The 114,728-nt window shown below is 26.6% G+C and overlaps 12 protein-coding genes across 19 annotated transcripts; 4 read left to right on the forward strand and 8 right to left on the reverse strand.

Moving 5' to 3' along the window:
* Window positions 1–2,658: 2,658 nt before the first annotated feature.
* On the reverse strand, window positions 2,659–5,993 carry LOC112603848 (signal transducing adapter molecule 1). Its single transcript, XM_025352631.1, has 2 exons — window positions 5,830–5,993; window positions 2,659–4,196 (listed from the first exon to the last, which is right to left on the reverse strand). The coding sequence occupies exon 2, from the start codon at window positions 4,181–4,183 to the stop codon at window positions 2,744–2,746; it is 1,440 nt and encodes a 479-aa protein (XP_025208416.1). The 5' UTR covers window positions 4,184–4,196; window positions 5,830–5,993; the 3' UTR covers window positions 2,659–2,743.
* A 255-nt stretch (window positions 5,994–6,248) lies between these two features.
* Window positions 6,249–10,198, forward strand: LOC112603845 (splicing factor 3A subunit 1). 2 transcript variants are annotated; one of them, XM_025352626.1, is made up of 14 exons: window positions 6,249–6,350; window positions 6,492–6,578; window positions 6,909–7,073; window positions 7,139–7,307; window positions 7,365–7,678; window positions 7,740–8,035; window positions 8,108–8,252; window positions 8,322–8,504; window positions 8,572–8,696; window positions 8,757–9,066; window positions 9,340–9,443; window positions 9,521–9,628; window positions 9,692–9,865; window positions 9,949–10,050. In XM_025352626.1, the coding sequence occupies exons 2-14, from the start codon at window positions 6,515–6,517 to the stop codon at window positions 10,048–10,050; spliced, it is 2,259 nt and encodes a 752-aa protein (XP_025208411.1). In that variant the 5' UTR covers window positions 6,249–6,350; window positions 6,492–6,514. The 2 variants fall into 2 exon arrangements, with proteins under 2 accessions (XP_025208411.1, XP_025208412.1); XM_025352627.1 differs by lacking the exon at window positions 6,249–6,350 and having other exon boundaries at window positions 6,515–6,578; window positions 9,949–10,198.
* Window positions 10,102–21,274, reverse strand: LOC112603846 (xylulose kinase). Of its 3 annotated transcripts, none has more exons than XM_025352628.1 (11): window positions 21,173–21,274; window positions 17,652–17,900; window positions 14,994–15,233; window positions 12,071–12,250; window positions 11,726–11,827; window positions 11,523–11,654; window positions 11,151–11,449; window positions 10,780–11,069; window positions 10,561–10,658; window positions 10,341–10,496; window positions 10,102–10,281 (listed from the first exon to the last, which is right to left on the reverse strand). In XM_025352628.1, exons 2-11 carry the CDS (start codon window positions 17,769–17,771, stop codon window positions 10,213–10,215), a joined length of 1,686 nt encoding a protein of 561 aa, XP_025208413.1. In that variant the 5' UTR covers window positions 17,772–17,900; window positions 21,173–21,274; the 3' UTR covers window positions 10,102–10,212. The 3 variants fall into 3 exon arrangements, with proteins under 3 accessions (XP_025208413.1, XP_025208415.1, XP_025208414.1); XM_025352630.1 differs by lacking the exon at window positions 21,173–21,274 and adding an exon at window positions 18,597–18,707; XM_025352629.1 differs by lacking the exon at window positions 21,173–21,274 and adding an exon at window positions 18,410–18,513.
* A 233-nt stretch (window positions 21,275–21,507) lies between these two features.
* Window positions 21,508–25,855, forward strand: LOC112603803 (SAC3 domain-containing protein 1-like). 2 transcript variants are annotated; one of them, XM_025352555.1, is made up of 8 exons: window positions 21,508–21,920; window positions 22,273–22,428; window positions 22,504–22,665; window positions 22,745–22,951; window positions 23,643–23,780; window positions 23,846–24,035; window positions 24,429–24,513; window positions 24,666–25,855. In XM_025352555.1, coding segments are annotated over exons 1-7 (918 nt in total). In that variant the 5' UTR covers window positions 21,508–21,918; the 3' UTR covers window positions 24,492–24,513; window positions 24,666–25,855. The 2 variants fall into 2 exon arrangements, with proteins under 2 accessions (XP_025208340.1, XP_025208339.1); XM_025352554.1 differs by having other exon boundaries at window positions 21,508–21,916.
* A 1,606-nt stretch (window positions 25,856–27,461) lies between these two features.
* On the reverse strand, window positions 27,462–28,444 carry LOC112603815 (NAD(P)H-hydrate epimerase). Its single transcript, XM_025352579.1, has one exon. The coding sequence runs from the start codon at window positions 28,254–28,256 to the stop codon at window positions 27,513–27,515; it is 744 nt and encodes a 247-aa protein (XP_025208364.1). The 5' UTR covers window positions 28,257–28,444; the 3' UTR covers window positions 27,462–27,512.
* Window positions 28,445–31,776: 3,332 nt separating this feature from the next.
* Window positions 31,777–51,791, reverse strand: LOC112603844 (angiotensin-converting enzyme-like). 2 transcript variants are annotated; one of them, XM_025352624.1, is made up of 13 exons: window positions 51,664–51,791; window positions 46,509–46,565; window positions 41,870–42,092; window positions 37,745–37,903; window positions 37,569–37,668; window positions 37,293–37,436; window positions 36,921–37,112; window positions 36,746–36,843; window positions 35,394–35,688; window positions 33,014–33,257; window positions 32,669–32,911; window positions 31,989–32,164; window positions 31,777–31,922 (listed from the first exon to the last, which is right to left on the reverse strand). In XM_025352624.1, exons 1-13 carry the CDS (start codon window positions 51,738–51,740, stop codon window positions 31,888–31,890), a joined length of 2,043 nt encoding a protein of 680 aa, XP_025208409.1. In that variant the 5' UTR covers window positions 51,741–51,791; the 3' UTR covers window positions 31,777–31,887. The 2 variants fall into 2 exon arrangements, with proteins under 2 accessions (XP_025208409.1, XP_025208410.1); XM_025352625.1 differs by lacking the exons at window positions 46,509–46,565; window positions 51,664–51,791 and adding an exon at window positions 45,114–45,896.
* A 676-nt stretch (window positions 51,792–52,467) lies between these two features.
* On the reverse strand, window positions 52,468–58,095 carry LOC112603843 (DNA replication ATP-dependent helicase/nuclease DNA2). 2 transcript variants are annotated; one of them, XM_025352622.1, is made up of 15 exons: window positions 57,790–58,095; window positions 57,286–57,737; window positions 56,826–56,954; window positions 56,476–56,722; window positions 56,227–56,414; window positions 55,744–56,010; window positions 55,470–55,676; window positions 55,157–55,357; window positions 54,268–54,498; window positions 53,662–54,205; window positions 53,402–53,595; window positions 53,147–53,333; window positions 52,936–53,085; window positions 52,701–52,877; window positions 52,468–52,637 (listed from the first exon to the last, which is right to left on the reverse strand). In XM_025352622.1, exons 1-15 carry the CDS (start codon window positions 57,817–57,819, stop codon window positions 52,476–52,478), a joined length of 3,366 nt encoding a protein of 1,121 aa, XP_025208407.1. In that variant the 5' UTR covers window positions 57,820–58,095; the 3' UTR covers window positions 52,468–52,475. The 2 variants fall into 2 exon arrangements, with proteins under 2 accessions (XP_025208407.1, XP_025208408.1); XM_025352623.1 differs by having other exon boundaries at window positions 52,476–52,637; window positions 57,286–57,725; window positions 57,790–58,094.
* Window positions 58,096–59,610: 1,515 nt separating this feature from the next.
* Window positions 59,611–61,437, reverse strand: LOC112603796. The gene is made up of 7 exons (XM_025352545.1): window positions 61,273–61,437; window positions 60,825–61,194; window positions 60,552–60,707; window positions 60,316–60,457; window positions 60,170–60,234; window positions 59,954–60,033; window positions 59,611–59,772 (listed from the first exon to the last, which is right to left on the reverse strand). Exons 1-7 carry the CDS (start codon window positions 61,370–61,372, stop codon window positions 59,666–59,668), a joined length of 1,020 nt encoding a protein of 339 aa, XP_025208330.1. The 5' UTR covers window positions 61,373–61,437; the 3' UTR covers window positions 59,611–59,665.
* Window positions 61,438–62,056: 619 nt separating this feature from the next.
* On the forward strand, window positions 62,057–63,943 carry LOC112603798 (RING-box protein 1A). The gene is made up of 2 exons (XM_025352546.1): window positions 62,057–62,249; window positions 63,378–63,943. Exon 2 carries the CDS (start codon window positions 63,382–63,384, stop codon window positions 63,712–63,714), a length of 333 nt encoding a protein of 110 aa, XP_025208331.1. The 5' UTR covers window positions 62,057–62,249; window positions 63,378–63,381; the 3' UTR covers window positions 63,715–63,943.
* Window positions 63,944–66,358: 2,415 nt separating this feature from the next.
* LOC112603795 (glutamate--cysteine ligase catalytic subunit) lies at window positions 66,359–81,452 on the forward strand. The gene is made up of 12 exons (XM_025352544.1): window positions 66,359–66,508; window positions 66,621–66,730; window positions 72,148–72,333; window positions 72,978–73,150; window positions 75,169–75,323; window positions 75,413–75,475; window positions 77,441–77,637; window positions 78,448–78,619; window positions 79,718–79,915; window positions 79,990–80,163; window positions 80,688–80,869; window positions 80,952–81,452. The coding sequence occupies exons 1-12, from the start codon at window positions 66,359–66,361 to the stop codon at window positions 81,124–81,126; spliced, it is 1,935 nt and encodes a 644-aa protein (XP_025208329.1). The 3' UTR covers window positions 81,127–81,452.
* LOC112603794 (protein timeless homolog) lies at window positions 81,433–89,609 on the reverse strand. Of its 2 annotated transcripts, none has more exons than XM_025352542.1 (22): window positions 89,495–89,609; window positions 88,979–89,082; window positions 88,569–88,903; window positions 88,362–88,496; window positions 88,201–88,296; window positions 87,817–88,095; window positions 87,576–87,722; window positions 87,392–87,504; window positions 87,190–87,322; window positions 86,968–87,122; window positions 86,790–86,908; window positions 86,564–86,726; window positions 86,421–86,501; window positions 84,489–84,595; window positions 84,346–84,408; window positions 83,824–83,905; window positions 83,534–83,732; window positions 83,241–83,469; window positions 83,080–83,177; window positions 82,794–83,013; window positions 82,413–82,729; window positions 81,433–82,348 (listed from the first exon to the last, which is right to left on the reverse strand). In XM_025352542.1, exons 2-22 carry the CDS (start codon window positions 89,067–89,069, stop codon window positions 81,506–81,508), a joined length of 4,005 nt encoding a protein of 1,334 aa, XP_025208327.1. In that variant the 5' UTR covers window positions 89,070–89,082; window positions 89,495–89,609; the 3' UTR covers window positions 81,433–81,505. The 2 variants fall into 2 exon arrangements, with proteins under 2 accessions (XP_025208327.1, XP_025208328.1); XM_025352543.1 differs by having other exon boundaries at window positions 88,979–89,098.
* Window positions 89,610–92,269: 2,660 nt separating this feature from the next.
* LOC112603805 (microfibrillar-associated protein 1) lies at window positions 92,270–94,670 on the reverse strand. The gene is made up of 8 exons (XM_025352560.1): window positions 94,357–94,670; window positions 93,833–94,284; window positions 93,638–93,728; window positions 93,420–93,577; window positions 93,046–93,218; window positions 92,767–92,926; window positions 92,592–92,681; window positions 92,270–92,528 (listed from the first exon to the last, which is right to left on the reverse strand). The coding sequence occupies exons 1-8, from the start codon at window positions 94,406–94,408 to the stop codon at window positions 92,346–92,348; spliced, it is 1,359 nt and encodes a 452-aa protein (XP_025208345.1). The 5' UTR covers window positions 94,409–94,670; the 3' UTR covers window positions 92,270–92,345.
* Between the last annotated feature and the right edge of the window lie 20,058 nt (window positions 94,671–114,728).

A 114,728-nucleotide genomic window follows, 5' to 3' on the forward strand; every position in this document is an offset into this window, starting at 1 on the left:
AAAAACGACTTTAACGTGAATTTAGTGGCGACGCAGAACATTCGATACTTCGAGACTGTCGTGAAAACTCACCATAGTACGCGCAGTTATACGTCGGAAGACGACGCATACCTAGCAGACGATGAAGGATATCCGACAGAAGACTACGAATACACGGCGGAAGACCTGACACTCGCCAGAAGGCGAAACAATGTTTGTGCGATCTCTCAGCTCCGCGGCAAACAACAATTGACATCAAAGACTTCGGCACGTTTTAAGGTGCTGAACGCGCTAACTGACGAGTTACTGGTGGCGGCCACTCAAAGGTCAAACAATTTGCCGTCCGTTTCGCTATTTCCGAACGACGACCGATCGTTTTCGAGCTCTAGTGACAAGAGTGTGGCGTCGTCGGAAATACATGAACGCTGGACCAAAACAACTGTATCGGAAAAATTGTTGGAGTTCGAAGAGGTTTCGCGGGAAATTAGTAATGCCAGTTCGGAGATTGGAAAGCACTTACCGCCAATACCCTCATGTCTACGAGGAAGTACACCAAGCTGCGAGACTATTGGTGAATCATTGGTGTCTCCCGCAGAGATGATTGCAGAGGATGTAGTGGAAATCCATTTGTCGCCGGTTTCTGACGGTTTGGAAATCGCGCAGGGACAGGAGCCGTCGTGTATGCGAGTCGGCGAATTGGTTGTCGAAATGGTTCTACGTGACGATGTTGAAAGTGACGGCGACAAGCGAGATGAAGCCACTGCGAGCACTACAGAGGAAATAACATCAGTGCCAACAGCAGAGCCAATGCGTACCAAACGTCGTAGGCCGTTCCTATCGGCGTTGAGAAGGCGACTTCTCAAGATCGGTAGAAGTTTGTGTTGCTGGCGTTGCAAATAACGGTGGTACGCAGATGTAGGTAGCAAGCTGGATTGACTGTGCAAAGTGTCGTGTAAGATCGTTTCAAGAAATGTTGACCTGTAGTACTGCGGTTTGCACACCCGCATACGTCGTCGACAACCCTGTAATCAAGGCAGTTACCCTGTGTTTGATATTATCATGATGTATATTATGATATAGATTTTGCATAATTCTTGCAGAGCTTATTATTAATGTATTTGTATAAAAAAAAAATGATTTATGATGTATTTATGTATAGATATATCGTACATACGTAGGTAATGTGCCTATATACTCGTATTGAATTGTGTTATGTTTTTTAAATGTATAACAAACCTGTTCTGTGTTTTTGCGTAAAAAATAAAATTTACTTATTAAATAAACACTGGTTAATTCAATTGACCCGTGACAAGTGTACAAGATAAAACAATTCAAACATGATGATTCTAGTACTCTATAATAGTGTACTAGTGTATGTGTAAAATACATATCCCGTATATCCGTTAAAACAAGATAGTCGGCATTTTTGACATTATTATAGTGTACTATAAGAGAAATAATTATAGTGAATAAAAAAAGCTACAACTTACAACTTATAAGTGAAATTATATTGTAACGGCATGTCCACACCATTAATCATTACAGTATTTATATTTTACTATTTTAATATTCATAAATATAAAAATACCTGCATATAATAGATCCTGGACGGTTAGGAACGTGTTTGTCATCATATATTCGTTTCATATTATCGCATAAAAAACTTAATAGTTATAGATTTATTGTATAATTGTAATTGGCAATATTTTATTACACAGGAGGTTTTATTAGGTATAATTTCTTGCCATAATTACATAGATTTCCATCGTAACATAAAAGGTTATTCAGTATTACATAGAATTATAGGAAATTTTTTAATGGCGATTAATGTCACTAGGATGAAGATATTTTGATTCATTTTATAAAAATAAAGTTACTTAAAATATTTTATGAATCAACTGAGACTATTTGTCATTTTTATTTAAGAACAAATTACAACGAAAATATAATAATTATTGCATAAAACAAAAATGTTTATTTAAAGCATTTTAACTAACCTACCAACATTTCTAAAGTATTATTTTATAATTAAGTAACGTGTAGAAATAATTTGTAATATCCTTTTTTTTTTTTATTTCAGACAAATCATTAATTTATTAGTCTTATAAAAGTTTAAAATACCTAAAATATTGATAAGCATTAAGTAATTGAAATATAAATTACTAATTACTAAATAAGTTTAATTTATTATCATAAATATAATTATTATAAACAAAAAAAAAATCTCCTACGTGCTAAATATCATACACAACGCTATACATTTCTGTCCCTACCAAATACCTGAAATACCATTGCGTACAATACCTCTTATGTAATTTTGACTGACTTTGTAATCACACAAGTGATATTTCACTAATGATTCATAGCAGGTAATACTAGAGTGGATATTAATAAAATTTTAATTCACAAGACATTATTGTCATTTTTTTTGTACAGATAAAAAGAATGATAGGTGTGATGAAATAAAAACACTAATGTTGTTGACCTTTAAAATAATAGTGTATAGTGTATACATATATTTTGTTGTTTAAATATTTAATTATCTACATAAAATAAAAGATACAACGTATATTTGTAAACCATTGTTCTTTTTAAGTATTATAAATATATATAAAATATAAAAAAGAAAAAAAATTATAACAATGAGCAATTGTATTATACTTTATTTGTGTACTTAGTGTTTTTTTTTTTTTTTTTGCTACTAAAGTAAAATGCAAAAACAGGCTCAATAATATTTGTACAAAAATAATTTACTGTTAATGGATTACTGTTGTGAAGGAGGTTGAGGTTGAGGTACATAATTCATGACTTGTGGTAATGATTCGGATGGTGCACTGTGCCCTGGACCATACACTTGATTATAATTGGGAATGTTCTGCATGTTAGGTATTTGATATGGTGATTGTTCGTGTATCTGACCTCCAATATTTGATCTGGGCATCATGTGATTGGGATTAACTGGATACTGTGACCCAGTCATGTAATGTTCAACTGGTAAGGGTGCATAGTTGGTCATCATACCATTATACATTTGCATGTGTTGTGGATGCATTATATGCTGTGGTGACATAGTGGGAGGCTGTATAGGTTCAGTTTGTGGTTTGGAAGCATAACCTGCCACTGGGTCTTTCATGAATATGTTGTATAATTTTACTGCTTCTAAGAGTTCTGTACACAACTGTGTGAGTTGAGAATGTTTTTTATCGAGCTGTTCAAGTTGAGCTTCAATCATTGGCCCCATGGCATTTGCTTGTGCTTCCAATATGGACATTTCTTCAGTATCTGTACTGTCATCTTCTGGATTTGCTTCACGCAATAGCTGAAGCAAATTGTCAATTTTATTTTCATCAATTTCAACAGATTTATAATCTTCAGCAGAATGTTTGACTTTTGATTTCTTTGTATTAACTTCTTCAGATATATCCTTTGGACTTGATAAATCTGTTGTTACAAAATTTGCAGGAAAAAGACCTTCAGGATGTTTGTCAGTAAATCCTTTCCACCAATTAGGATCTGAAGAATCAAGAACATAGATTATATTTCCAGCAGAAAACGATAGTTCATTGTCTTCGGCTGCCTCAAAATCATATAAAGCTTTTACTTTTTTTAAATATGCTCTTCGGTCTGTTTCACCTGATTTTTTTTGTGCAGAACGTTCATTTTCCAATAAACTAAGTTCGATAGCTTTAGCTATATCATCAACTTCTTGTAATGATACTAAATCTTTTGATTTACCATTTTTTGAATGGTTTACATCTGAAGTCGATGAAAAGTCTACACCTTCTTGTTTTAATTTAGCATACAAAGATGGTATAAGATTCAACTGTGGATCATTTTTGAATTCATTTTCTGCCCATTTCTTTAATAATGATTTTAATCTATCTGCCACTTTTTGAGGTAAAGTTTTAACTAATAATTTACGGTATTCCTGTTCAAAATGTCTAGAAGCCACTTCAAGTAAAAAATTTTTTCCACAATTATTAACACAGGCATCAAAAAGTGTAATGGCCTGGAGTACAACATGTGGATCTTGGTTGTTGAGTCTTTTTATTATCGATTTCAAACAATCTTTAGAATTAACAGACGAAGCCCCCACTTTATCACATATTTCCATTATTAAAGCCCAATCTTCAGTTGTACTAGTACCACTTGTTGCTTTTTCGACATCAGCATCAAATGAAGACGATAACAAGAAGGATCCCATGTTAAGTATTGCTCTAAAATAAATAAATAAAACAATTAATAATATTCTTGACAGCACTGTTGGAATGTTTTTTTAGTGAATCATTGAGGATTTAAAACAAACTATTAATATGACTATTATATTTAAAAAACATTAGAATAGTGAAAAAAAATTAAAAACATTAATAAAATAGATACATGAAATTGTTCAGTATATTTTTCAATTTTTATGGTAAAAAACTTATTTTTAAAATAAATACAAATAATATATTACTACATGTAAATTAATTAAAACAAAAAAAAATCATTTAAATTATATGAAATATGTAAATTATAACTTTTTTTTATTCTTGTTCTCAAAGAGCTTTCTAATACCCTGTTAAATGTTTGTATTTATTATATTTATATATTCACATTTTTTTAATTAAGTCTGATTAATGAATATGTACTTTATAAATATATAAATTTGTTGTAAAAAAAATAACACAAAATTAATTTATTAAGTTCCATAAAATATTTTGTTATATAGTGAATTTTAGTAAATAGAAGTATATTATAATAATCTCTTATATTTAAAATAAAAACTTCATATCAATAATTGGTGGGTTTGTTAGTCTAAACCATTTTTTTTTTTATACATTTCTTTTTTTTTTTGAAACAAATGGTAACCTATGCATATAAAATTTAATGAGTCAAAATGAAATTTATTTGTAAGTAATTTTATAATAATATATAAGAATTTAAAAATGCATACAGAACTTTCAGTCTCAAAGACTATGGGTGTAATATTTGGAACTAATTAGTTTAATAATTTCCAAATCTATAAGGCTTTATACAAACATAAATCCATAACATATATAGATATTATTAGTACATTATAATTTATACATAAAATAAACATATATGTATCGTATTAAAAACCTTTAGATATACCTATGATTTTTAGCTAGGTAATTAGTTTATTGTAATTTAATTAATATTCCATTTTAACTTTCTTAGCGTTATTGGTAATGGGCAATAAGAATAAAATTTATTTTTATATTTAAACTTAGATTATCAATAACATACAGTAAAGTGTAATATTAAAATAAGAAAATACTTTTTTAATAGTCTAATAACCGATAAAAGTAAACCAAGGTACCAAAACAAATTATTACTAATAAAATTAACATCTATTAAACTTGCCAGTAAATCAACTTAAATAAGTATATTATACAAATTAAAGCTTATTATTAATACATATAATTATAATAAAACGTGTATTTTAACTGAAATTTAATAAGTATTGATATGTAGACTGTAAATGATGAATCTAAATATTAAAGCTAAAAATTGAGCATATAAAAACAGAGAAAACAGAAACAAGAAGCTTTACTCTATCCATATTGTGAAACACACGTTTATTATTATAAAAACTAGTAGAAGAAACACAGATATTACTAATACACTTGATACACATTACACAAAAAAAATCATCATCATTTAGTTAAATAATTAAAAATTTGTGGAAAGTCCGAAATAAAAAAATAAAACACAACAATGTAATATGACGATTTAGGAATCTAGTAAGTACTTGTTAATTTTTAAACATTGCTGACAAAATACTGATAACTACAAATCAGTTTTTTTTGTTCAAAGTGATTAATTCTACCATAAAGTTCTACTTACAAAATAAAAATTCTTTGTAGAAATGTCTGTAGTCAAGTCCCCGTGACTTATTCTCAGTTGACAATTACTCAAAAACGAATTCGTAGATGTTTCTATATATTTTTTTGTTTCTATTCGTTCAAGTAACAATATAAAATGTTAGTACTGAATGATTCAGCGTCTATTGTTTAATTATTAAGTATTGAGAATAATCAATTAAAAACTAAATACTTTGACAAAGGCGAGGCCAGGTATTATACTATTATGCATTTAATTTAATCGACATAATGATGATAACAACAATCATCTGATTACAGTGATTACACATCAAACGAGATAATGTAACTCGGTTGATGCGGTATAAACCACATTGGTACATTATTAACCTAAAAGTCTAAAATATTATTTTACAAAATATTGTTTATCGTATTATCAAAAATAATTAAACATTATACAGTATACACTTTTGGACTTTTGTTTATTTCAATATTGAACTATTCAGTATTCACTATTTCGCTATTCATTATTCAATTCGGTAGCCAGTAAGTACTCTGTTTTTTCTTTCTATTATTTAAATAAAAAAATAACGTTTTGTTCTTCTACAATTAGATTATTATAATTTATATAACAAACATATAAGTGAATTTTTTAAATTTATATATTTATAAAAAAATTTTTCATAGACTTAAGTAAATCGATTTTCAAGATGCCTGAAGGTGTTGATGAAGTTCCTACTATCGGCATTATTTATCCACCGCCGGAAGTAAGGAGTATCCTTTATTTGATGACATTTATTAAATTTATTTTATTTTTATTTTATAACAAACCTACTATGTTTAACTCAATTTACGGATTACACTATTGATTACGTATTATGTTTATTTTGACTATTTTAGATGTGTAAATGTCCAATAGTTAATATTATACTTTATAAGTTATCATTGTTTAATTTTTCCAAAAAATATGGTAAATAAAGAATTCTATCTGATAAATTATGGGAGCAATTGTGAAACTAATTTTAAAGATGTTATTACTAAGCTTTAATGTATGGAATATGTTTATAATTTATTGAATAGTTTCTTAACTATCTCTTAAACAAGATATTGTCGATAAAACTGCTAGTTTTGTAGCAAGAAATGGACCAGAATTTGAGTCACGTATTCGTCAAAATGAATTGGGTAATCCCAAATTTAATTTTCTTACCCAAGGTGATCCCTACCATGCATACTATGTACACAAAGTCAAAGACCTCAGAGAAAAAGCTGGTGAGAATTTTAATTGTGTTGTAATACTTAAATCACTTGTATACTTACTTTTTAATTTAATTTAGCACAAGAACCAACTTTACCACCTAAAGAAACAAAAAGCATGTCAACTGCTACTCAACTCAAACAACAAGAGCTTCTGAAACAAGTTCAGGAATCAATATTTGTACCTAAAGATCCACCAAAAGAATTTGAATTCATTGCAGATCCTCCATCAATATCAGCTCTTGACTTGTATGTATTTATAATAAACTACCAATAAACATTAACCAATATGTTTTGAAATTTCAGAGATATTGTAAAGCTTACAGCATTATTTGTTGCTCGTAATGGTAGACAGTTTTTAACCAATCTAATGGCAAGGGAACAACGTAACTTTCAGTTTGACTTTTTACGCCCACAACATTCACTATTTCAATATTTTACAAAGCTTCTTGAACAATACACCAAAGTGTTAATGCCTCCTAAAGATCTAATGAAGTGTTTAAAAGAAGAAAGTTATGATAGACAAAAAATTTTAGATGATATCAAATATCGTTCCGAATGGCAAAAACACCAAGATGCTTTACGTAGAAAAGAAGAACAGCTTATAGAAAAAGAAAGATGTAAGTTTTATTAAGATCTTACAGGTTTTTTATAATCTTATAAAATGCATACATTTTTTAGTGGCTTATGCTCAGATCGATTGGCATGATTTTGTTGTTGTCGAAACTGTTGACTTTCAATATGGTGAAATTGGAAATTTTCCTCCTCCAACTACTCCAGATCAAGTTGGTGTGCGTACATTGATGCAAGAACGTGTAGATAATGGAGAAGAAACTGTTGAAATGAGTGATGCTGAAGACGACATGCAGGTAGACAGTGACGATGAAATGGAAAAACGAGTTAATGGTAGGATGTATGCTCCAGAAAGTGAACTCAGAGTTCCAGGTGAAGAAAAATCTAGCAGAGACAACAACCAAGTAATATTTAAAATTTATAATTAAATGTGCAGTAAAACAATTTTGATACTATTTAATTTAAATATAAAAAAGGTTCAAGACATGGATGAATCATCTAGTGATGATGATGGTGATTTACCACCAGGTGTTTCAAGATCTGATAGTCGTTCTAACCAAATGGTTCAACCGGCTGTTCCAGAAAAAGTTATTGTGAAAAAGGGATACAATCCCAAACAAAGTAAGATTTAATTTACCTAACACAAAATATGTATATTAGTTGTACTACTATTGGGCTTTATTTTTACAGTTGTACGAGCACCAGTTAAAGCACCTCCTGAAGAATATTTAATATCTCCAATTACTGGTGAAAAGATACCTGCAAGTAAAGTTCAAGAACACATGAGAATTGGATTATTAGATCCTCGTTGGGTAGAACAACGAGACAAACATATTAGTGATAAGATGAACCAGGAATCAGTATATGCTCCAGGTAACTAGATACTTGACATAAAAATAGTGTATAATTTGTTTTTTAAATTATTATTTTATCCATTTAGGAGCTGCTATTGAGGCTAGTTTAAAACAGTTGGCTGAACGTCGTACTGATATTTTTGGTGTTGGTGTCGAAGAAACTGCCATTGGTAAAAAAATTGGAGAAGAAGAAAGTAGAAAAGACGATAAAGTAAAAAATTTATAAATAAATGTTCTATTCAAAAATGGATTTATATTTATATTTTTATAGGCTACATGGGATGGACACACTTCTAGTGTGGAAGCTGCAACTCGTGCAGCACGAGCTAATATCACCTTAGAAGATCAAATTCACCAAATTCATAAAGTGAAAGGTCTAATCCACGATGATGAAAAAGAAAAAATTGGTCCAAAACCTGTATCTGGTACAGTAACTATTTCTCATCCGCCTACTTCTCAAGCAGTTTCTGTACAAATGTCAATGGCTAGTAATATGCAAAATGCCATGATGCAACCACATGCTCCTAACATGATGCAATCACAACCTATGATGCTTGTTCAACAACAACAACAAATGATGGGTAAGTTAAAGAAATATAATTGATTAAAGACTGTCTACATATGTAATAGAATAATCTAATAATGTATTTTATTTGTGACTTAAATTTTTCATTGTTTCACATCTATAGTTGCAGGCAACTGCATATTATGAATGTTTAGTTCCTTTCATATATTTTAATGTTTGTCATATTTTGTAAGAACCAAGATTTTAGTTAAAAAGCTTTTTGATATACGTTTATAAGTAATATTTTATCTTTTTTAATTACTTATCGATATTAACATTATGTTTTCAGTCCCACAACCTCAAGCTTATCAAGTAATGCAGCCCCAAATGCCACCAAATCCATTTTTGGGAGCTGCTAGAGGAATGATGCAACCTCCATTACCACAGGGTCCAGTATGTATACATTAATGTTTTACCATTAAATAATTAAAAAATTTCTATTAATTATTGTATGTAAACTTTTAAATTAGCCTGGAATGAAGCATGTCATGGATGTTGCTGAGGATGAACCACTTATGAAAAAACAAAAGACTGAAGATTCTTTAGAACCTGAATTACAGTTCATGATGAAGTTTAATGTGAATTATTCATATTACTTTTTTAAAAACCAAGATCATCCACTAACTAATTATACATTTTAGGGTCCTGTTACGTTTAATGTCGGAACTCCTGTACTAACTGACAAACCAGAATGGGCACTCAATGGACAGATATTAAATATAACATTGCCACTACAGGAAACAGTATCTGTGATTAAGACAAAAATTCACGAGTTAACTGGAATGCCGCCTGGCAAACAAAAATTACAATGTGATGTATGCATTCAAGTCTTAACTATTATACAATATTCAAAAGTGATTAAAAAAATTGTTTTTAATGTTTGTCCTTTTTTTTTTAGGGATTGTTCTTCAAAGATTCTAATACGTTGGCTTACTATAACATAGGACCCGGTTCAACTATTCATTTACAATTGAAAGAACGTGGTGGTCGTAAAAAGTAATCATAAAGAAATGAAAAAAATTTTAAATCATTTTATTTACTATTGTAATATTTGATAACATTTAAATATATTTATTAGTTATTAATTGAATAAAATAAAACATGTGTAAAGTATCAACAACGCAATAGTGTAAAACCAGTTCTGTTTATATGTGTTAAGTACTTATTTTCTAATTGCAGATAGCACCTCTTTAATAATATAATTGTACCGCTTGACCATTGGAGTGTAAATCTAAAAATAACAACAATAAATTAGTATTATTTTTGTACAAATATATATCTTTAACTTACTTCGTTAGCATCTTTATGCGGAGAGCATGCTAACTTGGGAAGAGCAGCAGTGTTTACCACCGCTTGAAATGAATCAATAACGTCGCTGTTCTTACTCTGAACAAGTCCACGTTTAGCTTGATAAGCAGCACCTAGGACTGCAGAATTGGCAGCTTCCTAAAATTACCTCAAATATATAAACACAAACGTTTGATGAAAGGAAGAAAATACTTGTACTGACTTGAATATAAACTGGTGCGTTAAAAACGTCAGATAGAATTTGTAATATTGTAGTGTTGTTAGAAGCGCCTCCCGTGGCTATGATCCTCGTCTTGGAATCTGTTATATTATATATTTTTTTTAATACGGTGTTAATAATTATTCATACATCAAAATTTTACTTTTGTCACTTGTATATGTCAAAATATTAACATGATTTGTAGTATAATATTATCCGAACCTATGGTGTATCCTATTTGTTCGGCGTGCGCTCTCTTGGCTATGAACTGTCCCTCGACCAACGCTTTGATTTCGATCTCCCGGCTGGGAAACCTGTCTAAGGGCCCATCGTTTTTGTCAAAACGGTAGTCGCCCTGTATCCAAGGTATGATCTCTTGTTCGTCATAGTACAGGCCCAAGTATCCGAAATTTCCTCTCGGCGTTCTCTCTAACAACGTGTTGAAGTGGTCCCACGATTCGTTGGCGTAGTGATTTCTCAGTCTTTCGCGCGTTAACGAGCCATTTTTAAAGCTTAAAAAACAACTCGAAATTACGCTTGACCCTTCGCATAAATCAATACAATGTGTTCATAAGTGAAGTGTGTATAATTACCACAAGAGCGCCATGTACGCATCCCGGTTAATCGGGCTGACCAGGACATGTCCCTCTTCCAGACACCTGGGCTCATTGAGCGACAGGAACAGCGTGTCGCTGGTGCCAAGACTTATGGCGATGTCGTTGTCGCACAAGCACAAACCGGCCAACGACGCTGGATTGTCTCCGGTAAACGACACCACCCGGCACTCAGGATTGAACCCGAACCTCTCTACGTAATAATTGCTAATCGGCCCCAAATCGGTACCCGGCGGCACGGTCCGTCCCAGCTTCGAGCCCAGCCCCGGCGCGCACGCCTAAATTCCGAACACGACCATAGATATACAGCTATGCGGTGTGAAAAATTACAGGTATCGTCAAATTATTTACTTCCAAGCACTCAGCCGACCATTCCTTGGTCTTGATGTCTAACAGATTCATTCCCGAACCATCGGACCAATCGATCGGGGCGTATGCGCCAAGAAATAGCGAACAACCGAAACTGCTCACAAGCGATATCCTCTAGAATAGTATAAAACACAATATTAAATTAATTTAGGAGGTCGATTGGACAACTGAGAAAAAGGTCTTACTTCTGTGTTCTGATAGGCTCCCGGTTTGTTTTCGGCCATTTTGGCGATTTGCGGTCCGGAAAACCTCTCATACGCCTTCGATCCGGTGATGTCAGCCAGTCGCTATAAAATAATAAATAGACGGCATATATGAGTAAACAATATTATTAGTTTTCTAAGTATCTATAGTTGTTTTATCAAAATCTTAGTAAAATACCTATACAATAGTTACAAAAATTGTATTAATACGAAAAACAATCGTAGCAAGTTAAAAGATATTTTGATTTTAGAATAAGATGCATAATGTACCTAATACACGGGCTACTAGATATTATACTTCTATAATGATATAAACATACATCCTACCTGTGGTCCTCCTACAGTATCCTCGAGGTGCATACATTGTTTCGTGGTGCTGGAATCCATCCACACTGGTGAATTGACCACGGAAAAACAAGACGCTAATTGCATGTGCAAAAATCCGGTGGGGTTTAAAGTTTGCAGCGTCTTTTCAGCACCGATAGTCCAGTAGACCGTGCCGTGTTGCTGCAGGCGATAATATGTCAAAATGTCAATTGTATAAAATATAACTAATTCAGTTTGATTCGCAAAACAATTAAATTAAGTAAAAAAGTCGAAATGTTATCGCTATTTTTTCCTCGTATTTAAACCGTTTGAAAATCAAATTGTAGATTTATACCGAATGTTATTTAAATAGTTATACTATTTAAAAATAACTATGTTATACATAGTTAATTTCGTTTAAGAATTTTATATAGTAATACATATTATTTTGAATAGAAATCTTTAGCGCAATGTTATTGTGAAGGAGGGGGAATGTTAATTGGTGTTTTCAACCGATAACAATATACATTGCTTACAAATTACATTATAGAATTTCACGACACTTAATCGCGGATTAGTTCATTCATCATTGAAATCACTTAAATTCGGTACTACATTTCATGGTTTTACCCATTATTCCGAATCTTAATTAGCCGACAAGTAATTTACTGGTCTTATAATATTTTGAAAACGTTTAGGTACATTTCGGCGACATTCTAGTTCACCAAGGTCTCAGTTTGTCAACAAATATACTGCTGGTTCCATGAACTTTTAACATTTCAGATTTAATCTATCGATTTTATAATGATATATATTTGTGAGTATACGTGTACAAGATAAGAAGAAGAAAAATGCTTAAATTATCAACTTTGATGGTGGTTTTGAATAGCAAATTGGATCAATTCTGTATTTTAGAGAGAGAAAAAAATTAAAAAATTTTATTACATTTTGTATAACTAAGAAAAACTGACAAAATATTAATAAAAAACAAAAATATTTTAGCTAAACAAATTTTTAATACAATTGATTTCTTTATTTTGTTATAATTTAAAAACGAATAATTTCAGAAATTTAAAATTTTCACCAAGTTCATATTATCATTTTTGTGTACAATATATTGTATACATCTTTTAAAGCGACCTGAACGGCAACTAGTTTTTATCGGTAGCGCGCAGGTCACACATATCATTGTTTTCCCTAATAATCAACCACTAGTAGTATAAACACAAAACAACATCATGCCCGTGCAAAGAAGTAGGCCGCCTGGGTCGATTCTAAACGTAAATGAACATAGATTTATTCTAATACATATTTTGTAATAATACATACATACTACATACATATATATGTGTGTGTGTGTATGTACACTGGCATATGGGACTACAGAATCAGATATTTGAGCTGAAATCTGCTGAACCAGCGATTTCCACCCTGCTATTGGACATAAAAGCAATTGCCTTGATCATGGCCCACCGCCCACCTGGCAGTTGGGTAGATACATATAGGCAGAACTACTTTTCGTAACGAGCTTATAGCAGTACTAAGTATTATACAGTAATTTGTAATTTACATAACAGATAAATATTTTTTTATTTATTTCTATTAAAAAGTAAAATTAATTTTTAAGATAATTTAAAGTTAAAATTTTTGTGAAGTTGGTCTGCGACTATAGATTTTTGATATTTTTTAATTGTTAAATTAACAATTTATGAAGAGCTTTGTAATTTTCAAAAAAATAATTTTTATTCGAAATAAATATAAAAAAGTTATATCTATAAATAGTTAAATACGTCAAAATATTTTAATAATTTTGTTCTTAATGAAATAGTTTGTGAAAATTCAAAGTATCTGCGATAATTTGTTTTAGAGTTCCATTTGAACAAAATCGGTTTTGTGTGAAATTCCCGTTTTTCCTTAATTTTTTATTTATTTTTCTTGATTGTAGAACAAATACTGGTAATTTTTAAGTTTGAATTTTTTAAACTCTTAAGTACAAAGTTAATCTAATTTAATATCCAAAACCACCCCTATTTTTTTTTTTTAATCAAAGCATTTTATTGACAATTTACTGTATACTTGTCGACAAAAAAAAACAAATATATCATTGTAAAATCAACGCATTCATCGCTAGTGTTGAAGCCAGACAATTTTTTATAGACATTTGAACAACTATAAATGGAAAAACTGACAATTATAAGAAATCTAGAATTAATGAAGAAAAAACAAATAACAAATGTGTACATGGACAGAACGAACAAGACCCAAAAACCGGCGCCCTTTATTAGAAAATCATCATCTTTCACAAATTGCCAGTTGAAAAAAGGGAAACGGAATGAGCCAACTATATCTTTTTATAAAAATTAGCACACGCGAAAGCAACCGTTTCGAATTTTCACTAATTTAAAGTAAAGTAAATTTTTTATGTATGAAATGCTAAGGAAATGGATTATAAATTTATAGGTAAAAATGGATGGTAGTAGTCATTTTGTGCTACTAGTCTTCTTGTAACTATATGACGTCTAGCGTCCAGAGACAATTTTTCATTTTATTTCGGGGATTTTCATGCCGTTTACCAGTATTTAATATACCTATTACCGATAACTTAAATTTAAAAATGAATATGAGATGAAAAATAAAAATAACTTTTAGTAATAACTTATAAGTTAAACTTAAATAATATTCATAGAAAATTCGGAAGTTTACCATCTATTTATCAAAATATCCATTTCATACAGTTTAAATATATTTATATTATTATTATTTATTAATTACCAGCTACAATGGTCACTGTGTTTTTTTTTTTAATTTATATAGACCACGTGTTGGTCATAACACTCATAACACTCATAATTCCTAATAAAATATAGTATTTTTATTGTAGGATTATCGATTACCTATACACTTTATTACTTTAAACATTTAGAGAAAAGAGAAAAACCTTTACCTGTCCAGAACCAGAAACCGCGGCAACAGTACTCAAATCGGCACCGCACACTTGTAACCGGTCCAATAATACATCCAAGGCTTTGACCCACATAACCGTTGGCGCTGTCACCTCACGGTGCTGTCTGTCTTTGCCCTTAATCACACCACCGTGAGTCCGGAACTCCTGGAGCTCCGTGTCGAAATGAACTGTGGCCTCGAAGATCTTATGCAGATCATCGTCAACGATAACTCCTTTCAACTACGTTAAATGTTTTAATTTTTATATATAGTCTGATTTTCAAGTAGTATATATTATATAGGTTATAGGTCCCCAGACATTTTTCTAGAGAGGGGGGGAACAAAATTAATTTTAAAAAAATAAATGAAGATTTTTTTATACATTCTAGTTATAAAACATTGTTTTTCATCATTATTACATTACATTTTTACAATTACGTTACAAATTTAAAATTCTAAGGGGGGGGCAAGTACCCTGTCTTGTCCCCCTTGGGGACGCCCATGTTATAGGTATCTTAAATATATTTTAAATTTATCCATACCGATCGACGGTTTTTGAGTATAATAAAGCAGTAGCATAAATTAGAAAAGTCTCAAAGATTGCCAAATTAGCCAAGATAATAAGAAAATCTATTTAGATATTTTATTCTTATTCACTTAGAATTATTTACTTTAACTGAAATAATGAGGTTCATAGTACATACGTCGAACACGATTACCATGCATGTATTGATATAAGTGTTGAACTATTCAAGTATTTCCTAAGTACAATTAGGAAACAGTAATAACTAATAACTGATGGAAAATAACTAAATGTATTATTATTATCATTATTGGCGCAACTAGAGATGAATAATATATGAAATATTTATAAGTTTAATTACTATTTAATTATAGAGAATTTTTTTTTCAAATAAGCACTTAGTAAAAATGTGATGTGTAAAATGGCCATAATGGCCCACCACTATTTTAACTACTAAACTGTAGTAGAATAGCCTATGGGTAATATCATTCTTTGTAATTTATAAATATAGTGTTGTATACTCATGTATACAAAAACATATAAAGATTACAATTTTGAAAATTGTATAATATTTATTTTTTCTTTCAATTTATGAACATTTTAGGTTAAGTAATGTTGTCACGTATGACTAACCACTCGTATTGTTTATATAGCTATATACATAAAACATATTTGTATTAGAAGTGCTAATAAAGCAAATATCGACCACTGAACCAATGTTACCCAGGTTCAACAAAAAAATTAATTTATAAATGAAGCGCTAAAGTATTATACAATTAAAATATGATAAAAACTAACAAGAGAACACATACAACTTTCTTAGCTTTCATTTTAATAATAGGTCAATTTACTCCAACATTTAAGCTAACAACTTATAACCTACATTTTGATATTTTATGTTTTAGTAAGACAAAGTCACACATATGGGTACGACTTCTTCCACCATTAAAATGTTAACAGTTCTGTGACGTACTAACGAGGGAAGTCACCCATTACAGCAATCAATTTCTAAGTTTAGCCTTCCCCTTAATTAAATAAAAATAGATAAATACGCCACACTTATACAACTGATTTTATTTTTAAGAGTGAACGTGCGATGGTAGATTTTGAAAACTAATTATTTAAGTGAAAAACGTTTTGTTTTTAAAAATGAATTTTATAATAATACAATGATAAATTATCTCAGAAATTTCAAAAAAAAAATTTAATGTTGTCTACTTTTATATTATCTGATGTTTTAGTGTTTAATATTTAATTATTCAAGTATCCATAAATTTATAACTAACGTTGGTGAAGGTCAAAACAGGTCAATTATGATATATTGATATATTATTATAAAATACGTTATCTAAATTAGTAAACATTTAGCCATTTAGGTTATTACGAACTTAATTTTAAAATAACCGATAGGATTATTGTATAACATTATTCATACATACATCAACAGGTTAGGTAAGGTATACATCATGGTATACGTACAGGCATTATCATTACTTGTATTAATTAAATTTAAAAAATACACATGTACAACAATATATATTGTATATTTGTATGTAGAATTTATTTTATCATTATTGATAAATACAATTTATGCAACAATATTATATCATTGCAATAACATAAAATTGGTATTAAAAACCAATTTAATAATGTATCTTTATAAATAACTTATATACTTGATCTCATGATGTATGACTAGATTAAAATCCTATCGAAACAGATTATACCATTATGCCAAATGGCATATTTTATGCAATTATACCCACATGTATTTTGTAAAAAATGAATATTAACAATAAATTGACAGTACAACTGCAATAGGTATTCTGAAAACGTTTTAGATGGACCGATTATAAACATTTATAAATATTAATTTTACAGCCTAAAAATCTCGTATATTGTAACCGCACCCAAAATCCCCAAATTTATTCAAGAAAAAAACTTGTAATACATAAAAAAATATTAGGTAGTCAAGACCCACGTGTATGCCGATTTACCCACGCACCTACCTATATATTCATGGTCACGCGATATTTGGAAATGGTTTATTGACTACAAAATTATTTGTAGACGATATATAAGTAAAATAAGTAAATCATTATTTTAAAATGTAATTTATTTGTAGAAGTATAATACCTGTTGCGTACTGAAGTCCAGTCCCAAGTACGTGATAGGCATCATGACGTCGGTCGGCGTCGGGAACGTGTCTCGGTAGTAACGGCAAAGTTGGCCGTCTGTCGACGGTTCGCTCGTCATCGCCGTTGCCGCCTCTTCCTTCTCCAATAAGCGAGGACGGCGACCAACTCGGTAATAAGACAATGACAGCCACGGCGGTGTTATTATAAGTATTATCTCTTCGGCAGATCAGACGTTTCGTTGGAACGGCTGTCGGAAAACGAAAGATATCGTTGTATATATTAAACTAATTCAAATAATTTGAAATTATTTAACAATTATTATAATTATGATTAAATAAATCTAAGGAATAAACTAATACCATTGAGATTGAAATTTGAACACTTTGCGGCCGAAAAACATAAACTAATTGTCAAACTATTATTGTAAGTTCGACGTAAAGTTAACTTATTAGTTATTTCTCTTACTAAATGTAATTACTTGATTTTAATAACACTTGTATACGATGTATTGGCGTGATTTAAAATCGTTATTGTGACAATGTTATACCAATAATACTGTATGTATATTGTATATTATACACGTGCGATTTAATGATTATAATTTATAAGCTATTCCAATATTGCTGTAGCAGTTTATAAGTGATTTACCTACCTCAGTATTATGGTCTATAATAAAATATAATATATACGTGAGTTATGATAGCGGTCAGCGAGTACCTTTTTATATATCTACCTAACTGCCTTTAATTTACCTACCTGTATTATAATAATACTGTATTACTGTAACTTGTGCACGTTATATACCATGTACAACCGTAAAAAAATCGTGACCCGCAGGATTACGATTATTAAAATACTATAAAAACGACACTATTGTATACTGCAGCATATATCGACAATCGAGATGCAGGTGAGCGATATTCGTTCACGGTGAAGTAGGTACCTTAAAAATTCGTTTGCGTTGGCGTTGTTGACGCGTGGAAGAGAAGTCGAGACCAAGAGAGAGAGAAATAGTAAACGTTTTTCGGACCGTGACGTGTGCGTCCGATGGCCGTGATTTCCAACGTTCTCGACTCTCCTCCAACCATCGCCTCTGCAGAGTCACGGTCTGACCACGACGTATCGTTCCAAACCTTAGTCATCATCATCATTATTATTATTACTAAAATGGTGGATAATAGTACACTACGCGACACGAAAGTACACCACAATTATCAGTATCAAAAATAAAAACAAATAAATACCTATATCATTTTCACACTAACTCTTGCATAAAATTTTAGAATAAATTATAATACCGTTTCCAAAGAAGTTTGATAAAAATCAGAGTTTTGTCGATTCGATTACTATATCCTCATAATGAAATCGTGCAGGGATGTATAATCACACTACAGATCAAAATTGGTATTTATAATATAATAATCATTTGGCGTTAGCTCAACCAGAGGGGGTGCAATTGCATTGCATTTGTCCACCTTACCAATAATACAAAACAGAACAAAACGTGCCAAGACATTCTAAATTTCAAAAATATAAACAAAGTAAATATAGTTCTATTATACATAAGGTGTGGAGTGGTCACTGTTATAAATGTGTTAAATTTTAATTCAATGATATATCATTGGACGAGAAAAATACGATTCTAAGCGAAGACGATCTGTCAGCCCATATCAATAAGTATATTTCATAATATTTATCTATTTGATATCTAAAGCTATTAAAGTCATTTATTTTACTTTTAGTATTACAGTAAGTTGATATATTTTTTTCTAGAAATGTTACATTTATTTAATTTTATAGTATTTATTAAGTATAATAATATACAATAATATATATATATATATATATATATATATACTTATATCAAATTTTATCAGCTTATGTTATCTATATAACTTATAATTATATAACATCTTTCTGTAAATACCGTAAAAAATTAATACAGATTTATAGTATAAATAGATAAAATCTTAAAATAATTTAAAAATGCCATTTTGTTTAGTGAAATTCTTAGTAGGTAATATAATATACGTAAAATTTCTAATACCCCATGAATAAAGTTTTTAAATTATATAAAACAATTATCATTGTTATTTATTGTTTAAATAAATGATTTCGTCCAAATTTAAACTTAAAATGTCCATAAAAAAGTCTTGCTTTTTAAAAATTATACATATAGATAAAATAATAACTTATACGAGATCTTATAATACATTTTCAAGAGTTATGATCTATCAAATATTTTTTTATTAACATTTATAGAAAAAAATTAATAATTTCTTATGTCTAAGAATAGCTCAAAAAGAGTCAAAATTATAACATCTATAGAAAATAATAATATAATCATTTTTTAATAATTTCAATTATATACACAGCTATTCACTTAAGAATTACAACAAAAAACTAAAAATCGTTTGGGAAAAAAATCATTATTTTAAGAATATTCAACTTCAGAAAATTGTTTACTTTAAATTCTCATAAAAATTAATTTTACTTTTCAGTAAATTTTTTTTTTTTTTTTTAATATACTTTGAAAAACGTACTAAGAACCTTGTAATAAATTTTCAAATCTTAGTTATAATCAGAACGTTTTTTATGAATTTATAATTACAAAATAATTTGTAATTTAGAGGTTTTGATGAATTTTTTTTAAAATTTAAAATTAAAATTCTCTTTATTCAATAGTAGTATAGTACACACCTTAGATGGATAAGTCCTAATAGAACGTCTATATTATATATATACTTATTTAGGTAACACTTAGATAATAGATTCTTTTTTCCCTAACGGATTCTGCACTAAATATCGATTTGTGAAACCACCTTATTGTATCTGGAGGCACCTAATTGGCCATATTAACTCTTAAGTACCATTATATAAATAATAATAAATAAAAAAAGTAAAAAAATTAATACAAAAACAAATATAAAGATTATCAATTTTAAATTTTTAACATTTCAATACGAATAGAAAATCTAAAAACTGTTGATCTCGAATTCGCAGAACTGTATCTATTATCAATCATAATATTCATTATGTACCTACTCGCAATGTAAGAATTAAAAATTGTTTATTGTTTTATTTTATTAACTTTTTAATTTCATCTATTTAATATACAAGTACTTGTTACCGAAATAAAAGTAGGTAATCTCAAGATTGGTTTTTAAGAAAAATTGATGCTTAAAAATTTAATAAAACCAATATCAATTACTTAATAGTAAACTTTTGCATTGAAATTTAATCAATTTTCAGTTATATTATCGAATTACATGATAAACCAGGTGCATAATATATAAAATCATTGTTTTCGAATCTTTTAGTTCTATAATACTATAACCTATACGTATACTACTGAACAGTAGGTATATATTATTCCATAAGTCCCAATTCTATTATTTTTAGTTTTCGATTACATGGACTCTGCTCACATCTAACATCACCTGGTAATGCAATTCTAGTTATATTACTCTATTTTTCTATAGTTGATACTCGATAAACACATAAATAAAACTATAGTACCTGATCGTGTCGCCAACATTTCATCCAAATAATAAGTAGTTCGTTAAAGACATAAATTTATATGATATTCTTGATTAAATTATAAAACAAGAAATTTTAAGTTTCAAAAAATAAAGTTACAACTGAGCAAAAGAAATCAAAAACTTTATTTTTGTATTTAATTTTTTTATAATATTGTGATTATCCATCACGAATTCACAAATCGCAATTTTATGATAGCATTGTCAGGTACAGATATGGATAAAATTATATCAATAGTAGAGAACCTGTGATAAAGTAATTTTTTTTGTAAACAAGGTGTAAATATTGATAATAATGATAAATATTAAAGTAGTCATTTATTTATATTTCTTATTTACTAAATAGTATTTAGTAACTTGTTTACAAAGTTAAAGACAATGAAGTAAAATATTAATAATATTTCAAAGAATAATAAATTGATTTTATAGAATTTATAACTTTAGTATCTATGGCGGTAAAACGGTGGCTGTATTTTCTGCGAATCATGAATTTGGATATTGACTATCAGATTATTTCGTGAATTTAGTTAATATAACAATTTAGAATCAACCATCATTTATCAATATTTAGTTCCTTGGTGAATAAATGATCTAATACTGCAATAGACATTTTAATTCTGTGGTAATAGTACTGAAGTAACAAAACAAATGAAATAATATATTTTATTATGTTACCTGTGAAAGGGATATGCATGGAAATGTGTCCAGAAGAAGAAATAACTAGGTATGTGAGTAAAATTAAATTTAGCTTAATAATAATTTTTGCATTACTATTATTGTTTAAAGATTTAATAGCTACATGAATATAATAAACAAATTTAATTATGTATGAGTAAGAAAATACAATTTGTTATGTAAGCAATAACAATTTAAGTTGGGCATTACTAGCTTTAAGCCTATTTTTTTAGTTAACTTTAGCAGAAAAATCTAGCGTTCACTTGTTAAATGTATAATTTATACCTGATTTTTTTTTAAACATAATAACTTAAAACTGCTAATTTACTTTTTTGAATTTTACCAGGATTGTAATCAAGATTATGTTTCTGTACTTATTGATTATTTTGTTATGTTTTTGTCTAGGAGAAAATCTATGAAACTTGTACACCAGTTAGAATGTAATCCATATAAAATGGTTAAATGTTTTAGCCGTTCAGCTGCTGGTAATTTATTAAGCAAACCTCATATTTTAAGGCCACCACCAGTTCTGAAAAATACTGTTAAATATCTTTTAAATGAGTAAAAAATAATTTTTATTAGAATAACAATAGTGATTACTAAATTTAGTAATATAATATTCTTAAATGTTTTTAGAATATTTCCAATAACTAATATACCATTCAATATTGTATATGATTTTATCAATGACCGTTTAAATTCTATAAAGCAAGATGCCACTATACAAGAAGTGTCTAATCAAGAGTGGATGGCTATTTTGCCACCTATGATTCGGTTTTATGCATATGCATCTTATAAGTGAGTCATAATATTAATATTATAAGACCTATAAAAGTAATTAATGTTTTATTTATCATGTTTCAAATTTTGTTTATAGATGTTATGAATATGATGTTAACACATTTGATCCATTTTTAAACATGAAGCATTTTCATGAAAACATTTTTAAAATTGTTAAAATATTTTTAGAAGACTCTGACAAATTAACAGATGAACTTTGTTCTGAGATGGTATCTCTTCTGATTGTTTCTAATTTAGGTGATTATAATGTTCTTCAACGTGTTTTGCCGTTTATCAAAAAAAAGTTAGTTTATCAATAAATCAAATTATTTAGGATAAAGTTATTAAGATTTTTACAGATAAACTAATATCAAATATCAGTATCTTACTTTGTTCTGTGTTAATATGAAAAGGGATTAAATATTAATCAGTATGATAGTATCTTAAATGAACATGATGTTTTTTATATTGATAATGATCCTACATATTCATAGCCAAAATAAATTTTCAAAAAAAGTAGGTAGTTTTAATCTTTCCTCTAAAATAAAAATTAAAACCAATATTTTATTCAAAATTACCTTTTAATTGAAAACCTAAGCATTTTTTAATTAGTTCTTATTAAAAAAAAACATTGTTAAATCAATACTTTCATAGCTTCTCTCAGAATTTATGAAATTATGAATGATTGTATTTTATAATAAATTATGAAATTTTAGAGTAGGATTCAGTAAAAATTATTGGTTATAATTAAATTTACCATTATTTTATTTGTCTGGCATACATAGAATTTTTAAATCCTTGCATAATTTTATTATATTTTGCTTGTTAATATTAATATTATTGAAATAATTTTCTTACTCCTAACCTTTAGGAAAAGTTAAATTGTGAATATAAACTTGTATATTTTAAACTTTATCTTAAATTTATATTTAGATTATATAATTTTTGTGGTTATAACTAGTTGTTTGTGATTTATGAATAAGTATTTATTTTAGATGTGCTTTGATAAAAATGGCAGTGCTATTATCATTGAATATTATGAATGGTAATTTTGGACAGTTATTTGAAACATACAATAAATTTCCAGCAATGCACCAGTGTGTTATTAGTGTACAATTACCAATGCTTAGAAAGTATTAAATATTTATACATTTACTTGTTCTGTTATAAAAATTTAATTTTTATTAAACACTTTTAGAAACATATTAAAATCAATGTGTATGGGTTTTAATTGCAAAAATAACTACTTTCCAATTTCAATCTTAACTAAAATGTTGCTGCACAATAAACCTCAAGAAACCATTAAAGAGTGTCAACATTATTGTTTAACTGTGATTGATGATAAAGTGGAATTATCTAAGTCTTCATTTAATAATGAAGTGGATGAGGTAAAATAAATAAAAATTATCGTTATAATTGGTAGGTTTGATTCTTTTCGAATTTTGTTTTTAAATATATTATATCACATAAAGTTCAAGTTTTTGAATCTTTGTGTTTTTTTTTGTTGGGTAAAGTCATTATTGATAGTGTCTTATAGAGGAATACATTAATTTTAAAATTTTAGACATTAAAGCTTTTTTTTTGTTGATGTATAGTTTAAAAATTTAACATTAGTCAGTAATGAATAAACTTTTTAAATATACACCATATATCTGATTTTTATAATTTAAATTCTTACTATGAAAAACGAAAAACAATATAAAGTGATTTAAAACAGCTAAATTGATATTAATTTTTACAATTTTTTTTTCTATTTTCTTTATTTAATTGTTTTGTTTTAGTTACATTTGAAAAAGGAGATCAAATTCAATGTTAATGTATCAACAATAGTTCTTAATATTTAAAAATATGATATTTTAAATATCTGTAAGTATTAAATAATATTTAATAAATTACATGTGTTAAAATATTTTATTACTTGAAATGTGTATTGTTACTAATTTTTTATGATAAAAAAAAACAATTATTATTCTTTTTAAAAACATATTGTTTTGTTAATATTTATTTTTATTTTTTAGGTAGATTATTTGCCCCATTGAATATAATTACATTTTATTACTCAAACTCGCATAGTCGACAAAATCTCATATTCACTTAAAAAGAAACTAATTTGCACAGGTACCTTCTTAGACGTATCTTAAGCGTTCGATAAGGTATAGCATCAAAGCCTCCTTTTCAAATTAAAATCAATATTTCCTCCAAACTTCTACTTAATCTTTAAATCGTATCTAGAAGACAGGCATTTCTCCGTACGATATGGCTCAGTCCTATCTGACATATCATTAATTAGAGCTGGAGTACCGCAAGGAGCTGTAGCGCCACCTCTCTTCTTCAATCTGTACATATCAGATCAACCCACCACCATCCTTACCACCACTTGTGACTTTGCTGATGAGTGATGATAAAGCTATCCTGGCCCTCTTCCATGACCCTCTCGAGGCATCCAACAGAATCCAAACTCACCTCGACCTAGTACAAAGAATGGGGATTCAAACTCAACGAATCCAAATCTATACACTGCACATTCATTCTCAGACCAATAAGCTGCCCTTCTATCACACTTAACAACCAACCTTTCCCAACCGCTCAAAATGTGCGTTACCTAGGCCTATACCTAGATCGCTGGCTCACCGTGGGCTACCCACATACGTTATAAACGACTAGTACTCATTAATCGCCAAAGACAGCTTCGCCTCCTCCTCTCTTCCAAACACGTCTTATTAAATAATAAAATCCTTATGTATAAGGTACTCCTCAAACCTATCTGGTCCTATGGAGTTCAACTCTGGGGATCAGCCAAAAACTCTAACATAAGCCGAATCCAAACTTTCCAATCAAAATGCCTACAACAGATAACCCAAGACCCCTTTTATGTGTCAAATGACACCTTACACAGGGACCTCATTCCAACAGTAAAAAACGTCGCCAAAACCCAATGCAAGCATTTCCACCTCAAACTTGCTAATCACTGTAACCCTCTCATCCAAAACCTCTCTTAACGTACAATTCCAGGTGACCCTGCCTGTCGTTTAAAACGTAGCGGGTGTCGTGATCTTTTAGTGGACTAATTTACTAGTTTCTTTCTCGCCATGAAGTGCTATTATTAAATAGCTCCTTTAACCAAGCCAACCATGACCTACTGTAACCCTCCATTGTGCTTATTGTAAATATTTCTGTTACAGATTGTACAAATTAAAATAAATATGTTAAAAAAAAAAAAAAAAGAAGAAATTTACTCAAACTAATAAAATCTTGCTTTGCACCACATTTAAATACATTATATTATATTTTAATTTTAGTTCAATATTTTTAGATTTTTAACAACTTAATGTTTTTCAGTTCTCATAGGTGTATTAGGTGTATTCTTATAGTAGTAATGCTACTTGCTAGATGTTGGTTAATATTACTGTTAATATTTATTGTTAATATTTTTGTTGTTAATAATTATTATATTATTGAAACATGTTTGATAATTTAAAGTTAAGTTATGAAGCGTTTAAGTATCTTAAATAATTATTAAGATTCAATTAAAAGATAACTGACAAAGAATAAAATGCTCATTAGACTGTTGAACAGTTAAAAGTGAATAGTGAGAAATAATTCAAATAGCATTATTGTAGTTTAAATGCTGAAAAGTTTTTGTAATAGACATGAGCTGATAAACGTTTAATGTACTTCTTATACAAAAATTGTGAATAAGAAATGTAGTAAATTATCAGAGCACTTAGTAAATCAAAAATATTAAATTAAAAAGAAAAATGCTTTGATTTTGTGATTTTGTTACTCATAAGCATAGCTGATAGTTGCATTAATAAATGATGAAATATTTATGTACTTAAGCGCTCAAAATATTGAACAGAAGAATAACTGAAACTATATTCCACTATATTTTATGAATACTAATAAATCCTGGTTCTGTTTTTATAACTGATATGGTCAGACCTGAATCGAGTCAGTGAACTACTGAGAAAATTTTGGTAGGCCTCTCAAAACATAGTCTAGTAATGAGTATATAATAATTTTACATTTTTTTATTCATGATAAATTGGTTTAAAAAATAAAATTTAATTGATTTATTAGACCGTACAATAACTATAGCTGTAATCAAATTTCAGAAATTCTAAAACTCAGTAGGCCAATACGTTGCTTATTACTTGTTGGAAATGGTAAATGTGAAGAATTTTTTTAATTAAACACCAAAACAGCAATTTATTATGGATATTAAAAGTTACAAAATGAAGTAACGAAATAGGAGAGAAAAGTCAACTTACAGTCTACAGGTTGATATTAATATGTGATATCAATGACACAATACATTTTGTATAATGGATGGTAGTCTACTCATGTGTATATAAAGTGATACGAGTAGTTATAAAAAAAAAAAAAAAGGAAATTTTCAAGTAGTGTAACAAGATTTTGGTCAGTTAGAATTCAACATTTAAAAGATATCTAAGGAAGAATAAAATTTAAAAAGTATAGACAGATAATTGAGGTAAGAGTTGAATGCTAGCACGCTGCTTGAAACCTATAATTTTAATACCTTGCTTATAGTTATAACAATAAGAAGACCAAAACTAAACTTAAAAGAATAGTAGATTACCTACAAAAAAATGAACACTTAAATAATTTGTTTTCACATGACAATATTTCTTTAAGTATGTAATGTACAATTGCATATTTTAAATTATTTGTGGAAAGAAATATTAAAACATGAGTATTATGATAATAAATAAAATTAGAATATATTAAAACTATAATTTACATTTATATTTTAATTAACATTTTTTGAATCAACAAAAAACAATTATACATCAACTTAAACATATTTTTTTAAATTAAATTATACATTTTGTGTACCTATAGTTTTATAGTTTTACGCAACATTCTGCATCAGGATATATAGGCAATTCTAATTTATATTTTTCTTCCAGCTTTTTTGGTACAAATCTTCCACCTAAATAGTGATATTTTCCTTTGAAATTTTTGGCACATTCCTTTGGTGCTGTTAATGAAATCAACAGTTCTGGATTAATTGCATCCTTATCAGGAGCTCCTTCTATGCTCCAACCACTCGGGACATCTATGCTACAAATTGGTTTGTCGGTTTTTTTCAATGCATTCATGACTGGCAGAAATTTTTCTCGCACTGGTGGTTTGAAACTAAAACCGAACAGTGCATCTACTATGAGGTCATATGAGGACATATCGTCAGTTAGAGAATCAGACACAAGTACACCAGATGTCTCGCACTGATGCACAAGATTACTATACAAAAGTTTATCTGTACGTACAGGATAATATACTTCAGATGAGTAACCAAACAGTTTCATATGCCTCGCGCACACCAAACCGTCACCACCATTGTTACCCGGTCCGCAGAGAACTAAAACTTTGTGATGACTAATTGGTGGAAAGCATTTTTGTATAGCTGTTGCGCAACTTAAGCCAGCCAGCTCCATTAGTTGATCAACACTAAATTTATACACATTAAACAGTTCTTGATCGATTTCAATGGCCTCGTCTTGTTTTAAGTACTTCACCATTTTGAACGACTGAATAGGCAAAACGTTAGAAATCAATCTTCGAAAAACTGTTGAGACGTGTAACATTTAAAGAATAATATCGTAAATCGTCAGAACTTACAAATTAAAACTAAAATAAAAATTATATTATCACGTCTTATCGCCGTTGCACCTTCACCTGTCGGTTTAGTTTTAAACAAACTAATTATCAAACTTAACCAATCGAGCATTAGAGTAGTCGACTAATAGATAAAATATAATAGATGATTGAGTATTGATTATATATTTACATCAACATTGAAAACTAAAAAGTAAGAAAAAAAATTAAATAGATTATTATTCTAAGACCATGCTATAATTATAAAGCTTATCACTTTTATAGTTTTGTCATAAAGAACTATGAATTAGCAGGAGGATTTTTTTTTTTTTTAGTTCTATATATAATAAGAGATGAAAATGACTCACTACCACATCGAATTTTGGCTTCTTCTAAATATATATGAAATAAATTTCTTATATTTTGAATATAATCTTTCAATAAACGATATAGAAATACAACTATAGATCAATTAATATTTTCTGATTGTAATAATTTAGAAGTAGCATTAAAAGTTTTAAAATTGAATTCCACATAGGTAGATAGGTAATAAAAATGAAAATTCCAAACTATTTATTTTGTTATAAATTTAACGAACTTCATGGCATATGGTTAGTTATTGTCTAAATACATTTCTTTTAGCGACTTAAGTATTTCTTTGAATAGGTACTTTATTAAGGGATTTACAAATGTCATATCTTGAATTTTTGAAGACCACATCGTTTTACATAGATTTTTTAATGTTAATATGAATTTAAACTTACATAAAGAAATTTTGTGAGATTTCCCAACGACTTGTTAAACTAAAGAAGGAATTATATATCATTTGAGTGTTGTAAAAAAAGGAGTCCACTTGCTAATAGCTTATAGTACCTAGTAGGTACCTACTTACTACTTAGGTACTCTTATATTCTATGAATTGTAAATCGTAATCGAAAACGATAAGACGATAACAATAATATCAACACGCGGGCTTCTTTCTAAACTAGAGTGAATTGTCGTTCTACCTTTTTATGTAGATAATCATTTATATTATTTTCGAAAATTTTACGACAAAAGGCCCCGAAAAACCTTTTTTTTTTTTAAATAGGTTTCATGTGATATCTAGGTGAAAAAATAAGTTTTGAATTTCAAAACTTCATATTCACCATTAGATGTGAAGCCAAAAAAATATGAACACAGAAAAAAGGAAATATCAGAATATTTTTTCGAAAATGGCCACCATCTCTTTTTAACGGTTTTTTATTTTTTAAATCAAATATTACAATTTTTTAAGTAGTAAAATGATTAAAATGTCATTAAAAATAAGCTAGAACGTTTGATGCACGTATATAGAAAATCTTCTATACAACATTTTAAGAGAAAGTACATTCAATAAAGTATAATAATATATTCTGTCAAAAAGTATTAATCGTACGTTTATTGTAAAAATATATTAACATATATTACACTATAAGTCATACAGAATATAATATTATGTCCAACGTCGAAATCCGATCTCCGTCTGCTGCTTCCAACTCGGTGATTCTGTTGGTTTCAGCCAAATTACTTGCAAATACAGTCATTCCGAAAAAGAATACCTACCGTAATTTTTCCGAGTCGAATATAAGGCAATATAGTCTATAGATCAATGCCTAATATTGCAATGACATCTGGTGTGGAAGATGCATTGGAGATTTGATCGTTTTCTTCGTCACCGATATGGCAGATTTGTGCGGGCCCGGCCAAACCGGACGTGGCAATAGGTGACTTCGTCGGTCTATCAAGAAAGTTATGGAGTTCAATGCCGAACATTCATATGGCGCTTGATGCAACCGAAGCTACCGAATTTGAGTGCATCCCGTTTCAAGTTTTGGCTGAGATTGAAAACAGAACAGCACTGGTCTATGTGCGCACTTGTTTAGATCCTGCAATAACCAAATGCAGTGCTGGAACAGAGCCCGCGGTAATAACGGTAGAACTTAAAAAACGTCGTTCGTTGTGGAAAATAAAAAAAATTGTCTGTTTCATGTTTTGCTACGCAAAAAAATAAAATAATTTATATTTTCCTAAACTTATGATGGTGCATATAAGTTAAAATAAAAATCAGGTACCTATTTAATATATTAGGATAGTTATTGAAAATAGTATTGATTTACACAAATAGATGTTTTATTATGTTATTTGATAGGTTTTAATTTGATGTATTATTATTAAATAAGGCCAACACGCATTTGTGAAAATGTTGAATCTATATTATTTTATAGATATATGTATCGATTTTCAATATTTTTATAACCATTGTAAAAAAATCTGCAAGGAATCCTTTGTATTGATTATTTTCGATCTTTTTTACAAATTATTTCTATTCCAATATGCTTAAATTATTTACATTTATACCATATACTTACGATTCTTGAATATTGCCAACCAATTATTTAAAATTACGATAAAAAAAACCATACGAATTTGGTTATTAAATAGAAAATAATAATAATAAAATCATTTTTTATTGTCTATTATTTTTACGAAAATTCTTAATGTTTTTTTTTTTTTTTTATTTACATATTTGTAGGTATTTTATGTCTTCTATTAAAAAGAACTAAGAAATCACCTAATTCACGTTATATATCTTTATGATAACCGAGTGAATATTTATTTTCAAGCCCTCACCCCTACTCCATTGAAAATTTGACGTACGTCACTAAAATGAGAATGTGACGCGGCTTCGGCGGTTGTCGTGATTTTGATTCGCGAAAAGCTGGTCGTATGATTGTGGATGCTCGCACGGGTGTGGAGCTATACAAACCGATTAGTTGGACGGATACGGCGAAGACGTTCTTAACCTTCAGTGGTTGGACACGACTTGGTAAATCCAACGTAGCTGCAGAGTCCTTGGAGAGCCGTTATAGAGTTCTTGGACAACAGTCGGAATATGAGATGCTATTAGACGTGCGAGTGCGACAGTCGTGACACCACAGAACGATCGTCAACGGCCGAAGCTCGTCCGGCGCGACTTATCTTCCCGTTTCGCCTTGGCCTTTACGGCGTTGGTAGGAGAGTTGACAATATTGCGTTTTTACCCATAGTGATGGTGGTGGTAACAGTGCAGACCGGTCGCTGCGGTGCCTGTACTTTGTACTGGCGACCGTTGCGTACTGTGCCAAATGCTTATGCTAAAACTAATGGTATGACTGTGTTGCTGTGTTAGAAACATAAAATATTAACCATGTATATATTTAAACGTATAGCAGGTATAAATAGGTGACAAGATGTGCAACGGGTTTTAATGCTTTAGTGCTTTATTAGGCTTTTATTGGCTCATTCTATCGGTGTAAACAATTAAAAATAAAAATTAGTAGTGGAAAACTATAGCTATAATAATTATCCTTATTTTAAAATAAATAAATAATAATAATAAAACGTATAGTGTATTAAGTACAATTTAAATTATTTATGAAATTTAATTCATAACTTAGTATTTTAATAAATTAATTAAATATAGTAATGTACAAATATAAATGTACTGAAACATAAATATCTAATATAGCTATTGAATCGAATAATCTATAAACGAATTATCATAATAAATATATATGATTATAATACTGTTGATCACTAATAAAAGGATTAAAATTAAAATTAAGGTCGACTTATTTCATCCTTCGTATAGCAAACTAAAAAAAAAAAATTAGTATTATACATACAGATAATTTTTACAAATTTGTATGTTTGATAATTACTTTTTTTATTTGTTTCCCAGCCAAGATATTCTCCTGTTCTTTTATTTTCATTTTTAAGCCATTCGTACAGAGGGTTGAAATAATTCAACAAAGGTCCAGCGTCCATTTCCCTTTGACCTGTTAGTAGTTCCATAGCATCAAACCATGGTTTCGACGATCCTAGTTTCAACATGTCTCTATAATAATATTAAAATAATTTAAATAAGTTGTTTTGTTTATTTTAGTTTTTATTAATTTTAAAATTCACAATATTCGTAAATAATAATTCAAATGAACGTCATCATTCAAATGTAGTTATTTATTTATTTATTTTTTGAAATCAATATATTTTTAAAAATATAATATTATCATATTTTACACTAAATTATGTCACTGTAATATGATAATATTTTAGTATTGTAAATATATTTTATAAATGTAATATAGGTATGTAACATATTTTTTTTAAGCTACTTGTAATGTCTTCGTTTAAATTATATCTGAATAAAATTGGTAAATGGGATTTATTGCTGTAGGAACATAACATATATTTTAGATAACTTTAAAATACTTTATTTTATTCCTATTCGTTTAGGTCGTTTAAGATTTTAAATCTTAATTGGTTGATATGTTTTAGTTTATAAAATATCAAGATTAATGAATTTAAAGATATGTTTTTTTATATATTTAAATTATCTCACTTGAAAGCGTTTCCGGCATTTTTGCTTTGATAAATGTCACATTCATGTAAAGGTTTGCTCGTTGGATTTTTTGGATCAAACTGGTCAGCTTTCTCGCATAATGCTTGATGGAATTGAAATTGTATGATGTAACTCACAAAGTACCTAATATAAGGTACGTTTCCAACGATGTGGTACTTGGATCCCGGGTCAAAATCGTTTTCAGTTCTGGTTACCGGTGGCTCGATTCCTTGATAAGAATATCTATAACAGATAAAATGTTTATATTAATACATAATGGTCAATATATATAAGTATATATACAATTTATAAGCGTTTCAAGAATATTAAATATAATCTAATAACTTGAGTTTCCACCAGTCGCAGTTGTATTGATCTTCCGTTGTGTGACCTTTAAACACGTTCCATCTCCATAGATCCATCAAATATCCAAAAGGTAAAAAAACTACTTTGTCCAATCCGATCTTGTAAAGATAATTTATATCGGCTTCGTACGAGCGTCTTGTCTTAGGCAATAGGCCAATCTTATGCAAGTGCTTTGGCGTTGATACAGACAAAGCGATTGTATCTCCGATCGCTTCGTGGAAACCTTTTAAACAAAGACAAGTAATAAATATTAATATCAACGTATAAGTGCCTAACTGCATAATAATCGATTACATTAGATACCAAAAACTACTGCTCGACTATGTTTTTTTCATAACATATTATCACACAGAGGTTAAAACTTAAAACGATTGGTAGACGCCATACACGAAGTCAAAGTTAGGTTATTATAACTCTTTTAAAGAAACTAAATATTTATCATAAATAAAGTATTAATTTTAGGTAATATTGTTAATAATAAAAAAGTTGATTTTATTTCATTTAATAAATAAATTTGAGTGTACATTTTTATAAATTATTTTCTTTTACTGTAATATATATGAAAACAAAACTAAATACTTATGCAAATATGCAAGAATAAAAAGAAATTAAATTTAATATTTAGATTTTAAATAGTGATTTTTAAATTCAGAAATATAAAAAAATAATAATTGCACTTAAACGAATAAATCAAAGAAACTGTTGAAAATACAAAAAAGTATTCTAGTTTAATATATGTACATATTTATATAATCAATTCATCTTAACTAAATTTATAAAGTAAAGCCAAAGTATTTTCATATGTTTGATATATTAAATACATCCAGGTTAAAAACAAATAATCCAGATTTCACCTCTTTGGTAATCTAGTACTTAAATTCTTCTATACTTTTTTATCTCTCAGAAAAATGTTTCGCATCAAGTGAAATTAAATCTACTATACAATAATATTCTCGTATGAAAACACCAGGTTTCTATCTAATCACCACAGAAGTCCCTAAGTGTTAGCTATCTTATGCTTTACTTATTTATTTAATGCAATACTACGATTCTCATATTTGCCACTTCTAGTAATAGCGAATTAAACCTAATCCAAATAAATCAGTACGTATAAAATTCACACTTATATTACTCGTTTTTTTATAATATCTATCTTCATAATGTTCTTATTCCTACGTATGACAAATTTATACATTTAGGACTCAATTTGGATAAACGCCTAACTATAAATAGCCATATTCTTATTAAGAGACTTGCCTCAAATGTTTGTCTGATGTTTCCACAGATTAAAATTCTTGTATACAAAACATTACTTAAACATCTCATACTATCATTGACCTATGGTCTTCAATCATGGGGCACTACAATTTTTTTAAATATCAATAAAATACAACAGTTTTAGAATATTTTGCTTAAGAAAATAACAAATGCTTTTTCGTTTATATCAAATTACACATAAGATTAAGTTATCTTTAATAAAAACTGTGGTAGACGAAGCCGTACGCTTTTATAAACATTTTAACAATCATATTCAAACCCACGTATAAAAAACCTTTCCACGTGTACTGTACCTGGCAACTAAAGCATTGTTTAAAAAGGAACCAGTGCTGGGCCTTGTTACGAAATTAAAAAAAAAAAAAACATTAAAAAACAACTATCAGTCAGGTGACTACTAATGGATGATTTTTTACTAATTATAGTTCAATATTTAAAAAACCTAAATTTATTATTATTTCGTTGCGTTTTACACGACAGTGTATTATTACTGTGTTATACAACATTTTTAATTTAAACGAAGCTCTCTTATCAATAATAATTATCACACGTACTCGTTAATGGTATAAATAAATAAAAGATATGTCAAGAGGGAATTACAATATAATTTATTCAATATATACCTACATTGCAGTAAAGAATACTTTTTATTATTAATAACAATAGTTATTATAATTTGATGTCATACCAACAAAATATTCAATTAATACTGAAATAATTTAATCAATAAATGCTTAATGTACTTTTACTACTTATCTTATCTTATATAAAGTTTTTCATCGACAAACTATATAAGAATAAAAATGGTTGGGTGTAATGTATTATATTAAAAATATATATCATAAAATATATTATATGTAATGCATATCACTTTATTTTGAAAGACACACATTAATAAATGTACGGTGAAAAAATATTATTTTTTATGTAAAAGCTTTTAACGTTTGTTTCTTTTTTAGGTTAACATTTATAACTGTTTAAATTTTTAGAACTTTTAAAGCTTTCAGCTAATAAATATGTATAACACAGTCTTATGTAAGACTACAATATGTTGTTAAATTATTTAATTATAATATAATAGCACCTTCGTTAGCTCCATCGCGGTATATGAATGGCTGGTTTTTATATTGTAGGAAATACTGGATGTGCCCCATCTCGTGATGGGCAGTTATAAAGTCCATAAAATTTACCGATGTACATTGTTTGATTCTAAAGTCATTAGAATCGTAAAAGTCCCAAGCGGATGCATGGCATACCAGATCGCGACCATTTGGTTTCTCCAAAATAGATTTTTCCCAGAAAGTTTGAGGCATTGCGCTCAAATTTAACGATGTGAAAAACTCTTCAGCTACTTTAAATATCTTTTTCGGAGTGTAGTTCTAAAATTTAAGATAAAATACAATTTTATTTTCAGTTCAATTTAAAATTTAAAATATAATGTTTGTCACAGGAGCGGATCCAATAAAGGAAAGCAGAGAGGGTCATCCCCAAACCCCTAAAAATATATATGATATGCGTGTAATATATTAAGTTTGCGTAGTTCATCACAACTATTAAGTATTATAAAATGAATAAAATAAAATAATATCATCATACATATTTAATAGTGACTGTGTAACACTATTGTGTTACAGCTATATTTCATTTCGTCATCGATCATCGTCAATGATAAACAATTTTCGAAGTACATGATTTTATCATTAATAAAATACATTTATATTTTAAGTCAGGCTCTATTATTTGTAAAATGTTGGATTATACATTTAATTTTACTGCTTTAAACGGAAATTTGATTCTTGCTACTGTCTTGGAAAAAGAAATATATTACATATATATATATATATAATGGTTTAATAAAACAAAAAAATATTTTTAACTGATAATAATATTTGAAAATTAATAGAAAGAAATTATAATTTAGTATAATTTAAATTTAAAAAATTCAGGAAATACTCATATTTTCTAGTAGCTGACATATTATTTAATTTTTGTTTTATAGACCGTAGTTTACACACGTTCAAATCGTAGTGCACACTTGTACATTCGTGGTGCACATTGTGTGTCGTATTGCACATAAAAATAGAGTCTGTTTTAAATTATTGTTTAAGCTATTTGTTTTCTTGAATACTAATTTAATATCATATATCAAGTACTTAAAAATAATTATTTGAGAATGACTTTTTGATCTAATTTTTATTTTTATATATACTTGAAGACCAACATACTTTTTGTTACTTTTACGTGCTGTGTTACAATTTAGGCAGTTTAGACATAACTCGTACCCCCCTTCCGTGAAACATTTTTGAATTCACCCCTGGTTTGTCATATATTATGATACTAATTTAACAAAAAAATAAATAATGCAGTTGAAAGAAAACTTAATTTTTCTTCAAAAAAACTAATTTATATGAAATACATTAAAAATGTGTTTATTACTTGATTTATCATGGCTGAAGTGGGATTTACATCATCGATAGTTGGGTAAGGTCGAGTAAAATCATCCAAACGTTCCCACGACTGTGCCCACATATCACCTAATAAATATACAAAACATTTTATAAACAATATAATGAGTAAACAATATTAATAGCAATCATAGATTCAAATTAACCGAGTAAGTGTGCTGGTATAGGTCCTGTTCTTGTGATCACTGAACTACCATGAAGCTCCCATAGTTTTCTCCGCACATAGGCGTGTATCTGCAAGTATAGAGGTTTGATTTGATTCCATATATGTTCTATTTGTGGTCGGAAGTCGTTAACATCGTATCTTCGAATCCAAAATTCTGCACTGTCCGTGTAATCTATAAAATGCAACAATTTACTATATTAATTACAATTTAATGGTGTTTTTAACGAAGTAAAGTAACGCTTTGTATAGATGAAGAAATTTTAAATAGGATTAGGAATGAAATTTAATATGTACGAGTAAATTGCATTTTACAAAACGTTACAAATTTTTACTCTGTATAATATTACTCAACTGTTTAATCTGGCCGCTTCGTTAGATAGTCTTACATATTCCGCATACATAGGTCGAATTTTTTTTCCTGTGGCCTCTCTCCATTGTACCCATACATGTTTCAGTTCATTTACATCAGTACTTTTATCCAATATGTCATTTATATCTCAAAGTAAAAAAAAAAAAAAACTAATAATTATATTAATCGAACAAATCTACTATATATCTCTTGTATGCTATATAATTATATATTATAAATGATTCTTATAAATTATAATATGTAATTACAAAAAAATACCTGGTTCTAAACTCAAAGTTCGATTCAAATTATTATCACCATACTCAGGAATGGTTGCTCTGCCGTACAAACTTTCCATGGCCGAAATGATTTCATCTAACTATAAAATATTATTAGCACTTATAATTTATGCAAGCGTTTATATATATTTTTTTATTAAAACTTTGTGTGCATACTTTTTTAAATTTTTCTTCGGGTAAAGCATCTGTTCCTAATACTGACATTAATTTGAACTGCCTTTTAATATCCGGATCTTTGAATGTTGACCATGGATATTTCACAGTTTCTACCCACATATTCTTTAAGAACTTGCTAAATTCCAAATTAATTGCAATCTATTCAAATAGAATAATTGTATTTATAAGTAGTCCTAAATATCGATATCATTTTGTGTAATATAATTTTTATAATTACTATTGATAATAATGAATGTCCTGATAAAATTTTAATTTATTTTAGGATTTTAATAGTCATTCATATTCGTACTTTATGATGCAAGTAATATTATTTTATTTTGTAATAATAGTGGAGCAATGAATATGTATATTGGTTTGACTTTTTTTTTTTTTTTTGAGTATGTATAAGCATCATCGTTTAAAGTAAAATAAAAATTTTATGATTTTCGACTTTGAGATAGTTTCTAATAGCATGTTGGTTTTAATTGGTACTTTTGTGAGATTATTTTAGTTTTTATCACACATACGTATCAAAATTGCCTATATAAGACGCCTTTATAAATATTTTAATTTCTTGAAAAATTTCTGTGCATTTGTTATTATTATTTATTTTTAATGTAAATAATATTTTTACTTTAAAATTTGATAATTGTAAATAAATTATTTATCTTTTATATTGGGAGGAAAATACATAATAATAATGATGAAAATCAAATTAATAAGTTGAACAGTACGTTCATGGTGGGCACAAGAGCACATAATATGATTCAAGAAATGGAAAATATACCACAACATTATAACAAACTACTAAGACGCCCCAAACAGATAGATGGATAAAAAATAGAAGAATTTTAATATGCTAGGAAAATACAATAGTGATTGAAAAATAGATAATATGAATAAAGGGTGAAGAGTGGTGGTTGAGGCAAAAAGCCTGAATGGTTTATATTAAGCTAATGAAGAAGAAGAACTATAAAAAAGTCTGTATTTTTTTTTATTTACGCTACATTACATAATATTTATAGTTGTTTTAATATTTCAACATAAACTTAGATCCCATTTAAAATTAATATAAATATTAGTTGATAATAAATTTGTTATACCCTTATATTTTTTTTTATCTAAGATTAGTAGTATTTTAGATACAAGATTTCAATTAGTTTTTAATAAAAACATTAAAATGATATAACTTTGCGTTTGTAGAATTTAGATAAACTATTAATGTGATAATTGATAACGGTATTTTTGGAAGTAATTTTATATACAAATTTGAATTAATTTAATTAATTTTAAGCCTGTTTTAATTTTATATGTTCATATTATTATGGAAATTAATTCTTTGATAGAATGTTTATAAATAAAATATATGAATAAAAATAAAACTGTAATATCATTATATATATAAATAGAAAAAAAAATATTTAATTAAAATTTAATATACAGCAATAATCAATATATATTAATATCATGAAAAGAAAGGCTAATTATATATACATATGCGTATTAAAAAGCAAGAATATAAATATAAATTGTGGTAATAATTATAAAATTATATCATATATATATATATATAGTGTATAAACTGTAGATAAATAATATAATATACCTAATGGTTGCAAAACATATTTTTAATATTTTATTGAATACTTTATGTTACAATTACTAAAGTATGTGTATATGTAGTCAATAAAAATGCTTTAATTTATTTTATAATTTCTAGCGTACGATTTATCATAATTGTTTAATCTGTCAGACGCTGTATATTACGTATTAACCACATTCTTGTATTTATTTTACAATTCCATTATTATAAGTTATCTCTGCACTTGTCTGAAAACTGTATTATAATATCGCGGACACATTAAATGTGCATATAAATATATGTTTAAAAATTACAAATAAATAAGATTATAAGCATCGCGTCACGTACATGTCTACTAATATAATAGTTTGATGTAAAATCAGTTTTTATTAAAACATAACGCAATATTATCATAAAATTGACAAGTGATTAAAAATTAATTTGATAATGGATTTTCGCGTTAACAACGTTCGCTTTACTAACAGGTGTATGTAATTTGAAAAGATAATAGTATAAGGCGTACTACATTGACTTCTGATTCGATTAAAACTTAATCCATTTGTTTCAAAGGGCATTAAGAGTTCGATACTAGTTTATTTTACATGTCATTTTTAGCAAATACTGTAAACATATAACAATTAACTCGGGTGTCTAAAGCGATTATTACTTAGAATTATGTTACCCATTAATATTAATAACGTCATTCGTTAAAATTACTATCATAAAGTCGTACAATTTCGACATCGTAACGTTTATATACAAGATATTAAATCAAAATAATCAGTTTAAAATTATTATAGCAGCTGAAGACAGTAGAGTGTTAGTACTTATCTTTTAAATCGTTTGTTGATTCCACAGATTAATTATTCTATAAAAAACTTTTTTTAAAGAACTTATTTCATCAATCGTAAAAAAAAATTTGATGTAAAAAATATATAATTATTTTAGTGCCGGACATGGGGCATCAGAAAGATACGCGTATACTATTTAAACCCTAATAAACTCCTGCCTACTTAGTCACGATTAAAGATCACGGGTATATTTAAACTTTTCTGCGTACTACTCAGTAAACAAATAGGAAGTACAATCTTATAAATAAAGGAGGGGGTTCTATTTTCTGCCAAAATTACCCTTAATTGTTATCATCGTGACTTTCTATCAAAAGTTATATTCCGATTTCCACCAAAGGTCCAAAAAATATTAATGAAATATTTTAGTCTATTGAGAATTTCTGAACCTCAATCCTTTAAATTCTAATGATCATAATATATAAGCATTTTTTTTATCACAGATATTTATCATAAATAAATATTTTTACATCTTATCTTTATTTCTATTACTTACATAGCTAATCTATTTTCCAACAAATACGTTAGTCTACATATAATTGGATTCAAATTTGATACAAGTTTTTGTATACCATAGCTATAGCCGTCATTTAAAAATTAATGGAATCGGAGTTTAAAAATCATTATTTAAATTTACTATGATACTACACATCAGTGGTTTAGTGTTAAAAATTGAAGTAATACATTAAATCATGAAATTAAATTAAGCGAATAGTAGTTATAATTGTATAAATATTAATAATTACAAAGATCATAAAATTAGCGTCAAACTTATGAATTTCATTATAAAAAGATAAATTACATAAAAAGTAGAAAAATTTAAACATATTTTAACGTATTCGTAATTTACACATAGTAAACGAAATTTTTTGACAAACTCAAAGATAGTAAGTGTCAATGAATGTATTTTTAAATATACTCTTCATTGTTTATATGTTTTATACTATTTATATTTTATGGAGTTTTTAGTTCATTCATATTTGACGTTTTACAAAATACACTGGTCTGCGTAAAAACAAATGATAAGTTTTCATAAATAATGGTTTCCGTCTATAATAAAAAAAAAACAGTAATAATAATGAAAAATATAACTTGTATAAGGTGTTCTCAAAAAATATCTAAAATAATTTTTTTTTTTATGAAATCGGATTATAAAATTTGGTGAAAAACGGTCATAGTGATACAGAATAAGGTCATTTTGGTTAAAAACAGTTACACACAATAATGAACGGTGGATACAATAATAACGATTTTTTAATTCATTTGACTTTAAAAAATTGAATATTTTACTGAAAATAAATCATAAAACATTAAATAGTCTTTAATTGATCATTGATCTACATGAAAAGCATTTAATTTTTAGTTCTTGCCTATACATTTTTTATCATCATAATTTGATTGCAGTCAAATTATCCTATAATGTATCTACAAAATTACTAGTATTTGTACTATGTAACCTATATGTAATAAACGGTCCTTTTAATTATTATTAAAAATTCTTAGTTTACGTAAAAATTATAATTATTATCACAAAAAACTAATAATTATTTCTGTTTATCACATTATTCATTATTAAAACTCGAGTTTCAATACAAGAAATAAACAGGTAAACTTTATACTAATATATTAATGTGTATTGAGTAAGGTAGATACTGTGTGTATACAGTGAAATCTAAGTAAATAGTATGTCGGTACCTTTTTTTCAGCATTCTCATTAGTTAAGTTTGTTAACCAATTCCATTGGGCGTGTATGACTCGGTTTGACCATTCGCTCAATGTGTGATTGGCGTTGACTAAATATTTGGCAGCTTCAATTTCAGAATACTTTTTTGTTCCAACGGATAGGACTGGCCGCCAAACAACCGTAGCATATAGCCATAGTATGGTATACAAATAATATGATTTTATCATCATGGTGCTGTAACACAATATTACAAATATAGTATTACCTTACAATTTACAATTAAAATGATCAATTTCATGCTTACGAAGAATATTAATAAACCTAAAATTAACAAATTATTTTATATATAATTGGTTAAAAACTAAAGAACTTCAAAATTTGCTGTGACTTTAATTTAATTTTATTAATTTTGTTAATAATTTTATATGATTCAACCAACTGAACTTTTTACTTAAAAACAGAATATTAAACGAATATTTTTATTTTTTAATAGTATATCAGAAATAAGTTTCATGTTTATGTTAACTGCAAGTATATTATATAATACAGAATAATAAATTGCCTTAATACATTTAATTCTTCTTAGATGCTCCTAAAGTAATTAGTACATTGAGTATTTGAGTGGTCCAATGTATTCAATTATGATAAAACGTAAAATTAAAACCAATCAAGCAATTTTATGAGCAATAAACAAAAAATACATTTCAAATAATTAAAAATAAACAACAATAGTAAACATTTCAACTGTTCAAGCTGTTAATAAATATAGATTCCATTATTACAAAATTTGTGGACTTTTTTTAGTAAAACAAACTAAATATGGTAAATATGGAAAGATTTAATATTTAATATCACAGTTTGAATATTATTAATGTTTTGTCACGTGTATTTTTCACGGAGAACATGATTAAATTGCAATGGTTTAGTTATTTAGTTATTTTACAGCCTTGTCTGGTCTGGTTAATTTAATATAATATAAAGAAAACCAGTTTTATTTTAATTTTGATATGAGCACTGTTTGTACAACGTACAGACATTGTAGTTAAGTCATTCAACCTTGCCAATTTGTTGAAAAAACTTTGACCCAATATAATTATATTAAAACTGTATGATTAAAAATATATCTAACGGTTTTTTTTCACGTCTTTAAGCATAATAAGCGTTTTAAAATACAAAAGCAAAATCAAATCATTGTTTTTTTTTTTTTTTACATAGTATAATTATATCAGTAATTAAGCTATAGTGTATATTAACAGTATTGTAAATTTTAATTAAAACCATAATAATATTTCGAACCTTTACTTAAATATTATTTCATATCTAATCAATATTTCATTAATTCAAAACTGATCATTTAACTTTTTCGGTGTTTATGCTTAGATACTTAAGCAAGCACTTACATTTACATTAAAATTATATTATGAAAATATATATGTATATATATAAATTCAATATTATGTTAGTTTGACCGTGATTTTAAATTACAATTAACAATTTTAAATAATAGGTGTGTAAGTATCTTTCAAAAAATGTGAATGTATTTTAAATTATTTAAAAATAATAAACATAACTATTTTATTTTTTAAATAATAGTTGCCTAGGTGCCAACAATTAAAATAATATGACAATTGTAATTTAATTTAAAAACAAAATTGCTTGATATTCTATCAGAATTAATTTTTGTTAACAGTAAAAAATTATTAATTTGAATACACTATCATTGATCACCAGTCATAGGTTAATATTAAAAAAAAATTAATTTAATTTACAATTTAGCATGCATCTGATATGTGAATATATATTTTAATAATTACTTATCAAACGCCAACTATACATATATGCTTCACTACTATATCTAATCATAATCTTATAAATATTTTGATTAGACAGTGAGCATATGAAATCGATCAATTTTTTTTAGGATTTTACACTGCATAAATAATGTACCTAATTGGCTAAATTACTTTATTATATTTTTTAATTAATTGGGGAATTAGATTTTTTTTTTTTTTGTATATGTTATAATATTTAACAAATTAATAATATATATATATTTATATATTATTCCGTTTATTGTTTTTAGTCGCTAAAGATATATACAATTATTTTTAAACAAATGAAAAAGATGTACCTATATTTGCGATTAAATTTCATAACATCCTTCATCACGTCATGTTGAGATAAATTATTTGAATATCTATTACATAATAGACACTCCTATACAAAAGTCTAATTTTCGTATTTCTCTATAGATATTAAACTATTAATCTGTAGAAATAAGAAATACATAGATTTTTAAACTCAAATTGTAGTTACATAGGTTCCTTAATATTATCATGTATACTATATAAATCAAATTGATGAATTAAGCATGATGAAATATTTGTACTATTTTTATACAAGTAACAAAGTATATTATTATTTAAATTAATTGTATTAAGTAATAAAGTTGCTTTAATAGGTACTTATACTATACATCTAAACCTAAATATAATTACTGTATACGATTGATAATATAAAAAGATTATCATAAATAATATTATTGAGTATAATATACCTTAAATGAAACATAATATGGAATCAAAGAACCAGAATAGTATAATTAATTTTAATTTACTAAAAATTTGTTTCATTTCGCGTTTCAATACACATACTTATGTATATACCTAGTTATTTTATACTAAATTAAATCATCAGTCGTGTACAACATATCATGTAAATAACTATCATAATGTTCTTTAAATAAATTTTATTTCATAAGATATGTCAAAATAACTAATTGATGAACTGAAGAAGAAAAAATTATAAAAGACAAAAAATACTTGAATGCATGTAAAAATTAGACTATTGAACATTATTACGTAGTATTTCCGTTTAGTTATTTAACTGTACTTAGCTACAACTCTTAAATTAAGAATTAATTATTTTTAGTAAACTAAAATTAGGTAGGAAGTAAAAACTTAAACTGTATACATACTTCTCTAAATACAGTTTAAAATGAATACAATTTAAAATAATTAATAAATAGTATAATAATAATATATTTTAAATCTACAGATAGTGTCTATACTTATGTAAAATTTTATGTACCGGAGGAACACTCTATAACTACCTACACCATTATTATATTATATATTATTATTATTATTATTATTATTTTATTTATTATTTTTTTTTTTTTATTACGTATGATACGATTATACGCGTTTGTGATAGACTCATTGGGTAAGAAAATATTGATAATTTATCACTAACCTGCAGAGAACATTTATGTCCGTACTGTAGTGGTGACGGCGATCTAAGAATCGTTGAGTCCGCGCGGTAAAGGCGACCACGACGGTAGTGAAATTGAATGTTTTGTCGGTGCGTGCGCTGTCGTCAGCGTCGCAGGTACGAGTGGTTACTATATTATATTATAATGATTTCTTTATTACATTGCGTTGTCGCTGGAATGGAGTATGAAAGCGAATCGGATTTGAATTTCAGCTATCCTATGAAAATTCGCACGCCTCGGAACTGAACGACGAATAACGCTGGTGTACGGGTTGAGATGTTGACGATAAAGATGACGACGACGACGACGACGACGATGATGATAATAATAATAATAATAATAATAATAATAATAATAATAATAATTAATCTTACGTTTTCATTCGGAAACTATTTTTTGCCATACCTATAAATACGCGCAAAATAAAATCTATTGATATTATGTGAAAGGAGGGAGAGAATAAAACGCACGTCTTGTACAAGGCATAACCTCTCGACAAGTATTGTGTATTTATATATACAAGAGGATAATATATTTTTCTAATGAAAGAGTGGGAAAGAACGAAGGCGAAATAAAAAAAATAATAATTCAATTAAGTAATATTATGCCACTCGAATACATTGTAGCACATGCTAAATGATGTTTTAATTATAAGATACGTTCTGATGGTATTGTTTTTTCTGCACTCTCAATAAGTGGATACCGATCTTACGAAAACGACGTTGAAACAATATCATTCGATTGTCACGGTTAATATAATATATAGGTACTCCAAATTCTCAACTATAAATTAAACGTGGTCTAAACAAAAAAACAAATTATTACATACTCGAGTATACGACGTATATATATAGGTAATTTTAATTATATGTTATAATACATATATTTAGTTAATAATTATAAAATTTTAATTTAAGTAACAATTAATACTGAATTAGGTGGAAGACGATACACTATGACGGAGAGAAGTTATACATAAGCGAATCCCAGTGGTTCTCCAGAACTACTGTGAATCTACCGAGAAAATTGAAAAATCTTTTACTATTATTTTTAGCCTTAAATATTTAAATTAAATTATTATACATTTTTACCTTGTAAAATAGTTTGCAAAATTTTAAGATTTCACAAATTTTGTTGAAGTTCTAACCTTAAATATTCATAAAAAAATATTATAAATATTGTATTTTTGACACATTTTTAGTTGGTAAAAACAAATAGCTAATGAGGAACCTTGAATTTGCCTTCGCATCATTAAATTTAAATGATAATTAATAACCTTCTCAACACCTAGATACAGAACTATACCCATTTCCTGTCTTTTTACTGTATTTAGAATTTAAAGATAATAATAAACAAATGTAGTGGTTAATACTTACTTATATGTTAATATTTTTTCAGAAATCGTATTCATCGATAAGTTCCAAGCTCCATAACTGAAAATAGCAATATTAAATTAATTTATATTACTCATTTAATTATTTAGATGTTTATAATCTGAGAATAGATTATAGATTTAGAATAAAATAAAAAATACTTTGGTTTTACAATAATTATACAAATAGAAGACTGTAAATAGAGTTAGATTTTAATATTTCACATAAATATAAAAAAATTATGTATCTCATTTGTATATTTAAAATAATATTTATATTATTCATGTATACCTATTTGCTGGGTAAAAAAATACGTATTTAAAAAAATCTTCACGTATTTTTTTTAATTTATTCATTTGCGTATTACTTCTTTTGAAAGTTCCTGATAATTATTGTTTTTATTAATTAAAGATGATAATATTGGAATGAACAAACGTAGGTTTACTTACGTAGATAGATACTAAAAATATTAATCAGTTTTACTCTTGATATTTCGATTGCAACTTTTGATTACGTCGAATCACGTTTTAGTTATTATATTTAAAAATCTTAAATTCTTAGGTCACCGCTTTGAATTTATGCTTGACCGAATTATACAAATACTTTATTTAAATATTTTTATTCAAATAAATGCAATATACATTATTTAAATAATAATTTGAACAAAAAAAAAAAATAGTGGATATATTATTTATAATCTTTATTTTGTATTCCGAACAGAGCAATAAATGTGTCGACAAGGATATAAATTTTTTTTTTATATTATTTTTTGTTCGTCTATTTATCACCTTTTTAAACAATAAAAGGTAGGGAGGTTTCTAGTAATAAAATGGATTTAGTTAGTTTCTCAAAAAACTTCGAAAATCTTTGTATTTTTCAAAATTATTAAATGTTTATGAATTTCTTATCTACTTTTACATTTTTGAGTTTTTACAAATTTTTTCGAAATTCTAAATTTAAATACCAAATAAAAATATTGCGATTATAAATTTTAGAGTATTTTTATCGAGATACATAAGACGAATAAACTAAAAGAAGATGGAGAATTTCGATGCGAAACACCAAAAGTATACTTGCTAGATTAGACGCAAATCAGTAACAAATTTGAAAGTAACGATCGTCTGGATAAGATTTTATGAATATGTAATAAGCCAGAGATAGAAATTGTTTCAAATGTATGAAGGAGCTCTTTGTGTCATTTTTTATTGAAAACTTCCGAGATATTGATGAATGTATATAATAATATGTAGAATAGCTTTTTTAGCATAGGACAACCCCATGAACATCAAACTGATTGTCAAGTAAAATATTATTTTCATTAATAATGCAATGGAAAAAGAAATTTAAGTATGATTATTTCCATACGTTCTTAGGCAAATAAATGTAATAAGCTAATAGGTCTAAAAGAAATTAAAGAGTCAAAAAGTTAGCTCGACTTGGAGAAATATAATTATAGAGAATTTCCAAAGCAGTGGTAAACTAAAATAAAGAAAGTTTCAAAATTACACACTATATATGATTGTTTAAAATTTAAATATAGAACTGTGTAATATAATTAATTAAGCAATTACTCGAGTTTTTAATTTTACTAAATTTAGTAACTTAAATGATTTTAAATTTAAACATGAATTATCGTAAAGTACATTGTTATATAAATAAAGAGGTGTTAGCTTTTAATTTTAATTTCAAGTGAAAATTTTCATTATTTAAATAACTAATTACAATTTATATCAAATAATTACATTGTTCCAACAATAATAATTTAACCACTTACATAAGTATTACCACGAGATCGTAGATAATATTATACTTTTATACTGAAGAAAGCGATGGATATATTAGGTTCACAATAATGATGCGATAAAATAAAACATTAATATTAGTTATTAGATAATAAGTTAAAACATTATCATATATTTAAATAATTGAATATCTTCTTTAAACTTTCTTTTCAATATTTTGACGAAAATTACAAAGGATCATTTTTTGTGATTTTTCACTTTGACGACTTTAATTATTAGTTTGTGTCCTGTGGTTATAAACGCTGTAATTATTACAAACCGGAGTATTAAATAGAACAGCAAGAAGTAGTTATTTATTCTATCATCTTTAGTTTTCGTAGTATAGATACAGATACATCTATAATAGTATAAAATAGCAAGCAAGTACTAATGCTTTATAGTATAATATACGTACAAATCGTTCCAAAACTCCTAAATTTCAAAAATAACATGAATTGGGTCCCGATGCATTTGATTGAGTACATGATTTGTATTCCGTTATATTTTATCAACAAAATAATTTGGGTCCCGGCATATTTATTTATTTTGGAAAAATTCAAATTGAGTAAATTCAGTTCGTTTAGCGTTACCGTCTACCGAGGAGACATCACATGGAGATCGACTAGAAAGTTTTCCGAAAATTTGATTTTTTTTGTTTGTTAGTTTATTCATGCGTACAATTATTAAAATATTTAATTTACCATTACATTTTTCTAAATATAATTTATATTAATACTCGTCATAGCTTATTTTTATCATAATATAGCTTATATTAGTGAGAGAGAGTTTTTCATAGAACCGAATCAATTTTTTACTAATGAAATAACTCTCTTAAAAATATTTCATTTTTGAACGTGTTACTAAGCTCTAAAATAAAAATAAAAGTGAAAATATCAGTTATGTTTTCTGGTTGCGCGTGGCCATTATAGTATCGACAACTTTAAAATAAAATTTTAAATTACTGCTGATCCAACTCAGTTTTTCTGAAACAATGATACAAACATTAATGCTGGTTAGGTTAGGTTTTGAAAAATCATTTTGACAATTTTTTCATACCCCATCTAATTTTGAATATGTCATATGGGCTGGAGGCCGTTCTGATTTTTGCGCAATACGGAGAGGTTTTTAGTATTTGCCGTCCTTTATTAGGTATCTATAACTATTAGCCATTATATGTAAGTACTTGATTCACAAGTTGTAAACAATGACAATTCTATTATTTGAGAATAAAATATGCAACAATAAATACATATTGTCATTGAAACTCGTTTAGTTTTTACACGTGACAAAAAAGTTGCCTGTAGCTGAGTCCTCATATCCTCGTAGCCGGTACCTAATAAGTTATATAGTCATATAGACTAAACTAATATTGGTGAATAGTTATTCAAAAATGTTAGAAATTATTAGTATTCGTAATTTTAGCTCATCAATTATTATCGTAGTTATATTAATAGCTTGCACTATCGTGGTAAATTGGTCAATATAGCCATAACACATAATATTCATGTACTGATGTATCTGCATGCAGTGTATCGCAAAGATTTTTCGTAATTAATTTCACTTGATATTTGGTAGTTGGTCAAAGCATACATATATTATTTTCTTATCTTTGATCAATACTTTCAATATTGTCATTTGTTAGACCACGGGCACTCTTCACTCGGACCACAACAAGTTTATTTCGAAAGCAAAATAAAAAATAATAAATAAAAATCAATATCAGATTTAAAACACTTATTGACACTAGTTTTATTTTTGGCGGATCAAAGGAGTGTTTTTCAAAAAATTAGCGTGAATGCTCACTATTGCCCTGCCCCTTAACTGACGCTACTAATCACATACAAACTACATAATACAAAATCATACATCTACACCACATAATTACCAAAATTCTTACAATAATATCAAATAAAAATAACGATATTTGAATGTGTACAAAATAGACCAATACTGTAGTATTAGGTAATCTATACAAGTTACGGTAGCACTGTGAGATAGTTATCATATATGTTGCCATAGTGCTCGGAATTTATTGCACTTTAAAATTACTAGATATGCATGCACTTATGCACTTATAATATTACAATTATATTTTAAAAATATGCACTTATATTTTTTTTACTCTCAAATTTTATAAATACAAATATTTTATCAAAAAATATTTTTACATTTTATAATTTGTACTTAATATTTATTAATAAAAACGAGAAATTTTATGTTAACTAAGAATTTAAAAAACGCAGTAAAATAATAGCGAAAACCATCAAAATAAATTTAGGAGTACATCATAAAGTATTTATTTTTGTTATTGTTAAATTTTCGAGTAGTATTATAAATATATCATTAATCATCATATATATTCTATAAAAATCAAAAAATATGCTCTTAAAATTACAAAATTACTAAATATGCAGAAGTATGCATTATAAACTTTTAATATTTTTTTCGTAATGTCGTGAAATTAATTTCAAGCTTACTAAACAATTAATCGAATAGCCCAAAAAAAAAAAAAACATACCAATGCAAAAACTTTCGAGCCTTAGTTTATGGATAATGATGACAGTTATAATTAAAAAGCTTAAAGCAATATATCGTAATTCTTACGATTAAGGTATATAGGTAGGTACTTAAATAAAAAATATATATCTTAAACCGTATAGTAGTTATAAATGAGAAAATTAGCATAAAGTTTGTTTATATAGTTTATGTTTAATATGTTCTAAAAACATCTTTAACAAGTAGATAAAATTATATATTACGTTTCTTTCTAAGCAACTAAATATTTAAATTAGTAACTAATTATTGTTAATTAAAATGGTCGTTAATACACTGAAGTTTACTAAAAAGTATAAAACTCATTTAGATTATTTATTTTTATTCCAAGAGTAGGTGCCGTAGTTTTATTAAAGCAAGTACTTATTTTCTAGTTAAATAAATTATCAGGAAATTTAATATAATTCAGTTTTATCATAGATTATAATCTCCACAAATCTAGTAACTATATTTATTAGATTTTTTTTTTTTTTATAAACTTTATCTATAGGACTTAAGTTTACGTGTATTCCTTCACTTGGAAATGTTTAATAAGGAAGTCGTAAACGTAAATGAATACTCATTCGTTTGAAATTAAAAATTTTTTTCATAGTATAATCGAGAATGATATTATATTTAAACATAAACAAACTAATTTTTTTTTAGAAAGAAAAACTATTGAAAGTAGAAACCTCATCGTAGTTTTGGATACACGGTGAACATTTGTACGCGACGATATTTAATGGAAATTAAACAGTTTACTAAACGTTAAACATTTATTTATATTTTATTGTACTGCCTACACCGTATATTATTTTTGCCAAACTTATACCAGTTGTACTTACCTATGTGTAATATTAGACAGTAATATAATGTAGGTACCTATATCAGCAATCGTACGGAAATACCACCATATGTTCATCACGTGTAATTTCTTTGTCAATAAAACGTGAGCAAAGTGCAAATTGGCCCGAAAATATTGAGTACATGTTTTATTATACACCTTTTTTACTAATAAAAAATAACAAACTATGAACATTCAATATAAAACGTAAATGTCAGAAAAAGAGCTCGATTAATTAAATAATTCAAGGTTCACGGGGGCACGTGCAATATACACAATAATATTCAATAGTATTCAATTAACATTACTTACAGGAACGATGTTTACGATTTGATTAATTTGATTGATAAACTTTTACATATTTAAATCAGTGTTGATTAATAGCAAGCGCCTCCTCTAATCTTTGACATATAATAATCACGTGATCTGCAAAATTTTAATAGTCTAAGATGTACAAAAACATAATGTATGTGTCATTGCATCATTGAATACCACGCTATACAATATTCATCATTTCATCAAGATCAAAATTCTTGATGATTAATGGAGTATTAAATAAACTGAAATCATAAATTGTGTTGCTTAGAAATTAAAATATATTTTCATTGTGCAAAAAAATGTTTTCCAATAAATTTGTGAGTTTTCTTCAAATGTTAAAATGTACATATAAAAAATGTAATATTGATTTTTAAAAGATCTTCCAATAAATTATAAAAAAAGTTACATCATAATTTAATATTTTTTTAAATGTTATCAGGTACCATAATAAAATGTATAAATAAATTAAAATTTAAGTTTCATTTACATAAAATTTCAAATTTGAGGTAGTTTTATAATATTAGTAATATGACTGAACAAGCTATTGAAAGTTTCATAATTTTTCATTGTGGTTACATCACCAATCATTATTAGCTTATGCTTTGCTCTTGTAATAGCAACAGTTATCCTTCTTTTATCGTTCAATATACCAACATCCTAAACATATAAACAATAAAAATTAATATAGTGTACAATTAATAAAAATAATAATTACATTACTTTAGCAACAGTATTTTTTGTACATGAATATATTATAACTTCTTTATCTCGTCCTTGATATTGATCTACTGTATTGACTTCAATTTCTGAATGTATAGAAGCCATCTCATTTTTTAAGAGTGCTACTTGGGCCCTATAAGGGGCAATGACACCAATTGATTTAGCTAAAAGTCCACCCTAATAACACAAAGAACATCAATAGATAAAAATAAACATTTCAAATTTTTTAATTTACTTGAATTAAGAGTAAAACAATTTTTCTGATAAAATTAATTTCTATCAAATTTGTGTCTGATGAACTACTATTTACAGTTCCTGTATCCAAGAGTAAAACAGATTTATTTAAATCTGATGATACAATATCTTTACACCAATCATCATCAACCTAAAATTAATACACATTAATTTATTTTCACAGCAAATTTTTTTTTTTTATATAAATTTACTTTTGTTTTATTTAGTTTTAGTGTTGCATATTTTACAGTATTATTAGCACACTGCAAACTTCCATTATAAGTATATTTGTTTGCAAGTTCTGCTATAGGACCATTCATTCGATACTGAACAGGAAGTATAGCAGTAACAGATGGCCTGTCTAATCTTTCAAACATACTAACATCCATACCTAATTCTCTGAAATAGTTCAATTGCCATGGTTGTAATTTTTCTATTTAACTGATAGTAAAAGGTATAAATATTACTTTGCTTTTTTATTTTTTATTAAAGGTGGTAATTGTTGCGGGTCACCAACTAAAACAAACATCTTGGAAGAATAAAGAGCTGCTATAACTGATGATTGTACTACTTGGGTAGCTTCATCTACAATGCATACATCAAATGTACGTTTTCTAAGTAATGCATGTCCACATCCAAGGCAAGTCACACCAACAATATTCTATCATAACATTTGTTGGTCTTATTAAAAATTTAACACAAAAAGATTAATTGAAGAGCATAATACCGCTTGATTGTATAGCTTTGATAATTTTTCAGGGGTGTCACAACGTTGAGAGACTACTTCATCACATTTTTCCCACAAGTCTGGATGAATACGATTCTTTGAACCCAATCTCAAAAAATCAATTTTATTTTTATGTAATAACAACAATAAGTTGTCAACTGCTGAATGAGTATGAGAAGTAACCAACACTGACCGACCCATCAGTACAAGTAACTGAATAAGAGTGGCCACAGTTGATGTCTTACCAGTTCCTGGCATACCTTTAATGAGTGCATAGTTATTTGCAGCCAATGTTTTAATAATAGCAGACTTTTGTGATGAATTTAAATTTAAAGTCAATCCTGAACTTTCAATGAATGAATTCAAGTGATTATCTGATGATAAGAATGAAGGTAATTCTTTATCAATAATAAATCGTCTTAATTGAGCTGAATTTTCACTCGGTTCCAATAAAAGTGCTAAACTAGAAAAATTAAATGCTATGATAGATTGTGACTCATATTTATCTATATGGAATTCATTAGGTCCTAGCTTGGATAAATCTCTGAAAAAATTAATTTCATTTGATATAAAATAAATTAATTTTGCTTATCTATTTTACTTTACCTATCTAATAAAACATCAATTGATTTTTCACTTATGGATGAAATAAAACCAGTAGCAACTGCATTTCGGTGTCTAGTACTGACAATTACATAATTATCAACAGAAAAATTAGTAAATTTGATTTGAACAGACTTATCTGATTTTTCCATTGTATTTAAATAATACCGGTTTCTTGGTTCTTTTACCACATTTTTAATTTTTAATAAACTAATACAGTTTCCACGTTTTTCACTGAAAACATATAAATGAGCTTTATATATCTACAACATAAATAATAAATATAATATATTTTTACTGGACTCGGAAGTTTTAGCAAATACATATTTTTTTTTTTTTGGTAAGTCATAGAATATCAAAAATAAGATACAAATTTATTTTACACTTCCCTGATGTTAAATGAGAAATTTTATTTAGCTAATTTTTGCATATTAACATTACTAGTACTATTTAATAATTTAGAATTTTAGAATTTTAGAGTTTTAAGTGCTAGTTGTAGACATATTTTTACAATTGAGGAAATAAATAATATAACTCTAACAAAGTACATAAACATGCAAATGAAAACATCTATTTTGAATTACAAAGTAATTTATTGATTGTAATTTCTGATCACATCAGATAATTTAATCCATTAATTTTCAATAGTTTGGTTGTTTTAAAATAATTTCAAAAGCATTATACTGTAATTATTAAATTTGTCGTATTTACGTACCATATTCTATAAGAAAAAATATATAACTTTTTTAAATTAAAAAAAATTACTTGACAATTTTATTTTGTAGGTTTATTAATTTGTAAGTGCTTTTTTAATTTTTTTAAATGCATATTAAAGTGTTAGACATGTACATTTTTAGTGCTAAAACTTCCGACCCCTGAATTTTTTACTAACCGCTCAAAAAATGACAAAGTCCATAAATCACTAGATTTTGCACATAAATTATCTTTAGTGTTTTCAATTGAATTCTCCAAAATTAAAAAAGCAGTCCACTCCATAACATAATTAATATGTTCAGATTTCAAATGACTAATAGCTTGAGGCCCTAATTTTTTTAATAGATTATGATGATCTAATTTTTCAAAACCTTCTTTGCTATAATTTGAGTTTTTTTTGTAAATATGTGGACAATAAAATGAAATATAATATAATATAAATTATAATAAATAATAATATAAATAATCATATAAAAAAATTATAATTTTACCTCAAAACAGCACTACATGCTGTTAAATATGGGCATTTTGAGCATGCGTTGTGATGGTTTATGGGTTCAGGTAATGTTGGAAAATAATCATCAATAGGATTTGAAACCATTTTATTTGCGTTTAAATAGTGTACAAGTCGATTCCTTAGCATTATCAAATCTCGTTTTTCTCTATGACTAACTTTAACTTGAGTCAATACATTTTCTCTATAACCATAAAACATGTATTGATAATTAATTAATTATAGGATGATAACTTACAGTATAAATTTACCTGAGATATAATAGTAATCCTGAATCTACATCCATACCCAGTTCATTCATCATCATTGTATACAATAATACCTGGCCACGATGTTCCTCACTTCCAGAAGCTCGGCCAGTTTTCAATTCAATAGGCATTATTTTGGATAGACCATCATAATTAGCTCGAACAGTAATATCTACTTTACCTTTAACACCAAATGCTGGTACCCATAAATTATCTTCTATATCTTCAATTGATACTATTTCGCCTTGCCAAGTCTTTTTTTCTTTTCCTCTAATTAAATTTGTTTTTACATAGTATAGATTATTAGTTAATATAATTTATGGTTTTTAAAATGCATTAAAGAATCAATATTTATAAAATAAATACAAGTTTTAAAACAATTGTATAAAAAAATATCACTTAAATAGAACTTATTTTAATACATAGCCATTTTATTGTAGATACATTAATATTGATATTGATGAATATAATTCAAGTATAACTTACATTTTATAACCAACCAAATAAGTTTTAATAAAGGCTTGAATTTTTGGTATGAAATCCATTAGCTCCTTTTTAGTAGTTTCAAAACTCATATCAGATTCATATAAAGTATGCACAAAACCTGGACTGTTAATCATTTCATCTACTATAGCTTTGATATCCTTATGATTAAACTGTTTTCTTCTTAAAACCTAAAAACAATGAATTTGATAAAATACAAGGCTTAATAATTTATTTTTTTTTTTTATTTACCGTTTGAAGCAATTCATGGAGAAGTGTTCCAATAACCATAACAGCAGAGGAACAGTCAAGTCCTTTATAAATATCTGCAAGAATTGAACGCCGTGAACAAAATAATGATCCAACAATTGTTGTGCCAGACACCAAAAAGTCTGAGTGTCTGGTAACAAAACCATGATCATTATTTACTGACCAGTTACCATTTAATTTTTTTGCCATTACAGTTACTATATCTCCTTTTTCAAATAAACTATGAAGCCTAAACAATATGCATACATTTAATTAAATACAAAACTTAATAAATATCAAGAAGACACACAAAATTAATACTTGAGTAGGTAATAAAAAATTGAAATATTTACCAAATACCACTGAGATAACATACATCTTCCTCATAACTTTTACAGGAAGTCAAAGTTAAGCAAATTTTTCCAAAATCTTTTTCAATTTTTTTTACAATACAACGTTGGGGTTCAATGAAATTTATATCACTAAAAAATATATTTTTTTAAATATAATACTATATATTATGTTACAAGTGTACAGTGGCGCCGATCACTATGTAAAAGTCTTGCGGATATAATATTCAATTTATATGGATGGTAATGTGGCAGAGGATGGTATGTTATAGGTATACAATAGATATTTGAATAAAAGTACCTAAATTGAACTTATTATATATTTTAGTGGACAAATTTGTTATTAACTGATATCTTTTATCTCAGATTTTAGACTTATGCAATACTATTTGTAGTTGACATCAGCGCCACTGCAAATGTTATTGTATATTTTTATTCAGATTCCAAAAAATTATTGACTAACCAGTCTAAGAAAAAGTCTGTACTGAATTCAGTACTTGAGCTTTCTATTGATAGTGATACTGTATCAAATGAATATGGTTGACTATCCACATCATGATTGTCAAAATCACGTTTTTCTGTGCTTTTTGCTGTTGAACTTAAATTTTCTTTAGGAAAACTTGAAACAGTATCTGTGTTTGAAATGGCCTCTTTTTCTTTAAGTTTAATGTCGTTAATTAAAACACGATTTAAACATTTTTTTGATTTGGTAACTTTGTTTTTTTTTAACACAGGGGAAGGTGGTATAACATCTGGACTAGATAACGGACTTGTAAAAGATTTGGAATTAGGAGTTGTACAGGACTCATTTTTATCATTATATTCTGTGATAGTTTTGGAAGATTCTGAAGGTATGCGTGAAAATAAAGAAGTGATTTTCATTTGCTTAGAACCTGACTGAGTCTGAAAAGAGCACTTGAATAAATATAAAAATTAATATTTTTATGGTGTTTTAAGTCATAAATACCTTCTGAACTTTACTATGAGTTCTTTTCATGTCGACTGGTAACTAACGATTATAATAAAAAAGTAATTTAAAAAAAATTATGAAATTATTCTAAAAAAAAAACGAATACTAAAAAATAAATTACAATTACATTTTTTAAAACTGATATGAATTTAGTATAGAACTAAGAATACAGCTCTTTTTGGAAGCAATAAATTTTAACATTCTAAAATGTTTTCAACTCTAACCTGCTACAGTAGTGTAGATATTAGATTGTAGAATGCAGATGCCGATTAATATTTAATAGTAACTTATAAGGAACCAACATTGAACATTATCAAATATTTTGGATGATAAAATCTCCCGCCATTAATTTATTATTAATATTCTTTACCTTTATTGCCTTTATAAAGCCTTAATTTATGATTTTAGATAAATTTATAATTATTTATATTTATATTATTCTGTGTTTAGCATAGAAAATATCGTCAATTATCAATGTTTTAAGTTTCACTTTCTACATTTCGAAAAAATGTATAATAATTCAAAGAAAAAAAAATGAAATATGATAACAAAAAAAAAAAACGGTTGTTAATGATCATTTTAATTCAAATATTTCAAATGAAAAATGGTTATATGAATGTGTCTTTATTTAATTTCTAACCTAACTTAAACCTTTGATACTAACTCATACAGATACTTGTGATATTTACATAACATTTTGTATAACCCAATCATATCTAGACATCTAGTCTAAAAAGAAAATATGTTAAGTAATTTAATATTTAATCAGATGTATAGAGCTATATATTATCATTTCTGTAATAACTTAAGATATTCAATAAATTTTAAATATTGATTAAGTATAAAAAAAATAGTTGCTGCTTAAAAAATAAATCCATTTTCGGGTGAGATAATAGGTAATGTACAATAACATTAATGTTATTGTAGAGAATAAATGACAAAGTTATTAACCATCAACATAAATCATTAAACAGTAGCAATATAGCATTGATCAAATATTATACTATACCTAACACTTAATTTTTAACTATTACCTATATTTAATCTATAACAGTAAGAGTAGACACCATTAGCTCAATGGTATTTCAAATATAAACAAATTTTGGTTTGTCATTTAAATTATGGTTGAAAATAATACAAATCTTAAATTTTATCAAATGACTGCTTTTAAATTTAATTGTATTATACTAGCTTAAATCCTTGGACCAAGATATAACTATTAAATTAAAGTATAATCATATAAGTATTAATGTTAATACAGATAAACTATCGTCTATTACTACCACTTAAAACTAGAAAAAAGTGTTTTTAATCTTTGTAGTGTATAAAAGATTAAAAATATTCAATATCAAATGTTAACTTATTAAAAATAATTATGTATAAAACATTTAACTTAAATAATATCAATTTTCATGAAAATGAAATACTGAAGTAGTAGGTAACTCCTTTATTGATTACAAAATTTCATATATTAGTAAACATTTTATTATTAAGTGATATGCACTTCATGTTTTTGTATTACATGAAAGTTAATAACATCAAATTCTTAATTTTCTACAATAGAAAATATTCTGATTAGTTTTACAAAAGAAGTCTCTCATATTTTAATCAATAGAAAAATCTTGGATAAAATAATAAGGAAGACTACAAAAATCAAAATAATCAAAACACATTATAAACCAAAACAAAATATATGTATTAAATGTGTTGCTGTTCAATCATTTTACAAATCACAATATATAACAATATCAAGTAAAATCAATTAATTTATAAAAATTTAAAATTACATCAGTAAAAAACTTATTAATTATTTACAAATTTACATAAAATATATAATAAATAAATATAACTTATAACAGTTACTAGCCATATTTCAATCATCAAATATTTCAATCACCTCAATGGGCTCAGATTTGATTTCAGCTGTAGATAGTTTATCTTTTCGAATTTTTTGAACTTTTTTCTTTACTGCCATAGCACCTATTGTAATACGATACGTAATTAAAATTTTAATTTAAATGAGTATAATATATTATTTTATTTTAATTTTTTAACAATAAAAAAAAAAAAAAAAGAATGATTTAAAATAAAATTAATTGAATAATCTAAAATCAATCATGAAACATATTTAACTAAATAAACAAAATATAAATTTAGTTACATTTAGTAGTTTGGTACAACATCAATAAATTTTCTTTTGATTTCTGTTTCTTTTGGCTACTGTTATTTGCAGCTAATAGTCTAAAAAAGTTAATAATTACACACATTTATATTAAACAGAAATATGATAAAATATTTAACGATTTAATTTATATTTATAATAATTATAGTATTATTATATTACAATAAATTAGTTTATAACAATTATAGTTCTTACGAGCTTTTAGGAGATTCAAATAGTCTAAATATACCATTTCCACTGGTTGTTGACATGTTTAATGGCTGTAACAAATACATTAAATTTAATTAAAAATATATTTAAGTATACACATCTTATTAGAGATATTATCTAATGAAACATACACTATCTCTTAGTTCAATTAAGTAAAATATTAGAAGACTGAATAGCATAATTATTAGTGGTAGCTGATTATCATTATTCTTCATTAGTACTTCAACTGACGATAAAACTATAAATGGCACCAAGAATAAATAAATTGATATCCTGTTTAAAAGTAACAAATAGCTAATAAATAAGTAAAAGGAAAAGCTTACAAACTCATTAATTATTAAATAAATGACTTTCCTCTTTTACTTACCAAATAACACAATGTACAACAAACTGTCCAAAGCTTAATATTTTGATTACCAAACTATTTGTTTTGTTATGACAAACTTTCAAAAGTCTAGCAGCCTCTAATGTTCCAAGCGATAAATTAGACAGTCCAAGGAATACAAAACCTGCTTCCATACAGCTGCACAATTTTAAAGACTAGTAGTATTAAATCACATACATTAATGCCTAAAAAACAATGTTAAAATTCCTCAGAGTATAATATTACTAAGGCACTATAATTAGTAATTTCAATTACCCAAAACAGTAAGTAGAAGCAAAAAAACTAAGTACAGCTCCTTTCTTTAAAGTGCTTAATAATGGTCTTTCATCAAAATTGTTTGTAAATGATGTATAGACGCTGTGTAATAAACATGAATAGAGTATGATAAACTTAAAATTTCTTGATGGATCCACAGATTCTGTAACTGCACAATGATCCATCATATGGCGAAATGAATCCAATAACCAGTACATTAAGGACGAATTTGATGATGAAGAAGGTTTAAACGTTGAAAAACATATTGGGACACTGATAAAACAAAAGACTCCACTAGTCAATGAGTGTAATAAAACATTTATTTCTGGTAACTTAAACTTGTGTGATGAATACATTGAAATACATTTCTAAAACAAAATAATATATATCATGTATTTATATTTTATGTTAATAGAATAACAAAATTAGGAATTAATTAACCTACCTCCAAAAAAACAGGCAATCCTTTTGAAAAGAACTAACCACAAAATAAACATTACTACTACCCCAATAATAATACTATTTTCTTTTAAAAACAATATAAACATGATTTAATTTAGTATGTATTAACTAAATTTTATTTAAACCACTGCTCTGTAGAAAATACTTGTAAATGTTAAAAGTTAAAAAATAGAAAAACGACAAAACTAAAATTACGAAAATAAAATACCTAATATCTATTTAATATAATTAATAAATGATAATAATATCCTTAACGACCAATAGACGCGTTACAATGCATAAATCAGAATAATTTTTAACAAATTCTTAAAATTTATTTGTATAATTATATGTTATTATTTAACGTATGTCTTAATCAAAATATTTCATTCTTTTGACTAGAAAACAGAAATAAGAAAATAAAAAAATAATAAATATTGGTTTATTTGGCGCTTTGGAGTGTGATTATTTAAATATTAACCTGATAAATGATGAATTTATTTTCATGGAACATAATACAGCTACTATAATTTACTTTAAACTGATTTATAAGAAAAAAAATTAATTTTGTTGAAAATATAATAATAATTTATTAATGTACTACCTATTTTACATAGGAAATTTAAATTTTCAATAGTTTAATGTTTATACAAGCTAATATTATTATTATTAATTTATTGTACTCATTACATAAAATCTTGGAACAATTAATATCAACTATTAACAATTTATTTTTTAAGGTTATGTACAGTTTTGGAACTTTTTATTCTTTGGATTATTACTTGTTTAGCATTATCATCATCAAACAAAATAATCTTTTTTGTCTCCTGGTTCCTGGTTCAGACTTCAGGAGTCCAGGATCAGAAATATTGAGATTCTGACTCTTAAAGTCTTTTTACTTGTGATTTTATAAAATAAATCTCTTATAAAAATAATATTCAAGTAGGTAGTACGGAATTCTTTTCAAATTTTTAAAGACTGAAGGTAAGTTAAATTTTTAATTTTTTAATAGCATTAGTATCAACTTCACAATTTTAATCCGAATTATGGACATTTTAATTATATTTATTTTAATTGTGGTTAAATATTAGATTATCTAATTACCTTGGTAAAGGTAATTGTTGTTTTATATCTTTCTAATTTTTAAGTGATATTATCAATTTAATTAACTTAAAGAAACAAAGTTTCATATTAGATAGGTTGTTTCCTTATAACTCTACTGTTTCATATAAAAAGGGAATTATAATCAAAAACTAGTATACTAGTATGTGTTTGCATGTCTGACAGTAATGATTGATCATCACTTAAGACTTGCTAATGATAGTTACCTATTATGAAGTGTGAATATTTCATGTATATGAGGTGTAATGTGTTTTTATAGTTCTGTTTGCATGCCCTAAAGTATTCTTTTGTGTTTGGAATAAAATATAGAACTGAAGTTAATGCAATGTTTTTTTTTTTGTAGTTTGATTTTAATCATTTAAATTAAAAGCTTTGCGTTAAGCAGCATCTCATATGTATTACTGAATTATTTTTTTAAGATTAATAGTTGATCTTGACGTTAATATTTTGTAGACATATAGCCTAGTAGAAGCTTCAAGAATTTTGTATTTCTACAAAAAATTTTTCCTAATTTAAGTAAACAAATAGCCACATAATCCAATCAATATTTCTTGTGTATATTGCTTATCTTTAGTTTATATTTTATATTCAAGATATTAACTTATGAAATACAATAATATTAATATTTATTGAAAAAAAAAGAAAAGATGAATTGATGTTTTTACTAAGAACCTTGGTTGAGGAATGTTTTTCAATTTTTTTTTCCAATTTAATAAATAACCAAACTATAAAAACGGGGCTATTTCATCAAGTTTATTGAATATTTGTTTTTAATATGTTAAGAGAAGTTACACATTTTGTTGAAATGTAAACATAGTAACTTTTTAAAATTTAGATTATGTGATAATCATGGTTAAATTCTTGATTAAAAGAATTGTTAGAAAAATGTGTAATTCACTATCAATTTCTTTCCTTCATATAAATTTTTATAGTTTTGTTAATTGTATTTTTAAAAAATAATAAAATAATTGTATATTTATTACTTATTAGAAATATGGAAGTTGACGAAGAAGATGTTGAAGCTCCATCATCAAGTACTAGTAGCCGTGGAGAAAAAAAAAGATTTGAAGTAAAGAAGTGGAATGCTGTTGCTTTATGGGCTTGGGACATTGTCGTGGACAATTGTGCCATTTGTCGTAATCACATCATGGACTTATGTATTGAATGTCAAGCCAACCAAGCATCAGCAACTAGTGAAGAATGTACAGTTGCATGGGGCGTGTGTAATCATGCTTTTCATTTTCACTGCATATCTCGTTGGTTAAAAACTCGGCAAGTATGCCCACTTGATAATAGAGAATGGGAATTCCAGAAGTATGGTCATTAATTGAAATAAATTTGGAATACAAGTTTAATCTACATTTTTTTCATTCCTCATATGCGTAATAAAAATTGAAGTATTATCAAAATCTCCCTAAAATTATTATTTATAGTAAAACATTTAATGCCAACAGCTAAATTTTCTTCATAGTTTTCATATCAGACTATTTATCTTGTAAAATATGAAATTTTATACATTATTTAATAATAAAATTTATATACTATCGAGATAAAAATTGCTTTATTTATTTTACTATAATTTATTGAAAAAAATGAATACTGAGTTATTTCCTTTATATTAAGTTAAAATTATTATAGTCTAATGGTAACAGTCGGCAGTCCAATATGAACATATATCATGAATGATTATTAAATTTAACCAATCTTTATGTTATTTAATTTCCAGAATTGTCAATAGCTATGATTTAATAATTAGTTTAAAAACAAGATTACTTCCATTGTTCACACAATGAAAAGTGACTATAACAATAGTCATTAAAACTTTTAAGCTTTTTTAAAACTATCACCTTTCTTTTTCTTTTTTACTTTTCCTTAAATATTTTACTGGTTGATCATTATTAAACCTTAGTTTTTAAATATTTTCAACATGTCACTTTGTCTCTAAATGATAATGTACTGAAGAGTTTTTAATATAATTCTCTATCAAACATCATTTAAACATCTTCTGGTTCTATAACTAATCTTCAAAAAATATTTAAACTTAAGCTATTATAAAGACTAAGGTAATATTATTAAAAATTAAAATTTATATCAATGTAAGTATAATATACATATATTACATATACTTTAGGAAAATGTATTCTGGTGGTGGAAGACTATTTCATTATCGTACTCAAAAAATCATTACTGTTTAGTATTTATTTAAACATATGCAGATGAATATTAAGTATAATTTTATAGATATATTAAGTGGAGCACGTCCATAAAAAATATTCTATATTGTATTAGTTTTAACAGGTTTTAGGTTAGTAGACACTTACACATGGTTAATGAAACAGTAGTTTAAAAATTATGTAATTAATTTTGTTTATGTAATACTACTTAGGGAATATGAATACGTTTAAAGGGTTTGGAGTTTGAAATCCTCTACATTTACATTTAATTTATATAAGAACATTAAAAAAATTAGTTTTGAAAAAATGAAAATATCTTGATAATATTAATAAGAATTTGTTTTAACTTAAACACTTTATATGTTCTTTTTGGTAAAATCAACACATTTATGGGCTCATGGCTGCGCTCAAAACTTAAAATTTAAAAAAAACCAATTTTTGACAAAATCTATTTTTTATTTTGGTTGTAGATAATTGAAAATTGCATACACTAACTCAATCTACTATTATATTAATAGTTAAATGTGTTATTGTAATAGCAATATCATAAAACAAACAAAATGTATCTAGTAATATAGGCTGAAAGACTTATTTCGCTAGAATTTTCTTTTTATTAAATAGTTTTTAATTGAATTCAAGTTTGACACATAATGTCAGTGACTTATTCAACAGTCTCAATAAGATATACTTGATATCTACTGTACTGCAGAGAGACTACCTAATTTCCCTTTTTTTGTTTTTTTTAAAACTATACTTGACAGTACAAAATAAATTCAATTTGCAGTGCGTACTATTTAAATAATATAGCTTAATTTATTATTCGCCGCGGAAGCAATGCGAAAGCAGTTCCCGCAGTGTCGTCGGTTGAAACTGTAAAAAAAAAAGCTTAATTTATTATTAAAAGTTAATTAGATTCTTCTACTATAATTTAACTGTTATTTTTTATACTTTTAAGTTGTATTAAAATACACTAAATAATTCTTTTTAAATATCATATAACTTAAGAGTCCTGTAATAGCATATAGTAAGCTAGAGGTGCTAGAGCCTTAGGCCCTCAGCCCTCAAGACCTCAAGTCAATAAGTCGCAATTCGCTAAGATGAAAAAATATAATAAATATTAGCTATTATCTAATTGTGGTATTTATCACAGGTATGTTGCTGTGGATGCTAGTATCAATTTGAATAGGACCATAAACATTAAGCCATGGTTATAAGCAGTTAACCGGGATTATGTTACCATGGTTCAGCTACGCATTGGAATAATTATTATCATCTCCAGTAGATTGTTCTGTGCCGATAGCTCTAGTGGCTGGTATAAGCATAAATAATAGTTAATATTTTGTCCGGTAGTCAGCACCCGTGATCGTATAGGCATTCGACTATAGATAATATTATATTATCTATGCATTCGACTGTATCCGAGTATCCGACCGTTCGTTGTCGGAAACTTGGAACTTCGGGTAATTCAGGCATTCAGATTCAGTGTTCGTTATACACTACTCACTCATCATTATTCACTAATACTGTAATCAGTTATCAATAACGATCCGAACACGGCGGTTTGTTGTTTATATTCCGCTCTATTTCCCTTAAATTAGTGATAGTGTTGGGTGTTAAAACTAATATTGTGCTCGTTTGCCGGGTTTTTGAAGATACATAAGTAAAATACCGGTTCATATGACCTTTTTTGTAAAAATAATTTGCTCGCACACGGTGTGAACATCGAGACTGTTTCCTCACTGTTTTCATTTTTGCTTAATTTTTATTTTCAAAAAAAATTTGTTTCCTTTCGCAATTATGGGTTTATTGACAGAAGGGCAACCGCTCACTTGGGAAGAGACGAAACAGTTAACCGATCACGTCAGACAGCACGGCATTGAACAGTTTTTAAACTTGTATCATCAACTATTGGATCGCAAAGGAGATGTCCTGAAATGGGGTGACGAGGTAATTATTAACAATGCCCCGGTTACTAGTTTAAATTCGTAGTGCACATTCGATTTGTTTTAACATCGTGACACTCGCTTTGGCAACGTATATCGTCGTGTATTTTTTCTAGGTCGAATACATAATCGTCAAATTTGATCATACGAACAAAACTGCAAAAGTTAGTCTATGTGCACAAGAAATTTTAAGTCGACTCAACGAAAAAGAAGCAAACGACCCAGAGTAAGTTAAATTATTATTTGAATTGAAAAATTACTAATTAGAAAATTAGTATAAATAATCGTAGCTATCTAGTATTGTTTTAAATTTTGTTATCAAAATAAACATTTTAATGTTTAAACAAATTATTTATAATTATCTTAAATTCTGGTTTTGCCTTTTAAAATTGCCATCTTCTTTATATTTATTTACCTATAGGTAAAGAATAAGTATTATATTTATTTTAAATAACATAATAATTTAAAGTAATATAAATTTAATTGTAGATTGTATTTATTACACAACATACTTAGATAAAATAAAAATAAATAATGTTGAGACGTATAATAATTATGCTGTAGATAAATTCATAGCCTAAGGGAAATTTATAAGGAAAATCAACTTGTTTAATTAATAATTGTGAAATTCTGAATAAGTAGTTAAAGCATTTTATACTTGTAGTAGTTAAACTTGTTCGGTTTGTTTTGAAAGAAACTGTAAGAACTGCATGTTAATGATTTTTATATTTATTTTTGTAGTGGTTAAAATTATCAAAATCGATAATATTTCAAGTTATCATTGATTTTATGATAAATAAATAGAAGTAGATTATTAAATAAATAGTGTTATATTGTAATTGTGATCTTATTTAAATACCAATAATAATAATAATTTGTTAATCAAATATAATTTTTTCTAGTATGGTATTTACTAAAGATAAAAGATTATTAGTTAAATATATATTTTGAAAACTAGTTTTGTATTTGTTTTTGCAGATATTCTTATGCATAAACTGCTAGGATCTTAATGCAACCTAATCTAACTCTAGGTTTTAATATTGGAAATTTATTAATTGATAAACTAGTTGAAAACCTAGGAATATAATTTAATTTCATTCAGAGAATTATTGAAACATGTATAGACAACATGATATTCAACATACTTTTTCATTACATAAACATATTTTGTAAAAAAAATTTAAAATAATAAAATATATTTATCTATATATTTCAATTTTTAAATAAGTATCTAGAAAGGTTGATTGATTATTTTATAATTTTTTGATTTTTAAATGACTATTGTTTTATTTAAGTAAGTAATTATATATTTTAATATACTTAACCAATAATTACTCATTCCTAAAATTTTATAATTAGAAAAAAATTGTACAGCCTTAATTTATTTATTACCTATTTACAATAAATTGTATTTGTTCTTAAATATTTTATTTAATCTTCTGCGATATATTCTGTTGAAATTTTAGTTAAATATAAACACTAATTACTTTGTTAACGGCCACTATTGTTCTCAGTAGTCAGTGTCAGTATCTACATAGTTTATTTACTCGATTAAAATTATTTTATTAAATATTTGTAAATGTGCATATAAATATGCAATTAAGTATATTCATGTTTGAAAGATTAGGTTAGATATATTTAGATATGACAAGTACCTATTTATGCTATACATTATTATTTATTTTATTTTTTTAAAGTATTTTATCAAACTAAAAGAATCCGTGTTGGATAATTTAAAGTTTTACATGGTAAAGAGGCTAGTCCAAGTTTATCTATTTAAATATTATTAAATTATTTTAGTTCAACGTGTAAAATTATTTGAATTATCTAGGTATTTAAAAATATTAACTTTGTAAAACAAACTTATTAGAATTATTGTACAAGCTTTTTATGAGGGACTAAATTTTTATTTTTTATTCCCTATTTACAATTTGTGGATTCTTCTTAAAGATTGAAGGCTATACTTTTGTTCCTAAGATCTTGTAAGATTCTTACAATTAGTTATCTGACAAAATCCAAGTAGAAATACTGGAATAATATTATTTTCAGAATCCATCACTTGCTATTTTGCTCTCCATTATTAGTTCTTTTGATCAAACAACAATTTATTATAAATCATTGAACATTGATTTTGTAATATTATTGATTTTGATATTATATTTATTTATAGGCTATAATGCATTTATACTTAGTATTTATATTTTATTTTGTGCTATGTTATACTTATAAGTATATTGAGCCTCTTTCTTGTTAAATAAAAAAAAAATTCACTGTACAGAACTTAGTGGCCAATTAAATGTGCAAGCAATGTTATACAATGTACTGCTAGATCATACTCTATTTAATCTAATCTAGATTTATTTAATTAAACAAATTATAAAATACACTTGACTAACCTTATATACACATCTATCAAATAATTTATCTATATTGTAAATTATTACATCTAAATTCAACTTAAAAATTTACTTACACTAATGACTCGCATTTTGTTGTGAATGAAATAAAATATTCTAGGGAAAATGTCACGTTTCGGTACACCTAGTGTAGTCGTTAAACTGTACACTATATCTCTGTGTTAAGTATATTTATAGAATATTAAATTATCATAATATGTCAGATAACTAAAAGTATGTTTACTAATTATAGTAATAATCAGATAATACATTTTAATAATGATTTTTGATTATTACGTAATTTAAATTTCATATAAAATTTTTTTTTCAAATTAATGATATACTATATATTATGTAATAACTTTTTTAACTTGGCATTACAGTTTTGTACTTCACTGTTGTACTTTTTGATTTAAAATGTATGTATACAATAAATAATAATAAAACAATTAAACCACTTGATGATATTATAATTTATTCTTATGACTTACGAGTTACATGAATTATATTTTAAGGTACCTAACTCAAATGTATATATTTAATTTACTATTGACTATATATACCTTTTATATTAAAAAATTCAAGACTTAGTATTAAAAAAAAAAAAAAAAACACAACTAATAAACAAATACCATATTATTATTTATCAAAATTTAAAAGTAATTTCACTTAAATATTTTTTCATAATTTCAACAAAATCATACATTCTTAATTATACAGTGGCTTCTGCAAATTTCAATGCATAAAAAATTCATTATTTTTTTACATAATATTAAATTTAAAAACTCCCTATAAAAAATAATATTAACCCAAATAATATATGTGTGTATTTAGTTAAAAAAATATGATATTGAGTTTAATTTGTTTTATATCATAGTTTTTGATGTAACAAAAGTTTTTAATTTTTATTGTTTTTATGTATGTTTTGTGTGGTAATAAACGACAGATTATATTTTAAATTTTGAGCAGAGCAATAAATGTATTGATATAACAAATATGAGCAGGGACGCATTTACATTTTTAGCGCCCAAAGCACTGTTCCTTAAGCGCCTTCTTTTAAGAATAACTTAAAACTAATACTCATTATTTTTCCTAAATTTCCCACCCCTTAAATATCGCTCTGGGTCCAAGCCCTCTCTGGCTCTCTCCTAAATACGTCTTTGAAAATTTGTTATTATTATGTGTACTCGCCTTTTGAGGCAATAAAATGCTTCAATTTTGAAAATGATTGAAGAAAATTGAATTTAGTTAATGATAAAAAGTTAAAAAATACCAATACTTTAATTCATAATTTAGGAAAATAAAATTTTAAAAAAATGTAGATTTTTATACTAAACTAGTTTTTTACAAAATTGATTTTGTTATAATTCAAAAACAACAATCACAGTAACTTAAAATTTACACTAAATGTTAACATTATTTTTTATTCCTGACTTAATGTTTGAAATATTTTTTTGAACTCATAAACAACTAAATTTTTTGGTTTTTTATTGTAATTTTTTTTTTAACTGAATAAAAAAAATGATCAAAAAACATGAATATTTAACTCAAGATTCATCATAAGTTTTTATTAATAGAAATTTAAAAAAAAAAGTTAAATTTAAAGCCACAAAACAATTTTTATATATATATTTTTATACACGTCAATTTATACATAATAGGTAACTCATCTTCCTCTAATGATAATAATTCATTTTTTTTTTTTTTTGTTTTGTCAGCATAAATAAAATGATAAAACTTAACTATGATAAAATATAATTAATTTAAATTAGTAACGTATGATAAAAATTGAATAATGTAATAAAATATTTAGAAGCTATATATGTATTATGTATTATTATTTATGCCAAACAATAAAAATCATTGATTGCGTAGCAAATAAGTATATCATACCTACTACTTGCAATGAAATTAGAATCACTTAAATTTTTTTAGGTTTAAATAAAAATTATTATCGATACAAACCATCTTTAACAAAATATTTCATATATTATGCAATATTATCAACAATTTTAAAAATGACGTAATCGTGTAAAAATGGTCTAACTCGAGTTCCCACTTGTCGTTGTTCGTTAGTAATTTTAATTATCTCAGTATAAACCGATTTATAACGCCATCTACTCATAAAATTAAGAATATTACCTATGTTATATTAGTAGATAAGTTCAAATTTTTTTACTTGAAACCTGTAGGGTACAATGATAACTAGGATTTAGATGTTTATGATTTTTAAAATTCTAAATATTATGTCCTTTTATAATAATAAAATATAACATAAGAAAATACGTTAAGAAATTAAATTCATTCAAATTATATTATACATTTTAATAGATTATTCATAAAAGACGTTTCATTTTGCGCGAGTTGTGACATAAATAATAATAATATCTATTTAGCAATGGGTTTACCTTCAGTATGTGTAAATCTAATATTATATGTTTTAAATGTTCTTTGAAATTTAAAATTAAAAAAAAAAAAATGTTTATAGTTTAAAATCCCGAAAACATATGTAAAATAAAATTATACATAGGTATTAGTTTTACGTTCTATTAAACGGATTTACAACGTGTTCTGTGCACAATTTGTGTACAACATAATGAAAAAAATATGAAAGTCATAAACATATCTTAACCCTAGTGATAATTCTATTGTGCACTCACATACAACATATATTTCAAAACCTATAATAAATAAGTTACAAAACATAAGTAAATAAAATTAATTTAACCCGTTTATAGGCGATGTATAGAACTATAAAATTATAAGTTTTTTTCAGTTATTTATTAGGACCATATTTGAATTATAGCGTGTTCGTGTATTTACACAATTTCTGAGGTAGATATCTATATACCTATAAAATATACACGTTTAAATCGATATATTTGACCACCTATTGTTTTTATGCCATTGGCACAAGGACATCTAGTTTTTAGTATTATAATTTATGATAACCTAAAGCAAAAAATACAATATACGCAATATACTATATTTATATATACCTAGTATATACTTATTAGGTACTATATTTTCACCATTGTCATCTGCATATATCTGATTTCTATAACTTTTAGTGTTTTACAATGTGATGTGAATTTAATACTTTATAAAATATTGTATATGTACTATTATATGATATATATAGTTGCATTCTTTGTATATTATGAAAACACATAGTATACGCACAATATTATGTATGTTTAGTTATGTATAACTTACTTAAATTTACACATTTATGTCTATTTAATAGCAATGTCAAATCGCTGTGGAGACCTGAATACGGGGCGTACATGATCGAAGGCACTCCTGGAAAACCGTATGGTGGTCTTTTGGCTCATTTTAACATAGTAGAAGCGAATATGCGGTACCGCAGAGAAGAAGCACAACAATTACTCGGGCCGGACGAGGTGCTGATGACTATCACAAACTTCCCCAGGTATGCTAAACTGCAGTATACTGATGACTATTGTTATTTTTATTTGTCCCCCTTCCCCATTTACGCGGTTTAGATTCGAAATAGTCACAGGAACTTAATATGATTGATGATAGATTATCATTGCACAATGTAAACGCATTATGACAACTTCTGTACACTTACATATTTTGCAAGTGTTTATCAATTATTATGTTATATCGTGTGGGATGGTGACATGATGTTGTATTATAGAGCTTCGAATGCCAGCGTGACAATTTATTAATTATTTCATTTTTTTAAATATATACGCGCACATATGCGATGTTACTACTTACTAGCTTTCCTAGATTATATTTATCATATGGCGTAGATCGAGGTAATTGTTACCGCGTCTTACGACTAAGTTGACTAACTCTTAACTTGTATCTTTATTAACGATTGTTAAATAATAACTTATAATATACCTATCACATCGGCAAAAGTTATAGAGTTGGTTTAATTTTCCTATATTTTCGAGCCGGGAGGGATGTGGGTATGAGGATGAGGGACTCATTGAACGTTAGAAAGGCTATGCACTGGATTCGGTGTTTTGGGCTTGTAGTTTCAGATGGCCCAGACACAGATATAACAAAATATGCACGCATATGGGACGCATTTGTGTGCAGGCTTGGATGTCCAGAGTTCACGTGGCCCGTAGATCAGCCTACACCCAAGATCGGCTCTTCGCGTTCACTGTTCATACCGGACTCGGCAATTTTCAAAGGACATCCGAGGTTCTCTACGCTCACCAGGAATATACGGCAACGGAGAGGGGAGCGAGTGGCAATAAACATTCCGAGTAAATACATCTATTATCTATATATTATATATTTAAAAATGTGTGTACGCACACATAGCGACGCCGGAAGGGAGAAGAATAAATTGAAGCATTTGCCCCGGGCCCCACGCTTTAAAATTTTGATTTAAATCCCGCCGGTGGCAGTTTAAAGACTGCAGTATAGGTAGTGATTTATTTTTCTCAAGGCCCCGTAAACTCTAACGCCGTCACTGCGTGTACACACACACAGTCTGTTAGCGGTATAAATAAATATAGTTTTATTTTACGTTCCTATAAACGATTACTATTGTAAAATACGTTGACAATTAAATAGTTGACTAAGTCAACAGTAATAGTGCTGTGGGACCGATGTATATGTTATGTCTTGTAGTATATTATACATTTATATAACTATTACAGTATTGTACTACTATTATATATATTTATATAATAGATACTTGTATTTTGCTACATTACTAATTATTGTTCACCTGTCACTTATCAGATTTGTGTCTTCGTTGTTTGAGTTTTTTTATGTGGTCATGTGTGAATATATTGCTTAAGTAGGTATCTATTGCATTTGAAAAGATACAAGTGTTTGTAAACTTAATAAAGATATTGAAAAATTATGCGTAATTTTAATTTCAAAATGTGATATGATACGGAAATTTATCGTTGGGTTTATTTAATATTTTAATTATCATTGTATTAATGCAACATGTGTTCGATGAATGAAGTATAACTGTACGATAATACGTAAATAAAATTGTTTCCCAAAGTTGTCGCCCAGTGGCTCAGTAATAACTAAATATGTAGTTGTCTTAACCTATCTATTTTCAAGTATTAGTACTTACTATAGTTTCATATAATACTTTTAAATTAAAAAAACATATGTTTTTTTGAATAATTTGTTATATGTCACTAGTCTGATGATAATAATTTCTTGTTCTGCTCTTGTTTAATATATATATATTTATTTAATTTGAAAATTCTATAGCTTAATTATGATAACATATTTGAAAGATAATTTAGACAAAAATGATTGTAAGAAGCTAATATACCTATAAATGTGTAACGTAAACACTTTATAATATACTCGTAGTTTATACAAATTCAATAAATCCATACATGATAAAGGTCACTACTATCATATTATATAGGTACATGCAAATGATTATGATAATTTACAATATAGTATTATATTCGTAAGTTTTTCAATACTTATAAGGTTATAACTTATAACAATCGTTTTCACGACCATGTAGAGGGGGAAAATCAATATCGCATTGTAATATTCTAATGAATTTTTATGTTAAATTAAATTGCTATGCTATATATTATATTTATTAATTTTTTTAGTCTTAGAATTATTAATTTTAATCATGTGATATTATGCTGTAGATATTTTCAAATACATTACAATGTTAAGGTTAATTGTAAGCATAATGTAGTTTACGATTAGTACTTACGTTCTGCTACTTACTGCTTTATATTGTACAACCGTTAGTTAGATTGAATTTTATATCAATGAACTATAGTATTTAAATTTTGTATTAATTAATTTTTATTATTACGTATAAGAGTTATGGTATTTTAATTAAATATTCGTATCTTTTTGTGTATACTATATAGGTATAGTTGGTATACCTATATACACACTAAATATAATATTTAAAAATCTAGGTTTATCTGAATATTAAAATAAATACTATTTTAATGTTATTTTTAAAGAATATAGTTTATGTTAAAAATTATAAATTATACAATATTAATTTGCAGACATGTATAAATAATTATTACAAGCTAAAAGGGATTTTGGCTTATGCCCAATATATTCTACCTTACCGCAAAAAAAATAAATATCATCCTTTTTTATTTATATAAATTGAATGCACTCTTGACGTTTAACAATGTTATGATAATATATAAATATATGTATAATGAAATGCAAATATAATTTAACTTAGACAAAATGTTCCGTTAAAAAAATCATTTACACGATGACAAGTAGTAATTTAATTTTTATTTTTAATTTATAGTATTCAAAGATGAAAATACTCCGAGTCCGTTCAAAGAAGATTTGATTAGCATCGGTGGGGACACGGACAGTTTGAATGCGGCACTACCTGATCACGTATACATGGACGCCATGGCATTCGGCATGGGTTGTTGCTGTTTACAGATGACGTTTCAAGTATATAATAATTTGATAACTTTTGGCTATTTTAATTTTAATAAGGTTAACAAAAATATCTTATTTTTTGATTATTTAAAATTTTATAGGCGTGTTGCATCAAAGAAGCCCGAACTCTTTATGATCAGCTTACTCCGTTATGTCCGATTCTGGTGAGCCAAACATTTACTCTTAAATTCGCAATAACAACTAAATAATAATAATCATATAATTACAATTTGTTATGTTTATAATTTATGTTAAAAACACACATTAAAAAATTCTTGTCCATAACGTAATGCTCTGCAACATTTTGTGTACAATATAAATTTGTTTAAACTCCCGAAAAGAAGTAATAACAGACAACATAGTGAAAGTATAATCATTTACGTAGATACTAGGTATGTTTTAAGCGTCTTGCAAACATTTATATCTAGAAAATATATCTGTGAGTATATCAGTCAGTACTAGTATTTATGTATGTAAAAAGGTTACCTTTATCTATATAATTTTAGTTTTTGAGCGGATAAATGTATTGATTTTATTGATTATTATAATATGTGATTTTTTTTTGCACCTATAGGTTATACACGATAAAAATAATTGAAAAAAAAAATGTTTCGATTTTAAATTTTAATGGTGCGGTTTTTGATAACAAATTAGATCTAATTTGATATTTAGAAAGGTTTAAATTAAAAACTCACATTATATTTTTCAAAATAATCAGGATAACAAACAAAAAAGGCGATCAAGTGGGCACCACCTGCGTCTCTGCTATACAGTAAGGGGTCGGTTGAGTCACTATTATAGATTCATTAAATTAAAATTAAATGATTTATCATTGCATACGAAATACAATAACGAATGGAGAAGGTCTGTCGCCTTTATTATTAAGTACATTTTATGATATTAATATTAAAAGTAATTTATTTTAATATTTATGGTAGGTTAGGTTAGGTTGACTTAATTTTTTGTTAAAAACATTACAGTTATTATATTATTAATATTTAATTATTTTATTATTATACCTAATCTAACCTAGTATTTATTTGTATTAATAGATAATAGGTAGATATATTGTGTAAATAGGTAATAGTTTAAAAAGTAATATACGTAGAAGTTTTAAGTATCTCAATAAACAATATTTTCAAATTATAATAAAATAACGCTTCGTAATTCTTCGTTTAAATATATAATTTTGTTTTAAAAAATTAATGTCACTTTCAGAAGAAATTTTATTTCTGTCATATGTAGACAGAATTAATGTTAAATCTTGTAGTTTATTTTAAGTCTTAGATACAAAAAGAAAAATTTTCATGAATTTTGTCACAGTTGTAATTTAATTGCTTTTACAACAAAGACTGTGACTATACATTTTCAAGCATTTTTACCCATTGATAAACTTTTTATCGTTAGCAATAAAAAATGTCAATAATTGTCTACAACTCAATAAAAGTCACAATATTTTGTAAATTGTACCATATGATAATAATTATAATAACTACGGTTTAATTCGTAATATTGAAAACATATTTTGTAAGCACTTAGTAAAAATTCAAGTTTCTGCGGTTGTTTTTAAATTAATAGAAAATAAAGGAATCAATTTTGTCGAAAGCTGATTAAACGTAAAAATTATCGTTTTTCTTTATTTTGTACTCTTACCCTCCACACACAAATACACGTGCGCGCTCGTAACAACTACTAAGAAACCAGAAAGTTGAAAATCGAAGTTTTTTTTCTAGGTACTCCAAATAACGATGACAGAAAAAAAACACGTATCATTGTTAAATCAATGTATATTCATCACTCCGCTTAGAATTTAAAATACATAAAATATAATTATAGTAATATTGGCTGACAGATCGTTTCTGCTCAGAATTATTTTTTATGAACAATGTCACAGTGATAATAATTAATAATATGATACGTGATTTATTTAAAATTTAACACGCACACACACACACACACACACACACACATATATATATATACGTATATATGTGATGTACATGTATAATTGGTACAACATCTTGTCCAATTTTTTTTTAGTTTACGAATCTGGTTTTACATACATATTCATAATCAATAATTATTATATGCGTATTAATTTTTTTCTACTTTCGTATTTTTTCATATAGTTGGCATTGACAGCGGCATCACCTGTATTTCGAGGATACCTAACAGACGTAGACTGTCGCTGGGATGTAATATCTCGGTCCGTGGACTGCCGCACACGACAAGAAAGGGGATTGGAACCGTTGACCACAGACAAGTTCGTTATACCCAAATCGCGTTATGACTCTACCACGTTGTATCTATCGAGCCAAGGAGAAAAGTGAGAGTTTTTTTTTAAATTTTAAATAATATTTATATTATTATTTTTTACTCGTATACCGCTTTTTTATATACTTATTACAAGTTTTGGTGATATTTTGACTTCCATCAGTTTTAGGAGTGGCAATTTGTTTTACATGAGATTCTTTATTAGATATTTTCTGCAACCTAATCACTTATGTATAATGTGACATTAACAAATTTGTTTTTATTGAGGTTAAATTTCCATATAAATGCTATGAAATATTAATATTTTCTACCGAAAAAATATTCTTGCGTAATCTATTTTTGTATTAATGCTGAAAACAACTGACGCTGTATATATTTATGTACAATCAATCATCTGTCTAACCCAACAGTCACATGTTAACAAACTGATGATCCGCACGTATGTTATGTATGTATTTTAATAACTTAAGAACTGAAAATGAGGTTTCCTCGCAATGTCTGGACACGGTATTTAGCTTCGACTACCGACTCTGTCAAACACCGTGCTGCTTTCCCCCCTCTTTAACGCTGTAGGAAATTCGTACCTTGAGGCCATATGCAGATATTTTATTGAATTTTAGGAGGGGAGGTTTAAATCTTTCTTTGCACTGTTGCAAAATAGGTACTATTTAATACTTTAAAAAATGTTCAATTATATTGAGGGAGCTCTCGATTGTTTTTGGAGAGGCTAAGCACCCATTAATCTCCTCCACCTATGTTTAAGATGGACTATTTTTACAATACAATTTAATAATGAAATTTTATTTTGTATTTTTTTTTAAAACATTTTTACTGGACGAGTCCCTTTGATTTATTGCGATAGGTTTAATGATGTGCCGCTGGTATACGACAAAACGATCTACAACAAACTTAAGAACGCCAAAATCGATCACCAGATGGCTCAGCATGTAGCGCACTTATTCATCCGGGATACTGTATCTCTGTTTAACGAGAAAGTGCATCAAGATGATACTGTCGAAATGGATCACTTTGAAGTAAACTTCACTTAAAGTTATAGTTTTTTTACCGATATATACATGGCAGAGATTCAATAACTCTTTTTTTATATTACTATATTAGATATGTCTCCCAAAATGCTTTAGTAATTCCAAAAATCTTTATTTAAATAAATGCATATTTTAACTTTTAAAGGGTAAAATATTACATTATTAATATAATGGAAAAACATGTTTGTAAATCATTGCTCGTATCTAAAGGTTTACTTTAAAAGGGTGATAAAATGTTAATGTTGTTAGCGTGCCTACTTTTCATCTTTTCAAGTCGTTAATTAGAAATAATTGTTTAAGTCAATTTTAATTTAAAATAGCTTATTTATTTAATTTAACTTGAGTATAATAAGTGTATGTAAAAGTGTAAGACAAAAATGCTATGACTCAATGGACTTGATGACTGATACATCTAAATACGCTGTGCTGGAAGGTTCCTTTACGTATAGTCCCCGTTTTTTTTTTCCTGGATCTGAAATATTTTATTTTACCACGGACTCATAGTTGCATCCTCCGAAAGTTGTTTTTATAAGTACAGTTGCATTGAACAATTTCGATTGTAACGTCTTGTCATTGTATGTTGGTTTGGTCCAACCTGGTTGTTCGTATATTATAGCTTAATACTAATGTTTCCGATTATAAATTTGCATATCATGATTCGAAATGGTGAATTTAAGGATTTGTAGTTATTATGAAACAATATATTTCCTAATAGTTTTTAGAAATTGTAGTAATTTGGAAGTAACCCATTAGGTAAATGCTTTATAATGCATAGTTATCTCTATACATATACTTTCTAATACGATTATAGTTTAAATTTTCAACTCATTACCATTTATACTTTAAACCCTTGTCGATGGTGGAATGTAGTTTGTATTTATCAGATAATAATAATAATAATAATAATAAATAAACATTATTTCGCACCACTCCTCTTAGATACGGCCAATAAGTACATCTTTCGATCGTATACTCATACTTTAATTCAATTAATAATTATAATTTATAATATATATTATTTATATCAATTTTGGCAACAAAGTAGTAATATATGTGTTCATTTTGATGTTATATAATACATAATAGAACATTCAATCGACTAATTGGCAAACCATGCGGTTTAAGCCTCCTCCGCCTAAGTCAACGATCGGTTGGCGCGTGGAATTCAGACCATGTGAAGTGCAACTAACCGATTTTGAAAACGCCGCTATCGTGTGTTTCGTCGTCCTACTCACCAGGGTCATTTTGTCGTATCAATTAAACTTCATCATTCCCATTAGTAAAGTACGTTTTGTTAGTCATTCCGTCGAGGTGAATAACGTTAAATTTTATATGTGTATTATTCGCACCATTTGCAGGTGGACGAGAATATGTCAAAAGCTCAAAAGAGATCTGCTGCCTTAACGGAGAAATTTTGGTTTCGTAAAAACATCGCTGCGTCTACGTCTAAAACCGCGAACGTCGACGTGAATAGTTCCAACGACGATGTCACTTACACGATGATGTCCATAGACGAAATCATCAATGGAAAAGTAAAACGATATTATAGTTTAAAACGTTTAAGTAATAAAGATAGTACAGTTGGGCCAGGGGACAGTCGAAACTTTTGTTTTGCGTATTAGTACAATAATTATAACTGCTCGAAGCAAAACGACGGGTATCACAGAAATTTCTATAAATATAATTAATTTTTTTAATTATTACCTATGATGTATTTTAAACATTTACCTGAAACGGTGTTTGCATTATACTTTAGTTTAAATAAGACGAAGGATTTATATTAACAAATAATTAATTCTCAAACTCACTACCTTCTAACTCATAGGCCACATAGGGATAGAATATTATTATTTTGAAATAAGAATAAAATATGCTTTGATAAATCGAGATATAGTGTTTTTGTGTATTGAACAAGCTAATATATTATTTTGTACAGAATTTCAGCGGTCTCATAGACGCCAACTTCCTAATCCTAAATTAAACAACATAATATAATATTATGTCTAAATTGAAACACTTGTCGCGCCCGTAACCTATAAAACAAACGTGATTTCAGATGGGCGAATTCCCGGGTCTCATCCCGTTGATTCACAGTTATTTGTCTAGCATGGAAGTCGATACGGACACGCATTGTACCATCCAACAGTATCTAAAGCTCATTTCGCGTCGCGCATCCGGCCAGATCGACACGACGGCTAGTTGGATACGTCGGTTTATTCAAGAACATCCGGCGTACAAGTATGAACGATAATATCATCGCGACCTACGACCATTATTTTTTAGTCATTTACATATGAAATGTGTGATTTTTGTTCGGCAGACGAGACTCCGTCGTCAGCGATGAAATCAATTACGACCTATTGATGACGGCCGACGGCATCCAGTCCGGTCGCATATCTTGTCCTCAGCTTTTGGGAGACTGTCTGCTGGCCAACTCTAAAACAAAGGAAACAATACCGCCGGCCGTACAAAAGGTATATTCTTGTACTCCATAGTTGTGCATACTATATTGCTGTTATCCCGTCTGTTAAAATATGTTTAATGCACACTATAATTATTCAATAATTGTTGTGCTTTGTTCAAGTACCACTAGTAACAATGAATAACACTATATATTTTATTAAAATAAGAATCTATTTAATATTATACATTTTTATACTTTATATATATATATAGTATGTATAATTGAGTGATAAAAGTTACACAATATACGTGAAATGAAATAGGGCATATTGGGAATTATTAGGAAAATATTATATTATTAGGACCAATATTGTATAAGGTACACACGCATAAATAAATTACTTTTTTTAAAACTGTTTATTATTTTAATATATTATTGTATACTTTTAAAATAAAAGTTAATTGACATGCTTAGTCGCTGTCATCATCTATGAAATATTTGGTCTTTTTTGTGAACCCTCCAATACTTTCCTTTTCAGAGTCACTGTTTGTTAGCGGTGACTTTCTTTTATTATTCTTATCAAAATCTTCTTCATCACTTCCATCTAATTGAGATCTCATAGTAACATCTGTGACATCTAATAAGTTATCCGCTTCCTCTGCTTTGTTTTTTGTTGAAACGACATTTTTTTCTGTGTCACTATTATCTACATCAATATCTTCAACTATTGTTTTTATAGAAACAGTATTTTGTTCACCATCAACTTGTTCTGAAATAATATGATTTGACACTTTTTTTTGGTTAAGAATAACTTCTTCGTCTTCTTCATCACTGTCTTCAAACACAGCCTTCCTTTTTTTCATTGTAACACTACTTTTTCCCAAATCATCTTCATCACTGTCTTCTAATAATTTTTTTGTTGAAAAATTATTACTACTAATTTCATTGTCACTATTGTCTGAAAGTACTTTAGTAGGAGTTACATCATCTTCAACATCACTATCCTCTAATAAAAATTTATTTCTATTATGACTGACATTTTTGTTAAATCCAATCTTTTCTTTACTATGATGAGGATTATTCAATTTTGTATTTATTTTTTCCCGATCATCATTTGCAGTATTTTCAGCCAGAGATTTCCTTATCCTGTCAAATGTTGCTCCGACATCCTCATCATCACTACTGTCATCAACTTTACCAGTTGTATTTGTTTCATCAGCCACAAAATTTCCTTCTATTACATTCTTGATAGCTGTGGATCGCTGGCGGATATCATTTGCTTGCCATTTACCAGGTATACGCCAATAGGTTTCCTTTTAAATATAAGTTTTTGTTAGTTTTTGACCATTCATATATAATTGGATTTTTTTGTGTTACCTGAATACTTGAAGGTCTGTGCAAGCCTAATATTTGCATCATTTCTTGAAAATCAATATCATTAACAGCTGTCATACATTCATCAGACAATGGCAACAAGGGAATATCAGATTCGTCAACATCCAAATCATCTGCTGCCTCGTCCAAGCTCTCAACCAACCAATGTAAAGCTGTTTTCATATCTTTATTGATTATTTTTTTAATAGCATTTAATACATAAATAGAAGTTAAACTATGGTAAGTAGGTTCTGTGTCATCGTCATTTGAATCATAATCATCATGGCTTTCATCACTTGACTCATATTGATTTTTGATAGCTAAAAAAAAAATAAAAATAAAAGATTATTTATTATTTTAAGTAATGATAATCTTCTTAAGTACATTTGTTAGAATTCTTAGGTTTTCTTTTTATTAGTTCTTGTCGATCTGTAATCAACCCCAATTCTAGTATCTTATCAATTATGTGATTTCTTGGATGTTTTACATCTAATTTATTCATAATTGAATGCATTGGATAAGTTGCATCTTTAAATTCGTGAAATAATTGAGTAATTTGAACAATTTCAGCTTCAGAAAATTCTCGGATTTTTTTTTTGGCTTTCTGAAAAATAAAATAATAACAAAAATATTAAAAGCACTTAAAGAATTATGTACCTTAAACACTCACTTTTATTGGTATAATTTCAAGTTGTTTGAGTTTTTTAATAATACTTATTTTAGAACGATCCTGTCTAATAATATTTTTACATATCCAAGCTACTTCATCTAAAAAAACATTACAATTAATTACATTGACTGTAAGGATATGCTGTACTTAATATTATTTACCTTCATTAGGCATATCTCGTAAATATTCTTGATGAAGTCTATGTAACTCATCTTCTTGCTCCTCATTCCAATTTGTTGTTTTATTTTTTTGATCAGCATCATACCCTTCTTCAATTTCATATGCCACTTTTAAATCTTTCCAAAACAATATTTCTATAAAGACTTTTTTATTTTTTTTGGCTACTTCTGTGAATTTTCTCATAATAAATATAGCAAAATGTTTTAATTCCTAAAAATGATTGTTAAATACAGTTGAATTTCAAATTAAAATATTTAATAATTACAATAATTACTTTATGACTAGGATTTTTGGATGAAAATATTTTTTGAAAAACTCGAAAAACAGAAGCTTGAAACATCAAAGCACTGTACTTGCAATCATACGTAATACGATGAAGAAGTTTCACTATTGCATGATTGGTATATGTAGAATTACTTTCAAACTCTTTCAAGAGTTGACAGCAGCTTTGTAAAACTTTTGGTTTTGCAAATCTTAAAAGTAACAGTAATAATTTATAAATGAAAATTTACTATTTAAAAATTTAAAAAGCATTAATTTAAAATAAAATAAAAAATATCTAACTTTTTTACAAAATCTAAGAATTCAAAATTAGTTTCTTCTGTATTAATTTGACTAGATTCTTCTTCATAGTCTTCTTCTTCATCTAAAAAATAACTTGATTTGTATATTTATCATCTTTTTACAAATTTAAAAATGTAGGTTCAATTTCAATTGTGTAAATATAATTTAATATTATCGTAATAATACTTTATAATAGTACACTTATTATTTATTGTTATTCATTTAAATTTTACTAATTTAAAAATATAAAAATGAATACTTTAAACTATACAAGATAATTTTAAACCTAAAACCCTGATTTTTTTATAAATTTGTTTTAATTTCTTCTTAAATTTATGTTATTTGAAGTATTCATAACTCTTAAATTTATTTTTTAAATAACGTATCTACAATAAAAATAATAATAATTCATCAAAAATTGGGAACAGTATATCAAATGGTTCACTCATACAATCATACCTAGTATAAATAATTTAATATTTATAAAAAATATTAGTCATAATTCATAAATATACTACATACCACCAATATTGATATTTTCGGTATCATTCAAATCATTTGATTCTGTAATTTTTTCATCATATCCTGAAATTAAATACAAAGTAATGTTTAAGATAAAATAGATAATTAAATATAGCTTTAAAAAATAGAAATGTCAGTTATACCTGTGGGCGTTCCAAGATCAGCAAAGAATATTTGTTTTAAAATGTCTATTTCTTCATCACTATTTAACCCTGGTTTTCCAAAATAACCGTCTTCAGGCCAAACTTCCCTGAACATACAAAATCATGCAATACATAATAAATATTTGAACTTGCAAGATGGATTTTAAATTTGATCAATAATAATTAAAGATTATTCCTTTCTCTTACTCAACCAGACGCGTAGCCAGGGGGGGTGTTACTGGTGTAGTAACACCCCCCCCCCCTCAGCCGTGGTATACTTGACATTTTTTTATCAAGATAAAGATGCATCATAAGTACGATTTATCTTAAATATGTTCGGTGCGTACTAATGCTGCAGAAGAATTTAAAATAATATACAGTGATGTTGAAAATAAATGTGAGCTATGGGGATTATAATTTCAATATCTCGACTAGCTATAAACCGGACAAATCGTTTAAATATTTCAACAGAATCACTTGAAGACTATTTTAGGATTTTGATTTTCATACCTTTTTTAGATAATTTTTGTGAAAAATTAAATGACAGATTTTTGAACCATAAGTTATTATTAAAACAATTTACTTGTTTAATAAATGCAAACGAGAAAAATGAGACCGAATTTAAAGAGCTTTTAAAGACTTATTCTGCAGATATCGAAGCTGATGAAGTATCTGCAATTGTCGAGTTTATAATATGGCATCAATAGGTAAAATACAAAATCCCTAAAAATGCTACGACAGCATTCATTAATTGCAATGAAGAAATATTTCCTACTGTTCATCGACTTTTAAAAATATTGATTACTTTACCAGTAACCACTGCAAGCAGTGAAAGATCTTTTTCCTCATTACGACGCTTAAAAACATATTTGAGAAACACAACTAGTGAAAATCAGTTGAACGGCTTAGCAGTTATGAATATTCATCAGGATTTAGTCGTAACCACTGATGAAATAATTGATACTTTAACTTTAAAAAGTAGACGCATTAGATTAATTTAATTAAAAATAATTTTTTTTTTTTTTGTATCAATTATAATAATATATATGTGAACAATTTAAATATACCTACGTAAAGTTATCAATTTTGTGATACTCTCACTGGAATAATATACCTGCACACTTCACCTCAAGATAAAGATATATTACACCCAATATCCTCAAAAAACTTGCATAGAACATATTATTATATAGTTCAGTTTGATTGTTTATTAATGGGACAAAATTAATTACCTAGCCACTCATTTAAATTTAGCTTAAATTATTCCTCATTATGTACAACTTATAAAAATGAATGTAAGTGTGACTTATCCCATATTCTATTTAATTGCTCTGCTTTCAGACTTAACGCCTAAATTTAATTAATTTTCTCAAAATGTTTAACATTTCTTTTTATCTCCCCTAAATTATCAGAGCAAAAAAAAATAAAAATGAAAGCAATTCATCTTAAACATAAAGTATATTATACTAAATTTAATAAAATTGTTGTTTAATAATTGGATAATTAAAAATATTGATAAAAAAAATAAATAAATATAAATATACTCTATTTCAAAAAAGAAAAACTTGTGGTGAACGGACTTTTAAGTATGCTTCACTACGAGCATGAATCAAGAACACTGCCACCGCAGAATGATGTAATTAGTCGATCGTAGATAATTGACTTGCATAAATAACTTAAAATGCATTTAACAGATATGCACATCAGTACATGCCACATGCCATACATACTCATACCGTTGGGTATCAATGTCAGCATCAAAAATTAGATGCCGCAGCCAACAGAGCTGCAGACGGACTGGAGGTTAATTGTAAGAGCAATGGGTGGTGCCTGATCACCACCTGATGAAAATTAGTCGTCACTGTGTGGGTGTTTTTTATTTGGAATAGAGTATACTTATATGTATATATATGTATATAAATTTTTATTTACCTAGAAGCTCTTAATAGTTGAACAGATTCTTCTAAACGTTTATTTCTTATATGCATTTGTATACGTTGCATTGCTTCAACTCTTAAAAAAAACAATCATAAAATAACAATAAAATACAAAAATAAAATACAATTTTAAACTACTTTTGATCTTCCATTGACACTTCAGAAATAGGATCATAAGGTCTTGCTTCAACAACATTAACAACTAATTCACGTATCTGAATAATTTCTTTAAGGTCTGGACTGAAATTATCCCACATACTATTATTATTTTCTGGAATAATTTTAGTAGCAGTTTTGGATTCTAAAAACATACATTAATAATATAAAACTGAGAGAAAAAAAATGTATTATGTATAAAGAATACTTTTTGAAGGTTTCTTTCTTGATTTGCACTGCACAATCAAATTACGCTGTTTTTTTCCTAGGTGCTCCAATAGTTTCATAAAAACATGATTTGTTTCAATAACATCTTTGAGATACATCCTAAAAAAAATAATGGGTATGAAATTTGAAGAATATAATGTATTATATTATTTATTTACCGTGAGAATTTCACTTCATCATATAAATTTAGCAAACCCAAAAGCAAATCTCTATATTCAACCATGTAAAATAAATTAGTTAAAATGGTTCGAGCACTAGATTCTAATGTTGGATTTTTACTTTGATACATCACTAGGAGTGTTTCCATTAGTTCCTAAAGTATACATCAATATTAACTCAAATCAATAATATATCATAAAAAACTGAATATATGTACCTACTTTATAGGCTTTAAGTCCCAAATGCATGCGTTTAGACCAAATAGGAATTTTTTTCTTATCGGTTATCAATTTTTCACGGCTTTCTTCAATACGTTCTTGCACAAAATGAAATATGCTTAAATCCATAGTTTCACTGGGGAAAAATTAAATAATTTATAATAAAACATCTAAAAAAAAAAAAAATAGTAAAGAGAAATAATACCTAACTAATTTAATTTCAAATCTATAAGTGCGATTAAATTCCATAAAAAATTGCATTGCCCAAAAATAGTAGGACTCATCATTAGGCTGGCCTTTGGAACGCACTAATATTTCCTTAAAAATGTAGTACATAATAAATTTAAAATTTATACTAATAGTTAAAAATAAAAAAAAAAAATGCTTACTCTGACATGTTTCATTAACATATTATATGCCCCATGTAAAAATTCAACACAAAACTCTTTTAAGAAGAGTCTAACACTAAACGCAGATTTCCGTTCAATACCAGCATCCCTCAAAGGTAATCTATTACGGGGAGTCTTAAGAGGTTTCTAAAAAAAATTAGTAAAAATATATTAATAAGCAAGTATGCAACTCATACACAATTGACATAAAGATACATCTTAGTTATAAGTTATAACAAACCTTGTAACGGTCAAAAGCTTTATTTATGTTAGATGTCATTGATGAAACAACCATTTCGTTTTCACCAATTGATTTCATACCAGAAACAATAAATCGGCCACCAAATTTTGAGTGGCGTGATCCACTATACTTTTTAAGCTTATCCATCTTTTCTTTTCGTTCTTTATCCAATACTATTTTGAGTTCATGTTCATCCCTCTGTTTTTCAGTCTCAGAACGATTGACTGATGCATTAGCAAGTTCTGCAGCTTTTTGATCTCGAAGCATAAGTGATATAATCTGACATTTAAAAAAATAATATAAGTAGAGAAAACATACCATTAAATAATACATTTTCTTAAAGTTTATTTAATAAAATACATTTATACTGGCTTAAATGCTCACTTCTAATGCATGTAAATAATACCGTTCTTCATTAACAGAACATGCTATGTACATTATGATATCAATGAGTTGACTCTGATGCATTGCCCACAGGACCTAAATAATTTCGGTTATTAAGTATTAAAGATTATAAAATTTTAAAAAGGTTAGGATTAATTTACTTGATCATGTAAATTTGCATCATTGTCGGGTCTACATTCAGCATCATTGTCCGCAGGCACATGCAGTATGTTGCGGACTAAAATGAGAAGTCTCACTGTAGACAATACTTTTTCTTCTCCTTTCTCATGGTACTCCTAAAATAAAAGTAATAAATGCATTATTTAATAATATTAAATGTGATTAGTATTCATGAGAGTTATACATACTGCTTGTATGACTTCTGCTAATTTATTCACTATCACATTCCAGACATTGATGTCTGTAAATGCTCGTTTGTATTTTTGTAAATGCAATATAATTTGCAAGTAATATTGGCTCTGCGTTTTATCAGTGGGTGGCTGTTCATTATATATCAACAATGCGGGTGTTGTAAGGTTAACTAGCAGCCGTATGATCAAATCAAATAAATCTAAATTGTTTGAGTATTCAACAAGTATTGGCAACAAATCGGTCTCCACAATATTTGCTGCTCCAAGATGGCGACGGATTTCATGATCATCACCATCACGTCTCAAAAACTTGATCAGATCACGAACAGCCTCTGCAATAAATGAAAACAGTACAAATTGAAAGTTTATTTTATACATTTATTTATAAGTTATAATCAAGTAAATACCTGAACATTGTGGATCAATGCAATACTTGTCAGGTCCTGCATATCCTAATGAATTGCAAGTAGCGGTCAGTTCAGCATGAACTAATGCCATTACTTTTGTTTAACTAGAAAAAAAAATAACTAATAGTTGATCAAATTAAGAGTAATTACAAAAGGAATAAAAATAATATGAGTAGCTTTTAAATATAATAAGTATAAGTGAAAACTAAATGTATAGCCAGGATTTTTAAACCGAAGTGTTTTAATTTATTTTAAAATACCACATGGAAAAAGAAAATATTATTATAAAGAAATATTATTCATGCATCCATCATAGACTATGGAGTAATACATATTTTAACATGAAATATATTTTTGGATTAAATGGTAGAGGTGTTTAAACACCCACAGCCCTACCATCCCCCCCTCCACGCTACACGTCTAGTAAGAAAAAAGTTAGAATACGACTATACTTTTGTATTTTTTTTTTTTTTTTATATTAATTGTATGACTATAATATATAATATAAATACTTACGTTGCAAACATTAAAACATAACTAGAGTACTATTGGAATCATAGACAAATATGAATATATAATAGTATTGAAGCACAATTTATGAGAGTAAACTTTAAATTAAATTATTAAAATAATAAATAACAATAGCGAAGAACGAAGAAAGAAAATTATTTTCAAAATGTATTTACTATTTACTATTTAAAATAATTGTCAATTTCATAATCATCATTTATTGTAGATAATAATAAATAAATAATGAAAACCGCGCCAAAATATGACTAGCGTGACCAACGTAACGACGATAATAATAGAATAAAGTATAAGCCGACGCGTTATCGTGGGAGAAAAGTTGGAAAAATTTTTCCAATCTTAATACAGCGAAATATCACCAAAATCAAATTTCAAGAAATCGGTTTTACAGAATGCCGGATTGTCGACCTTAGAATGATCAATTTTCCATTTTAATATTAATTAAAAAAAGATTTTTTACGTAACCGTCGTTGCCATTTTGCCATCATAAAATTATCAAAATCCTCAATTAAAATAGCTAAAAACCTAACTACCGTTCATCAAAATGTTATAACTACTAGTTATTAATACTAACTTAAATGTTAATTTAAGGCCTGTTTTATATTATAATTTATTTAAAAGTTTAAAACAAAGTTTTTTTTTTTTTGGATAAATTAATGTAATGAATGCCTAAAGTATATACAACAGTCAACAGAGTATAACTATCAATAGTTTCCTTTTTTTGTGGTGTGGAAAGGGGGTAAAAGTATTAGAAATATTAAATTATAATGCATCTTTTTCTAAACCATAAAATTAATTTTAAGACTTATGTGAAAACAGTTAGGTACACTTAGAATACATCTAAATTTGTCACAGTATGACAGTATTTTTGAAATGATTGATAAAACTATTCGAATTATTGTCAATTGTCAATTCAATTGAAGAACCAAAATGAACACAACACTTTCTATAGAAAGATACATATTATAACACTTATTACTCTGGGTTCATCTCACTGAGAGCAATCTCGTACCTATACAAAATTACAAACTGACACAACAAAATGCAACATTAATTTTAATATTAAATATGAATAATATCATTTAATGACAAAATACTTTATGTATTCTGTAAAACTTGTCCATAATTTTTTTAATGTAAAAGTTGTATACAAGTGATTTATAATAGGTAGTTATAATCGTAGCGGAACTTCAAGCATTATAATCACGTACCTAATACCTATTGAACAATAATGCTAAGTCGGTAAGATGCAACTATACAATAATATTGTGTTAAACAATGAATGTTGAACCTACTTAATGAGTTATTATTAATTTTAAGTTTAACCTAACATGAGTCTTGTCTAAATAAGATTTGTATTTTGTAATATTATTAAGGTAGGTACTAGGTACCTATCTATATCAATACATTTTACTTGAATAGTGAGCTATATAATATTATTATAGATAGTTATTCTTACATAAAATCTTTTTTAACATTTTCAAGCTAGACTGCATAGGCATCATCATAAAGACAGTAGCACATGTTTTTTTGCGTTCTTGTTGCTCTTGACAGGCTGGCTTTACCTAGAATACTAACTAGTTACTGGTAAAAACAAGTACTTTATTAGGTAAACGGTAAACGCTTTACTTTAGGATTGTTCCAGCAGGTCAGTGGATTAGTTCAGAAATCATTTAGAATCGTTTTAGGTCATTTTTAATTAATTTGACTGTCTTTTAAAACAAACCTTTTTATTATTTACAGCAAAAACAAATTAATTACAATATTAAAATGCATTTAAACTATTATGTTATTGATTATTTTCAACACTTAATCTCAAGATGCTATTGGTTTTTGTTGTAAAGTATCATACAATATCAATATGTATAATTCGTTTTTGATGTTTTTATTTTGATTAGCTTTTTAAATTTTTGAATTAACAAGCTTGTCGAGAATGTGACCAAACACAACAATGTATAATTACAATTGTTGTAATATAGACATTTTTACTACATAGAATTTTATCATATTATTACAATGAATACCATCATTAGTTCATCTAAACAGTATATCGACATTGTAAAATCAAATAGATCAACGTCATATCAATACAATATATTTTGTTAAGACTTAAAGCTTAAGGCATAAAAGGTGATAGTGTTTTATTAAAAAAGTCTCTTATGTGGTGTTCCCAGTAGGGTAATATTTGTAAACATTTTAATTCTATTTATTTATTACTTGGTTACATATTTTTATGAAATAGAAATTAAAATATGTGAATATTTGAGTTGTTATTATTGTCAGTGTCAAAGTGTATGTGAGTTTGTTAAAAACATGAAATATTTACCAAATAGCATTTATTCAAAATTTGTTTTTAAAATGTTGATCATATAAAAAAGAAAAGTATTGAATAGAAAAAACATAAAAATTAGAGCAATGAGTTACAAGATTAATTGATTGTTTAAAAGATATCTAAAACTGTTAACTTATTTTAACTCATTTAATACATTGTATTTTATTATCATTTATGATAGATTGAACATATTTTTTTCCAAAGAATAATGATTATTCTCAGTAATAAGTCTATTCATAGGTTAATGCAAAGATTTTAAATATTTAATTGTTTGTAAAATATTAAAAAAAAATAAATAAATTTACTTTAAAATACACAAAAGCACTTAATAATAAGAATGCTTTATTAAATTTAAGATACTATAAAATAGTTTTATTTTTAATCAGAATAAATAAATCTACAGTTATTTATAAAAACCATTAGTGACAATCATTGTTGCTATGTCTTAAATTTTAATGTATACAAATTTTTACATCATAAATGTAGAAAATGCCACAAGTCATAGATTTATTTTGTACGCTGTTTTTTTAATGTAGGTTTCTGGAATACTTGTTTCATACCGGCTGCTTGATTAGTATGAAATTTCAGATTTTGCGCAGTTTCAGACACCCAAGGTGAATCAAAACTAGTTGTGTCTTGATCAACCAAATGTGTATATTTTGTGCGTCCACTACGACCAAAGTTTTTAACCTAATAAAAAATATAAAATGTACAATATTTCAAAATACATTTATTATATTTTTGATAGCTTACTTGCATAACTTTAGGCAAGATCGTCTTATCAAAGTGATCTTCAAGAGTGGCTGATGAATAATCTCTTTTGAAAATTTCATTTTCTTCATCCTATAATGAACAATTATAGTACATACAACTAGTAAGTGTCTTAAAAATATTATACATAGTATTTAATGAATAAAATAATACTAACCAAATAAAATACTCCACGGTGGTAATATTTTTGCATAAATTTATATTTGCCTTTAGCTGCTTTATTAGTGACTTGTTTTGGATTAAGTCTTAATTCTAACCTTCTCTCTTCTTCAGTTAGATTTCTAAGGCGTTCAATTTCTGCTTTTTCAAATTCTCGTCTAAAACAAATGTACAAGTTAATATAAAGTTAACTTGAATTAGTTTGATTTCACAAAAGTTAGAAGCATTGAACTGATATTCTAAAATTTATAAATATATAAATTATTTTAAAATTTACTGTTCATGTTCTTCTCTATCTCTCTTAATGCGTTTTAATTCACGAAGTTTCCATGCTTCATATTCATTTTCATCATTTTCATCATCTGTGTTTACATCATTTAAACATGGTTCAGCAAGTGCACTATTTGCTTTTAATAAAGATTGTTCTTTACGAATTTCTTCTTCAACCATCTAATTATGAATAATAATATTAAATTATATAAATATTACTATATAAGTTATAAATAATTTGGAATTCTAAGTACCTATCTCAATAAATATAAAAAATGTTTAATTTATATTATTTCAAACAATCTAATAATTATTTTTAAAAAAAGTTTAACTTTTAGTAACGAGAGAACTTAGAAAATATCCAAATATTTTTTATATTACTCTTAATGTAGCTCTGCGTCTTTCTTCTGCCAATTTCTTTTGTTCATATTCTAATTGTTTTTGTTTTATTTCTTCTTTTTCTTTTTCTAGTATAGTAACCCGTTCTTTCTTTCTAACAAAAATTGGCTTAAGGCGAGGACCAGTTTCTTCATCAGATGCTGAAATAAAATTATAATTAAATATTAGAACCATAAGCATTTGTAAGTACAATAATTTACCAGAATAGTCTTCATACTCTGAAGATTCATCACTATCATCATCATCTGAACTATGTCCTTCATCTTCTTTTTCAAGTACTTCATTCATTTCCTAACATATTATACATTTTCATAAAATATAATTCTTATTTATTGGGAAAATTGATTAATTCATGTAAAAAAAAATAAATAATTTATTTTAGTTATACTTATTACCTTTTCTTTAGTTTGATTTAAAACTCTTTGTCTCAATCGTTGTCTTCTCTTTTCTATTTCACTGTCACTAAGTTCTCCGTCATCATCATTACTATCTTTTTCATCACCAGATACCTGCCTACGGCTTCTACGATTGCGTTCAACATCAGATTCATCATCAGATGAATCATCCTTAATAACTTGTGGCTCATGTAAAGGTCGCCTATCTTTATGCCCATGTCGAGCAGTTAAGCCGCCTAAACGTTTGAGACGCGCATCATCCAAGGCATTTGATGGTAAATGAACCATCTGTTCTGAATCAAAATTAGTGGTAGGAGAAGCACCTCGCACTTTACGAGAATCCAAAAAATCATCATCATCCGATTCTTCTTCAGATGTAGACTCTGGTGCATATTCAGGGCGTTTACCTTGAACATATCTATGTACCTTTACTTTTTGCATTGATACTTCGCCTAAAAAAACATAAAAAAATAAAATTAGTTGCTGTACAAGATATAGGCAGGTAATTAAATTTTTATTATTACCTTTTTCATTTCGTACGGGGATAGCACCAGCTGTACTTTGAATTTCTTCCATTTTAATTGATTCGAAAAGATTAATAATACACCCAACGTGAATCCAGGATCTACACACTATACAGGACTAAAGACAGGAGGTAGAAAGTACCTAGTAGATTTTTACACAATGCGTGAATGATACTGACATACACAAGTTTAAAATCAACACATACAACATACTATCATTGATTTTAAGTACTTAAAATCAATGATACTATTTATTTAATAGAATTAAATATTAAATAGCACTGGATGTTTTTCAATTTTCTAATTTTTAATAACAAACAAATAATAAAACAACAGAAGAGCCCAAGTCAGTCAAGGTGTACTGATAACTGATAAGGAAATTTATCAGGCATCGGCCGTCAGCGTCTCATGACAGCTTGGCATATTATCGGCTGGTGCACGCCTCAGCGGGTGCTTATACACAATTGATTAGACATCCATCATTATCATTTTGTTGTTATCAGAATAATATTTATTATCATTAATCATAATACATAAAATATTTTATCGTTTCATGTAAATTTATTACATGTATCAATTATTATTGTCAACAGCTATAAACGATGACGAGCGCTATCGAAATCTCCATACTATGCGTCATAAAAACGGATAAAATATCTATTTTACCTTTGTATAATTTGTTAACAAACAACAACAAAATACATAGTACGTATTGTCATTGTAACACCCAAGATTACTGTAATTTTCAAAAAAAACACTTTGTGACTAGCAAAAATAATTGTATTTTACTATCGTCTAATAATAATATATATATTAAAAAAAAAAAAAATGTATATACACATCAGTAGACTTAGATCTACCTGAGAATGACTATTAATTATAATAGAAATAAAAATATAATAATAACGCTGTATTAATTGATATATGGTCTACTATTAATCATTATGAAAACATTTTTCTATGTAACATCATATATAATAAATAAAATTAAATAAAAAATATTATGTTTTTTAAACCATTATAGTTTCAGAATTTTACATTTTACAATAATTATTTAATGTGATTGACAATACGTGCATTCAATACACGAGTGTTATTAAATTGACTACTCAAACGCCGTAAAAAAATGTTTACTATGAAGTATAGGTAAAAGTTGGTACATTTCAATTATTATTGATTTAATATATTATTTTAGGAAAAGTTTAAAATATGAATTCAAGAAAATTTATAAATATATTTTTTAACCCTTAAATTGTACACAGATTATAGGTATTTAATGGTATCAAGATTCGAAATCAGACCAATACGAATAAATGGTATACTCTGGATCAGCGGTCTTTACTATGCAACCCGAAAGTCGCATACGGTCCTTTAACAATTCTGTGCCACCTACACTAAAATTAAATTGTATATTCTTAAATTTAAAATTCTATAAAAAGTGAATAAAATGAAATATTTATATATATATGATAAATTATAAAATTATGTTACGCACTGTCGTAGTTTTTTGTCTTATTTTATTATTTTTAATTATAATCATTAAAAATGTACATGGCCCGCAGCCATTTTCAAAAATTACTCTTGGCTCTATCTAAAATCCTAGCGAGGATACTCTGGATAAACACTTTTGAACATCGCTTTACTTAACGTGCAAACACATAATTTACTTTAACACGAAAAACTTTTTTTTTTTGTTTCGTTTACAAGTCGAAAACAAATCGTCATCATATCCAAAACGGTATGCATATTGCACGTGTCTTCGTTTCTCAACCAAATAATAATCACGTCCGATGCGACGACGACACAATAATATTATTGTGTGGCTGTGTCGTAATACGATTACAATAATGCGCACTGAGACTATGCGCGAAAACCGTTATAGGCATAACGTAACAGGTGCAGTGTATTGTAGTTGTGCAGTGCTGAAATGCACAACAGCGATGTGTAGCAACAGTTTCGGATATTATAATATCACGTCATACCGTAATTATTACATTTCGTCGGGATGATAATTCGATATTAAATTGTCCAACGCTGTTACAATATAAATAATAATATCATTGCCTTCTCGTCGATAAATCGTAATATTTAAAATACCTTCAATTATTATTATCATTATTGCGTTATAATGAATAACGATTAAACTATAAATCACATCGTGCAACTAGGATTGTTCTCAAAGATTATATTTTGATTATTACACATGTCAATAATAATAATAATTACAAAATAATGGTTTATTGACCTGAACGGGTAAATAATAATGATTATTTATTTTTGACACTAAATTACTAATATAGATATTACAAATAGTAATAAGATAAAATAAATTAAGCATTGGTTCTCTTTTAAAAAATAAATTATGTGTTAAAAAGAGTTCGTTCGTTATAATACAGGCATTTTTAAAATAAGAATAAACTATTGCATGAATAAAAATTAATATAAATAATTATATAAAAGATAAATTAAGCATTAAGAACTATGTTCTATAGAATTTAGTTTTGAAATATTTAATTCAAAAGATTTACAACATTTTATATCTAGGACCTAGGTTAGAGCTAAATATTTTATCAAAACTAGTAGAATACAAAACAAATTTAATATAGATTTTACTTAACTTCTAAACCTTGGTATTAACTTGTGATTATATTTAATTTCTTTAAAATTAATAAAAGAAAAACATTTTTTTTTCAGCGATTTATAAGCATATTTAAATTGTAATATTTTACTTTTATACGTACATTACTCGGTTTCCAATTTAAATATAGTAAAAAATTCAATGTAAAAACACAGGTAACTTTAAGTTTCATTCACGAATCAATATAACTGAAAAATACGATATTATTAGCACCTACATAATGCGAAATTAAAACTTTAATATACATAGTAAAACTCATAAAATATTTACTAAAATATGAAGAACAAAAATGATATGTAGGTATGTAGTATCAAATTAATTTTTAAAATAAAAATATTTAAACAATTAATTATTAAATAGTTGACCAGAATAAAAATGTTGATGATCGAATTCGAAAACTTAAAATGTTGAAAATTAATTTTAAGTCTTTTGGCAACAAATAATAATCGTCTGCAGACGACATTAATTTTTCATTTTATCTATTGTCAATTACGCATTGTGAGTTGTGACCATTGCTGTGACACATTTCGTCACGTTTCTTTTAACTATGCCCTTTGAAAATTTCCTTTTGATGTAGACATATATTATTTATACGAGTAATAATGATGGCTGTAGAGCAGTGGTTCTCAATCTTTTTAAGACTGCGACCAAAATTCTTTTCCAAAAATCTATCACGACCTCCATAGTTTTACATTTACAGAATCAAAAAAGTAATTTCAAAAAACAAATTTTTTTATTACTTATTTACTACTTTATAATAATAATATAATACTACTTCTCGCGACCCACAGTTTGAGAAACGCTGCTATAGACTCAGTATAGAGTATACGTGAGAGGAAAAAATACGAAACAAAACTAACGATGTCAAACGATTTGGGTAATTGGGTAACACATCCAATGCTCGACCAAGGTACTAAATAGTATGTTATATAACCATAAATAATCAAAACTAGCAACGCTTGATATTATTATGATGGTTATCGTACACAAATATGCATGGTATAATGTTCAATAAATCCATTACAATCACCCAACGAAGAAATACAGAAGCAATTAAAATAAATATTAAAATTATATCTTTTTTTACACGATGAAAGTAGTAAAATATCAATTCACTTTAAACGCTGATGTCACAAATCATAAAATAAAATAAATTGTATTATAAATAATATAATAATAAATATAAAAAATAATAATTATTATCACCATAAATATAATTATGCACGCGAGTACACAAACAGACCATAGTCGCATAAGGATTCCATAAAAACAATAAAGATATAAAAGGTAGGGGATGATTAACAATAATTAGAGGAAACTAAAAAATAGTTAAAATAGGAAAAAAATTTGCGACCTTCGAAAAATATAACAATGACAAGGGCTAGAAGCTATTTTTATATTAATATTAATTAAAATAATGATTGAACAATATATTAGCATGTTTTTATTTTCCATATTTTATATATATATTCTAATTAATCAAATCACTAGGTACTCAGTTTTTGGTTGAAAAACTACTTAACCAAAAATATGTTTATATTTTTACGATATTTATGACTATTGTTTAAGACGACCATGGTTTGGTAGAAATTATTTCACGTAATATTGTTATAGAAGTAAGTTAAACTATATTTAAAAAAAAAAAAAAGGCACGATAAATGGAAGTTTTATCTTCAACTAAGAACCATATGATATTAATTATAATAATGTAACACACTGGTGTACTAATATACTATTTTCATTATTTTGGGATACAATCATTGAATATTCGCAGTTATCTGTTTTCAACAGTTCGTTTTAAGTTTAAATATAAAATATATATGAACATAATATGTACAATATTTAGCTTAAATGCCTTAAATATAAATACAAACCAATTAAAACTAAAACAATATTATGTCACATTTAATATCTAGATAATAATTTCCTAAATTAATTCCTTCACAAAGATCTTAAAGTACAAACCTTGAATCAAATCGCCAAAATGTACTATGCTAGATTCCACAATAAACTTCAGTCACTTTACAAAGTCTTTGATCATTAAACTATCAACAAAAACTCTACCCGATAACCCTCAACGAAGGTTAAAAAAAAATTGGTGCAGGGATCTTTTGTCCTAGAAAAAAAAAATCCATCTTAACCAACTTAAAAAAATAATATAAAGTGCTGGGTGTTACCACTGGGTAATTCCCCAAAATCAAAATATTCATTGTTATTTTTCTTTCTGTATTCTTTTATCTCATCTATTTATGTGCATATTGTTGTATAGATTGTAGATTGTCTGATTTACTTAATAAAGAATAAAAAAAAAATTAATTCCTATGTTTTAAAAATTCTGATTTATTAAAACTTTTGAAATTGTTCGCGCATGTTAATAACAACATGTATATACATATAAAAAAAATCTATCAGAGCCTCTACATAAATTTCCGCTCTTCAATAATCTTTTTGATATAAAATAAAATAAATAAGTAATATACAAAAGAGCCAATGAGAATACGGCAGGATTTTAGCGTAGCAAAGTAATTTCACCATAGAGCCAATGCATAATTACTATAGAGTAAGAGTCTTAACACACAATTTATTAAATCCATCTACTCTTAAGATTTAATTTATACACAAAAATAATAAACTTTAGCTCAAAATTATTTTTTAATAATACATACCTAACTATAGTTAAGTAAGTATTATTTATTTTAAAACAACTAATGTAGTAAAATTAAGTCAAACAATAATATGAATATTAAACAGTACGTCATCTCAAAATTAACATTATATGTATAATTGATTAGCTTTCGTAATAAATTTAATGTATTAGTACAAGACTGGGCTTTATAAGTTTAAGTTAAACAATATAACGAATTACTTTTCTAAATTTTGTGTGAGTTTTTTTTGGAGCACTAAAAATGTTTTTTATTTTTAATCTTGGGGTTGGGTTCTAGTAAAAATTGGATCTAGTTGATATTTTGAAAAAATCCTAATATCTTGTTTAATCTACTGAAAAAATTAAAAAAAAAATCAAAGTAAATGGTAATTTTTACATTAAGCGAGTTTTCGAAAAAAAATGATTTCTTTATTTTGTTTATAAAATAAAAATGAAAAATCTTGAAAACTTAAAATTTTCATTAGGAATGAAATTTCATATTTGAATTTTATTCAAAATATATTATACATCATTGTAATTTCTTTTCATAAAAATATAATTATAATTAAATTTTTTTATTAGATTAAAAATAATTGAACTTGACGAGTCTGTCATATTGTTATTGTTGAAATTGCCTTAATTGAATAATAAATTTTGCTTATTTTTGTAGTAAAAAACCATACCTTATTATAATATGAATACAAATTTATATGAATTCTTACTGAAAAAAAATAAATATTTCATCCAAACTCATTAGTTTCAAATCTCTCATAATAACAAAGAACATTATTAAATAATCTAGTTCGAAGCTTGAATATAGTAATTAAATTACGCTAGTGTCTCATTCTTTCAAATAATTAAGTAAGCGAGAATTTACATAACAAAATTAATAATGTTTATTTGTAAGGTTCCATCATTAGATGACCTCTCTTTCTATAACTTTTTATTTTTGTGAACTAGATACTTTTTTATTACATATAATTTCTATACACTTTTTGTTGTTGTGTATTTACTTTTATCGATTTCTTGATTTAGTTAACACTAATTAAATGAGTTAAAAAACAAGTTAAATTTGCCAGAATTGTATTGAATATTATATATTTATATATAAATTTTAACTTCAAGTTGATAAGTATTATTTTAAGACACTTAATTACCTATAATACTTGTCTAAATCACCACAATCAAGCGTCGTCTTGAGAATATATTTACATAACTTAGTGCTTAAACCTAATTTTACTAGCAACTACTTACTAGTACAATATTGATTATATATGTTGTCATAATTAATTTAGTATATTATCAATAATTTATTCTAGTTGGTAATATAGAAATTATTATAAAAATTAGTATAAATATGTAACTATTTCGTGATAATCAAATATTATATCGTAGGTACTCGTATTTTTTTTTGTATTTTTAAATTGATTAATCCGTTATATTTATATATTATTATTCTTCATACAAAATAATTTTTTTTATATTATGTGTATAATATATACATACTATGATTAGCGTTTCGGGGTCGCCAAATCGGTTTACATTATTTATTAGGATAACATGTTATTGATGCAGACGATTTGAATTATTTAATGGCTTGTTTTAAATTCTGAGCGGATTGAGGAAACGTTTGGTTTTACAATGGCAACGGTCTTGAGTGTCAACAATTTTCATGGTAGCTAACGTGCTCCGAATTTATATAATGTACATAATATTAAATTGATCTGTACTCTGCAGCACAAGTTAATTAATCCGAAGTATAACAATTAACAATTAATATGACAGTTATTATACCATTATATACATAAAAATCATAAAGAATTTAAATAATTGAAAATTTACAATTCAGGAAGGAAATTAAAATTTTTTTATCATTTTTTGAATAAACATATAAATACGTTTTATTTTAAAAACTATTTTTTAAATTTATTCATTTTTTTATTTGTATAGATGGAGTGTTTTTTTTTTTTACCCCGGTACAGAAAATTTCTAAATACGGCTTAAAAATTGACTGAGAAATAAAACCGTTTATAATCATAGGTATAATGTTTTGCAGTGGAAAAATAATTATCTCGTTGTTTAATATGTATCAATATTACAATTACCGTAAGTGTATATCCGATTCCTTCTATCGGAAATCGAGGTTGACAAAAACAAAATCATCAGCATTACTTAGATCACGCAATATTCGATGACCAACGCCGATCCGGAAATCAGTATCCGGCGACTGCATCATAATCTAACACCGTATTTCATGCTTCAAGTAATAACAATTAGGTTTTCTGATATAGGAAAAAATATTATGATTATTTTTAATACGCAATGAACGTTCTTGATGCAGAACGTCTTCTGAGTGACGTCTATTTGTCCGTACTCGCAATAATAATTCGCGTAGCCGAGTGTACATTATTACAATAAATAACACTTCCGGAGCCGTTTATGGTTTATATGATATTATTATATATTATATTGGTGGTTTATTGAGTCATGTGTTTAAGAATTTGTAAAATGGTGTTAAGGGAAGCAATCTTAACAAATCAGATGTAAGTGCTCATATTGAATAACCGTGTTTTAAGTCAAACAAAATAAAATAAAAATATTGATCAAAAATTAAATTTAAAAAAATTATCATAATAGTTTAACATTTGTGAAGCAATTGTAAATTTGACTTTGAAATATGTTTAATTTACCGACAATACGAACAAAGATAACAAAACAATTGGTGAGATAAGAAAGGATTTTAAAAATTTGTATGGATGGACTTAAACAGAAATTTTGTGTCGGCAAATAGTAATTACACTTTTTTCTTGTTTGTATAAAATTGCCGTTGATTACAAAAAATAAAGCAGTTGTTAAAATAAAAAATATAATAAATTGGATATAATTCTAGACCTGTATTTTAAATTTGATCAAAACAACCAAAATTAAAAAAAATATCTATAGTTTACATTTATTGGTGTTTAAGGAATAAATTCACTAGCATTATTTAATTTGCTACTGGTAATAACAAATTATAGGATCTAAATATATATAAAATCAAAGGCCTTAAATGGATGGTCCTTATGCAAATCTATAGCTCTTGGTCGATTTTCATAAAATTGTTGTCAATAGATTTAACAAAATCTCTAGTGTTATTTATAAGTTACTTATACTATAATTTATTTTTTTATTTTCAACACAAACTATAATAAATATTGTTGGATCATAAAAAACTATTCTTTTTTATTTGTTAATTGCAAGTATTATGATAAATTACGTAAAAAAATGTTGATAGTTAGAATTCTCGTTTGATTTAAAAGATTTTGATTATATATTTATAGTATTTATACTACATGCACAAGGGTAAAGATTAAAAATTAAATTAGCATGAGTCAAAAACTAGATAGTTTTCGATTCTTTCTAACGTTAATTTAATGGAGAAAACTAATGACAAATTTATAAACTGGTATATTATTAAATGAGATATTATTATGTTATAGAATTTGTCTTAGAAGCAAGAACTCTAATTATTTATATCTAAAAATATGTATCTGATTTACTGGTATATATATATGTTACCGACAATGTGTTGAATCCGGCATTATATAGAAATCGTAGGTATTATATAGAATACCAAAAATGAGCAGGGAAAATATAGAATGTAATACAATGACTAGGTATTCTATAAATCACCTAAATTCAAGCAGGAAAAGTACATATAATTAATATAAAACTTAGATTTGTACCTATAGTGTACTTCTGTAATCAACGATTAATGTTTATCTTGACGATTATGCTATCGCATACAACACTTGTGTGATGTATTATCGTTATTATTAGCAAATCATATTATAATGTTATTGGTGTATACAAGAAAATTCAATATACGTCTTTAAAAATATTATTTCTTTTCATTTTTGTAAAAGTGTTTATCGTATTAGATACATTAAAATGTCTGAACGTTTTTATGTTGAACTAAAGAAAAGTTGAAAAAGTCGAAAAATACTGTTAATTTATCTTATGATAAATTGAAAATGTCAATCTAAAAAATGCTTGTGTGTAAAAAATAATATTTTGTATAGTTATAAATGTCATGACATGCTGCAACAAATAAATAAAAATAAATAATAAACCTATTTTGATTTAACACATTACCTAACATATAGTATAGGCGTTTTATGAAATCCTAGGAATTCCATAGAATTATACCTATAGATAGGCATAATATAAATTACCACTCAAATTTAATACATTGCCAAATAGTTCAAAGAATTCTGTAGAATTCCTAGAGAATTTATAGAGTGCCTATATTCACTACTTTTCCGGTAACATGTATACAGCCATAAATACACTTATGCAGTTATAATAAGTTAGGTTACAGAACAATAAAAATTTTTAAAAAGAAAATTTACTTATTAAATCATATTATAATTTATAATACGTTAAAATAATCAAAATTTCCTGTGCAACTTAACAGTTTAAAAATTGATAATATAGTGCTTATTTAGCGTATTAGCATACACCATATTCGCATGCGATAATTTTATATTTATATAATTTATCTGAGTAAATTGGTAAATTATGTATATATAATATTCATTTTTTAATTGACATAATACATTATTTGCACTAACTAAATTATTTACGAGTTATATTATCATGCAACAATGCATTTGGTTCCAATGTACTTTCCTACACGAAAAAAATTAAGAATTGCAATAACTGAAAATTATTCACACAAAATAATTGTATTGCATAATGTTTATACGGTATATATAATGATAAAAATGTATAACATACCTACTAAATAATATTACACGCATAAACATACACGCTGTGTATTATAATAGCAACAGCCACCAACTATATAAACACCTTTTCGGTAATGACGACGATGATAATAACAATAATATTAAATTATAATATAATTAATGTTGAATCGATTTCAAATGCGTATCATGCGCTGTGTACTTTATAATAATATTATAGGTATTATATCGTCCAATGCCACTGTATGCATTAACGTATATATTTTACTACATTTTAGTATTACTGTCTAATGTCTATTAGATATTACTATTCATTGGTTTATCCGTGATATTCTTTTCGTGAAATACATTCCCATGTGTCTGTCGAGGTTGATATATTATAATGTACAGTATTCTATTCGCATAGCAGTTATTATAATACATCAATACGTAAATATTAAGCACATATTATACGTATATACGTTTATACTGCACTTATATTATTTTGTGTGATGGAGAGTGCCAATGTCATTCCTTTCACGGTTATTTTTCAATTTTTTTTTTTTTTTGACGATTTAATTTAAACTCAATCATACAATTCTCTACTATGTGTACATACTACATATATATATATATATATTTATATGTGTTTGTGTAAAATAGCTACTCGCAAAAATAATTGGTCACTATAAGAACAAATTCATTAACTTTTACAATTGCATAGAACTAATAATTCCCAAACCGTGATGTATGTGTTTGTATTAATAGGTATTAAGCAAATTTAATCGATTTCAATAAACTATAGTCGATTGATATGGAATATCTTTTACTCGTGAAAAACAGCATAAAGTTATTAGTGTATCATCGCATCGATTAAAAACTCAAAAATGAAATTTTAACAATTGAAAAAAAAATGGAAGATGAATTACAAAAAGACTTAAATCGATGTAAAACTGTTAAAATTATACTTCCGAGTGCATATCAAAATCTAATTTACAGTTTGAACGCATAATGAATTATTATAGTGTTTTATGGACTCAAATAACGAATAACATTAATACGTATTCTTTCAAGCGTTCAACCAATTTCACACTTTCGGAAAAACAATAATAAAATACGGTTCACGGTGTTCGAACAATACGATTTAATTTTTTATCTCTAGCTATACCTATCTCTATATATATGCCAGATAAATAGACCTACAGCTGAAAACATAATAAACTGGAAGTAAAAAGGATAAGAATCGTATTCGCCTTACATAAACAGACCTCGAGTGTTTCTGAGGAAGAAAACGTACTCATACTGATTCAATTAGCTGCGTGACGAGGTGAAAATTTCAACAGCTATAATGACATTTTTACTATGTCTGATTATATAATAACTAAACAATAAAATGATTAAACAGTTAATTTTTAATAAATCATGAATATGGGTTTAAATAAGAATAATAGAGTACAAAGTTTTATTTAAATTTAGTTTATTATTATCGACCCCTCTTCCAGTTCTTCAACTATTATGTATTATATTCACAAAAAAAAACATAAAATATCCACGATATCGAGCACACTACGTGAGCTTTTTAGATATTTTAATTTCAAAGCAAGTTATGATAATTTAAAAATCATAAATTACTTGTAAATTTTAAAATGTTAATTTATTAATAATTTATTAAGATAATATTACTTGGATATCAGTGATATCACCTTGGAAATGTTAATTTATATTATTTTAGATGTAATAATTTTACTTTTATAGTAAATATCTATGTATAACTTTTAATGGGATGTTAAAAACATAGTATTATGAATATAAATAGAACGTATTTGAAAAGATATCGCTGTCAAATGTAAAACAGTTATATAGTTTCACACCCTTATGAATAATATCTCTGTTCATAAGTATTTGAAATGCAATTTTCAGTATCTTAGCGAAATTACCCAATAACATTGTTGGAAAAAATTTAGTACAGTGGGTAACAAGTAACAACACATACAGGTGTGGCGTTCCTCTTAATTTTATTACAGTTTTTTTCCATGTGACTATGCGATAAACAAAATATAATTTTTGAACATCAAAATATCAAATAATATTCAATCATTGAAACTTAAATATTAATAATAAACCGTAGTTAATTTAAAATGTCATAATCTATTGACTGATATATTAAATAATTACCTAAAAACTATATAGCTGAAAATTAGCTTTTGTATATAGTTTATATCGTTATGTATGCGTAAAAAATTGCGTACCTATGACGAAGAACATGTTCGATGTTCGCTCTGTCCTTAGAATAGTTTTTTCGTGTACCACCTACAAGTCTCTTAAAAATACAGTTATGATAAACATTTATTTCATATTGAGTAAAATATTGATCAATAATTTGATTGTGCATAGGTAAGTACAAAATTATTATATTTATAACTATGATTAAATGTTATTTATTAAACATTAACGGTAGTTTTGATGTTATTTTCAATGAACAAGGAATCTATATTTCTTTCAACATTAATAACATTTAATTGAAATAAAAAAAGTCCTTACTTTAAAGTTTAAGGTACATTTTGGTTAAAAATAAATTATACAATGGCTAGTTTTACAAAGCAGATTTTTGTATTCTTATTTATTGTAATTTCGATCAGCATTTAATTATCAATAATAATTAATAGTTTAAATTCACGTTTACCCTATCCACGTAACACCGAAAAACCACTGTACTAAAAAAAAATGTATGATAATAATACTACTGTGAAATCAGTAAATATTCTTTAAAAAGATGAGATAACAGTTAAAATATGTATCAATTAGTCACTATAAACAAATTTAAAGTAACGAATATTTTTATTTCTAAGGACTACTTATTATTTATAAATTCATTCAATGATTAAGTAATAATAAACTGTAATAATGTTGAACTAATGTCTTAACTATTGCGCATAATATGGTAACGGAAAAAAAAATTTGGAAACATTATTATAGCTATGTTTTTTATGCTGTACTCACTATTATTATAGTGTACCCATGTTTCATAATACCGCAATATCTTTGTTCTGTAATCATGTGACATATTTAAAATTGCACTTAAAAATTAACAACAACAATAAAAACCAAATTTTAATTACGATAAATAATTTTATAATAACAATACCGCATCAAACATTATGCCCATCATGCAACTCCAAACAATCGAACTAAAACACAAAACGTGTAATAATAAATAATGAACAAAAATTGCCGATAACTACCATTATGGTTGATAATAATAATTGTAACCATGTTACGTATTATCAACAGTAGCAATACTCGCTGTGTATGCACAAAAATGTGATAAGCGAATTTATTTCTATTAGTAAAAAAACAAAATCGGTTAAGGGTAAAACGACATTTTTTTTGTAGTGAAAAACCATTTTGCGAGGAGGAGGCAATTGTTGTATAAGTACAATTATATATTACGAAATTAGCAAGTATATATGGTAGATTGTACGATGTATAACTAAAATATAATACATATTATATAATAGATTGTGAAATACGTTTGGGAGTGGAAATTTAGTAATACAATCGAAAACGCTCAATTTATAAAAATATTTAGAACATTAGCTAGTTTCGAGAATTGACATATACATAAGTATAACTTATTGCTAATTATTCTTTATTAATTTGTTTTATTTGTATATTTATCCATTTTTTTTTTTTTTTTATAAAATGATAATTATTATAGTTTATGGTTACACTTAAAACATTTTTATCATATATTTTAATTATACATAAATCATTTATAAAAACTTATTATAATAATATAGGTATACTCGTATTATTATTTTTTGTTACATTTAAATGTTTAGTTAAAAAATTTAAAGTGCAGCTTAATATTCGTTTGATAGTCATTTTAAATAATATAGCAATGTTTTACATAAATCCATTTTCAATAGTATTAGTTTTTTATATTAATGTCTTATGCTCGAGGGTCAACAATTAATATGTGTAACGAAAAAATACATAATTGTTTGGTTAACTTTCAGTAGTTCTATACATTTGGAGCTTCCTATATAATATGGCCTCATACAAAGTATGAATATTGGAGTTAAAAATCATTCCTTTCAATGATTACAATCTGTGATTTCTTATGGTCTGGTAACTTTTGTTTTCCCAAAAAAGAGAAATTAAAGATTTAGGTAAGTGATGAGTCTTTTTTGTAAAATTCAAGTGATCTCAATCTTTTGATAAAGCGATTAAAAAATTCAGCGTTTCTCCTTTGAAACTATACGTATAAACACGCGCTATACAACTGCGATTTATTTTTTGCAAAGTGCAAATTGCTAATTTGAATATAATCACAATATGAATAGGTACAAAATGATAATACCTATACGTAGTTCTATTCAACTAACGAACCAGTGTAATGCGTTTGGTCTTTTAACGTTAAGCGAATGTTAAAGTTTTTAAGTGAGATCTTTATTATGTTTGTTATAATTCTGCGCTTGTAAAACAATGATTAAGCCTGCAATCAAGTAAGCAAGATTAATGGTTCTATAGTTAATTTTAAGAAATCTATTGTACAGTTGAATGTAAAAATCGGCCACAGAATGTGGCCTGTATTGATAATTTCATAATTTCCGTTATATAGCACCTACCAATCAATTAACATTTACTAAATATTTGAATATTATTGTTTTTTACATAGGTTCACGTATATCATGGGTACTTATCTGTATAGCAAATGTACGTATAAAATTTGATAAACATTTTATAATATAAATTAAGGAATATATTATCGAAATTCGTCACATTATGTGGTTTACAGGTGATGCATGCGCGTGTTTCTAAGTCGACGTACAATACCTATGTAGAAAATTACCTGTTCTGTATAGTATTATTACTCTAAACAAAAAACACTCTTTAATACAATGTTAGGTATATTATATAATTAATTGGCAATAATTTCACACAGTTATAATACAGTATGTTTTTTTTACCTATTCAATGTGTTAAACTAAATTGATTTCATTTTATTTAACGCTACTTTTTCAATAATATTTTTTTTTTTTTTTATTTGTGTGAATCTCACAATCACATATATAATTTTTTTCAACGTATTGAATTTCTACAGAATTACTACGCAATTATTTGTGCACGTTATAATGTGTTAGCTTATAATATTGGAAATTATTATATAGTGATCGATTTTATACCAAATATATATTTTTTTACATGTGTATGCTTAGTTAAAATTTAACTGAAATTATTTAACTATAAACAAAATAAAGTTAACCTATCTTCATTACCTATACAATAGTTGAATACTGAAACGTATCTAGCTATAGCCAATACAATGAGTTTGTTGTATGTTTATACCAACGTTTCTCAAACTGTAAGGTCGTGACCCACTGGTGGGTCGCGAATAATTTTTTGAATTATACAGATTCCAAGAAATGTGTGTTAAATTAATATCAAATATATTATTAGGTTATATTGTTATTAAATATACTTATATTATTATAGTAATATAGTAACAAACAATTACGTGGGTATTAAATAATAAATCGTCGTTTATTTATTTTTTTCGAAGGGTAGTAATACACAACATTTCGCGATAAAATACGATAAAGTCGCAGCTCAAAAACGACGACGTTGTTAATTCAATATTACTTATTAGTTATTAGCCATTAAATTGTATCATCACTGGTTAATATTGTTATTTTATCTACTGTTTTGTTAAAAAAATTAAAATTATATTAGGTATATTATTTTTATAAATTATTATATTATATTATTATTATTATATTTTTTTAAATTATTAATTTTTTTTTTTAAATTTACAAATTTTTTTTTATGTTTAACTATACTTTTTGAAAAGTGAAACCATGTGGGTCGCTAAAGATTTTTTGGGGGGAAATTTAGGTCGCGGTACTTTTAAAGATTGAGAATCACAGGTCTATACTATGTTAAGTGTATATGATGGTAGATAATACATTTCTTTAATTAATGAAACAAAAAATAATAAAACAATAAAAACATGTCCGCTTATCATACAGTTTTTGTTTGAAAGGTATTATTGTACACTCACCGATAGTCATTTAACAAACTTCTTTTTGTCAATGTATAAAAATTAAAAACCCACAATATTATTATCTTAAGTATATCAGCGCTTTTTTGTGTGTAGGTACTTTTTTATACAGTTTTATTATACACTTTCATATAGGTTAATAATGTTTAATGTGTGATGTGATAATGTTACTATATTGTTAACGATGTCGAGGATAGAAAACGTATTTATAGAGAAGACGCATATCCATGAAATCCCCTTCAGCATTTATCCATATTTTGATCCCGAGATAAAAACGGAAAGAATAATATTGTCGAATGAAATCGGAAGAACTGTACGATCTGTTATAGAATACAATGAGTGCGATCAATGGTTGTCACTCGTCGTATAAAATACTTACCTACAACCTACATCATTAAGACACTAGCTGTCTAGTTAGACATTTATATTTTTATGGTTGCATTACGCAGGTCATGAACGATTTTATTTCAAATAAATAGGTAATATAACTTATGTGCATTTACTAGGGGGTTCGCTCGAAATTTATTGTCCATCCACAGCAATCGATATAAAGAAAATGCATTGTCCTGTACGTCTTAAATGATCGCAAGCGTAATCGCTAAAAGCCATTTTAAATCTATTTTTAATCAAGCGGCTAAATACAGTACAATAATTTATGTAATAATAACTTTAATTCAGCAATATTATTATGTTAGGTATACAAATTACATATTATAAATTGAAATTCGCGATATTATATATATAAAGTTTGATGTATTATTTAGTTTAATTATAAAAATTTCATTAAAAAATCAGTTAGGTTAAGATATAAGTACCTCCACTCGCGAAAACAAACAATTTAAAAATATGGCATTACTTATTATTGTTAATTGATATAGTAATTTATATAACATTATGTAATAAATAAAAGTAAATTTTATTCAGAACTACCGATCGAACGTGGTTCAAATTACTCTACAATATTCTGTTAATTTTAAGGATAATTTCAAAAATGTTTGTTAAAATCGGTTGACTGTTTTTGTAATCTATAAACTGCAATTATACATATACTATACACATTAAATAAATATGAGTTTAAAACTCTATCAAAACGTGCTAATCGAGTAAAATTATAACTCTCGAATTCGTTAATTTATTCATGATTTACCTCTTTTGTATGATTCGTTCACATTTTTTATTCACTCAGCTATATTTTCATGCGTACATCATAATACACATATAAACATATTATATATAATGGGGTAAACATAAAATTACAATGTTATAAAAAAATGTATAATATATTTTTACGAAAGAGACGAAAAATAGCTATGAGTGTCATTGGAAAATACTGCAAAATTTCTGTCAAATCTGCAAAAATTATAATACTATTTTATGAACTGTCATGATAAAATATCACAATATATTGTATGAAATTTTTCTTTACGCGTGAGAGAACTTATACATAAATTTAAGATACTCGAACGATTTGATAAGTAATCAAAATCAATACCTTAACACGCCTAATGAATTATGAGTTTATAACGAAATATTTTCTGAACATTTTCGCTGAAATAAAAAAAAAAATTAAATTAAGAAATGTAATTTTGACTTTTGATTAATCCTCACATTATTTATAATGAATATGCTAAGATACCAACCGAGACTAACACCAATTAAATACAATAGACATAATATATAGGCACCTATCCAATTTATAATATTTAATTAAATTATTACAACGATTAATTACATAATCGTATTGGAATCTTTAAGAATCGAAAATGCCCACAAAATTCAAAGTATGCGGTCGGTTCAAATGAAAAAAATAAATCTCGAAAAAAATTACCCCATCGTACACAGCAAATAGCAATATGTTATAGCGTTTTATAACACGTACTGTTATAGCCTGAACGTTGTCTCCGTGTTCAATATTATTATGAATGTAATATAAGTCAGCATACTGTGTAAATAGTGCAATAATATTGTAATATTTTATAATAATTTAGTATACAAAATTTCTGTATGTACGAAAAATTAATACGATTTTTTTTTTTTTATTAGGTATTATTATTTTATCATACAGTTGCCGTATAAAACCGCCAAATCTCATACTGGAATTGCGTCGCCTTTTTAGTTTTTACATAATAAACAACGACGAATATTACTATATTTTTCATTAACCATAATATTACTTACATAGGTATATATTACACTACGAGAGTGGCGATTGTTTTGCGTTAACTACCGTTTCTAATATATATGCATATAACCGACCGGAGCAGCAGTCGTTGCGTCATTCGACATCTTTTTTAATTTAGGTACTCATTATTACGAATATAATATTATTTGCAATGCGTATATTATACTGTTTATGACAAATAGATTTATAATAATTATCGTAATTTTTAATTATTATTTGTAGACGTAAAAAAAATCATAGATTATAGTACTTCTGTTACGGTGTTACAACACATAATAAAATGTTTTTATGTTTGAAATGTGAGGCTATATGCCTATATACGTCACGTCATACGCATCTGTGGGGACTTCAGCTGCATGGATGGAATCTAAACCAAAATCTGAACGATAATTTTGACATAAGGACGTTTTTGTTTTAAAAAAAATCTTATTTTTAGTTTCAGTGGCTTTCGCGTTTTTTGAAAAAACAAAATTATTTGTTATTTCTCATTCGTTATAAATTATGAGTATTATTTACTATAAATCTACTCAATTTTAATCTAAATAATTAATGATTAATAATTATAATATAAATAATTTATATTATAATTAATTTTAATTAATAATACATTTATTTTACTAATATCCTTAAATTTTAAATTATTATAATACGTAAGTATTGTTTAAGTCTTAAAAACAAAGTCAGATAAAGTTAAAACGGTAATATAGGTACACCACTTTTAAATCAATAAACCCTGACTCAGATGACATCAAGAAACGATATTATAATGTCTCATTTATGTGTAGGTACGCTATTAAAATCTCAATTATTATGTGTTATTTAACTTCTTCGGATTACCATCGGCAAAAATAATTTACATGAAATCTAATTGAAGAAAACTTTTTGATGACTACAAAACAGTCTAAAAATGATTTTATTTTTTAAACTTTTTAAATTACCTTAATAATTTAGATTAGTTTAGGTATCCGCTGACTTAACTTCAGTTAATTTTAAGTATAAAAGTATAAAGTGTATGTTTCAAACGCCAACATAGTATATGTAATTTAATTTTGGAGTCGTCGCAATTTCATTATGTGGTAATCTGCTTAATCAAATAATCGATCAACATTTCTAAATAGATCAGAACAGAGAAACATAAGATACGTACCTAAGGATATGAGTTCGTGAAGTTTTCAGAAATTATAATAAACAATAAGTATTTTATTAAACTTTTAAAGGACATAATTTATGTGAATCGCGACGGTTACAAATATAAGAATTTCAATCAACTATTAAGTATAATATTTATAATATTATGTTTAAAAAAACGACAACGATTTATGATTATGAGCTACAGTTTAAATCGACTGGCAACACATCGTTGACCAGTCCATAAAAATAAAGGGTCAGAGAAATTTCCACTTGCCCCCAAAAGTAATTCCCTAACACAAGGACAACATCAATAATACGAGTATAATATAGTTATGTGTAAATATGTTGATATATTACGCATAGATACATTACAAATACATAATAGGTATACAATATGTTATTTAGGTATGAAGTCGACGATGAAATTTGTCTACTGTAATATCGAATTGCTCGGTGAATATATTAAGCGTAATTTTGCTGTAACATAATAATAATAATTTGAATAATTACAGGTCTAACAAAATTACTGATAATTTGGTTTTGAATAATATGCTTTTTTGTTTATCGTTCACAATAACGCATAATATAGTATATTAATGTAGTAAACCATATTTTAAATTTTGTCGGCTGCACAATTAGGCTTAACGATGACACTATAGTAGTTCTTATATTATGTGCAGTAGTCAGTAAGGTATTCAAATCGATTTGCATGACACTATAATATTGTCTTTATTATGAAATACGATATACACAATATCTATTATATTTATCATGTACATAATATAATTATATTTATATATATATGATTAAAAAATGCTTTTCGTTTTGTTTTTGGATCGTTTTCAAACGCACAGTTGTACTACAACGAACGAGTAGTCGAAAATGTAATTGATTTATTCGTATATTAATAATAACAACAAGTAAGTAGCAACAGCATAATGATAGTTGTTATTATTTTGAACAAAGGACCAACTGTAACGAAACGA

This window comes from Melanaphis sacchari, unplaced genomic scaffold (assembly GCF_002803265.2).
Source record: "Melanaphis sacchari strain LSU unplaced genomic scaffold, SCAv2.0 Contig111_pilon_pilon, whole genome shotgun sequence".
NCBI lineage: Eukaryota > Metazoa > Arthropoda > Insecta > Hemiptera > Aphididae > Melanaphis > Melanaphis sacchari.

What these genes read in the sequence shown, in the direction of transcription:
- LOC112603843 (XM_025352622.1), bottom strand. Translation starts at nt 57,819, where the DNA reads ATGAAAAGAACTCATAGTAAAGTTCAGAAG. An exon ending in GGATTACTATTATATCTCAG is followed by an intron (nt 55,677 to 55,743) that starts GTAAATTTATAC and finishes TTATGGTTATAG; the next exon opens with AGAAAATGTATTGACTCAAG. An exon ending in ATTGATGTTTTATTAGATAG is followed by an intron (nt 54,206 to 54,267) that starts GTAAAGTAAAAT and finishes TAATTTTTTCAG; the next exon opens with AGATTTATCCAAGCTAGGAC.
- LOC112603815 (XM_025352579.1), bottom strand. Translation starts at nt 28,256, where the DNA reads ATGTTACACGTCTCAACAGTTTTTCGAAGATTGATTTCTAACGTTTTG.
- LOC112603795 (XM_025352544.1), top strand. Translation starts at nt 66,359, where the DNA reads ATGGGTTTATTGACAGAAGGGCAACCGCTCACTTGGGAAGAGACGAAA. An exon ending in AGTGGCAATAAACATTCCGA is followed by an intron (nt 73,151 to 75,168) that starts GTAAATACATCT and finishes TTTAATTTATAG; the next exon opens with TATTCAAAGATGAAAATACT. An exon ending in TCATCATTCCCATTAGTAAA is followed by an intron (nt 79,916 to 79,989) that starts GTACGTTTTGTT and finishes CACCATTTGCAG; the next exon opens with GTGGACGAGAATATGTCAAA.
- LOC112603794 (XM_025352542.1), bottom strand. Translation starts at nt 89,069, where the DNA reads ATGGCATTAGTTCATGCTGAACTGACCGCTACTTGCAATTCATTAGGA. An exon ending in GTGTCAATGGAAGATCAAAA is followed by an intron (nt 86,502 to 86,563) that starts GTAGTTTAAAAT and finishes GTTTTTTTTAAG; the next exon opens with AGTTGAAGCAATGCAACGTA. An exon ending in TGATCTTGGAACGCCCACAG is followed by an intron (nt 84,409 to 84,488) that starts GTATAACTGACA and finishes ATTTAATTTCAG; the next exon opens with GATATGATGAAAAAATTACA.
- LOC112603803 (XM_025352554.1), top strand. Translation starts at nt 21,861, where the DNA reads ATGTTACCTGTGAAAGGGATATGCATGGAAATGTGTCCAGAAGAAGAA. An exon ending in TATGCATATGCATCTTATAA is followed by an intron (nt 22,666 to 22,744) that starts GTGAGTCATAAT and finishes TTTTGTTTATAG; the next exon opens with ATGTTATGAATATGATGTTA. An exon ending in TTAATAATGAAGTGGATGAG is followed by an intron (nt 24,036 to 24,428) that starts GTAAAATAAATA and finishes GTTTTGTTTTAG; the next exon opens with TTACATTTGAAAAAGGAGAT.
- LOC112603845 (XM_025352626.1), top strand. Translation starts at nt 6,515, where the DNA reads ATGCCTGAAGGTGTTGATGAAGTTCCTACTATCGGCATTATTTATCCA. An exon ending in TCAATATCAGCTCTTGACTT is followed by an intron (nt 7,308 to 7,364) that starts GTATGTATTTAT and finishes TTGAAATTTCAG; the next exon opens with AGATATTGTAAAGCTTACAG. An exon ending in AAAGTAGAAAAGACGATAAA is followed by an intron (nt 8,697 to 8,756) that starts GTAAAAAATTTA and finishes ATATTTTTATAG; the next exon opens with GCTACATGGGATGGACACAC.
- LOC112603844 (XM_025352624.1), bottom strand. Translation starts at nt 51,740, where the DNA reads ATGAACATATGGTGGTATTTCCGTACGATTGCTGATATAGGTACCTAC. An exon ending in ATGAGAATGCTGAAAAAAAG is followed by an intron (nt 37,904 to 41,869) that starts GTACCGACATAC and finishes CTATTTGAATAG; the next exon opens with ATTGCAATTAATTTGGAATT. An exon ending in AATGCCGGAAACGCTTTCAA is followed by an intron (nt 32,165 to 32,668) that starts GTGAGATAATTT and finishes ATATTATTATAG; the next exon opens with AGACATGTTGAAACTAGGAT.
- LOC112603846 (XM_025352628.1), bottom strand. Translation starts at nt 17,771, where the DNA reads ATGACGAGCGAACCGTCGACAGACGGCCAACTTTGCCGTTACTACCGA. An exon ending in ACAAATAGGATACACCATAG is followed by an intron (nt 10,659 to 10,779) that starts GTTCGGATAATA and finishes ATAATATAACAG; the next exon opens with ATTCCAAGACGAGGATCATA. An exon ending in ACGCACCAGTTTATATTCAA is followed by an intron (nt 10,497 to 10,560) that starts GTCAGTACAAGT and finishes AGGTAATTTTAG; the next exon opens with GAAGCTGCCAATTCTGCAGT.
- LOC112603798 (XM_025352546.1), top strand. Translation starts at nt 63,382, where the DNA reads ATGGAAGTTGACGAAGAAGATGTTGAAGCTCCATCATCAAGTACTAGT.
- LOC112603805 (XM_025352560.1), bottom strand. Translation starts at nt 94,408, where the DNA reads ATGGAAGAAATTCAAAGTACAGCTGGTGCTATCCCCGTACGAAATGAA. An exon ending in CCCCGTACGAAATGAAAAAG is followed by an intron (nt 94,285 to 94,356) that starts GTAATAATAAAA and finishes ATGTTTTTTTAG; the next exon opens with GCGAAGTATCAATGCAAAAA. An exon ending in GATAGAGAAGAACATGAACA is followed by an intron (nt 92,927 to 93,045) that starts GTAAATTTTAAA and finishes CATTTGTTTTAG; the next exon opens with ACGAGAATTTGAAAAAGCAG.
- LOC112603796 (XM_025352545.1), bottom strand. Translation starts at nt 61,372, where the DNA reads ATGTTTATATTGTTTTTAAAAGAAAATAGTATTATTATTGGGGTAGTA. An exon ending in GCTTCTACTTACTGTTTTGG is followed by an intron (nt 60,708 to 60,824) that starts GTAATTGAAATT and finishes AAAATTGTGCAG; the next exon opens with CTGTATGGAAGCAGGTTTTG. An exon ending in TTTGAATCTCCTAAAAGCTC is followed by an intron (nt 60,034 to 60,169) that starts GTAAGAACTATA and finishes TAACTTTTTTAG; the next exon opens with ACTATTAGCTGCAAATAACA.
- LOC112603848 (XM_025352631.1), bottom strand. Translation starts at nt 4,183, where the DNA reads ATGGGATCCTTCTTGTTATCGTCTTCATTTGATGCTGATGTCGAAAAA.